This window comes from Erinaceus europaeus, chromosome 9 (genome assembly GCF_950295315.1).
Source record: "Erinaceus europaeus chromosome 9, mEriEur2.1, whole genome shotgun sequence".
Taxonomy (NCBI): Eukaryota; Metazoa; Chordata; class Mammalia; order Eulipotyphla; family Erinaceidae; genus Erinaceus; species Erinaceus europaeus.
This window is the reverse complement of record NC_080170.1, coordinates 126,653,501-126,757,761: the sequence shown is the minus strand read 5'-3', so window position 1 is coordinate 126,757,761 and position 104,261 is coordinate 126,653,501. Positions and strand designations below refer to the sequence as shown.

The 104,261-nt window shown below is 63.3% G+C and overlaps 2 protein-coding genes and 3 long non-coding RNA genes across 11 annotated transcripts; all 5 read left to right on the top strand.

Moving 5' to 3' along the window:
- Positions 1–3,770: 3,770 nt before the first annotated feature.
- PCBP3 (poly(rC) binding protein 3) lies at positions 3,771–63,426 on the top strand. Of its 7 annotated transcripts, none has more exons than XM_060198882.1 (13): positions 3,771–3,958; positions 5,123–5,146; positions 7,272–7,304; positions 7,389–7,505; positions 7,611–7,742; positions 8,010–8,138; positions 42,681–42,821; positions 45,824–45,865; positions 56,702–56,780; positions 57,006–57,065; positions 60,352–60,404; positions 60,695–60,864; positions 63,142–63,426. In XM_060198882.1, exons 1-13 carry the CDS (start codon positions 3,890–3,892, stop codon positions 63,176–63,178), a joined length of 1,086 nt encoding a protein of 361 aa, XP_060054865.1. In that variant the 5' UTR covers positions 3,771–3,889; the 3' UTR covers positions 63,179–63,426. The 7 variants fall into 7 exon arrangements, with proteins under 7 accessions (XP_060054865.1, XP_060054867.1, XP_060054866.1 ...); XM_060198884.1 differs by having other exon boundaries at positions 3,772–3,958; positions 42,681–42,755; positions 56,705–56,780; XM_060198883.1 differs by having other exon boundaries at positions 3,772–3,958; positions 42,681–42,755.
- LOC132540275 (uncharacterized) lies at positions 44,007–45,683 on the top strand. The gene is made up of 5 exons (XR_009551479.1): positions 44,007–44,035; positions 44,143–44,231; positions 44,478–44,587; positions 44,996–45,017; positions 45,080–45,683. It is a non-coding gene; the product is annotated as an uncharacterized LOC132540275 (long non-coding RNA).
- LOC132540512 (uncharacterized) lies at positions 49,168–50,762 on the top strand. The gene is made up of 3 exons (XR_009551723.1): positions 49,168–49,234; positions 50,509–50,539; positions 50,693–50,762. It is a non-coding gene; the product is annotated as an uncharacterized LOC132540512 (long non-coding RNA).
- Positions 54,700–55,641, top strand: LOC132540274 (uncharacterized). The gene is made up of 4 exons (XR_009551478.1): positions 54,700–54,723; positions 54,827–54,863; positions 55,239–55,415; positions 55,601–55,641. It is a non-coding gene; the product is annotated as an uncharacterized LOC132540274 (long non-coding RNA).
- Positions 63,427–70,247: 6,821 nt separating the features above from the next.
- On the top strand, positions 70,248–93,846 carry COL6A1 (collagen type VI alpha 1 chain). Its single transcript, XM_060198876.1, has 35 exons — positions 70,248–70,423; positions 73,306–73,435; positions 74,134–74,334; positions 74,483–74,642; positions 74,925–75,053; positions 76,582–76,602; positions 76,736–76,756; positions 76,830–76,874; positions 77,511–77,564; positions 77,954–77,998; positions 78,084–78,110; positions 78,281–78,307; positions 78,437–78,481; positions 78,850–78,903; positions 78,979–79,041; positions 79,487–79,549; positions 79,626–79,679; positions 83,962–83,997; positions 84,098–84,160; positions 84,630–84,692; positions 85,116–85,178; positions 85,453–85,515; positions 85,623–85,673; positions 85,746–85,781; positions 86,672–86,734; positions 86,923–86,988; positions 87,392–87,427; positions 87,657–87,693; positions 87,848–87,856; positions 88,066–88,199; positions 88,395–88,504; positions 88,640–88,823; positions 91,119–91,296; positions 92,626–92,655; positions 92,870–93,846. The coding sequence occupies exons 1-35, from the start codon at positions 70,333–70,335 to the stop codon at positions 93,487–93,489; spliced, it is 3,072 nt and encodes a 1,023-aa protein (XP_060054859.1). The 5' UTR covers positions 70,248–70,332; the 3' UTR covers positions 93,490–93,846.
- The last annotated feature ends 10,415 nt before the right edge of the window (positions 93,847–104,261 follow it).

The following is a 104,261-nucleotide window of genomic DNA, read 5'->3' as shown; positions in this document are numbered from 1 at the left end:
TGTGTGTGTGTGTGAGTTTGTGTGAGTGTGTGTGAGTGTGACTGTGAGTGTGCGTGTGTGAGTGTGTCTGAGTGTGATTGTGTGTGAGTATGAGTGTGTGCAGACACTTGCGAGGACAGTCCTGCATCTTGTGGCTGAGAAGAGGCTGTGGTTCCGGGTCGCAGGATGGGCTCTCTCGTTCGCACAGGGCACTCAGAGGAGCCCTGCCCTGCCTGGCTCCAGCCTTGGCTGTCGCGTCGACGGGAGAGGGTGTGGGCGGCCTGGCGGGCCCCGGGGCAGAGCTCCTGCCCCTCCGTTTGCCACCAGGGTCATCAGAGGCGAACCCACCATCGCGGTAGCTGCTCTTCCTCTTCCCCTTTGATTTGGGGGACAGAGCGTCAGGGGAGGGGACGTGGCTGGGGACAGACACCCGCAGCCCTGCTCACCCCTCCTGAAGCTCCCCCAGCGGGGGCTCGGACCCGGCTCCTTGGACACGGTGACCCGTCCCCCGCCGCCTGCCCTGGACCAGTAAGGTCTCTGCCACAGCTGCCACCGTGCATGACCACGGGGGACCGGGCCTCCTGGCTCCATGCCACAGGTGGCAAAGGCGGCCGGCGGTCCTGTGTGGACACGGGTCCCGGCCCCCTTGGGCGGCTGGTGGCCAGGAGGCCCTGGGTGCGAGCCTCGCCCATCCACTGCCCCCTTGGACACTGCCTCCCTGGAAACTGCCTCCCTGGACACTGCCTCCCTGGACACTGTCTCCCTGGACACTTCCCCCTGGACACTTCCCCCCTGGACACTGTCCCCCAGAGACTGCCCCCACCAGACACTGTCCCCCCAGGATGGCGGCTGCTCTGGTGTGGGCAGCAGCCACAGGCTCTGGTCTCTCTCCTGCTCCCTGGGGAGGCTCTGTGGTCCTGCTGGGGCCTCACCAGGTCTGGGTTCCTTTCTGGGCGTTCCCCCATGTCTTGTCCCCCTCCCCCAGAGCAGGATGGGTGATGAGGGGTCCTCACCTGGCCAAGCCCCTCAGAACTGGGCCTTGGTTGCCACAGAGGAGGGCACTGTCATGCCTGGCCCTGAGGGCACACCTGCTCCTCCTGGTCCCACCTCACAGACTCGGGGACCTCAGGGAACCCAGAGCTCCTTGCCAGCAGGACGGGGCTCCTTGTGCAAGAAATCAGGGTGTGGGGGGCTGTCCTCACATGCAGGGCAGCCAGGCCACCAGGGACAATGCTCAGGAAGGACATCACCCAGAGCTGAGGGGGGAGCGTCCACTCAAGCTGAGGGGGGAGCATCCGCTCAAGCTGAGGGGGGAGCGTTTGCTCAAGTTGAAGGGGGAGCATCCTCTCAGCTGAGGGGGGAGCGTCCACTCAAGCTGAGGGGGGAGCATCTACTCAAACTGAGGAGGAGTGTCTACTCAGCTGAGGGGAGCGTCCACTCAGAGCTGACGGGGGAGTGTCTACTCAGCTGAGGGGGGAGCATCCGCTCAAGCTGAGGGGGGAGCGTCCACTCAATCTGAGGGGGGAGTGTCTACTCAGCTGAGGGGGGAGCGTCCACGCAGAGCTGAGGGGGGAGCGTCCACTCAGAGCTGAGGAGGGAGCGTCCACTCAAGCTGAGGGGGAGTGTCTACTCAGCTGAGGGGGGAGCATCCACTCAATCTGAGGGGGGAGTGTCTACTCAGCTGAGGGGGGAGCGTCCACGCAGAGCTGAGGGGGGAGCGTCCACTCAAGCTGAGGGGGAGTGTCTACTCAGCTGAGGGGGGAGCGTCCACTTAGAGCTGAGGGGGGAGCGTCCACTCAAGCTGAGGGGAGAGTGTCCACTCAACTGAGGGGGGAGCATCCACTCAATCTGAGGGGGGAGTGTCTACTCAGCTGAGGGGGGAGCGTCCACTCAGATCTGAGGGGGGAGCGTCCACTCAAGCTGAGGGGGGAGCATCCACTCAGAGCTTAGGGGGGAGCGTCCGCTCAAGCTGAGGGGGGAGCGTCCACTCAGAGCTGAGGGGGAGCGTCCGCTCAAGCTGAGGGGGGAGCGTCCACTCAGAGCTGAGGGGGGAGTGTCCACTCAAGCTGAGGGGGGAGCGTCCACTCAAGCTGAGGGGGGAGCGTCTACTCAGAGCTGAGGGGGGAGTGTCCACTCAAGCTGAGGGGGGAGCGTCCACTCAGAGCTGAGGGGGGAGTGTCCACTCAGCTGAGGGGGGAGCGTCCACTCAGAGCTGAGGGGGGAGTGTCCACTCAGAGCTGAGGGGGGAGCTTCCGCTCAAGCTGAGGGGGGAGCGTCCACTCAAGCTGAGGAGGGAGCGTCCACTCAGAGCTGAGGGCCATGTCCACCCAGTGCAGATCAGAGCTCCGCGGCAGCTGTGTCCCTCTGTCCCCCGTCCTTGATCTCTTGGCCGCCAGTCAGGCCCTCGCTGCTGTAGCAGCGGCCTGTCCTTGTGGTTGGCTGTCCTGTCCTACTTTCCAGGAGTGGCCATCTGCGTCCCCGCTGTCACAGGGGGGATCAGGGCGCCGAGGCCCCTGGGAGGGGGGCGGGGGTGAGCCGCACCCGCCCAGGACGTGGGTGTCCCCCCTGCAGCTCCCAGGCTTCTGCAGCGCCCATGGGGGTGAGTGGGGTCCCGGCCCCAGCCAGGGAGGCTCCCTGGACGGTCCTCAGGGTGGGGAGCTCTAGCACAGAAGCCCCTGGCACGTGTGGGCACATGTGGGCACAGCCGGAGCAGCTGAGTGGAGGCAGACAGCATTTGCAGGCCTGCCCAGCTGTCAGAGCCCCTCGCACCCTCCCCGGGCAGGCCACAGAGCAGAGCTGTGCTGACAGGCGCTGACCAGTCCAGCTGACCTGACTGGGCACTGAGCTGTGAAGCACAGTCAGCCTAGGGTGTCTCAGGCCTGGGCCACAGGGCCATGGAGAGAGAGCTGAGGGCCTGGGTCAGGGACAGCTGAGGGCCAGGGCTACGGACAGCTGGATGGACAGGCAGACACTTGGCCCTCCCACCCCCTCCACATATTCAAGCAGACCCCCCACTGCGAAGAGCGCTGAGGAGCTGGAGGGACCAGGGGCCCCTGAGGAGCTGCCGGCCATGGGCAGCTGCTGGGCTTAGCCCCCACCCTGGGGGGCTGGGTGCCTCTAGCCGCCGCCCCGACAGGCTTCCCAGGAGCCATAGAGGGCGCTGCCCCCGTCACCCGGGGCAACGTGGGGGCGGCCCCACCGGGGACCCTGTCCTCCGGGTCGGTGGCTGGGCCCTGTCCAGGGCCTCTGCGTCCCTCCGGGTAGGGTGTCCCAGGCTGCAGAGGCCCCGGGATACCCCTGCCCGCCGCTCACTGGACCGTGTCTGATGGCGGCCGACAGCCGCTGACCCACTTTCCCCGACGCTGTAAGGCTCCGGCTGTCTCCGAGGGAGGGCCGCCCACTCACTGCCAGCCCCACTGTTGCCGGCTCGGGGCAACTGAGGCTCACGGGCCGCGGCCGCCACACGGCAGACTGGCCCCGACGTCCCCAGCCACCACACAAGGCCGCCGGCAGCTCCTGGGTGCTCAGATGGCAGACCGCTGTGGTGTGGGCACCCCGGGCGAGGGTCCTGGCCGGAGCCCGTCCATCTGCCCTTCCTCGGGGAGCCTCGGCTGCCCTTGGAGGAGGGGACGCAGTCTCGGCGACAGCAGGGCGCTCAGGAAAGGTCGTGGCCGCCGGACGCCGAGGGAGGGGACTCATTCACTCAGAGATGAGGGTCTCGGCCGCACCCGGTGTGGAGGGGCCAGCCCTGTCACCTCCTGGCTGTGGGGCGGGGCGGCCCTGGCCCGAGGGGGCTGAACAGTGTCCCCCGACCCCAGGTGACGCCTTCTGGACCCCGCCTGTCCTTCCTCGCGGCCCCCAGCACCTGCTGCACCCACAGCCGCCCCCGGCCCGCTGTGCTTCTGGAGAGATGGAGTCCAAGGTCTCGGAGGGTGGCCTGAGCGTGACGCTGACCATCCGCCTGCTGATGCATGGGAAGGTGGGCGCCGTCCCCGGCTCCAGGGTGCCCCGAGCTCTGCCTTCCCAAGCCGGTTCCAGTGTGGCCACGGGTTCAAGTGTCTGAACCTCCCGGTGGGGGTGAGCGCCAGGCGGGCCTTGCCTAGGAGCCAGAGGAGAGCAGCCCATGGGGTGCCCTGGTCATCAGCACATGGCCTTCTCCTCATCCCAGTGAGGAGGCTGCCAGGGCTCTGACAGGACCAGATATCCCAGCTAAGGCCTGAGTGGCCCCCAGACAGAGCCTGAGTGACCCCCAGATAGTGCCTGGATGACCCCCAGACAGGGCCTGAGTGACCCCCAGATAGCGCCTGGCAGACCCCCAGACAGGGCCTGAGTGACCCCCAGATAGCGCCTGGCTGACCCCCAGACAGGGCCTGAGTGACCCCCAGATAGCGCCTGGCTGACCCCCAGACAGGGCCTGAGTGACCCCCAGATAGTGCCTGGCTGACCCCCAGACAGGGCCTGAGTGACCCCCAGATAGTGCCTGGATGACCCCCAGACAGGGCCTGAGTGACCCCCAGATAGCGCCTGGCTGACCCCCAGACAGGGCCTGAGTGACCCCCAGATAGTGCCTGGCTGACCCCCAGACAGGGCCTGAGTGACCCCCAGATAGTGCCTGGATGACCCCCAGACAGGGCCTGAGTGACCCCCAGATAGTGCCTGGCTGACCCCCAGATAGCGCCTGGTTGACCCCCAGACAGGGCCTGAGTGACCCCCAGGTAACGCCTGGCTGACCCCCAGACAGGGCCTGAGTGACCCCCAGATAGCGCCTGGCTGACCCCCAGACAGGGCCTGAGTAACCCCCAGATAGCGCCTGGCTGACCCCCAGACAGGGCCTGAGTGACCCCCAGATAGCGCCTGGCTGACCCCCAGACAGGGCCTGAGTGACCCCCAGATAGCGCCTGGCTGACCCCCAGACAGGGCCTGAGTGACCCCCAGATAGCGCCTGGCTGACCCCCAGATAGCGCCTGGCTGACCCCCAGACAGTGCTTGAGTGACCCCTAGGCAGGGCCTGAGTGACCCCAGATAGGACCTGAGTGCCCCCCCAGTCCCTGCCCCCCACGCATGCTGGGTGTGACCCTTGTCCCTTCACAGTGTCTGGGAGGGGAGGGTGCCAGCCCGAGGCCGTCTGTCTTGTCTCCTACAGGAGGTCGGAAGCATCATCGGCAAGGTAACCCTCCCATCACAGGTGGGGGTGCAGGTGTCTCCGAGGGCCCCTGCCGACCACCCGATGCCCGCCTCAGGGCCACCTCCCCGTCCTCCCAGGGACGGCCTGGTCCCCTGTCCCTCAGAGCCTCCCCACTGCCGTCCTTCTTCCATGTGACCACACTGTCCTCTGTCGGGCCGAAGACGCTATCCATGCGGCCCTGAGATCCCCAGTGTCCTACACAGAGGAGACCCAGGGCCAGGACCAGACCACCCACCACAGAACCTGAAGCCCTGTGTCCCCTGCAGACCTGTCTCTCGCTGTGTCCACGCGGACCAGTCCTCGCTGTGTCCCCTGCAGACCTGTCTCTCGCTGTGTCCACGCGGACCAGTCCTCGCTGTGTCCCCTGCAGACCTGTCTCTCGCTGTGTCCCCATGCTGACCTGTCCCTCACTGTGTCCCCATGCTGACCTGTCCTCACTGTGTCCCCATGCTGACCTGTCCCTCACTGTGTCCCCATGCTGACCTGTCTCTCGCTGTGTCCGCATGCTGACCTGTCCCTCACTGTGTCCATGCCGACCTGTCCAACACTGTGTCCACGCTGACCTGTCCCTCACTGTGTCCCCATGCTGACCTGTCCCTCACTGTGTCCCCATGCTGACCTGTCCTCACTGTGTCCCCATGCTGACCTGTCCTCTCTGTGTCCCCATACTGACCTGTCCCTCTCTGTGTCCCCATGCTGACCTGTCCTCACTGTGTCCCCATGCTGACCTGTCCCTTACTATGTCCCCATGCTGACCTGTCCCTCACTGTGTCCCCATGCTGACCTGTCCCTCGCTGTGTCCCCATGCTGACCTATCCTCACTGTGTCCCCATGCTGACCTGTCCCTCACTGTGTCCATTCAGACCAGTCCTCACTGTGTCCCCATGCTGACCCGTCCTCACTGTGTCCCCATGCTGACCTGTCCTCACTGTGTCCGCATGCTGACCTGTCCCTCACTGTGTCCATGCTGACCTGTCTCTCGCTGTGTCCCCATGCTGACCTGTCCCTCGCTGTGTCCATGCTGACCTGTCCAACACTGTGCCCACATGCTGACCTGTCCCTCAGTGTGTCCCCATGCTGACCTGTCCCTCACTGTGTCCCCATGCTGACCTGTCCTCACTGTGTCGCCATGCTGACCTGTCCTCTCTGTGTCCCCATACTGACCTGTCCCTCACTGTGTCCCCATGCTGACCTGTCCCTCACTGTGTCCATGCTGACCTGTCCTCACTGTGTCCCCATGCTGACCTGTCCTCTCTGTGTCCCCATACTGACCTGTCCCTCGCTGTGTCCCCATGCTGACCTGTCCCTCACTGTGTCCCCATGCTGACCTGTCCTCACTGTGTCCCCATGCTGACCTGTCCTCACTGTGTCCCCATGCTGTCCTGTCCCTTACTATGTCCCCATGCTGACCTGTCCCTCGCTGTGTCCCCATGCTGACCTGTCCCTCACTGTGTCCCCATGCTGACCTGTCCTCACTGTGTCCCCATGCTGACCTGTCCCTCACTGTGTCCCTATGCTGACCTGTCCCTCACTGTGTCCCCATGCTGACCTGTCTTCACTGTGTCCCCATGCTGACCTGTCCCTCACTGTGTCCATGCTGACCTGTCTCTTGCTGTGTCCGCATGCTGACCTGTCCCTCACTGTGTCCCCATGCTGACCTGTCCCTCACTGTGTCCCCATGCTGACCTGTCTCTCGCTGTGTCCGCATGCTGACCTGTCCCTCACTGTGTCCATGCTGACCTGTCCCTCACTGTGTCCCCACGCTGACCTGTCCCTCACTGTGTCCCCATGCTGAACTATCCCTCACTGTGTCCATGCTGACCTGTCCCTCACTGTGTCCCCATGCTGACCTGTCCCTCACTGTGTCCCCATGCTGACCTGTCCTCACTGTGTCCGCATGCTGACCTGTCCCTCGCTGTGTCCCCACACTCTGCTGAGGTCCTGGCTCTGGGTCCCACGCCCGCAAGCAAGCGGCCTAGGAGAGTTGCCCATCCTCCGGGATTCCCCCAAAGCGCTCATGAGGCTGGGGTCCCATGTCCACCCCACCTGGCACCCACATCTGAGGGCCTGCTGGGTGGCCCCTGGTGACCCCCTCCCTCCTTTCCAGAAAGGGGAGACGGTGAAGAGGATGCGTGAGGAGGTGAGTGGCGGGGGTGGGGGCCAGGGTCGCTCTGGGTGGGGGCTCCCGGCTCAGAAGGGCTCCCCAGCTCCATGGCTCCCCCAGAGCGGTGCCCGGATCAACATCTCTGAGGGAAACTGCCCTGAGAGGATCGTCACCATCACGGGCCCCACGGACGCCATCTTCAAGGCCTTTGCCATGGTCGCCTACAAGTTCGAGGAGGTAGGCTGTGGGCATCTCCCCACCCCAGCAGCCCGCAGCCCCGAAGGGCGTGTCCCTTTCCCCTGCCCCCGCCAGCAAGGTGTCACCCACACGGCCCGTCCCCAGGACATCGTCAACTCCATGAGCAACAGCCCTGCCACCAGCAAGCCCCCGGTGACGCTGCGCCTGGTGGTCCCCGCCAGCCAGTGCGGGTCCCTGATCGGGAAGGGAGGCTCCAAGATCAAGGAGATCAGGGAGGTAACGGCCAGGGCGCAATGGCATCGTGGGGCGCAAGAGCCTTGTGGGGTGCTGTGGGAGCGCCCGCGGTGCCTAGGAGGGAGTTAGTGTGGTGGGTCCGAGGCCCACCTTCCCTGGGGGCCTGGCCACAGGGCGAAAGTGGCCGAGCCTGGGAGACGGGTCCACTCTGCCCCCCCGCCGCCAGGTCTGCTGGGAGCGGCACCCGGGTTGCAGGGGCCGGGCCGGGAGGGGCTCCAGCCACAGCAGCCCTGACCTCTGCTTCTCCAGTCCACAGGCGCCCAGGTGCAGGTGGCCGGGGACATGCTGCCCAACTCCACGGAGCGGGCAGTGACCATCTCGGGGACCCCGGACGCCATCATCCAGTGTGTCAGGCAGATCTGTGTGGTCATGCTGGAGGTACCCTCCCGCGACCACTCTGCCCTCGCATGGGGGTCGCGGTGGGCTGACCCTGGACTGTGTGATGGTGGGGGGCGGGTTGGGCCACTGAGGGTGACCCTGGGCCTTGGTGATGGCACGTGGCTATGTGGGGCAGGGCAGTGTCCCCACTGGGAGGGCACACTGATGCCGCCTTTCTTTCTGGGTCCCTGGGGTGCTCTGGGCAGAGCCAGGCCGCCCTTTGGGGTGGAGGTGGGGCAGGCAGAACATGGCCCCTGGGCCCGGCCCACTCAGCATCTGCCCACTTCCGTAGCCTCAGTGCTACCTGCCACCTGGATCCGGCCACCAGAATCACACCGCTGGCAGAACCAGCCCTCAACTGTCCTAGTCACACCCAGAACCGGCCCACACGGTACCGGCCTCCCTGGAACCGGCCCACATAGAACTGGCCCAATGGAACCGGCCACCAAAACTGGCCACCACAACAGACCCACTGAAACTGGCCACAATAACAAACCCACATGGAAATGACCCGTTACCAGACTGGCCTGCATGGACCCAGTCACCAGAACTGCCCTCAGACATGGATCCTGATCTCCCAGCAAGCCTGGAGTACAGGTCTGGCCAAGCTCATCTGCTGGAGAGCAGACCTGCTCAAGGGCGAAGCTCCCTAGCCAGAAACAACCTGGATTCTGGGAGAAAGGGCAGACCTAACCTGCTCAGGACCCCAACCAAGGAGGACTCCCCACATACTCATCCTCAGACCAATCCCACACTCCTCCCTCAGACCAGCCCCATACTCCTCCCTCAGACCAACCCCACACTCCTCCTCAGACCAGCCCCACACTCCCCCTCAGACCAGCCCCACACTCCTCCCTCAGACCAGCCCGACACTCCCCCCAGACCAGCCCCACACTCCTCCATCAGACCAGCCTCACAGTCCTCCAGCCCCAATCCTCCCTCAGACCAGCCCCACACTCCCCCTCAGACCAGCCCCACACTCCCCCTCAGACCAGCCCCACACTCCTCCTCAGACCAGCCCGACACTCCTCCCTCAGACCAGCCCCTCAATCCCCCCTCAGACCAGGCCAACACTCCACCCTCAGACCAGCCCCACACTCCTCAGAACTGCCCCACACACCCCCCTCAGACCAGCCCCACACTCCTCCCTCAGACCAGCCCCACACTCCTCCCTCAGACCAGCCCCACACTCCTCCCTCAAATCAGCCCCACACTCCTCCCTCAGACTAGCCCCACACTCCCCCTCAGACCAGCCACACACTCCTCCCTCAGACCAGCCCCACACTCCCCCTCAGACCAGCCCCACACTCCTCCCTAAGACCAGCCCCACACTCCCCCCTCAGACCAGCCCCACACTCCTTCCTCAGACCAGCCCCACACTCCACCTCAGACCAGCCCCACACTCCTTCCTCAGACCAGCCCCACATCCTCCCTCAGACCAGCCCCACACTCCTCCTCAGACCAGCCCCACACTCCCCCCTCAGACCAGCCCCACACTCCTCCTCAGACCAGCCCCACACTCCTCCCTCAGACCAGCCCCACACTCCTCCCTCAGACCAGCACCACACTCCTCCACAGAACAGCCCCACACACCCCCCTCAGACCAGCCACACACTCCTCCCTCAGACCAGCCACAAATTCCTCCTCAGACCAGCCCCACACTCCCCCCTCAGACCAGCACCACACTCCCCCCTCAGACCAGCCCCACACTCCTCCACAGACCAGCCCCACACTCCCCCCTGAGACCAGCCCCTCAATCCCCCCTCAGACCAGCCCCACACTCCCCCCAGACCAGCCCGACACTCCTCCCTCAGACCAGCCCCTCAATCCCCCCTCAGACCAGGCCCACACTCCCCCCTCAGACCAGCCCCACACTCCTCAGAACTGCCCCACACACCCCCCTCAGACCAGCCCCACACTCCTCCTCAGACCAGCCCCACAATCCCCCCTCAGACCAGCCCCACACTCCTTCCTCACACCAGCCAAAACTCCTCCTCAGACCAGCCCCACACTCCCCCCTCAGACCAGCCCCACACTCCTCCTCAGACCAGCCCCACACTTCCCATCAGACCAGCCCCACACTCCTCCTCAGACCAGCCCCACACTCCTCCCTCAGACCAGCCCCACAATCCTCCTCAGACCAGCCCCACACTCCCCCCTCAGACCATCCCCACACTCCTCCTCAGAACAGCCCCACACTCCCCCCTCAGACCAGCCCCACACTCCTTCCTCAGACCAGCCCCACACTCCTTCCTCAGACCAGCCCCACACTCCTTCCTCAGACCATCCCCACACTCCTCCTCAGAACAGCCCCACACTCCCCCCTCAGACCAGCCCCACACTCCTCCCTCAGACCAGCCCCACACTCCTCCTCAGAACAGCCCCACACTCCCCCATCAGACTAGCCCCACACACCCCCCTCAGACCAGCCCCAAACTCCTCCCTCAGACCAGCCCCACACTCCTCCCTCAGACCAGCCCCACACTCCTCCCTCAGACCAGTCCCACACTCCCCCTCAGACAAGCCCCACACTCCCCTCAGACCAGCCTAACACTCCTCCCTCAGACCAGTCCCACACTCCTCCCTCAGACCAGCCCCACACTCCTCCTCAGACCAGCCCCACACTCCCCCCTCAGACCAGCCCCACACTCCTCCTCAGACCAGCCCCACACTTCCCCTCAGACCAGCCCCACACTCCTCCTCAGACCAGCCCCACACTCCTCCTCAGACCAGACCCACACTCCCCCCTCAGACCAGCCCCACACTCCTTCCTCACACCAGCCACAACTCCTCCTCAGACCAGCCCCACACTCCTCAGACCAGCCCCACACTTCCCCTCAGACCAGCCCCACACTCCTCCTCAGACCAGCCCCACACTCCCCCCTCAGACCAGCCCCACACTCCTCCTCAGAACAGCCACACACTCCCCCCTCAGACCAGCCCCACACTCCTTCCTCAGACCAGCCCCACACTCTTCCTCAGACCAGCCCCACACTCCTCCCTCAGACCAGCCCCACACTCCTCCTCAGAACAGCCCCACACTCTTCCTCAGACCAGCCCCACACTGCTCCCTCAGACCAGCCCGACACTCCTCCTCAGAACAGCCCCACACTCCCCCCTCAGACTAGCCCCACACACCCCCTCAGACCAGCCCCACACTCCTCCCTCTGACCAGCCCCACACTCCTCCCTCAGACCAGCCCCACACTCCTCCCTCAGACCAGTCCCACACTCCCCCTCAGACCAGCCCCACACTCCCCCCAGACCAGCCCCACACTCCCCCCAGACCAGCCCCACACTCCCCCCAGACCAGTCCCACACTCCCCCCAGACCAGCCCCACACTCCCCCCTCAGACCAGCCCCACAGTCCTCCCTCAGACCAGCCCCACACTCCCCCTCAGACCAGCCCCACACTCCCCCCTCAGACCAGCCCCACACTCCCCCCTCAGACCAGCCCCACACTCCCCCCTCAGACCAGCCCCACAATCCCCCCTCAGACAGGCCCCACACTCCTCAGACCAGCCCCACACTCCCCCCTCAGACCAGCCACACACTCCTTCCTCAGACCAGCCCCACATTCCTCCCTCAGACCAGCCCCACACTCCCCCCTCAGACCAGCCCCACACTCCCCACTCAGACCAGCCCCACACTCCCCCCTCAGACCAGCCCCACACTCCCCCCTCAGACCAGCCCCACACTCCTTCCTCAGACTAGCCCCACACTCCTCCCTCAGACCAGCCCCACACTCCCCCCTCAGACCAGCCCCACACTCCCCCCTCAGACCAGCCCCACACTCCTCCCTCAGACCAGCCCCACACTCCTCCCTCAGACCAGCACCACACTCCTCCACAGAACAGCCCCACACAGCCCCCACACACTCCTCCCTCAGACCAGCCACAAATTCCTCCTCAGACCAGCCCCACACTCCCCCCTCAGACCAGCACCACACTCCCCCCTCAGACCAGCCCCACACTCCTCCACAGACCAGCCCCACACTCCCCCCTGAGACCAGCCCCTCAATCCCCCCTCAGACCAGCCCCACACTCCCCCCAGACCAGCCCAACACTCCTCCCTCAGACCAGCCCCTCAATCCCCCCTCAGACCAGGCCCACACTCCCCCCTCAGACCAGCCCCACACTCCTCAGAACTGCCCCACACACCCCCCTCAGACCAGCCCCACACTCCTCCTCAGACCAGCCCCACAATCCCCCCTCAGACCAGCCCCACACTCATTCCTCACACCAGCCACAACTCCTCCTCAGACCAGCCCCACACTCCCCCCTCAGACCAGCCCCACACTCCTCCTCAGACCAGCCCCACACTTCCCATCAGACCAGCCCCACACTCCTCCTCAGACCAGCCCCACACTCCTCCTCAGACCAGCCCCACACTCCCCCCTCAGACCATCCCCACACTCCTCCTCAGAACAGCCCCACACTCCCCCCTCAGACCAGCCCCACACTCCTTCCTCAGACCAGCCCCACACTCCTTCCTCAGACCAGCCCCACACTCCTTCCTCAGACCATCCCCACACTCCTCCTCAGAACAGCCCCACACTCCCCCCTCAGACCAGCCCCACACTCCTCCCTCAGACCAGCCCCACACTCCTCCTCAGAACAGCCCCACACTCCCCCATCAGACTAGCCCCACACACCCCCCTCAGACCAGCCCCAAACTCCTCCCTCAGACCAGCCCCACACTCCTCCCTCAGACCAGCCCCACACTCCTCCCTCAGACCAGTCCCACACTCCCCCTCAGACCAGCCCCACACTCCCCCCAGACCAGCCCCACACTCCCCCCAGACCAGCCCCACACTCCTCCCTCAGACCAGCCCCACACTCCTCCCTCAGACCAGTCCCACACTCCCCCTCAGACAAGACCCACACTCCCCTCAGACCAGCCTAACACTCCTCCCTCAGACCAGTCCCACACTCCTCCCTCAGACCAGCCCCACACTCCTCCTCAGACCAGCCCCACACTCCCCCCTCAGACCAGCCCCACACTCCTCCTCAGAACAGCCCCACACTCCCCCCTCAGACCAGCCCCACACTCCTCCCTCAGACCAGCCCCACACTCCTCCCTCAGACCAGCCCCACACTCCTCCCTCAGACCAGCCCCACACTCCTTCCTCAGACCAGCCCCACACTCCTCCTCAGACCAGCCCCACACTCCCCCCTCAGACCAGCCCCACACTCCTCCTCAGACCAGCCCCACACTTCCCCTCAGACCAGCCCCACACTCCTCCTCAGACCAGCCCCACACTCCTCCTGAGACCAGACCCACACTCCCCCCTCAGACCAGCCCCACACTCCTTCCTCACACCAGCCACAACTCCTCCTCAGACCAGCCCCACACTCCTCAGACCAGCCCCACACTTCCCCTCAGACCAGCCCCACACTCCTCCTCAGACCAGCCCCACACTCCTCCCTCAGACCAGCCCCACACTCCTCCTCAGACCAGCCCCACACTCCCCCCTCAGACCAGCCCCACACTCCTCCTCAGAACAGCCACACACTCCCCCCTCAGACCAGCCCCACACTCCTTCCTCAGACCAGCCCCACACTCTTCCTCAGACCAGCCCCACACTCCTCCCTCAGACCAGCCCCACACTCCTCCTCAGAACAGCCCCACACTCTTCCTCAGACCAGCCCCACACTGCTCCCTCAGACCAGCCCCACACTCCTCCTCAGAACAGCCCCACACTCCCCCCTCAGACTAGCCCCACACACCCCCCTCAGACCAGCCCCACACTCCTCCCTCTGACCAGCCCCACACTCCTCCCTCAGACCAGCCCCACACTCCTCCCTCAGACCAGTCCCACACTCCCCCTCAGACCAGCCCCACACTCCCCCCAGACCAGCCCCACACTCCCCCCAGACCAGCCCCACACTCCCCCCAGACCAGTCCCACACTCCCCCCAGACCAGCCCCACACTCCCCCCTCAGACCAGCCCCACAGTCCTCCCTCAGACCAGCCCCACACTCCCCCTCAGACCAGCCCCACACTCCCCCCTCAGACCAGCCCCACACTCCCCCCTCAGACCAGCCCCACACTCCCCCCTCAGACCAGCCCCACACTCCCCCCTCAGACAGGCCCCACACTCCTCCTCAGACCAGCCCCACACTCCCCCCTCAGACCAGCCCCACACTCCTTCCTCAGACCAGCCCCACATTCCTCCCTCAGACCAGCCCCACACTCCCCCCTCAGACCAGCCCCACACTCCCCACTCAGACCAGCCCCACACTCCCCCCTCAGACCAGCCCCACACTCCCCCCTCAGACCAGCCCCACACTCCTTCCTCAGACTAGCCCCACACTCCTCCCTCAGACCAGCCCCACACTCCCCCCTCAGACCAGCCCCACACTCCCCCCTCAGACCAGCCCCACACTCCTCCCTCAGACCAGCCCCACACTCCTCCCTCAGACCAGCACCACACTCCCCCCTCAGAACAGCCCCACACACCCCCCACACACTCCTCCCTCAGACCAGCCACAAATTCCTCCTCAGACCAGCCCCAAAACCCCCCTCAGACCAGCACCACACTCCCCCCTCAGACCAGCCCCACACTCCTCCACAGACCAGCCCCACACTCCCCCCTCAGACCAGCCCCTCAATCCCCCCTCAGACCAGGCCCACACTCCCCCCTCAGACCAGCCCCACACTCCTCAGAACTGCCCCACACATCCCCTCAGACCAGCCCCACACTCCTCCTCAGACCAGCCCCACAATCCCCCCTCAGACCAGCCCCACACTCCTTCCTCACACCAGCCACAACTCCTCCTCAGACCAGCCCCACACTCCTCCCTCAGACCAGTCCCACACTCCTCCCTCAGACCAGCCCCACACTCCTCCTCAGAACAGCCCCACACTCCTCCCTCAGACCAGCCCCACACTCCCCCCTCAGACCAGCCCCACACTCCTTCCTCAGACCAGGCCCACATTCCTCCCTCAGACCAGCCCCACACTCCCCCCTCAGACCAGCCCCACACTCCTCCTCAGACCAGCCCCACACTCCTCCCTCAGACCAGCCCCACACTCCTCCCTCAGACCAGCACCACACTCCTCCACAGAACAGCCCCACACACCCCCCACACACTCCTCCCTCAGACCAGCCACAAATTCCTCCTCAGACCAGCCCCACAACCCCCCAGACCAGCACCACACTCCCCCCTCAGACCAGCCCCACACTCCTCCACAGACCAGCCCCACACTCCCCCCTGAGACCAGCCCCTCAATCCCCCCTCAGACCAGCCCCACACTCCCCCCAGACCAGCCAGACACTCCTCCCTCAGACCAGCCCCTCAATCCCCCCTCAGACCAGGCCCACACTCCCCCCTCAGACCAGCCCCACACTCCTCAGAACTGCCCCACACACCCCCCTCAGACCAGCCCCACACTCCTCCTCAGACCAGCCCCACAATCCCCCCTCAGACCAGCCCCACACTCCTTCCTCACACCAGCCACAACTCCTCCTCAGACCAGCCCCACACTCCTCCCTCAGACCAGCCCCACACTCCTCCTCAGACCAGCCCCACACTTCCCCTCAGACCAGCCCCACACTCCTCCTCAGACCAGCCCCACACTCCTCCCTCAGACCAGCCCCACACTCCTCCCTCAGACCAGCCCCACAATCCTCCTCAGACCAGCCCCACACTCCCCCCTCAGACCATCCCCACACTCCTCCTCAGAACAGCCCCACACTCCCCCCTCAGACCAGCCCCACACTCCTTCCTCAGACCAGCCCCACACTCCTTCCTCAGACCAGCCCCACACTCCTTCCTCAGACCAGCCCCACACTCTTCCTCAGACCAGCCCCACACTCCTCCCTCAGACCAGCCCCACACTCCTCCTCAGAACAGCCCCACACTCCCCCCTCAGACTAGCCCCACACACCCCCCTCAGACCAGCCCCACACTCCTCCCTCAGACCAGCCCCACACTCCTCCCTCAGACCAGCCCCACACTCCTCCCTCAGACCAGTCCCACACTCCCCCCAGACCAGCCCCACACTCCCCCCAGACCAGCCCCACACTCCCCCCAGACCAGTCCCACACTCCCCCCTCAGACAGGCCCCACACTCCCCCCTCAGACCAGCCCCTCACTCCTCCCTCAGACCAGCCCCACACTCCCCCCTCAGAACAGCCCCACACTCCCCCCAGACCAGCCCCACACTCCCCCCAGACCAGCCCCACACTCCTCCCTCAGACCAGCCCCACACTCCCCCTCAGACCAGCCCCACACTCCCCCCAGACCAGCCCCACACTCCCCCCAGACCAGCCCCACACTCCTTCCTCAGACCAGCCCCACACTCCTCCCTCAGACCAGCCCCACACTCCCCCCAGACCAGCCCCACACTCCCCCCAGACCAGCCCCACACTCCTCCCTCAGACCAGCCCCACACTCCCCCCTCAGACCAGCCCCACACTCCCCCTCAGACCAGCCCCACACTCCCCCCTCAGACCAGCCCCTCACTCCTCCCTCAGACTAGCCCCACACTCCTCCCTCAGACCAGCCCCACACTCTGCCCTCAGACCAGCCCCACACTCCTCCCTCAGACCAGCCCCACACTCCCCCCTCAGACCAGCCCCACACTCCTCCCTCAGACCAGCCCCACACTCCTTCCTCACACCAGCCACAACTCCTCCTCAGACCAGCCCCACACTCCTCCCTCAGACCAGCCCCACACTCCTCCACAGAACAGCCCCACACTCCCCCCTCAGACTAGCCCCACACACCCCCCTCAGACCAGCCCCAAACTCCTCCCTCAGACCAGCCCCACACTCCTCCCTCAGACCAGCCCCACACTCCTCCCTCAGACCAGCCCCACACTCCCCCCAGACCAGCCCCACACTCCCCCCAGACCAGTCCCACACTCCCCCCAGACCAGCCCCACACTCCCCCCTCAGAACAGCCCCACACTCCCCCCAGACCAGCCCCACACTCCCCCCAGACCAGCCCCACACTCCTTCCTCAGACCAGCCCCACACTCCTTCCTCAGACCATCCCCACACTCCTCCTCAGAACAGCCCCACACTCCCCCCTCAGACCAGCCCCACAGTCCTCCCTCAGACCAGCCCCACACTCCTCCTCAGAACAGCCCCACACTCCCCCATCAGACTAGCCCCACACACCCCCCTCAGACCAGCCCCAAACTCCTCCCTCAGACCAGCCCCACACTCCTCCCTCAGACCAGCCCCACACTCCTCCCTCAGACCAGTCCCACACTCCCCCTCAGACCAGCCCCACACTCCCCCCAGACCAGCCCCACACTCCTCCCTCAGACCAGCCCCACACTCCTCCCTCAGACCAGTCCCACACTCCCTCTCAGACAAGCCCCACACTCCCCTCAGACCAGCCTAACACTCCTCCCTCAGACCAGTCCCACACTCCTCCCTCAGACCAGCCCCACACTCCTCCTCAGACCAGCCCCACACTCCCCCCTCAGACCAGCCCCACACTCCTCCTCAGAACAGCCCCACACTCCCCCCTCAGACCAGCCCCACACTCCTCCCTCAGACCAGCCCCACACTCCTCCCTCAGACCAGCCCCACACTCCTTCCTCAGACCAGCCCCACACTCCTCCTCAGACCAGCCCCACACTCCCCCCTCAGACCAGCCCCACACTTCCCCTCAGACCAGCCCCACACTCCTCCTCAGACCAGCCCCACACTCCTCCTCAGACCAGACCCACACTCCCCCCTAAGACCAGCCCCACACTCCTTCCTCACACCAGCCACAACTCCTCCTCAGACCAGCCCCACACTCCTCAGACCAGCCCCACACTTCCCCTCAGACCAGCCCCACACTCCTCCTCAGACCAGCCCCACACTCCTCCCTCAGACCAGCCCCACACTCCTCCTCAGACCAGCCCCACACTCCCCCCTCAGACCAGCCCCACACTCCTCCTCAGAACAGCCCCACACTCCTCCTCAGAACAGCCCCACACTCTTCCTCAGACCAGCCCCACACTGCTCCCTCAGACCAGCCCCACACTCCTCCTCAGAACAGCCCCACACTCCCCCCTCAGACTAGCCCCACACACCCCCCTCAGACCAGCCCCACACTCCTCCCTCTGACCAGCCCCACACTCCTCCCTCAGACCAGCCCCACACTCCTCCCTCAGACCAGCCCCACACTCCCCCCAGACCAGCCCCACACTCCCCCCAGACCAGCCCCACACTCCCCCCAGACCAGTCCCACACTCCCCCCAGACCAGCCCCACACTCCCCCCTCAGACCAGCCCCACACTCCGCCCTCAGACCAGCCCCACACTCCCCCTCAGACCAGCCCCACACTCCCCCCTCAGACCAGCCCCACACTCCCCCCTCAGACCAGCCCCACACTCCCCCTCAGACCAGCCCCACACTCCCCCCTCAGACCAGCCCCACACTCCCCCCTCAGACCAGCCCCACACTCCCCCCTCAGACAGGCCCCACACTCCTCCTCAGACCAGCCCCACACTCTTCCCTCAGACCAGCCCCACACTCCTCCTCAGAACAGCCCCACACTCCTCCCTCAGACCAGCCCCACACTCCCCCCTCAGACCAGCCCCACACTCCTTCCTCAGACCAGCCCCACATTCCTCCCTCAGACCAGCCCCACACTCCCCCCTCAGACCAGCCCCACACTCCCCCCTCAGACCAGCCCCACACTCCTCCCTCAGACCAGCCCCACACTCCTCCCTCAGACCAGCACCACACTCCCCCCTCAGAACAGCCCCACACACCCCCCACACACTCCTCCCTCAGACCAGCCACAAATTCCTCCTCAGACCAGCCCCAAAACCCCCCTCAGACCAGCACCACACTCCCCCCTCAGACCAGCCCCACACTCCTCCACAGACCAGCCCCACACTCCCCCCTCAGACCAGCCCCTCAATCCCCCCTCAGACCAGGCCCACACTCCCCCCTCAGACCAGCCCCACACTCCTCAGAACTGCCCCACACATCCCCTCAGACCAGCCCCACACTCCTCCTCAGACCAGCCCCACAATCCCCCCTCAGACCAGCCCCACACTCCTTCCTCACACCAGCCACAACTCCTCCTCAGACCAGCCCCACACTCCTCCCTCAGACCAGCCCCACACTCCTCCCTCAGACCAGCCCCACACTCCTCCTCAGAACAGCCCCACACTCCTCCCTCAGACCAGCCCCACACTCCCCCCTCAGACCAGCCCCACACTCCTTCCTCAGACCAGGCCCACATTCCTCCCTCAGACCAGCCCCACACTCCCCCCTCAGACCAGCCCCACACTCCTCCTCAGACCAGCCCCACACTCCTCCCTCAGACCAGCCCCACACTCCTCCCTCAGACCAGCACCACACTCCTCCACAGAACAGCCCCACACACCCCCCACACACTCCTCCCTCAGACCAGCCACAAATTCCTCCTCAGACCAGCCCCACAACCCCCCAGACCAGCACCACACTCCCCCCTCAGACCAGCCCCACACTCCTCCACAGACCAGCCCCACACTCCCCCCTGAGACCAGCCCCTCAATCCCCCCTCAGACCAGCCCCACACTCCCCCCAGACCAGCCAGACACTCCTCCCTCAGACCAGCCCCTCAATCCCCCCTCAGACCAGGCCCACACTCCCCCCTCAGACCAGCCCCACACTCCTCAGAACTGCCCCACACACCCCCCTCAGACCAGCCCCACACTCCTCCTCAGACCAGCCCCACAATCCCCCCTCAGACCAGCCCCACACTCCTTCCTCACACCAGCCACAACTCCTCCTCAGACCAGCCCCACACTCCTCCCTCAGACCAGCCCCACACTCCTCCTCAGACCAGCCCCACACTTCCCCTCAGACCAGCCCCACACTCCTCCTCAGACCAGCCCCACACTCCTCCCTCAGACCAGCCCCACACTCCTCCCTCAGACCAGCCCCACAATCCTCCTCAGACCAGCCCCACACTCCCCCCTCAGACCATCCCCACACTCCTCCTCAGAACAGCCCCACACTCCCCCCTCAGACCAGCCCCACACTCCTTCCTCAGACCAGCCCCACACTCCTTCCTCAGACCAGCCCCACACTCCTTCCTCAGACCAGCCCCACACTCTTCCTCAGACCAGCCCCACACTCCTCCCTCAGACCAGCCCCACACTCCTCCTCAGAACAGCCCCACACTCCCCCCTCAGACTAGCCCCACACACCCCCCTCAGACCAGCCCCACACTCCTCCCTCAGACCAGCCCCACACTCCTCCCTCAGACCAGCCCCACACTCCTCCCTCAGACCAGTCCCACACTCCCCCCAGACCAGCCCCACACTCCCCCCAGACCAGCCCCACACTCCCCCCAGACCAGTCCCACACTCCCCCCTCAGACAGGCCCCACACTCCCCCCTCAGAACAGCCCCTCACTCCTCCCTCAGACCAGCCCCACACTCCCCCCTCAGAACAGCCCCACACTCCCCCCAGACCAGCCCCACACTCCCCCCAGACCAGCCCCACACTCCTCCCTCAGACCAGCCCCACACTCCCCCTCAGACCAGCCCCACACTCCCCCCAGACCAGCCCCACACTCCCCCCAGACCAGCCCCACACTCCTTCCTCAGACCAGCCCCACACTCCTCCCTCAGACCAGCCCCACACTCCCCCCAGACCAGCCCCACACTCCCCCCAGACCAGCCCCACACTCCTCCCTCAGACCAGCCCCACACTCCCCCCTCAGACCAGCCCCACACTCCCCCTCAGACCAGCCCCACACTCCCCCCTCAGACCAGCCCCTCACTCCTCCCTCAGACTAGCCCCACACTCCTCCCTCAGACCAGCCCCACACTCTGCCCTCAGACCAGCCCCACACTCCTCCCTCAGACCAGCCCCACACTCCCCCCTCAGACCAGCCCCACACTCCTCCCTCAGACCAGCCCCACACTCCTTCCTCACACCAGCCACAACTCCTCCTCAGACCAGCCCCACACTCCTCCCTCAGACCAGCCCCACACTCCTCCACAGAACAGCCCCACACTCCCCCCTCAGACTAGCCCCACACACCCCCCTCAGACCAGCCCCAAACTCCTCCCTCAGACCAGCCCCACACTCCTCCCTCAGACCAGCCCCACACTCCTCCCTCAGACCAGCCCCACACTCCCCCCAGACCAGCCCCACACTCCCCCCAGACCAGTCCCACACTCCCCCCAGACCAGCCCCACACTCCCCCCTCAGAACAGCCCCACACTCCCCCCAGACCAGCCCCACACTCCCCCCAGACCAGCCCCACACTCCTTCCTCAGACCAGCCCCACACTCCTTCCTCAGACCATCCCCACACTCCTCCTCAGAACAGCCCCACACTCCCCCCTCAGACCAGCCCCACAGTCCTCCCTCAGACCAGCCCCACACTCCTCCTCAGAACAGCCCCACACTCCCCCATCAGACTAGCCCCACACACCCCCCTCAGACCAGCCCCAAACTCCTCCCTCAGACCAGCCCCACACTCCTCCCTCAGACCAGCCCCACACTCCTCCCTCAGACCAGTCCCACACTCCCCCTCAGACCAGCCCCACACTCCCCCCAGACCAGCCCCACACTCCTCCCTCAGACCAGCCCCACACTCCTCCCTCAGACCAGTCCCACACTCCCTCTCAGACAAGCCCCACACTCCCCTCAGACCAGCCTAACACTCCTCCCTCAGACCAGTCCCACACTCCTCCCTCAGACCAGCCCCACACTCCTCCTCAGACCAGCCCCACACTCCCCCCTCAGACCAGCCCCACACTCCTCCTCAGAACAGCCCCACACTCCCCCCTCAGACCAGCCCCACACTCCTCCCTCAGACCAGCCCCACACTCCTCCCTCAGACCAGCCCCACACTCCTTCCTCAGACCAGCCCCACACTCCTCCTCAGACCAGCCCCACACTCCCCCCTCAGACCAGCCCCACACTTCCCCTCAGACCAGCCCCACACTCCTCCTCAGACCAGCCCCACACTCCTCCTCAGACCAGACCCACACTCCCCCCTAAGACCAGCCCCACACTCCTTCCTCACACCAGCCACAACTCCTCCTCAGACCAGCCCCACACTCCTCAGACCAGCCCCACACTTCCCCTCAGACCAGCCCCACACTCCTCCTCAGACCAGCCCCACACTCCTCCCTCAGACCAGCCCCACACTCCTCCTCAGACCAGCCCCACACTCCCCCCTCAGACCAGCCCCACACTCCTCCTCAGAACAGCCCCACACTCCTCCTCAGAACAGCCCCACACTCTTCCTCAGACCAGCCCCACACTGCTCCCTCAGACCAGCCCCACACTCCTCCTCAGAACAGCCCCACACTCCCCCCTCAGACTAGCCCCACACACCCCCCTCAGACCAGCCCCACACTCCTCCCTCTGACCAGCCCCACACTCCTCCCTCAGACCAGCCCCACACTCCTCCCTCAGACCAGCCCCACACTCCCCCCAGACCAGCCCCACACTCCCCCCAGACCAGCCCCACACTCCCCCCAGACCAGTCCCACACTCCCCCCAGACCAGCCCCACACTCCCCCCTCAGACCAGCCCCACACTCCGCCCTCAGACCAGCCCCACACTCCCCCTCAGACCAGCCCCACACTCCCCCCTCAGACCAGCCCCACACTCCCCCCTCAGACCAGCCCCACACTCCCCCCTCAGACCAGCCCCACACTCCCCCCTCAGACCAGCCCCACACTCCCCCCTCAGACAGGCCCCACACTCCTCCTCAGACCAGCCCCACACTCTTCCCTCAGACCAGCCCCACACTCCTCCTCAGAACAGCCCCACACTCCTCCCTCAGACCAGCCCCACACTCCCCCCTCAGACCAGCCCCACACTCCTTCCTCAGACCAGCCCCACATTCCTCCCTCAGACCAGCCCCACACTCCCCCCTCAGACCAGCCCCACACTCCTCCTCAGACCAGCCCCACACTCCTCCCTCAGACCAGCCCCACACTCCTCCCTCAGACCAGCACCACACTCCTCCACAGAACAGCCCCACACACCCCCCACACACTCCTCCCTCAGACCAGCCACAAATTCCTCCTCAGACCAGCCCCACAACCCCCCTCAGACCAGCACCACACTCCCCCCTCAGACCAGCCCCACACTCCCCCCTGAGACCAGCCCCTCAATCCCCCCTCAGACCAGCCCCACACTCCCCCCAGACCAGCCAGACACTCCTCCCTCAGACCAGCCCCTCAATCCCCCCTCAGACCAGGCCCACACTCCCCCCTCAGACCAGCCCCACACTCCTCAGAACTGCCCCACACACCCCCCTCAGACCAGCCCCACACTCCTCCTCAGACCAGCCCCACAATCCCCCCTCAGACCAGCCCCACACTCCTTCCTCACACCAGCCACAACTCCTCCTCAGACCAGCCCCACACTCCCCCCAGACCAGCCCCACACTCCTTCCTCAGACCACCCACACACTCCTCCCTCAGACCAGCCCCACAATCCTCCTCAGACCAGCCCCACACTCCCCCTTCAGACCATCCCCACACTCCTCCTCAGAACAGCCCCACACTCCCCCCTCAGACCAGCCCCACACTCCTTCCTCAGACCAGCCCCACACTCCTTCCTCAGACCAGCCCCACACTCCTTTCTCAGACCATCCCCACACTCCTCCTCAGAACAGCCCCACACTCCCCCCTCAGACCAGCCCCACACTCCTCCCTCAGACCAGCCCCACACTCCTCCTCAGAACAGCCCCACACTCCCCCATCAGACTAGCCCCACACACCCCCCTCAGACCAGCCCCAAACTCCTCCCTCAGACCAGCCCCACACTCCTCCCTCAGACCAGCCCCACACTCCTCCCTCAGACCAGTCCCACACTCCCCCTCAGACCAGCCCCACAATCCCCCCAGACCAGCCCCACACTCCCCCCAGACCAGCCCCACACTCCTCCCTCAGACCAGCCCCACACTCCTCCCTCAGACCAGTCCCACACTCCCCCTCAGACAAGCCCCACACTCCCCTCAGACCAGCCTAACACTCCTCCCTCAGACCAGTCCCACACTCCTCCCTCAGACCAGCCCCACACTCCTCCTCAGACCAGCCCCACACTCCCCCCTCAGACCAGCCCCACACTCCTCCTCAGAACAGCCCCACACTCCCCCCTCAGACCAGCCCCACACTCCTCCCTCAGACCAGCCCCACACTCCTCCCTCAGACCAGCCCCACACTCCTCCCTCAGACCAGCCCCACACTCCTTCCTCAGACCAGCCCCACACTCCTCCTCAGACCAGCCCCACACTCCCCCCTCAGACCAGCCCCACACTCCTCCTCAGACCAGCCCCACACTTCCCCTCAGACCAGCCCCACACTCCTCCTCAGACCAGCCCCACACTCCTCCTCAGACCAGACCCACACTCCCCCCTCAGACCAGCCCCACACTCCTTCCTCACACCAGCCACAACTCCTCCTCAGACCAGCCCCACACTCCTCAGACCAGCCCCACACTTCCCCTCAGACCAGCCCCACACTCCTCCTCAGACCAGCCCCACACTCCTCCCTCAGACCCGCCCCACACTCCTCCTCAGACCAGCCCCACACTCCCCCCTCAGACCAGCCCCACACTCCTCCTCAGAACAGCCACACACTCCCCCCTCAGACCAGCCCCACACTCCTCCTCAGACCAGCCCCACACTCCCCCCTCAGACCAGCCCCACACTCCTTCCTCAGACCAGCCCCACACTCTTCCTCAGACCAGCCCCACACTCCTCCCTCAGACCAGCCCCACACTCCTCCTCAGAACAGCCCCACACTCTTCCTCAGACCAGCCCCACACTGCTCCCTCAGACCAGCACCACACTCCTCCTCAGAACAGCCCCACACTCCCCCCTCAGACTAGCCCCACACACCCCCCTCAGACCAGCCCCACACTCCTCCCTCTGACCAGCCCCACACTCCTCCCTCAGACCAGCCCCACACTCCTCCCTCAGACCAGTCCCACACTCCCCCTCAGACCAGCCCCACACTCCCCCCAGACCAGCCCCACACTCCCCCCAGACCAGCCCCACACTCCCCCCAGACCAGTCCCACACTCCCCCCAGACCAGCCCCACACTCCCCCCTCAGACCAGCCCCACACTCCGCCCTCAGACCAGCCCCACACTCCCCCTCAGACCAGCCCCACACTCCCCCCTCAGACCAGCCCCACACTCCCCCCTCAGACCAGCCCCACACTCCCCCCTCAGACCAGCCCCACACTCCCCCCTCAGACCAGCCCCACACTCCCCCCTCAGACAGGCCCCACACTCCTCCTCAGACCAGCCCCACACTCCTCCCTCAGACCAGCCCCACACTCCTCCTCAGAACAGCCCCACACTCCTCCCTCAGACCAGCCCCACACTCCCCCCTCAGACCAGCCCCACACTCCTTCCTCAGACCAGCCCCACATTCCTCCCTCAGACCAGCCCCACACTCCCCCCTCAGACCAGCCCCACACTCCTCCTCAGACCAGCCCCACACTCCTCCCTCAGACCAGCCCCACACTCCTCCCTCAGACCAGCACCACACTCCTCCACAGAACAGCCCCACACACCCCCCACACACTCCTCCCTCAGACCAGCCACAAATTCCTCCTCAGACCAGCCCCACAACCCCCCTCAGACCAGCACCACACTCCCCCCTCAGACCAGCCCCACACTCCTCCACAGACCAGCCCCACACTGCCCCCTGAGACCAGCCCCTCAATCCCCCCTCAGACCAGCCCCACACTCCCCCCAGACCAGCCCAACACTCCTCCCTCAGACCAGCCCCTCAATCCCCCCTCAGACCAGGCCCATACTCCCCCCTGAGACCAGCCCCACACTCCTCAGAACTGCCCCACACACCCCCCTCAGACCAGCCCCACACTCCTCCTCAGACCAGCCCCACAATCCCCCCCTCAGACCAGCCCCACACTCCTTCCTCACACCAGCCACAACTCCTCCTCAGACCAGCCCCACACTCCTCCCTCAGACCAGCCCCACACTCCTCCTCAGACCAGCCCCACACTTCCCCTCAGACCAGCCCCACACTCCTCCTCAGACCAGCCCCACACTCCTCCCTCAGACCAGCCCCACACTCCTCCCTCAGACCAGCCCCACAATCCTCCTCAGACCAGCCCCACACTCCCCCCTCAGACCATCCCCACACTCCTCCTCAGAACAGCCCCAACTCCCCCCTCAGACCAGCCCCACACTCCTTCCTCAGACCAGCCCCACACTCCTTCCTCAGACCAGCCCCACACTCCTTCCTCAGACCAGCCCCACACTCTTCCTCAGACCAGCCCCACACTCCTCCCTCAGACCAGCCCCACACTCCTCCTCAGAACAGCCCCACACTCCCCCCTCAGACTAGCCCCACACACCCCCCTCAGACCAGCCCCACACTCCTCCCTCAGACCAGCCCCACACTCCTCCCTCAGACCAGCCCCACACTCCTCCCTCAGACCAGTCCCACACTCCCCCCAGACCAGCCCCACACTCCCCCCAGACCAGCCCCACACTCCCCCCAGACCAGTCCCACACTCCCCCCTCAGACAGGCCCCACACTCCCCCCTCAGACCAGCCCCTCACTCCTCCCTCAGACCAGCCCCACACTCCCCCCTCAGACCAGCCCCACACTCCCCCCAGACCAGCCCCACACTCCCCCCAGACCAGCCCCACACTCCTCCCTCAGACCAGCCCCACACTCCTCCCTCAGACCAGCCCCACACTTCCCCCAGACCAGCCCCACACTCCCCCCAGACCAGCCCCACACTCCTCCCTCAGACCAGCCCCACACTCCCCCCTCAGACCAGCCCCACACTCCCCCTCAGACCAGCCCCACACTCCCCCCTCAGACCAGCCCCTCACTCCTCCCTCAGACTAGCCCCACACTCCTCCCTCAGACCAGCCCCACACTCTGCCCTCAGACCAGCCCCACACTCCTCCCTCAGACCAGCCCCACACTCCCCCCTCAGACCAGCCCCACACTCCCCCCTCAGACCAGCCCCACACTCCTCCCTCAGACCAGTCCCACACTCCCCCCAGACCAGCCCCACACTCCCCCCAGACCAGCCCCACACTCCCCCCAGACCAGTCCCACACTCCCCCCAGACCAGCCCCACACTCCCCCCTCAGAACAGCCCCACACTCCCCCCAGACCAGCCCCACACTCCCCCCAGACCAGCCCCACACTCCTCCCTCAGACCAGCCCCACACTCCCCCCTCAGACCAGCCCCACACTCCTCCCTCAGACCAGCCCCACACTCCCCCCTCAGACCAGCCCCACACTCCTCCCTCAGACCAGCCCCACACTCCTTCCTCAGACCACCCACACACTCCTCCCTCAGACCAGCCCCACACTCCTCCCTCAGACCAGCCCCACACTCCCCCTCAGACCAGCCCCACACTCCCCCCAGACCAGCCCCACACTTCTCCCTCAGACCAGCCCCACACTCCTCCCTCAGACCAGCCCCACACTCCCCCCAGACCAGCCCCACACTTCTCCCTCAGACCAGCCCCACACTCCTCCCTCAGACCAGCCCCACACTCCTCCCTCAGACTAGCCCCACACTCCCCCTCAGACCAGCCACACACTCCTCCCTCAGACCAGCCCCACAATCCCCCTCAGACCAGCCCCACACTCCTCCCTAAGACCAGCCCCACACTCCCCCCTCAGACCAGCCCCACACTCCTTCCTCAGACCAGCCCCACACTCCCCCTCAGACCAGCCCCACACTCCTTCCTCAGACCAGCCCCACATCCTCCCTCAGACCAGCCCCACACTCCTCCCTCAGACCAGCCCCACACTCCCCCCTCAGACCAGCCCCACACTCCCCCCTCAGACCAGCCCCACACTCCTCCTCAGACCAGCCCCACACTCCTCCCTCAGACCAGCCCCACACTCCTCCCTCAGACCAGCACCACACTCCCCCCTCAGACCAGCCCCACACTCCTCCACAGACCAGCCCCACACTCCTCCACAGAACAGCCCCACACACCCCCCTCAGACCAGCCACACACTCCTCCCTCAGACCAGCCACAAATTCCTCCTCAGACCAGCCCCACACTCCCCCCTCAGACCAGCACCACACTCCCCCCTCAGACCAGCCCCACACTCCTCCACAGACCAGCCCCACACTCCCCCCTGAGACCAGCCCCTCAATCCCCCCTCAGACCAGCCCCACACTCCCCCCAGACCAGCCCGACACTCCTCCCTCAGACCAGCCCCTCAATCCCCCCTCAGACCAGGCCCACACTCCCCCCTGAGACCAGCCCCACACTCCTCAGAACTGCCCCACACACCCCCCTCAGACCAGCCCCACACTCCCCCCAGACCAGCCAGACACTCCTCCCTCAGACCAGCCCCTCAATCCCCCCTCAGACCAGGCCCACACTCCCCCCTCAGACCAGCCCCACACTCCTCAGAACTGCCCCACATACCCCCCTCAGACCAGCCCCACACTCCTCCTCAGACCAGCCCCACAATCCCCCCTCAGACCAGCCCCACACTCCTTCCTCACACCAGCCACAACTCCTCCTCAGACCAGCCCCACACTCCCCCCTCAGACCAGCCCCACACTCCTCCTCAGACCAGCCCCACACTTCCCATCAGACCAGCCCCACACTCCTCCTCAGACCAGCCCCCACACTCCTCCCTCAGACCAGCCCCACAATCCTCCTCAGACCAGCCCCACACTCCCCCCTCAGACCATCCCCACACTCCTCCTCAGAACAGCCCCACACTCCCCCCTCAGACCAGCCCCACACTCCTTCCTCAGACCAGCCCCACACTCCTTCCTCAGACCAGCCCCACACTCCTTTCTCAGACCATCCCCACACTCCTCCTCAGAACAGCCCCACACTCCCCCCTCAGACCAGCCCCACACTCCTCCCTCAGACCAGCCCCACACTCCTCCTCAGAACAGCCCCACACTCCCCCATCAGACTAGCCCCACACACCCCCCTCAGACCAGCCCCAAACTCCTCCCTCAGACCAGCCCCACACTCCTCCCTCAGACCAGCCCCACACTCCTCCCTCAGACCAGTCCCACACTCCCCCTCAGACCAGCCCCACACTCCCCCCAGACCAGCCCCACACTCCCCCCAGACCAGCCCCACACTCCTCCCTCAGACCAGCCCCACACTCCTCCCTCAGACCAGTCCCACACTCCCCCTCAGACAAGCCCCACACTCCCCTCAGACCAGCCTAACACTCCTCCCTCAGACCAGTCCCACACTCCTCCCTCAGACCAGCCCCACACTCCTCCTCAGACCAGCCCCACACTCCCCCTTCAGACCAGCCCCACACTCCTCCTCAGAACAGCCCCACACTCCCCCCTCAGACCAGCCCCACACTCCTCCCTCAGACCAGCCCCACACTCCTCCCTCAGACCAGCCCCACACTCCTCCCTCAGACCAGCCCCACACTCCTTCCTCAGACCAGCCCCACACTCCTCCTCAGACCAGCCCCACACTCCCCCCTCAGACCAGCCCCACACTCCTCCTCAGACCAGCCCCACACTTCCCCTCAGACCAGCCCCACACTCCTCCTCAGACCAGCCCCACACTCCTCCTCAGACCAGACCCACACTCCCCCCTCAGACCAGCCCCACACTCCTTCCTCACACCAGCCACAACTCCTCCTCAGACCAGCCCCACACTCCTCAGACCAGCCCCACACTTCCCCTCAGACCAGCCCCACACTCCTCCTCAGACCAGCCCCAGACTCCTCCCTCAGACCAGCCCCACACTCCTCCCTCAGACCAGTCCCACACTCCCCCCAGACCAGCCCCACACTCCCCCCAGACCAGCCCCACACTCCTCCCTCAGACCAGTCCCACACTCCCCCTCAGACCAGCCCCACACTCCCCCCAGACCAGTCCCACACTCCCCCCAGACCAGCCCCACACTCCCCCCTCAGACCAGCCCCACACTCCGCCCTCAGACCAGCCCCACACTCCCCCTCAGACCAGCCCCACACTCCCCCCTCAGACCAGCCCCACACTCCCCCCTCAGACCAGCCCCACACTCCCCCCTCAGACCAGCCCCACACTCCCCCCTCAGACCAGCCCCACACTCCCCCCTCAGACAGGCCCCCACACTCCTCCTCAGACCAGCCCCACACTCCTCCCTCAGACCAGCCCCACATTCCTCCCTCAGACCAGCCCCACACTCCCCCCTCAGACCAGCCCCACACTCCTCCTCAGACCAGCCCCACACTCCTCCCTCAGACCAGCCCCACACTCCTCCCTCAGACCAGCCCCACACTCCTCCCTCAGACCAGCCCCACACTCCCCCCTCAGACCAACCCCACACTCCTCCCTCAGACCAGCCCCACACTCCTCCCTCAGAGCAGCCCCACACTCCCCCTCAGACCAGCTCCACAGTCCTCCCTTAGACCAGCCCCTCACTCCTCCCTCAGAACAGCCCCACACTCCCCCCTCAGACCATCCCCACACTCCCCCCAGACCAGCCCCACACTCCCCCCTCAGACCAGCCCCACACTCCGCCCTCAGACCAGCCCCACACTCCTCCCTCAGACCAGCCCCACACTCCTTCTTCAGACCAGCCACACACTCCTCCTCAGACCAGCCCCACACTCCCCCCAGACCAGCCCCACACTCCCCCCTCAGACCAGCCCCACACTCCTCCCTCAGTCCAGCCCCACACTCCTCCCTCAGACCAGCCCCACACTCCTTCTTCAGACCAGCCACACACTCCTCCTCAGACCAGCCCCACACTCCCCCCAGACCAGCCCCACACTCCTCCCTCAGACCAGCCCCACACTCCTCCCTCAGACCAGCCATCACTCCTCCTCAGACCAGCCCCACACTCCTCCCTCAGACCAGCCCCACACTCCTCCCTCAGACCAGCCCCACACTCCCCCCAGACCAGCCCCACACTCCTCCCTCAGACCAGCCCCACACTCCTCCCTCAGACCAGCCCCACACTCCCCCCAGACCAGCCCCACACTTCTCCCTCAGACCAGCCCCACACTCCCCCCTCAGACCAGCCCCACACTCCTCCCTCAGACCAGCCCCACACTCCTCCCTCAGTCCAGCCCCACACTCCTCCCTCAGACCAGCCCCACACTCCTTCTTCAGACCAGCCCCACACTCCTTCCTCAGACCAGCCCCACACTCTTCCTTAGACCAGCCCCACACTCCTCCCTCAGACCAGCCCCACACTCCTCCTCAGAACAGCCCCACACTCCCCCCTCAGACTAGCCCCACACACCCCCCTCAGACCAGCCCCACACTCCTCCCTCAGACCAGCCCCACACTCCTCCCTCAGACCAGCCCCACACTCCTCCCTCAGACCAGTCCCACACTCCCCCCAGACCAGCCCCACACTCCCCCCAGACCAGCCCCACACTCCCCCCAGACCAGTCCCACACTCCCCCCTCAGACAGGCCCCACACTCCCCCCTCAGACCAGCCCCTCACTCCTCCCTCAGACCAGCCCCACACTCCCCCCTCAGAACAGCCCCACACTCCCCCCAGACCAGCCCCACACTCCCCCCAGACCAGCCCCACACTCCTCCCTCAGACCAGCCCCACACTCCCCCTCAGACCAGCCCCACACTCCCCCCAGACCAGCCCCACACTCCCCCCAGACCAGCCCCACACTCCTTCCTCAGACCAGCCCCACACTCCTCCCTCAGACCAGCCCCACACTCCCCCCAGACCAGCCCCACACTCCCCCCAGACCAGCCCCACACTCCTCCCTCAGACCAGCCCCACACTCCCCCCTCAGACCAGCCCCACACTCCCACTCAGACCAGCCCCACACTCCCCCCTCAGACCAGCCCCTCACTCCTCCCTCAGACTAGCCCCACACTCCTCCCTCAGACCAGCCCCACACTCCGCCCTCAGACCAGCCCCACACTCCTCCCTCAGACCAGCCCCACACTCCCCCCTCAGACCAGCCCCACACTCCTCCCTCAGACCAGCCCCACACTCCTCCCTCAGACCAGCCCCACACTCCTCCCTCAGACCAGCCCCACACTCCCCCCAGACCAGCCCCACACTTCTCCCTCAGACCAGCCCCACACTCCTCCCTCAGACCAGCCCCACACTCCTTCCTCAGACCAGCACCACACTCCCCCCTCAGACCAGCCCCACACTCCTCCCTCAGACCAGCCCCACACTCCTTCCTCAGACCACCCACACACTCCTCCCTCAGACCAGCCCCACACTCCTCCCTCAGACCAGCCCCACACTCCCCCCAGACCAGCCCCACACTCCTCCCTCAGACCAGCCCCACACTCCCCCCTCAGACCAGCCCCACACTCCTCCCTCAGACCAGCCCCACACTCCTCCTCAGACCAGCCCCACACTCCTCCCTCAGACCAGCCCCACACTCCCCCCAGACCAGCCCCACACTTCTCCCTCAGACAAGCCCCACACTCCCCCCTCAGACCAGCCCCACACTCCTCCCTCAGACCAGCCCCACACTCCTCCCTCAGTCCAGCCCCACACTCCTCCCTCAGACCAGCCCCACACTCCTTCTTCAGACCAGCCACACACTCCTCCTCAGACCAGCCCCATACTCCCCCTCAGACCAGCCCCACACTCCTCCTCAGACCAGCCCCATACTCCCCCTCAGACCAGCCCCACACTCCTCCTCAGACCAGCCCCATACTCCCCCTCAGACCAACCCCACACTCCTCCCTCAGACCAGTCCCACACTCCCCCCTCAGACCAGCCCCACACTCCTTCCTCAGACCAGCCCCACACTCTTCCTCCGACCAGCCCCACACTCCTCCCTCAGACCAGCCCCACACTCCTCCTCAGAACAGCCCCACACTCCCCCCTCAGACCAGACCCACACACCCCCTCAGACCAGCCCCACACTCCTCCTCAGACCAGCCCCACACTTCTCCCTCAGACCAGCCCCACACTCCTCCCTCAGACCAGCCCCACACTCCTCCCTCAGACCAGCCCCACACTCCTCCCTCAGACCAGCCCCACACTCCTCCCCCAGACCGGTCCCACACTCCTCCCTCAGACCAGCCCCACACTCCTCCCTCAGACCAGCCCCACACTCCTCCCTCAGACCAGCCCCACACTCCTTCCTCAGACCAGCCCCACACTCTTCCTCAGACCAGCCCCACACTCCTCCCTCAGACCAGCCCCACACTCCTCCTCAGACCAGCCCCACACTCCCCCCTCAGACCAGCCCCACACACCCCCCTCAGACCAGCCCCACACTCCCCCCAGACCAGCCCCACACTCCTCCTCAGACCAGCCCCACACTCCTCCCTCAGACCAGCCCCACACTCCCCCCTCAGACCAGCCCCACACTCCTCCCTCAGACCAGCCCCACACTCCTCCCTCAGACCAGCCCCACACTCCTCCCTCAGACCAGCCCCACACTCCTCCCTCAGACCAGCCCCACACTTCTCCCCCAGACCAGTCCCACACTCCTCCCTCAGACCAGCCCCATACTCCTCCCTCAGACCAGCCCCACACTCCTCCCTCAGACCAGCGCCACACTCCTCCCTCAGACCAGCGCCACACTCTTCCTCAGACCAGCCCCACAGTCCTCCCTCAGACCAGCCCCACACTCCTCCTCAGAACAGCCCCACACTCCCCCCTCAGACCAGCCCCACACACCCCCCTCAGACCAGCCCCACACTCCTCCCTCAGACCAGCCCCACACTCCTCCCTCAGACCAGCCCCACACTCCTCCCTCAGACCAGTCCCACACTCCTCCCTCAGACCAGCCCCACACTCCACCCTCAGACCAGCCCCACACTCCTCCCTCAGACCAGCCCCACACTCCTCCCTCAGACCAGCCCCACACTCCTCCCTCAGACCAGTCCCACACTCCCCCTCAGACCAGCCCCACACTCCCCCCAGACCAGTCCCACACTCCCCCCAGACCAGCCCCACACTCCCCCCTCAGAACAGCCCCACACTCCCCCCAGACCAGCCCCACACTCCCCCCAGACCAGCCCCACACTCCTCCCTCAGACCAGCCCCACACTCCTCCTCAGACCAGCCCCACACTCCCCCCAGACCAGCCCCACACTCCCCCCAGACCAGCCCCACACTCCTTCCTCAGACCAGCCCCACACTCCTCCCTCAGACCAGCCCCACACTCCCCGCAGACCAGCCCCACACTCCCCCCAGACCAGCCCCACACTCCTCCCTCAGACCAGCCCCACACTCCCCCTCAGACCAGCCCCACACTCCCCCCTCAGTCCAGCCCCTCACTCCTCCCTCAGACCAGCCCCACACTCCTCCCTCAGACCAGCCCCACACTCCGCCCTCAGACCAGCCCCACACTCCTCCCTCAGACCAGCCCCACACTCCCCCCTCAGACCAGCCCCACACTCCTCCCTCAGACCAGCCCCACACTCCTTCCTCAGACCACCCACACACTCCTCCCTCAGACCAGCCCCACACTCCTCCCTCAGACCAGCCCCACACTCCTCCCTCAGACCAGCCCCACACTCCCCCCAGACCAGCCCCACACTTCTCCCTCAGACCAGCCCCACACTCCTCCCTCAGACCAGCCCCACACTCCTTCCTCAGACCAGCCCCACACTCCCCCCTCAGACCAGCCCCACACTCCTCCCTCAGACCAGCCCCACACTCCTTCCTCAGACCACCCACACACTCCTCCCTCAGACCAGCCCCACACTCCTCCCTCAGACCAGCCCCACACTCCCCCCAGACCAGCCCCACACTCCTCCCTCAGACCAGCCCCACACTCCTCCCTCAGACCAGCCCCACACTCCCCCCAGACCAGCCCCACACTTCTCTCTCAGACCAGCCCCACACTCCTCCCTCAGACCAGCCCCACACTCCTTCCTCAGACCAGCCCCACACTCCCCCCTCAGACCAGCCCCACACTCCTTCCTTAGACCAGCCACACACTCTCCCCAGACCAGCCCCACACTCCCCCCAGACCAGCCCCACACTCCTCCCTCAGACCAGTCCCACACTCCTCCCTCAGTCCAGCCCCACACTCCTCCCTCAGACCAGCCCCACACTCCTTCCTCAGACCAGCCACACACTCCTCCTCAGACCAGGCCCATACTCCCCCTCAGACCAGCCCCACACTCCTCCTCAGACCAGCCCCATACTCCCCCTCAGACCAGCCCCACACTCCTCCTCAGACCAGCCCCATACTCCCCCTCAGACCAACCCCACACTCCTCCCTCAGACCAGTCCCACACTCCCCGCTCAGACCAGCCCCACACTCCTTCCTCAGACCAGCCCCACACTCTTCCTCCGACCAGCCCCACACTCCTCCCTCAGACCAGCCCCACACTCCTCCTCAGAACAGCCCCACCCTCCCCCCTCAGACCAACCCCACACACCCCCTCAGACCAGCCCCACACTCCTCCTCAGACCAGCCCCACACTTCTCCCTCAGACCAGCCCCACACTCCTCCCTCAGACCAGCCCCACACTCCTCCCTCAGACCAGCCCCACACTCCTCCCTCAGACCAGCCCCACACTCCTCCCCCAGACCAGTCCCACACTCCTCCCTCAGACCAGCCCCACACTCCTCCCTCAGACCAGCGCCACACTCCTCCCTCAGACCAGCCCCACACTCCTCCCCCAGACCGGTCCCACACTCCTCCCTCAGACCGGCCCCACACTCCTCCCTCAGACCAGCCCCACACTCCTCCCTCAGACCAGCCCCACACTCCTTCCTCAGACCAGCCCCACACTCTTCCTCAGACCAGCCCCACACTCCTCCCTCAGACCAGCCCCACACTCCTCCTCAGACCAGCCCCACACTCCCCCCTCAGACCAGCCCCACACACCCCCCTCAGACCAGCCCCACACTCCCCCCAGACCAGCCCCACACTCCTCCTCAGACCAGCTCCACACTCCTCCCTCAGACCAGCCCCACACTCCCCCCTCAGACCAGCCCCACACTCCTCCCTCAGACCAGCCCCACACTCCCCCCTCAGACCAGTCCCACACTCCTCCCTCAGACCAGCCCCACACTCCTCCCTCAGACCAGCCCCACACTCCTCCCTCAGACCAGCGCCACACTCCTCCCTCAGACCAGCCCCACACTTCTCCCCCAGACCAGTCCCACACTCCTCCCTCAGACCAGCCCCATACTCCTCCCTCAGACCAGCCCCACACTCCTCCCTCAGACCAGCGCCACACTCCTCCCTCAGACCAGCCCCACACTCTTCCTCAGACCAGCCCCATAGTCCTCCCTCAGACCAGCCCCACACTCCTCCTCAGAACAGCCCCACACTCCCCCCTCAGACCAGCCCCACACACCCCCCTCAGACCAGCCCCACACTCCTCCCTCAGACCAGCCCCACACTCCTCCCTCAGACCAGCCCCACACTCCTCCCTCAGACCAGCCCCACACTCCTCCCTCAGACCAGCCCCACACTCCCCCCTCAGACCAACCCCACACTCCTCCCTCAGACCAGCCCCACACTCCTCCCTCAGAGCAGCCCCACACTCCCCCTCAGACCAGCTCCACAGTCCTCCCTTAGACCAGCCCCTCACTCCTCCCTCAGAACAGCCCCACACTCCCCCCTCAGACCATCCCCACACTCCCCTCAGACCAGCCCCACACTCCTCCTCAGACCAGCCCCACACTCCTCCCTCAGACCAGTCCCATACTCCCCCTCAGACCAGCCCCACACTCCCCCTCAGACCAGCCCCACACTCCCCTCAGACCAGCCCCTCACTCCTCCCTCAGACCAGCCCCACACTCCTCCCTCAGACCATTCCCATACTCCTCCCTCAGACCAACCCCACACTCCTCCTCAGACCAGCCCCACACTCCCCCTCAGACCAGCCCCACACTCCTCCTCAGACCAGCCCCACACTCCCCCTCAGACCAGCTCCACACAGTCTAGGGAGACCCCTAGCTCTCCCTCTATTTCTTACCTACAATGCATTGAGCCTCCCAGCCTGCCCTGGGGCTGTGGTGCTGTGGGGGCCATGGTGTGGCCTGGCCTGGGCTCCCCTCAGCCTTGGCAGCCTGCACTTCTGTGGTGAGAGGAGACGCCTCGTGAAGAAGCTTCTCTCACTGGCCCTGAAGCTGGCCGAGCAGCCAGAAGCCCTGTGCAGAGACCGTAGTGACAAGCACAGCCCAGCCCCGCTGGCAGTGTCCTGGCACCCAGGTCACGGCAACGTGTGGTGGTGGCGGCAGAGTCCTGCAGCCGGGCAGTGCTCAGGGCAGATGTGGCTCTGAGGCTGCGGACCCCCGTTGCCTGTCCTCCCCGAGGGGCCATCGCGCTGGCGGGACACGTGCCAGGCCGTCCCCGGGAGGATGGGTGACCTGGGACTGCTGGCCTCGCTCCCAAGAGCAACCGGACAGAAGGGCGACCAAGGGCTCTGGCCACGTGCCCCCAAGTAGCCAGGGCAGGACCCCGTGAGCATCTGTCCAGGATGGGCCCAGGCCGGGCCGGTCCCAGGGTGCTGTGCTCAGAGTCCCACAGGCTCCCCAGGGAGCCTCCACAGGGTGCCCCCAAGTCTCAGCACCTCAGGGAGAACAGCATGAGGATCATGGGGCAGAGGGCACACACCATGGACAGAGGGCAGGGGGCACACACCATGGGCAGAGGGCAGGGCACACACACCATGGGCAGAGGGCAGGGGACACACACCATGGACAGAGGGCAGGACACACACCATGGACAGAGGGCAGGGCACACACCATGGGCAGAGGGCAGGGGACACACACCATGGGCAGAGGGCAGGGGACACACACCATGGACAGAGGGCAGGACACACACCATGGACAGAGGGCAGGGGACACACACCATGGGCAGAGGGCAGGGGACACACACCATGGGCAGAGGGCAGGGGACACACACCATGGACAGAGGGCAGGGGACACACACCATGGACAGAGGGCAGGACACACACCATGGACAGAGGGCAGGGGACACACACCATGGGCAGAGGGCAGGGCACACACCATGGGCAGAGGGCAGGGGACACACACCATGGACAGAGGGCAGGGCACACACCATGGACAGAGGGCAGGACACACACCATGGGCAGAGGGCAGGGCACACACCATGGACAGAGGGCAGGACACACACCATGGACAGAGGGCAGGGCACACACCATGGACAGAGGGCAGGGCACACACCATGGACAGAGGGCAGGACACACACCATGGACAGAGGGCAGGGGACACACACCATGGGCAGAGGGCAGGGGACACACACCATGGACAGAGGGCAGGGCACACACCATGGACAGAGGGCAGGACACACACCATGGGCAGAGGGCAGGGCACACACCATGGACAGAGGGCAGGGGACACACACCATGGGCAGAGGGCAGGGGACACACACCATGGACAGAGGGCAGGGGACACACACCATGGACAGAGGGCAGGACACACACCATGGGCAGAGGGCAGGTCACACACCATGGACAGAGGGCAGGGGACACACACCATGGGCAGAGGGCAGGGCACACACCATGGACAGAGGGCAGGGGACACACACCATGGACAGAGGGCAGGACACACACCATGGGCAGAGGGCAGGTCACACACCATGGACAGAGGGCAGGGGACACACACCATGGGCAGAGGGCAGGGCACACACCATGGACAGAGGGCAGGGGACACACACCATGGACAGAGGGCAGGACACACACCATGGGCAGAGGGCAGGTCACACACCATGGGCAAAGGGCAGGTCACACACCATGGGCAGAGGGCAGGGCACACACACCATGGACAGAGGGCAGGACACACACCATGGGCAGAGGGCAGGGGACACACACCATGGGCAGAGGGCAGGGGACACACACCATGGGCAGAGGGCAGGACACACACCATGGGCAGAGGGCAGGGGACACACACCATGGGCAGAGGGCAGGGGACACACACCATGGGCAGAGGGCAGGACACACACCATGGACAGAGGGCAGGGCACACACACCATGGACAGAGGGCAGGACACACACCATGGACAGAGGGCAGGGGACACACACCATGGGCAGAGGGCAGGGGACACACACCATGGGCAGAGGGCAGGACACACACCATGGGCAGAGGGCAGGGGACACACACCATGGGCAGAGGGCAGGGGACACACACCATGGGCAGAGGGCAGGTCACACACCATGGGCAGAGGGCAGGGCACACACACCATGGACAGAGGGCAGGACACACACCATGGGCAGAGGGCAGGACACACACCATGGGCAGAGGGCAGGACACACACCATGGGCAGAGGGCAGGGCACACACCATGGGCAGAGGGCAGGACACACACCATGGACAGAGGGCAGGACACACACCATGGACAGAGGGCAGGGGACACACACCATGGGCAGAGGGCAGGGCACACACCATGGACAGAGGGCAGGGGACACACACCATGGACAGAGGGCAGGTCACACACCATGGGCAGAGGGCAGGGCACACACCATGGACAGAGGGCAGGACACACACCATGGGCAGAGGGCAGGGCACACACCATGGACAGAGGGCAGGACACACACCATGGGCAGAGGGCAGGGCACACACCATGGGCAGATGGCAGAGGGCACACACCATGGGCAGAGGGCAGGGGACACACACCATGGGCAGAGGGCAGGGGACACACCATGGACAGAGGGCAGGTCACACACCATGGGCAGAGGGCAGGGGACACACACCATGGACAGAGGGCAGGACACACACCATGGACAGAGGGCAGGTCACACACCATGGGCAGAGGGCAGGGCACACACACCATGGACAGAGGGCAGGGGACACACACCATGGGCAGAGGGCAGGGGACACACACCATGGACAGAGGGCAGGGGACACACACCATGGGCAGAGTGCAGGGCACACACCATAGGCAGAGGGCAGGGGACACACACCATGGGCAGAGGGCAGGGGACACACACCATGGGCAGAGGTCAGGGCACACACCATAGGCAGAGGGCAGGGTTCACACACCGTGGACAGAGGGCAGGGCACACACCGTGGACAGAGGGCAGGGGACACACACCATGGACAGAGGGCTGGGCACACACCATGGGCAGAGGGCAGGGCACACACCATGGGCAGAGGGCAGGGCACACACCATGGGCAGAGGGCAGGGCACACACCATAAGACAGAGGGCAGGGCACACACCATGGGCAGAGGGCAGGGCACACACCATGGACAGAGGGCAGGGGTCACACACCATGGACAGAGGGCAGGACACACACCATGGGCAGAGGGCAGGGCACACACCATAAGGCAGAGGGCAGGGCACACACCATAAGGCAGAGGGCAGGGCACACACCATAAGGCAGAGGGCAGGGCACACACCATAAGGCAGAGGGCAGGGCACACACCGTGGGCAGAGGGCAGGGGACACACACCTTGGGCAGAGGGCAGGTCACACACCATGGGCAAAGGGCAGGTCACACACCATGGGCAGAGGGCAGGGCACACACACCATGGACAGAGGGCAGGACACACACCATGGGCAGAGGGCAGGACACACACCATGGGCAGAGGGCAGGACACACACCATGGGCAGAGGGCAGGGGACACACACCATGGACAGAGGGCAGGACACACACCATGGGCAGAGGGCAGGTCACACACCATGGGCAGAGGGCAGGTCACACACCATGGGCAGAGGGCAGGGCACACACACCATGGACAGAGGGCAGGACACACACCATGGGCAGAGGGCAGGACACACACCATGGGCAGAGGGCAGGGGACACACCATGGGCAGAGGGCAGGGGACACACACCATGGACAGAGGGCAGGGCACACACACCATGGGCAGAGGGCAGGGGACACACACCATGGGCAGAGGGCAGGGGACACACACCATGGGCAGAGGGCAGGACACACACCATGGGCAGAGGGCAGGGCACACACCATGGGCAGAGGGCAGGGGACACACACCATGGGCAGAGGGCAGGGGACACACACCATGGGCAGAGGGCAGGACACACACCATGGACAGAGGGCAGGGCACACACACCATGGACAGAGGGCAGGACACACACCATGGACAGAGGGCAGGGGACACACACCATGGACAGAGGGCAGGACACACACCATGGGCAGAGGGCAGGTCACACACCATGGGCAGAGGGCAGGGGACACACAACATGGGCAGAGGGCAGGTCACACACCATGGGCAGAGGGCAGGTCACACACCATGGGCAGAGGGCAGGGCACACACACCATGGACAGAGGGCAGGACACACACCATGGGCAGAGGGCAGGACACACACACCATGGACAGAGGGCAGGACACACACCATGGGCAGAGGGCAGGGCACACACCATGGACAGAGGGCAGGGGACACACACCATGGACAGAGGGCAGGACACACACCATGGGCAGAGGGCAGGGGACACACCATGGACAGAGGGCAGGACACACACCATGGACAGAGGGCAGGGCACACACCATGGGCAGATGGCAGAGGGCACACACCATGGGCAGAGGGCAGGGGACACACACCATGGGCAGAGGGCAGGACACACACCATGGACAGAGGGCAGGACACACACCATGGACAGAGGGCAGGGCACACACCATGGGCAGATGGCAGAGGGCACACACCATGGGCAGAGGGCAGGGGACACACACCATGGGCAGAGGGCAGGGCACACACACCATGGGCAGAGGGCAGGGCACACACCATGGGCAGAGGGCAGGGCACACACCATGGACAGAGGGCAGGACACACACCATGGGCTGAGGGCAGGACACACACCATGGACAGAGGGCAGGGCACACACCATGGACAGAGGGCAGGGGACACACACCATGGACAGAGGGCAGGGGACACACACCATGGGCAGAGGGCAGGGGACACACATCATGGACAGAGGGCAGGGGACACACACCATGGGCAGAGTGCAGGGCACACACCATAGGCAGAGGACAGGGGACACACACCATGGGCAGAGGGCAGGGGACACACACCATGGGCAGAGGGCAGGGCACACACCATAGGCAGAGGGCAGGGTTCACACACCATGGACAGAGGGCAGGGGACACACACCATGGACAGAGGGCAGGGCACACACCATGGGCAGAGGGCAGGGCACACACCATGGGCAGAGGGCAGGGCACACACCATAAGGCAGAGGGCAGGGCACACACCATAAGACAGAGGGCAGGGCACACACCATGGGCAGAGGGCAGGGCACACACCATGGGCAGAGGGCAGGGCACACACACCATGGACAGAGGGCAGGGGACACACCATAAGGCAGAGGGCAGGGCACACACCATAAGGCAGAGGGCAGGGCACACACCATAAGGCAGAGGGCAGGGCACACACCATAAGGCAGAGGGCAGGGCACACACCATAAGGCAGAGGGCAGGGCACACACCATAAGGCAGAGGGCAGGGCACACACCATAAGGCAGAGGGCAGGGCACACACCATAAGGCAGAGGGCAGGGCACACACCATGGGCAGAGGGCAGGGCACACACCATAAGGCAGAGGGCAGGGCACACACCATAAGGCAGAGGGCAGGGCACACACCATGGGCAGAGGGCAGTTCACACACACCGTGGGGCAGGGGAAGGGAGGCTGGTGCCTATGCGGGGCTCGGGCGGCCGCCCCCTCACGCCGCCTCGCTGCCACGCCCTAACGCTGTCTCTCCCTCTCCTGTCCCTTTTCCTAGTCCCCACCGAAAGGTGCCACCATTCCCTACCGCCCAAAGCCCGCCTCCACCCCTGTCATTTTTGCAGGTGGTCAGGTAAGAGCTGACCCGCTGGCCCCCACTGCCAACCTCAGCCTTATTCTGCAGCACCCGCCGCTGCCCGTTAGTCACTCAGGTTTTCTTGCCTCCCGTGCTGTGGCCCTGTGCCCACTGGACCGGAGCCCTCGGCCACCTGGCTCCTGGGGGACACAGAGCTGCTGGCGGACACGAGGGCCAGGGCTCGGGGACAGACATCCTGGGTCTGGGGTCCTGCGCCTCCACCCCTGGGCTGGATGGGAAGCCTCAGCTCCAACTGTGCCAGACGGTCCTGGGGTGCTGCCCACCCCGGATGCCCACCCGTTGTCCACCGGCCGTGGACTCCCCTTCACCTGAGCCGCTCCCGAGGGCTCCGCGTCCAGTGCCGGCCGTGTCTGTGTGGGAGGAGCTCAGACCGAGAGCCGGGCGTGGGGCGGGGGCGGGGGTCTCGGGAGGCAGAGAGGCGCCGGGCGCCACTGTCCCCACCACCGCAGGCATCTTGTCAGACCTGAGGGCGGGCAGCCGGCAAGGGCAGGACAGCGGGTGGCGCAGCAGGGGCGCCAGGCCCCAAGGGACCCCACCGGCCAGGTGCTCACAGCCCCCGAAGTCCTGCACCGTGGTGCCCCCAGATGCCACCGGGCCTGTGCACTGACACCGACATGTCAGCACCCACCCCCCATCCTGGGCTGGGGACCCTTGGCATTGGGGGTGAGGACAGCAAGTGACGGCCCAGAGTCAGGCACCCAGAGACCAGGGGTGTGAGAGGGGGTGGGGCCCCACCTGCAGTTGGGACAGACGGACAGGAGGACAGGAGGGATAGTCACCAGGCAGAGGGGAGGGGCTGGGGGCAATGAGCAGGTTGGGTGGGGGTGGGGGCAGAGCAGCCCCAGACTGAGGTGAGAGATGAGTGGGCAGCAGGTGGGCACTGAGTGTGTGGAGGAGTCTCGAGAGCAGGAGACCCCTGAGTCCCATGACAGTGCCCACTGGGTCCCATGACGGTGCCCCCCAGGGTCCCATGATGGTGCCCCCCAGGGTCCCATGAAAGTGCCCCCCAGGGTCCCATGATGGTGCCCTCCAGGGTCCCATGACTGTACCCCCCAGAGTCCCATGACTGTGCCCCCCAGGGTCCCATGACGGTGCCCTCCAGGGTCCCATGACTGTGCCCTCCAGGGTCCCATGACAGTGCCCCCCAGGGTCCCATGACAGTGCTCCCCAGGGTCCCATGACAGTCCCCCAGGTCCCATGACAGTCCCCTCAGGTCCCATGACAGTCCCCCAGGTCCCATGACTGTACCCCCCAGGGTCCCATGACAGTCCCCTCAGGTCCCATGACAGTCCCCCAGGTCCCATGACTGCACCCCCCAGGGTCCCATGACTGTACCCCTCAGGTCCCATGACAGTGCCCTCAGGTCCCATGACAGTGCCCCCCAGGGTCCCATGACAGTGCCCCCCAGGGTCCCATGACTGTGCCCCTCAGGTCCCATGACAGTGCCCTCAGGTCCCATGAAAGTCCCCCAGGTCCCATGACAGTCCCCCAGGTCCCATGACAGTGCCCCCAGGTCCCATGACAGTCCCCCAGGTCCCATGACTTTACCCCCCCAGGTCCCATGACAGTCCCCTCAGGTCCCATGACTGTGCCCCTCAGGTCCCATGACTGTGCCCCTCAGGTCCCATGACAGTCCCCCAGGTCCCATGACAGGGTCCCATGACTGTACCCCCAGGGTACCAGGACAGTGCCCTCCAGGGTCCCATGACAGTGCCCCCAGGGTACCAGGACAGTGCCCTCCAGGGTCCATGACTGTACCCCCAGGGTCCCATGACAGTCCCCCAGGTCGCATGACAGTGCCCCCCAGGGTCCCATGACTGTGCCCCTCAGGTCCCATGACAGTCCCCCAGGTCCCATGACACTGCCCCCCAGGGTCCCATGACTTTACCCCCCAGGTTCCATGACAGCCCCCTCAGGTCCCATGACAGTGCCCCAGGTCCCATGACTGTGCCCCTCAGGTCCCATTACAGTCCCTCAGGTCCCATGTCAGTCCCCTCAGGTCCCATGACAGTACCCCAGGTCCCATGACTGTGCCCCTCAGGTCCCATGACAGTCCCCTCAGGTCCCATGACAGTCCCCCAGGTCCCATGACACTGCGCCCCAGGGTCCATAACTGTACCCCCCAGGTCCCATGACACTGCCCCCCAGGGCCCCATGACTGTGCCCCCCAGGTCCCATGACACTGCCCCCCAGGGTCCCATGACTGTGTCCCCCAGGTCCCATGACACTGCCCCCAGGGTCCCATGACTGTGCCCCTCAGGTCCCATGACAGTCCCCCAGGTGCTGCGACTGCCCTGCAGGTGCCGTGATGGTGCCCCCAGGGCTGAGGGAGTGGTCCTGCAGGTCTGATGAGATCCCTTCAGGCGGGAGGCCAGTGGTGTCCCCAGGCAGGCCCCAGTGACCCCACCTGCCTGGCCTCGCTCTCTGCTCTCCTGGCCTGTGTGCGTGTCCTCTGTGGGGCTCCGTCATGGACCCTGGGGTGGGGCTCAGGCTTCACTGTCTGAGTGACAGCCGTCCTGGCCTTGGGCCCCATGGCCCTCTGGGAGCTGCCCCCCCAGAAGCCCCAGCTGTGGGGGAAGGACAGGACGGGCGGGTGGCGGGCCCTCACCCCTGGGGCTCCCCAAGCCTTCGCGGCTCCCTCTGCAGACGCTTCTGCTCCTGGGGTGTTTGCTCTGGGCGCACCTGGCTGAGAGCACTGGTTACCCTGCATGAGGACCGGGGTGCGAGCCCCCACTCCCCACCTGCAGGGGAAGCTTCCTGAGCAGTGGGGTAGGGCCCACCCTCTCTCTCTCTCTCTCTCTCTCTCTCTTTCTCTCCATCCTAGCAAACAGAAAAGCTTTTGTCTTCGTTTTTAACCCAGAGTTGATCAGTGCTCTGGTCTTCAAATAAAAGTGCCGCTCAGAGGAGTGACAGTCAGGCCAGGCCCCGCCAGGGTCCCTCCCGGAGCTGGAGCTCGGGCAGAGGGTCAAGGGTCGGGGAAGCTGGGCTGGCCTGCCTCGCAGAAGACAGTGGTGGGTGCTGACCGTGTTTCTCTCTCCCTGCAGGCCTACACCATCCAGGGACAGTACGCCATCCCCCACCCAGATGTGAGTGTCCTCTGCCCTGCCTGGACCCCGCATGCTCTGACCGCCCCTCGTGTGACCGTCAGTGCCCTGTGTCCTCCTCCGCCTGGAGACCTCGTGACCCCGGCCTCCTGTGCTGCCTGCTGCGGGGGCCTCGGCCTGAGGTCATGCCGGCCGGGGGACGGCTTTGTCCCTGGTGCTTGACCCTCCTGAGGTGACGCTCAGACTGCCTCAGGAGATCAGGAAGGCTGGAGGGACGTGTGGCCATGATGCGGGCCGGCTCCACGGGAAAGGCTCCCGTCCACCCGCTCCAGACTGACCCTCCGTCGACGGTGTAGGCCCATGCGGGAACCAGGTGCCCCGACTGCGGGAGTGTCCGATGGGGGACAGGTCACCTGGAAGGGCTTTCATGTCCACTTGGTGTCCACAAGAGGCAGAATGGACTGTGTGGGTGACAGGTGTGGAGCTGTGCAGAGGGTGTGTGACAGGTGTGGTGGCTGTGCTGAGGGTGGGTGACAGGTGTAGTGGCTGTGCTGAGGGTGGGTGACAGGTGTGGGGCTGTGCTGAGGGTGGGTGACAGGTGTGGGGGCTGTGCTGAGGGTGGGTGACAGGTGTGGGGGCTGTGCTGAGGGTGGGTGACAGGTGTGGTGGCTGTGCTGAGGGTGGGTGACAGGTGTGGTGGCTGTGCTGAGGGTGGGTGACAGGTGTGGGGCTGTGCTGAGGGTGGGTGACAGGTGTGGTGGCTGTGCTAAGGGTGGGTGACAGGTGTGGTGGCTGTGCTGAGGGTGGGTGACAGGTGTGGGGGCTGTGCTGAGGGTGGGTGACAGGTGTGGTGGCTGTGCTGAGGGTGGGTGACAGGTGTGGTGGCTATGCTGAGGGTGGGTGACAGGTGTAAGGACTGTGCTGAGGGTGGGTGACAGGTGTGGGGCTGTGCTGAGGGTGGGTGACAGGTGTGGTGGCTGTGCTGATGGCGGGTGACAGGTGGGGGGGCTGTGCTGAGGACGGGTGACAGGTGTAAGGACTGTGCTGAGGGTGGGTGACAGGTGTGGGGCTGTGCTGAGGGTGAGTGACAGGTGTGGTGGCTGTGCTGAGGGTGGGTAACAGGTGTGGTGGCTATGCTGAGGGTGGGTGACAGGTGTGGGACTGTGCTGAGGGTGGGTGACATGTGTGGGGACTGTGCTGATGGCGGGTGGCAGGTGTGGGGCTGTGCTGAGGGTGGGTGACAGGTGTGGGGGCTGTGCTGAGGGTGTGTGAAAGGTGTGGTGGCTTTCTGAGGGTGTGTGATTGGTGTGTTGGCTGTGCTGAGGGCAGGTGACAGGTGTGGGGCTGTGCTGAGGGTCGGTGACAGTTGTGGTGGCTATGCTGAGGGTGTGTGACAGGTGTGGTGGCTGTGCTGAGGGTGTGTGACAGGTGTGGGGCTGTGCTGAGGGTGGGTGACATGTGGGGGCTATGCTGAGGGTGTGTGACAGGTGTGGTGGCTGTGCTGATGGCGGGTGACAGGTGTGGGGGCTGTGCTGAGGGCGGGTGACAGGTGTGGGGCTGTGCTGAGGATGGGTGACAGGTGTGGGGCTGTGCTGAGGGTGGGTGACAGGTGTGGGGCTGTGCTGAGGGTCGGTGACACGTGTGGGGCTGTGCTGAGGGTGGGTGACAGGTGTGGGTACTGTGCTGACGGTGGGTGACACGTGTGGGGCTGTGCTGAGGGTCGGTGACAGGTGTGGGGACTGTGCTGAGGGCGGGTGACAGGTGTGGTGGCTGTGCTGAGGGCGGGTGACAGGTGTGCGGCTGTGCTGAGGGTGGTGACAGGTGTGGTGGCTATGCTGAGGGCACGTGACAGGTGTGGGGCTGTGCTGAGGGTGGGTGATTGTTGTGGTGGCTGTGCTGAGGGTGGGTGACAGGTGTGGTGGCAATGCTGAGGGCGGGTGACAGGTGTGGAGCTGTGCTGAGGGTGGGTGACAGGTGTGGTGGCTGTGCTGATGGCGGGTGACAGGTGGGGGGGGCTGTGCTGAGGACGGGTGACAGGTGTAAGGACTGTGCTGAGGGTGGGTGACAGGTGTGGGGCTGTGCTGAGGGTGAGTGACAGGTGTGGTGGCTGTGCTGAGGGTGGGTAACAGGTGTGGTGGCTATGCTGAGGGTGGGTGACAGGTGTGGGACTGTGCTGAGGGTGGGTGACATGTGTGGGGACTGTGCTGATGGCGGGTGGCAGGTGTGGGGCTGTGCTGAGGGTGGGTGACAGGTGTGGGGGCTGTGCTGAGGGTGTGTGAAAGGTGTGGTGGCTTTCTGAGGGTGTGTGATTGGTGTGTTGGCTGTGCTGAGGGCAGGTGACAGGTGTGGGGCTGTGCTGAGGGTCGGTGACAGTTGTGGTGGCTATGCTGAGGGTGTGTGACAGGTGTGGTGGCTGTGCTGAGGGTGTGTGACAGGTGTGGGGCTGTGCTGAGGGTGGGTGACATGTGGGGGCTATGCTGAGGGTGTGTGACAGGTGTGGTGGCTGTGCTGATGGCGGGTGACAGGTGTGGGGGCTGTGCTGAGGGCGGGTGACAGGTGTGGGGCTGTGCTGAGGATGGGTGACAGGTGTGGGGCTGTGCTGAGGGTGGGTGACAGGTGTGGGGCTGTGCTGAGGGTCGGTGACACGTGTGGGGCTGTGCTGAGGGTGGGTGACAGGTGTGGGTACTGTGCTGACGGTGGGTGACACGTGTGGGGCTGTGCTGAGGGTCGGTGACAGGTGTGGGGACTGTGCTGAGGGCGGGTGACAGGTGTGGTGGCTGTGCTGAGGGCGGGTGACAGGTGTGCGGCTGTGCTGAGGGTGGTGACAGGTGTGCGGACTGTGCTGAGGGTGGGTGACAGTTGTGGGGCTGTGCAGAGGGCGGGTGACAGGTGTGGTGGCTGTGCTGAGGGTGGGTGACAGGTGTGGTGGCTATGCTGAGGGCACGTGACAGGTGTGGGGCTGTGCTGAGGGTGGGTGATTGTTGTGGTGGCTGTGCTGAGGGTGGGTGACAGGTGTGGTGGCAATGCTGAGGGCGGGTGACAGGTGTGGAGCTGTGCTGAGGGCGGGTGACAGGTGTGGAGCTGTGCTGAGGTCGGGTGACAGGTGTGGTTGCTGTGCTGAGGGTGTGTGACAGGTATGGTGGCTTTGCTGAGGGCGGGTGATAGGTGTTGGGGCTTGCTGAGGGTGTGTGTCAGGTGTGGTGGCTGTGCTGAGGGTGTGTGACAGGTGTGGTGGCTGTGCTGTGGGTGTGTGACAGGTGTGGGGGCTGTGCTGAGGGCGGGTGACAGGTGTGGTGGTTGTGCTGAGGGCGGGTGACAGGTGTGGGGACTGTGCTGAGGGTTGGTGACAGGTGTGGGGTTGTGCTGAGGGTGTGTGACAGGTGTGGCGGCTGTGCTGAGGGTGGGTGACAGGTGTGGGTACTGTGCTGAGGGTCGGTGACACGTGTGGGGCTGTGCTGAGGGTGGGTGACAGGTGTGGTTACTGTGCTGAGGATGGGTGACACATGTGGGGCTGTGCTGAGGGTCGGTGACAGGTGTGGGGACTGTGCTGAGGGCGGGTGACAGGTGTGGTGGCTGTGCTGAGGGCGGGTGACAGGTGTGCGGCTGTGCTGAGGGTGGTGACAGGTGTGGTGGCTGTGCTGAGGGTGGGTGACAGGTGTGGGGCTGTGCTGAGTGTGGGTGACAGTTGTTGGGCTGTGCTGTGGCGGGTTACAGGTGTGGGGACTGTGCTGAGGTTGGGTGACTGGTGTGGGGGCTGTGCTGTGGGCAGGTGACAGGTGTGGGGCTGTGCTGAGGTTGGGTGACAGGTGTTGGGACTGCTGAGGGCGGGTGACAGGTGTGGGGCTGTGCTGAGGGTGGGTGACAGGTGTGGTGGCTGTGCTGAGGGTGGGTGACAGGTGTGGGGCTGTGCTCAGGGTGGGTGACACCTGTGGGGCTGTGCTTAGGGTGGGTCACAGGTGTGGGTACTGTGCTGAGGGTGGGTGACACGTGTGGGGCTGTGCTGAGGGTCGGTGACAGGTGTGGGGACTGTGCTGAGGGCAGGTGACAGGTGTGGTGGCTGTTCTGAGGGCGGTTGACAGGTGTGCGGCTGTGCTGAGGGTGGTGACATGTGTGGGGCTGTGCTGAGGGTGGGTGACAGGTGTGGGGACTGTGATGAGGTTGGGTGACTGGTGTGGGGGCTGTGCTGAGGGCAGGTGACAGGTGTGGGCTGTGCTGAGGTCGGGTGACAGGTGTGGGGACTGCTGAGGGCGGGTGACAGGTGTGGTGGCTGTGCTGAGGGTGGGTGACAGGTGTGGGGGCTTTGCTGAGGGCGGGTGACAGTTGTGGGGCTGTGCTCAGGGTGGGTGACACCTGTGGGGCTGTGCTGAGGGTGGGTCACAGGTGTGGGGACTGTGCTGAGGGTGGGTGACACGTGTGGGGCTGTGCTGAGGTTCGGTGACAGGTGTGGGGACTGTGCTGAGGGCAGGTGACAGGTGTGGTGGCTGTTCTGAGGGCGGGTGACAGGTGTGCGGCTGTGCTGAGGGTGGTGACATGTGTGGGGCTGTGCTGAGGGTGGGTGACAGGTGTGGGGACTGTGCTGAGGGCGGGTGACAGGTGTGGTGGCTGTGCTGAGGGTGGGTGACAGGTGTGGGGGCTGTGCTGAGGGCGGGTGACAGTTGTGGGGCTGTGCTAAGGGCGGGTGACAGGTGTGGGGACTGTGCTGAGGGTGGGTGACAGGTGTGGTGGCTATGCTGAGGGCACGTGACAGGTGTGGGGCTGTGCTGAGGGTGGGTGATTGTTGTGGTGGCTGTGCTGAGGGTGGGTGACAGGTGTGGGGGCTGTGCTGAGGGTGGGTGACAGTTGTGGGGCTGTGCTAAGGGCGGGTGACAGGTGTGGGGACTGTGCTGAGGGCGGGTGACAGGTGTGGGGGCTGTGCTGAGGGCGGGTGACAGGTGTGGGGGCTGTGCTGAGGGCGGGTGACAGGTGTGGGGGCTGTGCTGAGGGTGGGTGACAGGTGTGGGGCTGTGCTGAGGGCGGGTGACAGGTGTGGGGACTGTGCTGAGGGCGGGTGACAGGTGTGGGGACTGTGCTGAGGGCGGGTGACAGGTGTGGGGGCTGTGCTGAGGGCGGGTGACAGGTGTGGGGGCTGTGCTGAGGGTGGGTGACAGGTGTGGGGGCTGTGCTGATGGCGGGTGACAGGTGTGGGGGCTGTGCTGAGGGCGGGTGACAGGTGTGGGGGCTGTGCTGAGGGTGGGTGACAGGTGTGGGGCTGTGCTAAGGGCGGGTGACAGGTGTGGGGACTGTGCTGAGGGCGGGTGACAGGTGTGGGGGCTGTGCTGAGGGCAGGTGACAGGTGTGGGGGCTGTGCTGAGGGTGGGTGACAGGTGTGGGGACTGTGCTGAGGGCGGGTGACAGGTGTGGGGGCTGTGCTGAGGGTGGGTGACAGGTGTGGGGCTGTGCTAAGGGCGGGTGACAGGTGTGGGGACTGTGCTGAGGGTGGGTGACAGGTGTGGGGGCTGTGCTGAGGGCGGGTGACAGGTGTGGGGGCTGTGCTGAGGGTAGGTGACAGGTGTGGGGGCTGTGCTGAGGGTGGGTGACAGTTGTGGGGCTGTGCTAAGGGCGGGTGACAGGTGTGGGGACTGTGCTGAGGGTGTTTGACAGATGTGGGGCTGTGCTGCCACCAACACCCACACCCAGGAGCCACTTACTACCTCCCATGGACCGACACTGCCATGGTATCTGTTTAAGATTTTGTTTTTTTATCAAGAGATACAGAGATGGAGAGAGATGAGAGATTGGTAATAGATAGTTGATAGATAGATGACAGCAAGATGATAGATGATAGATGGATTGATTATAGATGATAGAGATGACAGATGATAAATAGATGAGATAGTAGATAGATAGAGAGATAGAGAGAGAGATAGATAGAGAGATAGATAGATAGATGAGAGGATAGATGATAGACAGACAGGCAGGCAGGCAGGTAGGCAGGTAGGTAGGTAGGTAGGCAGGCAGGTAGGCAGGCAGGCAGGCAGGTAGGCAGGTAGGTAGGCAGGCAGGCAGGTAGGCAGGTAGGTAGGCAGGTAGATAGGCAGGCAGGTAGGTAGGTAGGCATGCAGCCAGTTAGGCTGGTAGGTAGGTAGGTAGGCAGGCAGGTAGGCAGGCAGGCAGGCAGGTAGGCAGGTAGGTAGGCAGGCAGGTAGGCAGGCAGGCAGGCAGGTAGGCCGGTAGGTAGGCAGGCAGGCAGGTAGGCAGGTAGGTAGGCAGGCAGGTAGGCAGGCAGGCAGGCAGGCAGGCAGGTAGGCAGGTAGGTAGGCAGACAGGCAGGTAGGCAGGTAGGTAGGCAGGCAGGCAGGTAGGCAGGTAGGCAGGCAGGCAGGCAGGTAGGTAGGCAGGCAGGTAGGCAGGCAGGCAGGCAGGCAGGCAGGTAGGTAGGTAGGTAGGTAGGCAGGCAGGTAGGTAGGTAGGCAGGCAGGCAGGCAAGGTAGGTAGGTAGGTAGGCAGGCAGGTAGATGTAACTCGAAGCTTAAATGGGGCTTTGGATTCGCAGTGGGGAGCTGAGATGGGTCTAAACATAGGGGCTTTGTTTGGGCTGATATCCAGGTGCTCCATTTAATGTAAAGCAAAAGAGGTTTATTCAATAAAATCGCTGAGGATGTGAGGGGAGAGGTCTAGCTAAGAAAATAGCCAAAAGTCCAGAGTCGGCAAAGTACGTTACCCAAGAGATCACCACGTGAAAAGGCCAGGATCAATCTGGACTCACGGCAAACAGAGGCGCCATGGTGGAGGTCACAGGACCCAGCGAGGGGCTGTTCCAAGCCCTGCTTTTATACCTCCCTGTGTGTCCCCGCCTCAGGCTCACGTCATTTGTGTGCTAATTGTCCCAAACTCTGGTTGGGGTCACAGACAGACACCAGAGCCCTGCTCAGCTCTGGCTGATGGTGGAGCTGGGGTTAGAACCTGGGACCTCAGAGCCTCAGGCAGGGGAGTCTGTTTGCAGACCCCTGTGCTATCTCTCCATTATTATCATTATCATTATTATTTTTATTTATTAAAGTTTATTTATTCCCTTTTGTTGCCCTTGTTGTAGCTATTATTGTTGTTATTGATGTCATTGTTGTTGGATAGGACAGAGAGAAATGGAGAGAGGAGGGGAAGACAGAGAGGGGGAGAGAAAGACAGACACCTGCAGACCTGCTTCACTGCCTATGAAGCAACTCCCCTGCAGGTGGGGAGCCGGGGGCTCGAACCGGGATCCTTATGCCGGTCCTTGTGCTTTGCACCTCCTGTGCTTAACCCGCTGTGCTACTGCCAGACTCCCCATTACTATCATTATTATCATTAATTAATTTCCACAGAGCCCTGCTCAGCTCTGGCTGATGGTGGTGCTGGGGACTGAACCTGGGACCTCAGGGCCTCTGGCAGGAGAGGCTTTTTGCATCATGAGCTTCCTGTCTCCTTGGCTCTTTTCTTGTTGTCTGTAAGAGGTCATTACAAGTGTGGGGTTGGTCCCCCCCACCCCCAGGTGGTGCTGGGGATGGAACCTGGGGCCTTGGAGCCTCAGGCAGGAGAGACTGGCAGAACCCCTGTGCTGTCTGTCTGCCCGGTATTTTTATTGTCATCATTATTATTTTCCCCAGAGCCCTGCTGAGCCCTGGCTAATGGTGGTGCTGGGACTGAGCCTGGGGCCTCGAGCCTCAGGCAGGAGAGTCTTGGACACCTTGAGGAGTGATTCCCAGCAGTCCCCACAGAGAGCAGGCATGCTGGGTCAGGGGCAACATGGGACACTGACCTTCCAAGTCACCAGCTGAAGCCCCTGCTGCCCTAGGCGCTGTGAGCACATGGACTCGGCGTGTCTGTGAGACACAATGACAGCAAGACAGTGTCAGGACGTAAGGGCGTCCAGTTTCCAACAGGGGCAGCGCACCTAGAGGGAAAGGGGCGTCACTGCCACAGCGTGTCCGCTGGCCATGGGGGCGTCTGCTGGCCACAGGGGGTTGTCGCTGGCCATGGGGGCGTCACTGCCACAGGGGTGTCTGCTGGCCATGGGAGCATCTGCTGGCCGCAGGGGTGTCCGCTGGCCATGGGAGCGTCTGCTGGCCGCAGGGGGGGTGTCGCTGGCCATGGGGGCGTCACTGCCACAGGGGTGTCTGCTGGCCATGGGAGCATCTGCTGGCCGCAGGGGTGTCCACTGGCCATGGGGGCGTCTGTTGGCCGGGAGGGGTGTCGCTGGCCATGGGGGCGTCACTGCCACAGGGGTGTCGCTGGCCATGGGGGCGTCTGCTGGCCGCAGGGGTGTCCAATGGTTACAGGGGTGTCCGCTGGCCATGGGGGCGTCACTGCCACATGGGTGTCGCTGGCCATGGGAGCGTCTGCTGGCTGCAGGGGTGTCCACTGGCCATGGGGGCGTCACTGCCACAGGGGTGTCCGCTGGCCATGGGAGCATCTGCTGGCCGCAGGGGTGTCCACTGGTCACAGGGATGTCCACTGACCTTGGGAGCATCACTGGCCACAGGAGAGTCTGCTGGACATGGGAGCGTCACAGGCCACAGAGGTGTCTGCTGGCCACGGGAGCACATGCCAGTGAGCACCTGCAATGTGTGACAGCCTGCCCCTAGGAGGGGACGTCACTTCTGATGTTAAGTTGCCATTTGGGGCTCAGCAAACAGGGCGACTCCATAGTTTGTACGTCACACGGCTGTGTCGGGAGAGATGGGTCCACGCGGGAGGGGTCTCAGGCTGCAGGTTGGGGTCTCAGGGCTGTAGGTTGGGGGTCTCAGGGCTGCAGGTAGGGGTCTCAGGGTGCAGGTTGAGGTCTCAGGGCTGCAGGTTGGGGTCTCAGGGCTGCAGGTTGGGGTCTCAGGCTGCAGGTTGGGGTCTCAGGCTGCAGGTTGGGGTCTCAGGGCTGCAGGTTGGGGGTCTTAGGCTGCAGGTTGGGGTCTCAGGGCTGCAGGTTGGGGTCTCAGGGCTGCAGGTTGGGGTCTCAGGGCTGCAGGTAGGGGTCTCAGGGTGCAGGTTGAGGTCTCAGGGCTGCAGGTTGGGGGTCTCAGGGCTGCAGGTTGGGGTCTCAGGGTGCAGGTTGGGGTCTCAGGCTGCAGGTTGGGGGGTCTCTGGGTGCAGGTTGGGGGGTCTCTGGGTGCAGGTTGGGGTCTCAGCTGCAGGTTGGGGGGGTCTCAGGGCTGCAGGTTGGGGTCTCAGGTCTGCAGGTTGGGGTCTCAGGCTGCAGGTTGGGGTCTCAGGGCTGCAGGTTGGGGTCTCAGGGTGCAGGTTGGGGGTCTCAGGCTGCAGGTTGGGGTCTCAGGCTGCAGGTTGGGGTCTCAGGGTGCAGGTTGGGGATTCTCTGGGTGCAGGTTTGGGGTCTCAGAGCTGCAGGTTGGGGTCTCAGGGCTGCAGGTTGGGGTCTCAGGCTGCAGGTTGGGGTCTCAGGCTGCAGGTTGGGGTCTCAGGGCTGCAGGTTGGGGGTCTCAGGGTGCAGGTTGGGGGTCTCAGGCTGCAGGTTGGGGGTCTCAGGGCTGCAGGTTGGGGGTCTCAGGGTGCAGGTTGGGGGTCTCAGGCTGCAGGTTGGGGGTCTCAGGGCTGCAGGTTGGGGGTCTCAGGCTGCAGGTTGGGGGTCTCAGGCTGCAGGTTGGGGTCTCAGGCTGCAGGTTGGGGTCTCAGGCTGCAGGTTGGGGTCTCAGGGCTGCAGGTTGGGGTCTCAGGGCTGCAGGTTGGGGGTCTCAGGCTGCAGGTTGGGGTCTCAGAGCTGTAGGTTGGGGTCTCATGGCTGCAGGTAGGGGTCTCAGGGTGCAGGTTGAGGTCTCAGGGCTGCAGGTTGGGGGTCTCAGGGCTGCAGGTTGGGGTCTGAGGGTGCAGGTTGGGGTCTCAGGCTGTAGGTTGGGGTCTCAGATTGTAGGTTGGGGTCTCAGGCTGCAGGTTGGGGGTCTCTGGGTGCAGGTTGGGGGGTCTCTGGGTGCAGGTTGGGGTCTCAGCTGCAGGTTGGGGGTCTCAAGGCTGTAGGTTGGGGTCTCAGGGCTGCAGGTTGTGGGTCTTAGGCTGCAGGTTGGGGTCTCAGGGCTGCAGGTTGGGGTCTCAGGGCTGCAGGTTGGGGTCTCAGGGCTGCAGGTTGGGGGTCTCAGGGCTGCAGGTTGGGGTCTCAGGGCTGCAGGTTGGGGTCTCAGGGTGCAGGTTGGGGTCTCAGGCTGCAGGTTGGGGTCTCAGGCTGCAGGTTGGGGTCTCAGGCTGCAGGTTGGGGGGTCTCTGGGTGCAGGTTGGGGTCTCAGCTGTAGGTTGGGGTCTCAGGGCTGCAGGTTGGGGTCTCAGGGCTGCAGGTTGGGGTCTCAGGCTGCAGGTTGGGGTCTCAGGGCTGCAGGTTGGGGTCTCAGGGCTGCAGGTTGGGGTCTCAGGGTGCAGGTTGGGGTCTCAGGCTGCAGGTTGGGCGTCTCAGGGCTGCAGGTTGGGGTCTCAGGCTGCAGGTTGGGGTCTCAGGCTGCAGGTTGGGGGTCTGTGGCTGTCCTCGGGGCTCCGCAGTTCTGGCTGCATGGATGGCTGGGCTGTGCCCTGAGTTTGCTGCCCTTTTGGTGCCCTGAGGAGGGTCTGTTTTTGCTGCCTTCAGGCCCTTGGTGGCCTGCGTGGGGGCCACCCACTGTGACCCGCGGGCCAGGGCTGGGAGGGGAGCCGCCGGACGGTGTGTAGGGTCCCCACAGCTGCCCATGGTCTGGGGGCAGCATGACGTGAGGCTCCGAGCAGCCCCAGACCGGCTGTGTCACACCCCCATCCCGGCCTTGCAGTGCTGGGGGCAGTGGGGCAGTCGCCATGGGTGGGCACTGGCCTCAGGCCCCGCCCGGCGCCGGCATGGACCGGGAGTGAGTGTCGTGGATGACAATGACCTTCTCGGCTCTCGTGTCCCTCCCACCCCAGCAGCTGACCAAGCTCCACCAGCTGGCCTTGCAGCAAACCCCCTTTCCTCCCCTCGGACAGACCAACCCTGCTTTCCCTGGTACGTACCCACGCCCTCTGCCGGGACCACATGGGGGGTGCGGGGCTTCGAGTCCAGTTCCGGCCCAGGCCGCCACAGTGACCACCTGCTCAGGGGACACTGCACGCTGCAGCCACCAGTGGCTCGTGCCCCCCCCCCCCCCGCCCACCTGCCACGTGTGTTTGGACCTCTCCTGGCGAAGTGGCCACCGCAGGGCAGCGTCTCACGCCTCCTCTCTGTCCCCAGGAGAGAAGCTGTCTCTGCACTCCTCCGAGGAAGCTCCGAATCTGATGGGCCAGTCCTCAGGTAAAGGGGACGCCTGGGCCCTGAGGCGGCCGCAGGGGCATCGCGCGCAATGCCACCAGCAGGACCTGCAGTCGCTGGGGCCTGGGCCAGGCTGGAGTGCCAGCAGCCTGTCGTCCGACCCGTGGACTTGGCAGGCCCCCCTCTGCCGTCGCTCTCTGTGGTGCCTGGGGGTGTGGACATGGCCCTGGGGGCTGCCCCAGCCCGGTGTCCATGCCCCTCTGTTTGTGAGACTGATTCTGGATGTGACAGTGCTGAGGCGCACGCACGGCCCTGGGTCCCAGGAGCTCTGTGCCCTCCCTCTCGTCCCCACGTGACCATGGAAACGGTCATGTCCCTGCAGCCACCCCTCAGGGATATAGCACTCAGGCCTGTCAGGACACGTAGTTCAGATCCCTGACAATGGGTTCAGGCCCTGGGGTGAGGGCTCAGGCCGCCAGGACCACAGGCCTTGGGCTGTCTCTCAGCAAGGACAGTGACCCTCCCCACTCCGTGACCTTCAGCAGTGCCACTGCAGGACTCAGAGAGCTGGGACACGCTCCCACAGAGTTTGGCTGTGGAGACCGTGCCAGCCTTTCAGAGCTCCAGGTCCAGGCCTCACACCCAGGTTGCAGCACCCCTGCCTGAGGGACTCCTGTGCTTGAGGGGACACACATGCCTGAGGGACACACATGCCTGAGGGGACACACATGCCTGAGGGACACACATGCCTGAGGGGACACACATGCCTGAGGGGACACACATGCATGAGGGACACACATGCATGAGGGACACACATGCCTGAGGGGACACACATGCATGAGGGACACACATGCCTGAGGGGACACACATGCCTGAGGGACACACATGCCTGAGGGACACACATGCCTGAGGGACACACATGCCTGAGGGAATCCTACACTCATCCACAAGGGGCTCCTGGAGGTGCCCTGGGACCCACCTGCTGGATGTGGACCCCACCCACAGTTTTCCAGAGGCTTAGAGAGAAAAGGGACACCTGAGCCTGTAACTTGGTGACTTCCTGGGACAGCCAGATGTTGGAGGTGGGGTACCGTAGGGTTTGCTGTGACCCTGAGACACTCATGTCTGTCCTTCATTGGACAGCACATCCAGCTTGGAGGTAGGGCAAGGGGCCGGCACCCTGAGAGAGGCTGGGACGGACAGACTTCTGTGTTCACACTGATGTCCATGAGTGTGTGGTGAGTGTGCAGTGAGTGTGTAGTGGGTGGGTGTGCATTGAGCTGGTGGAGTGTGTGGTCACTGTGTGGTCACTGTGTGTTGGGTGTGTGGTCACTGTGTGTTGGGTGTGTGGTCACTGTGTGTTGGGTGTGTGGTCACTGTGTGGTGGGTGTGTGGTCACTGTGTGTTGGGTGTGTGGTCACTGTGTGTTGGGTGTGTGTTGGGTGTGTGGTCACTGTGTTCGGTGTGTGGTCACTGTGTGTTGGGTGTGTGCTCACTGTGTGGTCACTGTGTGGTCACTGTGTGTTGGGTGTGTGGTCACTGTGTGGTCACTGTGTGTTGGGTATGTGGTCACTGTGTGTTGGGTGTGTGCTCACTGTGTGGTCACTGTGTGGTCACTGTGTGTTGGGTATGTGGTCACTGTGTGTTGGGTGTGTGCTCACTGTGTGGTCACTGTGTGGTCACTGTGTGTTGGGTGTGTGGTCACTGTGTGGTCACTGTGTGTTGGGTGTGCAGTCACTGTGTGTTGGGTGTGTGTTGGGTGTGCGGTCACTGTGTGTTGGGTGTGTGTTGGGTGTGCGGTCACTGTGTGGTGGGTGTGTGGTGACAGTTGCCATGGGCACATCAACCCCAGGATCGTGAGGTGCCTCTGCAGGTGTCACAGGCAGACATGTTTCTAGGGCAGGCAGTGGAGACCCCCACATGGTGGAAGCTAAGAGCGCTGGCACCCACATGCTGTGGGCAAAGTGGCCAGTCACTGAGCCCCAGGCCCCAGAGGCGGGTGGTGCCAGCTGAGGGTGGGACAGGAAGGAGGCCCCCAGAGAGGGTGCTGGGTAATCACAACCTCTGGCCACTGCTCCTCTGGGAGGGCCTGATGCTCCAGAACGTTCTGAGGCTGTGGTGTGAGGGAGATACCAGCCCTGGACAGGTCCCTCATCATAGCGGCTCCAGGCCCGGTGCTGACCCTGTGCTGGGTGGTCACCCTCCTGCTCTACACTCGCAGCCCGGGGCCATGCATGGGCGGCAGACACGGAGGGCATGCCTAGGGCCGGAGGGTCTGAGTGGGCAGCCCGGACTGAGCCTCAGGCTGTGTGCCATCCCAGCGTCCCCTCATCATGAGGCCCCACCACGGGCCTGACCGCATCCCCTTTCATCACGAGGCCCCACCACAGGACTGACTGCATCCCTCATCACGAGGCCCCACCACAGGACTGACTGCATCCCCTCATCACGAGGCCCCACCACAGGACTGACTGCATCCCCTCATCACGAGGCCCCACCACGGGCCTGACCGCATCCCCTCATCACGAGGCCCCACCACAGGCCTGACCGCATCCCCTCATTATGAGGCCCCACCACGGGCCTGACCTCGTCCCCTCATCACGAGGCCCCACCACGGGCCTGACCACGTCCCCTCATCACGAGGCCCCACCACGGGCCTGACCGCGTCCCCTCATCACGAGGCCCCACCACAGGCCTGACCACATCCCCTTTCATCACGAGGCCCCATCACGGGCCTGACCACATCCCCTCATCACGAGGCCCCACCATGGGCCTGACTGCATCCCCTCATCACGAGGCCCCACCACGGGCCTGACCGCATCCCCTCATCACGAGGCCCCACCACGGGCTTGACCGCATCCCCTCATCACGAGGCCCCACCACGGGCCAGACCACGTCCCCTCATCACGAGGCCCACCACGGGCCTGACCACGTCCCCTCATCACGAGGCCCACCACGGGCCAGACCGCGTCCCCTCATCATGAGGCCCACCACGGGCCTGACCGCATCCCCTCATCACGAGGCCCCACCACGGGCCTGACCACGTCCCCTCATTATGAGGCCCCACCACGGGCCTGACCGCGTCCCCTCATAATGAGGCCCCACCACGGGCCTGACCGAGTCCCCCTCATCACGAGGCCCCACCACGGGCCTGACCTCGTCCCCTTCATCACGAGGCCCCACCACGGGCCTGACCGCATCCCCTCATCACGAGGCCCCACCACGGGCCTGACCGAGTCCCCTTCATCACGAGGCCCCACCACGGGCCTGACCACGTCCGCTTCATCACGAGGCCCCACCACGGGCCTGACCGCGTCCCCCATGCCAGGTCTGGATGCAAGCCCTCCAGCCAGCACGCACGAGCTCACCATCCCCAATGACGTGAGTATGGAGTGGGAAGTGGCAGGGGTTGGGGCCTGTGCCCACCCCCTCTGCCCTTGGGCCTATGTCCCCTCCCTGTCCCCTCCCTGTGCCCACCCCCTCCGCCCCTGGGCCTGTGTCCCCTCCCTGTCCTCTTGGATGTGTTCTGAGAGGAGGGCAACAGGAAGGGACAGGGGTCCACACTCACCGCTGAGTCCTCAACCCAAAGAGCCAATGGGACCAGCCAGACCTTAGGGGGGTGGCCCAGTCCTGTGGTCGCCCCGCCCTTGCTGAGGTACTCTCCCCTGCAGCTGATTGGCTGTATCATCGGGCGCCAGGGCACCAAGATCAACGAGATCCGCCAGATGTCGGGGGCGCAGATCAAGATCGCCAACGCCACGGAGGGCTCCTCAGAGCGCCAAGTCACCATAACGGGCAGCCCTGCCAACATCAGCCTGGCCCAGTACCTGATCAATGCACGGTGAGTGTTCCTCCTGGGGGCAGTACCTCATGGGGGACAGGAGCTGATGGGGGACAGGAACTGATGGGGGACAGGAACTGATGGGGGACAGGAACTGATGGGACAGGAGCTGATGGGGGACAGGAGCTGATGGGGGACAGGAGCTGATGGGGGACAGGAGCTGATGGGGGACAGGAGCTGATGGGACAGGAGCTGATGGGACAGGAGCTGATGGGACAGGAGCTGATGGGGGACAGGAGCTGATGGGGGACAGGAGCTGATGGGGGACAGGAGCTGATGGGGGACAGGAGCTGATGGGACAGGAGCTGATGGGGGACAGGAGCTGATGGGGGACAGGAGCTGATGGGGGACAGGAGCTGATGGGGGACAGGAGCTGATGGGGGACAGGAGCTGATGGGGGACAGGAGCTGATGGACAGGAGCTGATGGGACAGGAGCTGATGGGGGACAGGAGCTGATGGGACAGGAGCTGATGGGACAGGAGCTGATGGGGGACAGGAGCTGATGGGACAGGAGCTGATGGGACAGGACCTGATGGGGGACAGGAGCTGATGGGACAGGAGCTGATGGGACAGGACCTGATGGGGGACAGGAGCTGATGGGACAGGAGCTGATGGGACAGGACCTGATGGGGGACAGGAGCTGATGGGACAGGAGCTGATGGGACAGGAGCTGATGGGACAGGACCTGATGGGGGACAGGAGCTGATGGGACAGGAGCTAATGGGACAGGAGCTGATGGGACAGGAGCTGATGGACAGGAACTGATGGGGGACAGGAGCTGATGGGGGACAGGACCTGATGGGACAGGAGCTGATGGGGGACAGGAGCTGATGGGACAGGAGCTGATGGGACAGGACCTGATGGGGGACAGGAGCTGATGGGACAGGAGCTGATGGGACAGGAGCTGATAGGACAGGAGCTGATGGGGGACAGGAGCTGATGGGGGACAGGAGCTGATGGGGGACAGGAGCTGATGGGACAGGACCTGATGGGGGACAGGACCTGATGGGACAGGAGCTGATGGGGGACAGGAGCTGATGGGGGACAGGAGCTTATGGGGGACAGGAGCTGATGGGGGACAGGAGCTGATAGGACAGGAGCTGATGGGGCAGGAGCTGATGGGGGACAGGAGCTGATGGGGGACAGGATCTGATGGGACAGGAGCTGATGGGACAGGACCTGATGGGGGACAGGAACTGATGGGACAGGACCTGGTGGGGGACAGGACCTGATGGGGGACAGGAGCTGATGGGACAGGAGCTTATGGGGGACAGGAGCTGATGGGGAACAGGAGCTGATGGGGGACAGGAGCTGATGGACAGGAGCTGATGGGGGACAGGAGCTGATGGGACAGGAGCTGATGGGGGACAGGAGCTGATGGGACAGGAGCTGATGGGACAGGACCTGATGGGACAGGACCTGATGGGGGACAGGAACTGATGGGACAGGACCTGGTGGGGGACAGGAGCTGATGGGTAGGAGCTGATGGGACAGGAGCTGATGGGACAGGACCTGATGGGGGACAGGAGCTGATGGGGCAGGAGCTGATGGGGGACAGGAGCTGATGGACAGGAGCTGATGGGACAGGAGCTGATGGGGGACAGGAGCTGATGGGGCAGGAGCTGATGGGGGACAGGAGCTGATGGACAGGAGCTGATGGGACAGGAGCTGATGGGACAGGAGCTGATGGGGGACAGGAGCTGATGGAACAGGACCTGATGGGGGACAGGACCTGATGGGGGAAGGAGCTGATGCGGGACAGGAGCTGATGGGACAGGAGCTGATGGACAGGAGCTGATGGGACAGGAGCTGATGGGGGACAGGAACTGATGGGACAGGAGCTGATGGGGGACAGGAGCTGATGGGAAAGGAGCTGATGGGGGACAGGAGCTGATGGGACAGGAGCTGATGGACAGGAGCTGCTGGGGGACAGGAGCTGATGGGATAGGAGCTGATGGACAGGAACTGATGGGGGACAGGAGCTGATGGGACAGGAGCTGATGGACAGGAACTGATGGGGGACAGGACCTGATGGGGCAGCACCTCCTGGGGGCAGGGCTGCACCACCTGTGGTGAGGGTCTACACACATGTGGCCCAGTCCTCGTCTATGGGAACTGTACCCATGAGGCTGCACCTCACCAGCACATGGTGCAGACTGGGCAGCCGTCACAGTGCGCACGGGCTCTGGCCTGTGCCTTGCGCACAGATGTCCCTGACTGAGGCCCGTTGTCCACTGTCCTGACCACACTGACATGCTGTCCCCCCCCACACACAGCCTGACATCAGAGGTCACTGGCATGGGCGCCCTGTAATCCGGCCAGCATCCCCAAGGAGCAGAGGCCCCCCGCCGTCCCGCCCTCAGCTCGCCTTGCCGGAGCAGTGGTCAGCGTCCCCTGGGGCCACCCGTGGTGTCAGCCTCCTCCCCAGTGTGTGTATGGCCCCAAGCAGCCTCCCTGCTCTGGACGGGGCCCCTACACGTGGGGTGGCCTGCTGGGGGCCTGCTGGGGGCCAGGCAGATCTGCTGCACCCCGAGTCCAATAAATGTCTTACGTTGACCCCACTTGCTGTGGCTTCCTCTGTGCTGCCCCACGCTCGCTGCACACACGCTGCAAATGTGTGTTCAGTGCACACATGTACACACGGCACAGTGCACTGCATAGCCATGCACACTGCACACACCATACGTGTGCATACCACACACATGTGCACACTGCACAGTCCATACAGCACACGCTGCACAAACACCCAGCTGCACGCATGCCGGGCCAGCTTCGTGGGCGGGAGACAGACGACCAGGGACTCACGGCTGAGCTGGAACGCAGTTCAGTCTTTATTGATGAGCGGGGATGCAGTGCAATCAATCTAATCTCTCTTCATTAGAAAATCCTGTCCTTTATATCACCTGAGGCGGAAGTGTCAGGTCGGAAGAGGAAGTACGTAGGATGGGGGTGGGGAGAAGGAAAAAGCGTGCGTATCAAGCTTGCATCTACCCAGTGGGGATTAAACCAGTGCCCTGTAGGCAGGGCGGGTCTCAGGTAAAGCAGTGATTATGTAAATAGACCGCAGCGTTAAGCAATGCAAGCCAACCTAACGTGATGATCAAAACAGAAGGTCTTAGAAGCAGAATTAGAAGCAGACCAACACATGCACACACTGTGCATATTTACACGCCACACACTGCACACGTGTGCACACCACACACACACTGCACAATACATGTTGCACACATTTACATAGCACATATTTACAGAACACATGATGAACACATGCGTGCCACACATGTACATACCACACACATGTGCATACCATATGAACACACAGTGCACATATTCACACTGGCATATTTACACACCACACACTGAACACATGTATGCACACATATTAACACATGTACACACACAACACACATGTACACAAGCACGTCACACACATGTACACATGCTTCACACTTGTGACACTGCACTATGTACATATTACAAGCATGTACACATCGCAAGTGTGTGCACATCACATACATACACACATGCATTACATACACATACACACTGCACACACAATATACACACTGCACATATGCACACTTACACATTGCACATATGCAAAGAATACACACCACACACATGCACACTTGTACTCATTGCACACATACCTGTATGCATTACATACATCAGCACACATGGACACATCATACACATGTACACACACACCGGATACACATGTACATACTGCACACAATACATGTGCACACACATACACACAACATGCACACTGCATGTATGTACACACAATACACATGTACATGCTGCACATGTTATGCATATTGTTAGCGAGCATAAATCAAACCACCATCCACTGTAAGGAAGCAAAGATGTTTATTGACGAATTGCAATCCGGGCCGAGATGGAGACTGGTGTTAGTCTACCAAGCTCGACCCCAAACAGGGCTCAAACCACACAATTTATAGGAATTCAGACTACACTCAGGGAGGGGGAGCACATCACCTTATCAACCTACATCCAATAACAGGCTATAGCAAACACAAGATCCAATCATTTCAAACTTAGCAAAAGCATGATCCATTCAAAGCAAAGCGCGGGCTATTTTCAAATATAGTAAGATCACACAACCAATAGAATTCAACCAGGCAGGGTCGCCACATCCTCCTGCCATCGGCTATGACCACCCATTCGGTAGGCAGCACACCACAAAGTCTGTTCAAAGGTCCTGATAAGGCTTATCCCCAGGCAGGGTCCTTCGAACAATGGGTGGCCTTCACTGATTAGGTCCTGTTTATTCAAGGGGGAAGGGGCAAGGAATTTTTCCACTTCACTCAGCAAGACATACTAAAAGCACTTAACAAACAACTGCATAAAAAGGGCATTTCAAGGCTACTGCCTTTTACACATATATTACTGAACACAGAGCATTACATATTAACATACCGTGACCGAACACATGCACACACCACACACTTGTACACATTACACGCGTGTACATAACACACATGTACAAACTACATTGTGCAATTCAACACACAACACACGTGCATGTGCTACACATGTGTATATATCACACACATACATAAGACACATGTGCATGATGCACATGTGCACACACCACATACTGTTGGTATGCTTTTAAAAACCCCTTCTGTTTCATTTGGTCTAAATCCCCCCTGCTTAACACTATTCTATTTACATAACCACTTCATTCTATTTACATAACCGCTGTTAACAAGCACCACCCTCCCTCCAGGACATTGGTTCAATCCCCACTGGTTCATGATATGTTTTTGTTCTGCCCCCTCTCCTTGTCACACCCTGATTTTCACCAGTCACTTTTCTCTCCACCCTCTCTATGTCACATCCTGTTCACGCCCTACTTGGGAAGTATGTATAAAGACAACATTGTTCGTTTTAGTTTAGTTTTAGCTTAGCTGGGCTTAGATTGTGCTGTGTCCTGCATGAATAAAGAGATACTGCCTACAGCTCAACCATGAGTCCCTGGTCGTCTGTTACCCTCCCGTTAAGCCAGCCCGGCGAAAACAACAACATACAACATGTGTACATGTGTGTGTGTTATACACAACACATATGTACATACGACACACAGGTACATGCTTCACACTGTGTGTATTAACATACCACAACTAAACATATGTACACACCACACATATTAACACCCCAGACACTACACACAGACACACACTACATGCGTCTGCAGACCACACACTGCACACGAGTCCACACAGGAATATAGGTGTTCACATGTCTGTACACACAGTACATGACACATGTGTGCCCACAAGCAGGTGTGGAAATCTGTGTGCACACGAGAGCACAGGACACAGACCTGCATGTGACTTTGTGTGCATCCATGACGGGCACCCCTACAAGCTCACAGTGCTCTACAGCACAGTGCAGCCTAGGTCCCTCCTGGGTCTCCTCTCCCGGGGTCTCCTCTCCCTCGGGCTTGGTGGTCTGTTAGTGGGCTGGGTGTAGTGTCTCCCTGGCTGATGTGGACACTTCCGGTTCTCCCTGCAGGACCAGGGTGGAATGTCCCCTCAGGGGCAGCAGGTGGCGCCCTGTCCTCACACTGCGGGCAGGCCCTCAGCACCCTGCTGGACCAAGGCCGGTGCTCCTGCAGGCTGGGCTGGGCCCTGGGTCCTCTCCTGCCCACCCTGTTCCCTCAGGACCCCTGCCTCTGGGAGAGCCCATGACACACAGGCGGCCACCCTCACCAGGACAGGGTCTGACAGGGATGCCATGGGGACAGACGCGGGATGGGGGAAGGGTGGCAGGGGACAGGAGGGTGGAGATGAGACAAAGGACAGACACAGAGACAGGGGCTGGGGCAGGACGGGGCAGGGGGCGGGAACAAGATTTGGGGACAGGGGACAGGAACAGGGATATGGACAAGGGACAGGGATGGGGACAGAGGATGAGGACAGGGGGCTGGGGCAGGACAGGGGCAGGGGGTGGGGACAGGACAGAAGACACAGTGCCAACCCCTGGGGAGTGTGCCACCCTGCTCCCTGCAGGGTCTGGGCAGCTCCTGCATCCCAATGTGAGCCCCCACCCCCAATGCCTCTCCTCAAGGAGGGGTCCCAGGGCCGTCCCAGCAGCCCCTTCTCTGCTTGAGGGACAGGTGGTCACATGGGGACCGTCATCAGGGTCCTGGGAATGTGGGACTCACTGGACCAGGGGACCCGACCCGTGGGCGCCCCCAGACCTCACCGCTGGGGGACTGCCCACACATCAGGAAATGAGTGAGCCTGCAGGAATGTGGGGGGAGGCTGGGGGCCGAGGTGGCTGCTGGGAAGCCCCTCCCCCAGGCTGCTGGAGGATTCCAGGCCCCACGCCCAGGAGCCGGGCAGATGGTGTCCAGATGTGCCTGTCTTCCAAGGGGCTTAACCCCTCCAGACCCGGGCAGCCTTGCATCTGGACCTTGGCCCCATGCTTGGCCCCCGCAGCCAGACCCCCAGACTCACTGATGGCCCAGGGACCCCCAGGACCCCAGAGCCCTGGCTGCCCCCAGCACTCAAGGCCCCCACAAGGCAGCCCCGCCGGCCGGGGCCCTCAATTCCTACATCTCCTCACATGGAACCACTGGGAACCCTGGTCTGAGCCGCCGGCAGTGGGACGGCAGGACCACCGCTCCCACCATGGAGACCACACGTGGGCAGGACGTGGAGACTGTTTTCTGGGTGACTCATCCTCGGAGGTGGACGGACCCACTGGGCAGTCCAGCCAGTAAAAAGGAGTCAAACCCGCCTTTGTCCCACAGACCCAGAGGGTCTGGGCTTCCTTTCCATCATCTGTGCCCAGGAAGTGGCAGAATGTTCCAGAAACGCCCAGTCACTCCAGAGGGAAGCTTCCAGACGCTCCCCAGAACGTGGAGAAGAGAGCCTTGTGCAGACAGAATCCCCAGCTCCTGGGCCTTGGAGCAGATGGACGGAGTCCTGGGCAGTTGTGAGGACGGGCAGAGTCGCCCACCAGGAGGAGCCCCAGACACCCTGGCCCCAAGCCCGTCCTCACCCACATATGATCCGTGTGGGCAGTGAGGGTGTGGGGGAGATGACAGTGTGCAGGGGTGAGGGTGTGCGGGGGTGAGGCTGTGGGGGGAGATGGCAATGTGCAGGGTGAGGTGTGCAGGAGTGAGGTGTGCAGGAGTGAGGTGTGCAGGGTGAGGTGTGCAGGAGTGAGGTGTGCAGGGTGAGGTGTGCAGGGTGAGGGTGTGCAGGGGTGAGGTGTGCAGGAGTGAGGTGTGCAGGGTGAGGGTGTGCAGGGTGAGGTGTGCAGGGTGAGGTGTGCAGGGTGAGGGTGTGCAGGGTGAGGTGTGCAGGTTGAGGTGTGCAGGGTGAGGTGTGCAGGGGTGAGGTGTGCAGGGTGAGGGTGTGCAGGAGTGAGGTGTGCAGGGTGAGGTGTGCAGGGTGAGGTGTGCAGGAGTGAGGTGTGCAGGGTGAGGTGTGCAGGGTGAGGTGTGCAGGGTGAGGTGTGCAGGGTGAGGCGTGCAGGGTGAGGTGTGCAGGGTGAGGTGTGCAGGGTGAGGTGTGCAGGGTGAGGGTGTGCAGGGGTGAGGTGTGCAGGGGTGAGGTGTGCAGGGTGAGGTGTGCAGGGTGAGGTGTGCAGGGTGAGGTGTGCAGGGGTGAGGTGTGCAGGGTGAGGTGTGCAGGGTGAGGTGTGCAGGGTGAGGTGTGCAGGGTGAGGCGTGCAGGGTGAGGTGTGCAGGGTGAGGTGTGCAGGGTGAGGTGTGCAGGGTGAGGGTGTGCAGGGGTGAGGTGTGCAGGGGTGAGGTGTGCAGGGTGAGGTGTGCAGGGTGAGGTGTGCAGGGTGAGGTGTGCAGGGGTGAGGTGTGCAGGGTGAGGTGTGCAGGGTGAGGTGTGCAGGGTGAGGTGTGCAGGGTGAGGTGTGCAGGGTGAGGGTGTGCAGGGGTGAGGTGTGCAGGGTGAGGTGTGCAGGGTGAGGTGTGCAGGGTGAGGTGTGCAGGGTGAGGTGTGCAGGAGTGAGGTGTGCAGGGTGAGGTGTGCAGGGTGAGGGTGTGCAGGGTGAGGGTGTGCAGGGTGAGGTGTGCAGGTTGAGGTGTGCAGGGTGAGGTGTGCAGGGGTGAGGTGTGCAGGGTGAGGGTGTGCAGGAGTGAGGTGTGCAGGGTGAGGTGTGCAGGGTGAGGTGTGCAGGGTGAGGTGTGCAGGGTGAGGTGTGCAGGAGTGAGGTGTGCAGGGTGAGGTGTGGAGTGAGGTGTGCAGGAGTGAGGTGTGCAGGGTGAGGTGTGCAGGAGTGAGGTGTGCAGGAGTGAGGTGTGCAGGAGTGAGGTGTGCAGGGTGAGGTGTGCAGGGTGAGGTGTGCAGGAGTGAGGTGTGCAGGGTGAGGTGTGCAGGAGTGAGGTGTGCAGGAGTGAGGTGTGCAGGGTAAGGTGTGCAGGGTGAGGGTGTGCAGGGGTGAGGTGTGCAGGGTGAGGGTGTGCAGGGGTGAGGTGTGCAGGGTGAGGTGTGCAGGGTTAGGGTGTGCAGGGGTGAGGTGTGCAGGAGTGAGGTGTGCAGGGTGAGGTGTGCAGGGTGAGGTGTGCAGGGTGAGGTGTCACACACACCCTGTCACACACATATACACAGTTATACACATACAAATTCACACACACTCACATGCACACTCATACACACAAATTCACACACAGTCACACATATACACAAGCACACACACACATACACACTCACACAGACAGGCGCACACACTCACATACATATTTACTCACACACACTCACATGCACACTCATACACACTCACACACAGTCATACACTCACACACACATACACAGTTATACACATACAAATTCACACACACACACACACACACTCACACACATACACACATAAATTCACACAGTCACACACGCTCATTCACACACACACACACACACACTCACATATACAAAAACACACAAGCACACACATTCACACACACGCACATACACACACTCACGCACACACACTCACATGCACACACATACATACACACTCACACATTCACATACACACACTCACACACATGTGAGCACACACACACGTACACACACGGAGAGAAATGCACACACAAACACACATTGTGCCAGCAGCTAGGGGTCCCGGGGCCGAGCGTGCAGACCATGTGAGCTGAGTCACCCACAGCCCAGCTCTGAGGCCCCTCTGGAAGCTTCTCTGGCAGCAACCCCCCCATGAGCTGCACTCCGCCAGCTGTGCGCCCCTCCAAGCCTCCGGATCTGAGGAATCCCAGGCCTGGGTCCCAGCCAGGCGGCCATCAGGGGGGAGCCTGGCCACTCCCAGAGGCCGGCCTTCAGGCGGCCTCCCCCAGGATGCACCCCTCCCTCCTCATCCTCCCTCCGCCCTCCCTCCTCCCTCTTCCCTCCTGCGGGGCCAAGGCTGGCTGAGCAGACGGCAGGACCCTGTGCCCGTCCACGGCCCTGACCGCTGCCATGGGGCTGTTCCTGGCACTGCTGCCCCTGCTCCTGGGGGCCTGCCTGGCTGCTGCGCAGGACGTGCCCCCGAGGCCCGTCGCCTCCCAGGGTGAGTGTCGCCCGGAGGGTGCCGGCAGGACCACTCTGGGCCGAGCGTCCAGTGGGACCCACCAGAGGCCTCCTGGGCAGCTGGCGGGGGGGCTCGGACCCCAGTCTCATTGCTTTCTTGGGACCACCTGTCCTCACCCGCTGCCCAGGTCCCAGCCCAGCTTCATACTGAGGAAGCAGGGTGTCGGGGACAGGTCGAAGGAAATGGCTATCGTCCAGGGAGGTGGCCCTGTGTCCAGGGAGGTGGCCCTGTGTCCAGGGAAGGGGCCCTGTGTCCAGGGAGGTGGCCCAGTGTCCAGGGAGGTGGCCCAGTGTCCAGGGAGGTGGCCCTGTGTCCAGGGAAGGGGCCCTGTGTCCAGGGAGGTGGCCCAGTGTCCAGGGAGGTGGCCCAGTGTCCAGGGAGGTGGCCCTGTGTCCAGGGAAGGGGCCCTGTATCCAGGGAGGTGGGCCTGTGTCCAGGGAGGTGGGCCTGTGTCCAGGGAGGTGGAACAGTGTCCAGGGAAGGGGCCCTGTGTCCAGGGAGGTGGAACAGTGTCCAGGGAAGGGGCCCTGTATCCAGGGAGGTGGACCTATGTGCAGAGAGGTGGGTCTGTGTCCAGGGAGGTAGCCCAGTGTCCAGGGAGGTGGCCCTGTGTCCAGGGAGGTGGAACAGTGTCCAGGGAAGGGGCCCTGTGTCCAGGGAGGTGGCCCAGTGTCCAGGGAGGTGGAACAGTGTCCAGGGAGGTGGCCTGTGTCCAGGGAGGTGGCCCTGTGTCCAGGGAGGTGGAACAGTGTCCAGGGAGGTGGAACAGTGTCCAGGGAGGTGGGCCTGTGTCCAGGGAGGTGGAACAGTGTCCAGGGAAGGGGCCCTGTGTGCAGGGAGGTGGAACAGTGTCCAGGGAGGTGGCCTGTGTCCAGGGAGGTGGCCCTGTGTCCAGGGAGGTGGGTCTGTGTCCAGGGAGGTGGCCCAGTGTCCAGGGAGGTGGGTCTGTGTCCAGGGAGGTGGCCCTGTGTCCAGGGAGGTGGCCCTGTGTCCAGGGAGGTAGGCCTGTGTCCAGGGAGGTGGCCTGTGTCCAGGGAGGTGGAACAGTGTCCAGGGAGGTGGCCCAGTGTCCAGGGAGGTGGGTCTGTGTCCAGGGAGGTGGCCCTGTGTCCAGGGAGGTGGCCCTGTGTCCAGGGAGGTGGGCCTGTGTCCAGGGAGGTGGGCCTATGTGCAGAGAGGTGGGTCTGTGTCCAGGGAGGTGGCCCAGTGTCCAGGGAGGTGGCCCTGTGTCCAGGGAGGTGGCCCTGTGTCCAGGGAAGGGGCCCTATATCCAGGGATGTGGGCCTGTGTCCAGGGAGGTGGGCCTGTGTCCAGGGAGGTGGAACAGTGTCCAGGGAGGTGGCCCTGTGTCCAGGGAGGTGGCCCTGTGTCCAGGGAAGGGTCCCTGTATCCAGGAAGGTGGGCCTGTGTCCACGGAGGTGGGCCTGTGTCCAGGGAGGTGGAACAGTGTCCAGGGAAGGGGCCCTGTGTCCAGGGAGGTGGCCCTGTGTCCAGGGAAGGGTCCCTGTATCCAGGGAGGTGGGCCTGTGTCCACGGAGGTGGGCCTGTGTCCAGGGAGGTGGAACAGTGTCCAGGGAAGGGGCCCTGTGTCCAGGGAGGTGGCCCTGTGTCCAGGGAAGGGTCCCTGTATCCAGGGAGGTGGGCCTGTGTCCACGGAGGTGGGCCTGTGTCCAGGGAGGTGGCCCTGTGTCCAGGGAAGGGGCCCTGTGTCCAGGGAGGTGGCCCTGTGTCCAGGGAAGGGTCCCTGTATCCAGGGAGGTGGGCCTGTGTCCACAGAGGTGGGCCTGTGTCCAGGGAGGTGGCCTGTGTCCAGGGAGGTGGAACAGTGTCCAGGGAGGTGGCCCTGTGTCCAGGGAGGTGGCCCTGTGTCCAGGGAGGTGACCCTGTGTGCAGGGAGGTGGAACAGTGTCCAGGGAGGTGGCCTGTGTCCAGGGAGGTGGCCCTGTGTCCAGGGAGGTGGCCCTGTGTTCAGGGAGGTGGCCTGTGTCCAGGGAGGTGGAACAGTGTCCAGGGAGGTGGCCCTGTGTCCAGGGAGGTGGCCTAGTGTCCAGGGAGGTGGCCTGTGTCCAAGGAGGTGGCCCTGTGTCCAGGGAGGTGGGCCTGTGTCCAGGGAGGTGGCCCAGTGTCCAGGGAGGTGGGCCTATGTCCAGGGAGGTGGCTCTGTGTCCAGGGAGGTGGCCCAGTGTCCAGGGAGGTGGGCCTATGTCCAGGGAGGTGGCTCTGTGTCCAGGGAGGTGGCTCTGTGTCCAGGGAGGTGGCCCAGTGTCCAGGGAGGTGGGCCTATGTCCAGGGAGGTGGCTCTGTGTCCAGGGAGGTGGCTCTGTGTCCAGGGAGGTGGCCCAGTGTCCAGGGAGGTGGGCCTATGTCCAGGGAGGTGGCTCTGTGTCCAGGGAGGTGGCTCTGTGTCCAGGGAGGTGGCCCAGTGTCCAGGGAGGTGGGCCTATGTCCAGGGAGGTGGCTCTGTGTCCAGGGAGGTGGCTCTGTGTCCAGGGAGGTGGCCCTGTGTCCAGGGAGGTGGGCCTATGTCCAGGGAGGTAGCCTGTGTTCAGGGAGGTGGCCTGTGTCCAGGGAGGTGGCCCTGTGTGCAGGGAAGTGGAACAGTGTCCAGGGAGGTGGCCTAGTGTCCAGGGAGGTGGCCTCTGTCCAAGGAGGTGGCCCTGTGTCCAGGGAGGTGGGCCTGTGTCCAGGGAGGTGGCCCAGTGTCCAGGGAGGTGACCTGTGTCCAGAGAGGTGGCCCTGTGTCCAGGGAGGTGGCCCTGTGTGCTGCCTGGCTCTGGGAGGCCTGGGGTACTCTGCTCCCCACGGGTGGGCTGACAGAAGATGGGGGTCCCAGAGCGCAGGCCTGAGCCTTGTGCCCGCAGACTGCCCGGTGGACCTGTTCTTTGTACTGGACACATCGGAGAGTGTGGCCCTGCGGCTGAAACCCTACGGCGCCCTGGTGGACAAGGTCAAGGGCTTCACCAAGCGCTTCATTGACAGCCTGAAGGACAGGTAGCGGCCGGGGCCAGCGGTGGGCTTCCCGTGGCACGGGGTGGGGCCCGAGTGGAGGTAGGGCAGCTCCTCCACGTGGACTGTCCCCTCCCAGCCCCGAGTCCTGGGCCGACTGTTGCCCCAGAGCTGTAGGGGCCCCACATGGGGGCTGAGGAGGCCGCTGCCCTGTGGCCCCAGATGGGGGAAGGTCCCCGAAGCCGAAGGGGTCCAGGGAGCTGGCAAAGGCCCAGGACCCACAGAGGGGGCATGTGTCCCCAGCCCCGTGCCATCAGAGGGGGCAGGGCGGACCCGGTCCTGAGTTTGGGGAGCACTCCTTCACCCAACGGGAAAAGGCTCAGCCCCCACCCACTGCTGACCACTGACCGCCAGAATGTCCACTGTCCTCACTCAGCCACCCTGGGGCCTGATGCCCAGCCCATGCAGAACCCAGCCCCAGTGAGGGTCTTCCTGGGAGGGGCAGCTGGGGACCTGGGGTGCCTGTTGGCCTGTCTCCCTGCCTGCAGAGTGGGTGCCAACCTGCTGACGGGCTGAGGTGGTGTGAGTCCTCTGGTGCCCAGGGCAGGAAGAGGGGCCACTTAGTATACCATGTCAACACTGCCCCCATCTGCGCCCTGCACTGCAGCCACCTAACAGCCCCCCTGCCCACTCTGCCCCTGTGCCCAGCCTCACACTGCCCCTGCCCACTCTGTCCCCCACAGGTTCTTTCGCTGTGACCGTAGCCTGGCCTGGAACGCAGGCGCCCTGCACTACAGTGATGAGGTTGAGGTGGTCCGTGCGCTGTCGCCCATGCCCGCCCAGAGCCGGGAACTGCGGAGCAGCATAGACACCATCAAGTACTTTGGGAAGGGCACCTTCACCGACTGCGCCATCAAGAGGGGGCTGGAGCAACTGTTGGTGGGGTGAGTGCCCGGGCCGTAGGGGAGCCATGGCAGCGTGCCCTGGGGAGCAGGAGAGCGGGGCTGCGGGTGGGCAGGGGGGCTCCCAAGTGGGGCCCTGCCGCCTCTGTGGGGCCGGAGGTCAGAGGTCAGAGGTGTCCGCCCCACCCAGGGGCTCCCACCTGCGGGAGAACAAGTACCTGATCGTGGTGACTGACGGCCACCCGCTGGATGGCTACAAGGAGCCCTGCGGGGGCCTGGAGGACGCAGTCAACGAGGCCCGGCACCTGGGCGTGAAAGTCTTCTCTGTGGCCATCACGCCAGACCACCTGGTAGGGTGGGCAGGGCGGGACGGGGGAGAGGAACAGTGGGCAGAGGGGACGGAGGGCAGAGGGCACAGGTGATGGGGATGGGAAGATGCCCGAGTCCCCACATCCCCCACCCCCAACACACCCGTCCCTGTCCCCACCCCCAACACCCCCGTCCCTGCCCCTACCCCCAACACCCCGGTCCCCATCCCCCACCCCCAACACCCCCATCCCCATCCCCCACCCCCAACACCCCCGTCCCCGTCCCCCACCCCCAACACCCCCGTCCCCGTCCTGTCCCCCCAGGAGCCCCGTCTGAGCATCATTGCCACTGACCACACATACCGACGCAACTTCACGGCGGCCGACTGGGAGGGCAAGCGGGAAGCAGAGGCAACCATCAGTCAGACCATCAGCACCATAACAGACATGATCGTGAGTGACCACCCCCAGCCCTCAGGCCAGCGCTGACCGCCCCCAGCCCTCAGGCCAGCGCTGACCACCCCAGCCATCAGGCCAGTACTGACCACCCCCAGCCATCAGGCCAGCGCTGACCACCCCCAGCCCTCAGGCCAGCACTGACCACCCCCCAGCCCTCAGGCCAGCACTGACCATCCCCAGCCATCAGGCCAGCACTGACCACCCCCAGCCCTCAGGCCAGCACTGACCATCCCCAGCCCTCAGGCCAGCACTGACCATCCCCAGCCCTCAGGCCAGCACTGACCACCCCAGCCATCAGGCCAGCACTGACCACCCCCAGCCATCAGGCCAGTACTGACCACCCCCAGCCCTCAGGCCAGCACTGACCACCCCAGCCATCAGGCCAGCACTGACCACCCCCAGCCATCAGGCCAGTACTGACCACCCCCAGCCCTCAGGCCAGCACTGACCACCCCAGCCATCAGGCCAGTACTGACCACCCCCAGCCATCAGGCCAGTACTGACCACCCCCAGCCCTCAGGCCAGCACTGACCACCCCAGCCATCAGGCCAGTACTGACCACCCCCAGCCCTCAGGCCAGCACTGACCATCCCCAGCCATCAGGCCAGTGCTGACCACCCCCAGCTGTCAGTTAAAGTTCAGGGCGCCAGTATGCCGGGCTAGCTTTGCGGGCAGGAGACAGACGACCAGGGACTCATGGCTGAGTGGGGAGCAGTATTTCTTTACTGACGTGGAACACAGCGCAGTCTAAGCTGTCTCTCATCACAATCTGTCCTTCCCTATCTTTCCTCTCTCTCCTCCGGCGGCAGAGTCAGGAACCCAGGAAGTACGTAGGACGGGGGGGCAGGGAGAAGGGAGAAGTGCGAACTAGCAAGGGCCAAACCACAGTCTCCCGGAGGCAGGGGGAGTGAGACCAAACCAATGTGTCAGAATGACCGTGTAAATAGACCACAGCGTCAAGCAGTGTAACAGAAGGGTCCCAGAGCAGAACTAGAAGCACACCAACACCCCAGCCCTCAGGCCAGTGCTGACCACCCCCACCCCTCAGGCCAGTGCTGACCACCCCCCAGCCCCCTCAGGCCAGTGCTGACCACCCCCAGCCCCCTCAGGCCAGTGCTGACCACCCCCCACCCCTCAGGCCAGTGCTGACCACCCCCCAGCCCCCACCCCTCAGGCCAGTGCTGACCACCCCAGCCCTCAGGCCAGTGCTGACCACCCCCACCCCTCAGGCCAGTGCTGACCACCCCCAGCCATCAGGCCAGTGCTGACCACCCCCCACCCCTCAGGCCAGTGCTGACCACCCCCACCCCTCAGGCCAGTGCTGACCACCCCCAGCCATCAGGCCAGTGCTGACCACCCCCCACCCCTCAGGCCAGTGCTGACCACCCCCAGCCATCAGGCCAGTGCTGACCACCCCCACCCCTCAGGCCAGTGCTGACCACCCCCAGCCCCCTCAGGCCAGTGCTGACCACCCCCAGCCATCAGGCCAGTGCTGACCATCCCCTACCCCCTTCTTTTTCAGAAAGACAATGTGGAGCAAGTGGTAAGCCCCCCACCCTCTGTCCCCCTTGTCCCCCTGCCTCCTCTGGCATATCTCTGTCCCTCTGGCCCAACATGTTTCTGTCCCTCTGTCCCCTGACGTGTCCCTGACCCCGACGTGTCCCCTCTCTCCACAGTGCTGCTCCTTCGAGTGCCAGGTGAGTGTGGCCGCACCCCTGTCCGGGACCTGCCCTGTCAGCCTAGAGTCTCACTGTCCCCTCTGCCTTGCAGCCAGCCAGAGGACCCCCCGGGCCGCGAGGTGACCCCGGGTACGAGGTGAGCTGTGGAGCTGGCTGTGGGCCCGTGGCCTGTGCTGGACGTAGCGGCCAGCCCCAGGGGTCAGGGATGCCCCACAGAGGGGCCATCTGAGGACAGCAGAGAGCCAGGACAGACAGACTGGGGACTGGGGACGGCCACTGCACTTAGGTCCTCCCCCCTCAGCAGGGCCCCTCTGCCCCCCTCACCCCCTCAGCCAGGCCCCTCTGCCCCCCTCACCCCCTCAGCCGGGCCCTCTGCCCCCTCACCCTCAGCCAGGCCCCTCTGCCCCCCTCACCCCCTCAGCTGGGCCCCTCTGCCCCCTCACCCTCAGCCGGGCCCCTCTGCCCCCCTCACCCCCTCAGCTGGGCCCCTCTGCCCCCTCACCCTCAGCCAGGCCCTCTGCCCCCTCACCCTCAGCCAGGCCCCTCTGCCCCCTCACCCTCAGCCGGGCCCCTCTGCCCCCTCACCCTCAGCCGGGCCCCTCTGCCCCCTCACCCTCAGCAGGGCCCCTCTGCCCCCTCACCCTCAGCAGGGCCCTCTGCCCCCCTCACCCCACCACGGCCACCCAGCCACCCACCCCAGGCCAGCAAGAGGTGGGTCTGAGGAGGCTGGGCTGCGGGAGGGTGGCCACCCTAACCTTCCTCTCTCTTCCAGGGAGAGCGAGGGAAGCCTGGTCTGCCGGGAGAGAAGGGGGAAGCCGGAGACCCCGTGAGTGCGGGCGCTGACCTGGGCAGGGAGCCACGCAGAAGCTTCCAGAAGGACGGCTGGTCCCCGAAGACAGAGGGCACAGCCTCTCCCTAGGGCACAGCCTCTCCCTAGGCGCTGTGTCCAGGAGACCCGTCCCCTCACCTGCGACGCCCTGGGCATCTCCCTACATCCTCCCAACCCCCCAAGCCCACAACTCCCAGCTCCCCCACTGGGGGTGCCCGGGGGACTGTGCCACCTCCCCGGAGCCCCGTGGAGACCCCAGAGCAGGGGCGGGGGCAGGGGGGCCTGGGCAGGGCGGCCTCGACCCTCCTTCCGGAAGGTCACAGCTGCGGCCCACCGGGGGAGCTGGGAACACGGCTGGGGGCATCTGACGCACCTCTGCCTTCCAGGGACGGCCCGGGGACCTCGGACCTGTGGGGTACCAGGGCATGAAGGTGCGTGTCCCCCGACCTCGCTGGGGTGGGCTGTGGCCGGGTGACACGGCAGGGCCCTGGTGACCGTGCCGTCTCTTCCACGCAGGGGGAGAAGGGTGTCCGAGGAGAGAAGGTGAGTGTCCCACGGCAGGGCCACGGAGGTGACGTCCTGTGGGCCCCACGGGGGCTTCCCAGCCGGCAGGGGTGGGGTGGGGTGGGGGAAGGGTGTCCCCACAGCTCTTCCCCGTGGTGACTTGGGACCCTCCCCGTGGGGACACCTCACCCCACTGCCTGTGTCCACAGGGCTCCAGGGGACCCAAGGGTTATAAGGTGAGTGTGGGGCTGGGGGCTGGGGTCGGTGTGGCCCGTGACCCCTGTGTGGCCCGTGACCCCTGTGTGACCCCTGTGTGACCGCTGACCTCCTCCTATGTGATGCCCACTCTCCTCTGGTACCCATAGGGCGAGAAGGGCAGGCGTGGTGTGGACGGTCTGGACGGCATGAAGGTCTGAGGGGGACGGGGAGGAAGCGGGGCTCCTGGTGGGGAGAGGGTTCGGGGAGGGGGCTCAGGGGAGGGGCAGGGGGAGGGGGCACGGGGAGGGCTTACAGGGGTGGGGGCATGAATGTGAGGGCACAGGGAGGGGGACAGGGTTGGGGGCCCAGGGGTGGGGACACTAATGTGGGGGCACAGGGTGGGGTGGCAGGGAGGGGGGACAGGGTGGGGACACTAATGTGGGGGCAGAGGGAGGGGTGCGGGGACCCAGGGGTTGAGGGCAGTAGCACCTGGCCCCACCAGCCCCCCCCCCCTGCCCGTCTGGCTCAGCGTGGAACTGGGGCTGTGCTCAGAGGCTGACCCCCGGCCTCCTCCCTGCAGGGCGAGATGGGGTTCCCCGGCCTGCCGGGCTGCAAGGGCTCCCCCGGATTTGAGGTGAGTGCCCCCAGCCCCACCCCCCAGCCCAGGCCAGAGCCTGTCACCCGCTGACCCCGTCCTCCCTCCCATCAGGGTGTCCAAGGTCCCCCGGGGCCCAAGGGTGATGCTGGTGCCTTCGGACAGAAAGGAGAGAAGGTGGGTCCCCTCCTCGGCTAGGACCCTGGGACCCACTGCCGGGGGGTCAGCCAGCCTTCCCGGAGCAGACTCGAACCCGTGCCGCAGCCGGGAGGGCCGGGCCCCGGGAGTGCGAGATGGCTGTCCCCTGTCCCCCCCGCTGCCCCCGCTATCTTCCCGTCCACTGCCCCCTGCGTGGGTGGCAGGCTTCGGTACAGGGCTGTTTGGGAAGGCTGGCGGGCAGGCGGACAGTGGCGGGGCCCAGGCCGGGCGAGAGCGGCTCCTGGGGGCTCCTCCCACAAGAGGGGTCACCCTGCTCTGAGCTGTGGGGACCCGGGTCCCAGTGTCCTATGCTGGGGAGGAGGGACCCCGGCGGAGCGGGCCTGAGGACGGGGCCCTTGGAGGCTGGGTGCCGGCACTGAGCCCCTAGCTGGCTCCCCATCCCTGAGGCCTGTGACCCTTACAGGGTGAGCCCGGAGCTGACGGGGAGCCGGGGAGGCCTGGGAGCACGGGTCCCCCGGGAGACGAGGTGAGTCCACGAAGGGGGCGGGGGCTGGGCAGCGGGCACCCCGGGACCTTGGCGGACACCGTCCTTGTCTCCCCAGGGCGAGCCGGGACAGCCAGGCCCCCCCGGAGAGAAGGGAGAAGCCGGGGACGAGGTGAGCCCCACGCCTGCACCCCAGGACCGAACCCCACGCCTGACTCCTGCCTTCACCCCTCACACGAACACCAGAAACTGAGGGGAAAACCCCACTCCCAAGACCAGGACCCCATTCCTGACACTGACCCCCAGCTGACCAGCCTCCATTCCTGACACTGACCCCCAGCTGACCTGCCCCCATTCCTGACACTGACCCCCAGCTGACCTGCCCCCATTCCTGACACTGACCCCCAGCTGACCTGCCCCCATTCCTGACACTGACCCCCAGCTGACCTGCCCCCATTCCTGACACTGACCCCCAGCTGACCTGCCCCCATTCCTGACACTGACCCCCAGCTGACCTGCCCCCCATTCCTGACACTGACCCCCAGCTGACCTGCCCCCCATTCCTGACGCTGACCCCCAGCTGACCTGCCCCCCATTCCTGACGCTGACCCCCAGCTGACCTGCCCCCCATTCCTGACGCTGACCCCCAGCTGACCTGCCCCCCATTCCTGACGCTGACCCCCAGCTGACCTGCCCCCCATTCCTGACGCTGACCCCCAGCTGACCTGCCCCCCATTCCTGACGCTGACCCCCAGCTGACCTGCCCCCCATTCCTGACACTGACCCCCAGCTGACCTGCCCCCCATTCCTGACACTGACCCCCAGCTGACCTGCCCCCCATTCCTGACACTGACCCCCAGCTGACCTGCCCCCCATTCCTGACACTGACCCCCAGCTGACCTGCCCCCCATTCCTGACGCTGACCCCCAGCTGACCTGCCCCCCATTCCTGACACTGACCCCCAGCTGACCTGCCCCCCATTCCTGACACTGACCCCCAGCTGACCTGCCCCCCATTCCTGACACTGACCCACAGCTGACCTGCCCCCCATTCCTGACACTGACCCACAGCTGACCTGCCCCCCATTCCTGACACTGACCCACAGCTGACCTGCCCCCCATTCCTGACACTGACCCACAGCTGACCTGCCCCCCATTCCTGACACTGACCCACAGCTGACCTGCCCCCCATTCCTGACACTGACCCCCAGCTGACCTGCCCCCCATTCCTGACACTGACCCCCAGCTGACCTGCCCCCCATTCCTGACACTGACCCCCAGCTGACCTGCCCCCCATTCCTGACACTGACCCCCAGCTGACCTGCCCCCCATTCCTGACACTGACCCCCAGCTGACCTGCCCCCCATTCCTGACACTGACCCCCAGCTGACCTGCCCCCCATTCCTGACACTGACCCCCAGCTGACCTGCCCCCCATTCCTGACACTGACCCATAGCTGACCTGCCCCCCATTCCTGACACTGACCCCCAGCTGGCTGCCCCCCATTCCTGACACTGACCCACAGCTGACCTGCCCCCCATTCCTGACACTGACCCACAGCTGACCTGCCCCCCATTCCTGACACTGACCCACAGCTGACCTGCCCCCCATTCCTGACACTGACCCCCAGCTGACCTGCCCCCCATTCCTGACACTGACCCCCAGCTGACCTGCCCCCCATTCCTGACGCTGACCCCCAGCTGACCTGCCCCCCATTCCTGACACTGACCCCCAGCTGACCTGCCCCCCATTCCTGACACTGACCCCCAGCTGACCTGCCCCCCATTCCTGACACTGACCCACAGCTGACCTGCCCCCCATTCCTGACACTGACCCACAGCTGACCTGCCCCCCATTCCTGACACTGACCCACAGCTGACCTGCCCCCCATTCCTGACACTGACCCACAGCTGACCTGCCCCCCATTCCTGACACTGACCCACAGCTGACCTGCCCCCCATTCCTGACACTGACCCACAGCTGACCTGCCCCCCATTCCTGACACTGACCCACAGCTGACCTGCCCCCCATTCCTGACACTGACCCACAGCTGACCTGCCCCCCATTCCTGACACTGACCCACAGCTGACCTGCCCCCCATTCCTGACACTGACCCACAGCTGACCTGCCCCCCATTCCTGACACTGACCCCCAGCTGACCTGCCCCCCATTCCTGACACTGACCCCCAGCTGACCTGCCCCCCATTCCTGACACTGACCCATAGCTGACCTGCCCCCCATTCCTGACACTGACCCCCAGCTGGCTGCCCCCCATTCCTGACACTGACCCACAGCTGACCTGCCCCCCATTCCTGACACTGACCCACAGCTGACCTGCCCCCATTCCTGACACTGACCCACAGCTGACCTGCCCCCCATTCCTGACACTGACCCCCAGCTGGCTGCCCCCCATTCCTGACACTGACCCCCAGCTGACCTGACCCCATTCCTGACACTGACCCCCAGCTGACCTGCCCCCCATTCCTGACACTGACCCCCAGCTGACCTGCCCCCCATTCCTGACACTGACCCCCAGCTGACCTGCCCCCCATTCCTGACACTGACCCACAGCTGACCTGCCCCCCATTCCTGACACTGACCCACAGCTGACCTGCCCCCCATTCCTGACACTGACCCACAGCTGACCTGCCCCCCATTCCTGACACTGACCCACAGCTGACCTGCCCCCCATTCCTGACACTGACCCACAGCTGACCTGCCCCCCATTCCTGACACTGACCCACAGCTGACCTGCCCCCCATTCCTGACACTGACCCACAGCTGACCTGCCCCCCATTCCTGACACTGACCCCCAGCTGACCTGCCCCCCATTCCTGACACTGACCCCCAGCTGACCTGCCCCCCATTCCTGACACTGACCCCCAGCTGACCTGCCCCCCATTCCTGACACTGACCCCCAGCTGACCTGCCCCCCATTCCTGACACTGACCCCCAGCTGACCTGCCCCCCATTCCTGACACTGACCCCCAGCTGACCTGCCCCCCATTCCTGACACTGACCCATAGCTGACCTGCCCCCCATTCCTGACACTGACCCCCAGCTGGCTGCCCCCCATTCCTGACACTGACCCACAGCTGACCTGCCCCCCATTCCTGACACTGACCCACAGCTGACCTGCCCCCCATTCCTGACACTGACCCACAGCTGACCTGCCCCCCATTCCTGACACTGACCCCCAGCTGACCTGCCCCCCATTCCTGACACTGACCCCCAGCTGACCTGCCCCCCATTCCTGACGCTGACCCCCAGCTGACCTGCCCCCCATTCCTGACACTGACCCCCAGCTGACCTGCCCCCCATTCCTGACACTGACCCCCAGCTGACCTGCCCCCCATTCCTGACACTGACCCCCAGCTGACCTGCCCCCCATTCCTGACACTGACCCACAGCTGACCTGCCCCCCATTCCTGACACTGACCCACAGCTGACCTGCCCCCCATTCCTGACACTGACCCACAGCTGACCTGCCCCCCATTCCTGACACTGACCCACAGCTGACCTGCCCCCCATTCCTGACACTGACCCACAGCTGACCTGCCCCCCATTCCTGACACTGACCCACAGCTGACCTGCCCCCCATTCCTGACACTGACCCACAGCTGACCTGCCCCCCATTCCTGACACTGACCCACAGCTGACCTGCCCCCCATTCCTGACACTGACCCACAGCTGACCTGCCCCCCATTCCTGACACTGACCCCCAGCTGACCTGCCCCCCATTCCTGACACTGACCCCCAGCTGACCTGCCCCCCATTCCTGACACTGACCCATAGCTGACCTGCCCCCCATTCCTGACACTGACCCCCAGCTGGCTGCCCCCCATTCCTGACACTGACCCACAGCTGACCTGCCCCCCATTCCTGACACTGACCCACAGCTGACCTGCCCCCATTCCTGACACTGACCCACAGCTGACCTGCCCCCCATTCCTGACACTGACCCCCAGCTGGCTGCCCCCCATTCCTGACACTGACCCCCAGCTGACCTGACCCCATTCCTGACACTGACCCCCAGCTGGCTGCCCCCCATTCCTGAGATGGAATGCTGTCCTTGTACTGTTGGTCTGCTTCTAAATTCTGCTTCTAAGACCCCTTCTGTGTCATTGGTTTAATCCCCTGCGTAACCCTGTGTTCTATTTACATCACCACTGTTAACTCAGCACCGCCCCGCCTCCAGGGCACTGGTTTCATCCTCACTGTTTTCAGGCTTTTTCCGTCTCCCCACCCCCTATCCTACGTACATCCTCTTCGGACCTGACTCTCCCGCCTCAGGATAGATAAGGAAGGACTGTGATTAGAGAGAGCTTAGACTGCGCTGCGTTCCACATGAATACTGAACTGCGTACCACTCAGCCAGGGGTCCCTGGTCGCCTCTCTCCCGCCCGTGAAGCCAGCCCGGCATGGCACAACTGACTCTGTGTCCTCTCTTTCCAGGGGAGCCCCGGGCCAGACGGAGCCCCTGGAGAGAGGGTGAGTGTGGGGTCTGGAGGCCCCCTTTGCAGGCAGGGGGGTGCTAGGCACCCCTGGGTGGCCTGGGCTAGGCTGCAGCCTCACCGCTCTCTCTGCACAGGGTGGGCCTGGGGAGCGAGGCCCCCGGGGGACGCCCGGAGTGCGAGGCCCCAGAGGAGACCCGGTGAGCTCAGCCCCACCCTATCTTTCTGCAGGAGGGGTGCACTGGAGGGGTATCCGTTGGTCTGCAGGAGTGGTGCTCTTTGGGGTGTCTGTCTGCAGGAGGGGTGCTCTGATGGGGAGTCTTTCTGCCTGCAGGAGGGGTGCTCTGATGGGGAGTCTGTCTGTCTGCAAGAGGTGCTCTGATGGGGAGTCTGTCTGTCTGCAAGAGAGGTGCACTGATGGGGAGTCTGTCTGTCTGCAGAAGGAGTGCTCTGATGGGGAGTCTGTCTGTCTGCATTAGGGGTGCTCTGATGGGCAGTCTGTCTGCATTAGGGGTGCTCTGGGGTTGCTCTGTCTGGGTGGAGTGTCCATGGGGACAGTCTGGGGGTACCCTGTTTGAGTGGAGTGTTCTGGACAGCCACCTTTCTGGGAGAAGCCAGTGATGGCTGGGGGTCTTGCCCTGACCTTCCTGAACACCTTCCCCTCCCTAGGGAGAAAATGGACCACAAGGTGACCAGGGCCGGGAAGGACCGGCTGGAATCCCTGGAGACCCGGTAAGGTGCTGGCCTGGGCCTCTGGGGGGTCTGGGGGGTCTCTGAGGTGTCTCTGGGGCTGTCTGGGGGTCCTTGGGGGGAGTGCATGGGGGTCTCTGAGAGTTTCTGAGTCTCTGGGGCTGTCTGGGGGTCCTTGGGGGAGTGCATGGGGGTCTCTGAGGGTCTCTGGGGTCCCTGTGGGGTATCTGACCTCTGTCTGGGGCTCTCTGGGGTTCTCTGGGTGGGAGGGGTCTCTGAGAAGTCTTGTGGGGTGTCTCTGTGGGGTTCTGAGTGAGGGTCTCTCTGGGTGGTCTCTGGGGGTAACTTTGTGGAAGGGGGCCTCTGTCTCCAGGTTCTCTGTGGGGGTCTGGGTGAGGGCTTGTCCCGGGCTGGGGTCCAGCGGCAGGCTGGGACTGGAGCCCCCTCTGCGCCCTCTCCCTGCAGGGCGAGGCCGGGCCCGTTGGGCCGAAAGGCTACAGAGGCGACGAGGGTCCCCCTGGGGCTGAGGTGAGACCCCCGGCACACTCACCCCCAGACCACACAGCCAAGAACACCCGGGATGGGTGTGCCCACCCACCTGTAGACAGGGTGCCTCACCCTCCCAGGACAAGGGGTCCCCCTCAAGGTCAGAGGACCCCCTAGCCCTGGGCCCGGGGCCCCCAGACCCCGGGCAGCCGTCCCCCCGGCTGGTGACCGGGCCACAGCTGTGGAGGACCCGGCGCCGGAGCATCCTGCCCCCGTCCGCTCTGAGCCCTGCGGGTGACGGTGCCCTCCCTCCTAGGGTCCCAGAGGAGCCCCAGGCCCGGCAGGCCCTCCCGGAGACCCCGGGCTGATGGGCGAGAGGGTGAGTGGGGCATCCACTGTGGGGAGGGCGGAGGTCTGCTGGCCGTGGCGCCCACGGACTCGCCTGGGCCCCGCACTGGGCACAGCCCACTGACGGACCCGCCACAGGGAGAAGACGGCCCCCCCGGCAACGGCACCGAGGGCTTCCCCGGCTTCCCCGTGAGTGGCCGCCCCACCCCGCAGCCCCGGGCCCCAGCCCCAGAGCCCAGCTGATCCCGCGTCTCTCCACAGGGTTACCCGGGCAGCAGGGGCCCCCCTGGCATCAACGTGAGTATCAGGGGCTCCTCAGGGAGGAGGGGGACGCCACACACACACAGTGTAGACACACACAGCACACAGTGTAGAATCACACACACAGTGTAGACACACACAGCACACAGTGTAGACACGCACACAGTATAGACACACACAGTGTAGACACGCACACAGTATAGACACACAGTGTAGACACACACAGTGTAGACACACACACAGTGTAGAATCACACACACAGTGTAGACACACACAGCACACAGTGTAGACACGCACACAGTATAGACACACACAGTGTAGACACGCACACAGTATAGACACACACACAGTGTAGACACACACAGTGTAGACACACACACAGTGTAGAATCACACACACAGTGTAGACACACACAGCACACAGTGTAGACACACACACAGTGTAGACACACACAGCACACAGTGTAGACACGCACACAGTATAGACACACACAGTGTAGACACGCACACAGTATAGACACACACACAGTGTAGACACACACAGTGTAGACACACACACAGTGTAGAAACACACACACAGTGTAGACACACAGCACACAGTGTAGACACACACACAGTGTAGACACACACAGCACACAGTGTAGACACACACACAGTGTAGACACACACAGTGTAGACACACAGCACACAGTGTAGACACACACACACAGTGTAGACACACAGCACACAGTGTAGACACACACAGCACACAGTGTAGACACACACACAGTGTAGACACACACAGCACACAGTGTAGACACACACACAGTGTAGACACACACAGCACACAGTGTAGACACACACACAGTGTAGACACACACACACAATGTAGACAAACACAGCACACAGTGTAGACACACACAGCACACCCCTTCCCCTTCCCTGCAGGGCACCAAGGGCTACCCCGGCCTCAAGGGGGACGAGGGAGAAGCAGGAGACCCTGGAGAGGACGTGAGTGCGGAGGGGCAGGGGTGAGAGGGGGACAAGAAGACAGTGGACAGACAGATGGTGCAGGAGTGTGGGGTGGGTGGAATTTGGGGAAGGGAGGGGCAGGAGGCTGAGACAGGCCTGGCAGCCAGGCAGAGCAGCTACCCTGCACCCGTGCCTGGCTGTGGGGTGACCCCAGCTGTCTCCCCCAGAGCACAGACGCTCCGATCCAAGGCGCCAAGGGAGCCAAGGGGTATCGCGGTGCCGAGGGCCCCCCGGTGAGTCTGTGCCCGGCCTGGGCTCTGTGGTGCTGGGAGGGGTGGCCTGGGGTGGGACACCAGCTTCAGCGTCTCTGGGGAAGGTTCCAGAAAAGCAGCACCTGGCCAGGCAGCTCCTCCTGCCTGAGGTGGGGGTGGGGGTGTGATCCTGGAGTTGGTCTGTCCGGTCTGTCCGTCAGCAAGTCTGTCAGCAGGTAAAGCCGTGTGGGTGCAGCTGGGCTCCTGGGGGCGGGTGTGTTTGGCCCTGGGCACCATCTGGCAGTGAGCCCCTCGACTCAGCGTGCGGCCGGCAGCACCCTCTCTCTGGCCGCCGGGAGTGGGGCAGGTGGTAGTGAGGGTCCTCCGGCCGGCTTAGGGGTGCCTGCCCAGCCCACCAGACCTCACCCTCCCCGCACCCCTGCAGGGCCCCCCGGGACACGTGGGACCACCAGGGCCAGACGTAAGTAGGGTACATGGGGGGGGCGCCGTCCTCAGGCTGCGTGATTGTGGCCTCGGGGGTGTGGTGTCCGTGCCGTGGGGGCTCCCGGCCTCAGGACAGCAGCCACAGGGGCCACTAAGGCCACATGTGTGGTCACCCCAGAGGTGTGTCCCCAGGCAGGGGCAGGGTGGGTGCGGGCCCAGGGTGGGGCCTGAGCCCTGTGGCCACCGAGCTGTCCCTCTGTCCCCAGGAGTGTGAGATTCTTGACATCATCATGAAGATGTGCTGTGAGTGAGGGGCAGGGGGCAGGGCCATGGGCGGGGTGGGGCAGGGGGCAGGGGCGTGGGGGTGGGGTGGGAGGCAGTGTCAGGGCAGTGGGCGCAGCAGGGGGAAGGGCTGCCTGTCTGGCGCTGACCACTGTCCCTCACCCCTCCCCTACAGCGTGCTGTGGTGAGTGTGGCCTCTGAGCTCCTGAACCCAGAGGACTAGCCTGGGGGTGGCTAGACCCTCCCGCTGCCCTGTCAGCCCTGCCCCCCACCCCAGGGACCCCACAGGATGCTGTGCTGGGGGCTCCCCTCCCCAGACACCCTCCCAGTACTGTGCCGGGAAGGGACGCCTGAGTGGACCCCTCCTGCCGGGCTGACGGCCTGTCCCCCCAGAGTGCACGTGTGGCCCCATCGACATCCTCTTCGTGCTGGACAGCTCAGAGAGCATCGGCCTCCAGAACTTCGAGATCGCCAAGGACTTCATCCTCAAGGTCATCGAGCGTCTGAGCCGGGATGAGCTGGTCAAGGTGAGGGCTGGGGGCCGGGGGCCTGGGGCCTGGGGCCGGGGTTCGGGGGTCGGGGGTCGGAGGGCCAGGGGGACGGAGGGCCGTGGGTCAGAGGGCCGGGGACCCCGGGTGGGCCGGGGCTGGGGTGAGCATGGGGGGGCGGGTCTTCCGGGGGTGGTGGGATGACCCCCTGACCCCTGACCCCTGGCCCCACAGTTCGGCAAGGGGCAGTCGCAGGTGGGCGTGGTGCAGTACAGCCACAACAGCATGCAGGAGCACGTGGCCCTGCACAGCCCCCACATCCGAGGCCTGCAGGATCTCAAGGAGTGAGTGACCGCCGGGCGGCCTGGGCCCTGCCTGACCCCTGACCCCTGTCGGCGGCCTCGACCTCTGACCTTGGCTCTGACCCCCGCCGGGATCCCTGACCTCGGCCCGACCTCTGCCCCCGGCCTTGCCCCCAGAGCCATCAAGAAGCTGCGGTGGATGGCGGGGGGCACGTTCACAGGCGAGGCCCTGGAGTACACGCGCAGCCAGCTACTGCCCCCCACCCAGAATAGCCGCGTGGCCCTGGTCATCACCGACGGGCGCTCGGACACCCAGAGGGACCCCACACCCCTCAACGTCCTTTGTGGTCCCGATGTCCAGGTGGGCGCTGCCCCACGGCTGTGTCCCCTCTGTCCCCACGGCCGTATCCCCTGTATCCCCATGGCCATGTCCCCTGTATCCCCATGGCCATGTCCCCTGTATCCCCATGGCCGTGTCCCCTCTGTCCCCATGGCTGTGTCCCCTCTGTCCTCATTGCTGTATCCCCTGTGTCCCCACAGCCATGTTCCTTGTGTCCCCACGGCCGTGTCCCCTCTGTCCCCATGGCCGTGTCCCCTCTGTCCCCATGGCTGTGTCCCCTCTGTCCCCATGGCCATGTTCCCTGTTTCCCCATGGCCTTGTCCCTTGTGTCCCCACGGCCGTGTCCCCACTGTCCCCATGGCCATGTCCCCTGTATCCCCATGGCCGTGTCCCCTGTATCCCCATGGCTATGTCCCCTCTGTCCTCATCGCTGTATCCCCTGTGTCCCTACAGCCATGTCCCTTGTGTCCCCATGGCTGTGTCCCCTCTGTCCCCATGGCTGTGTCCCCTCTGTCCCCATGGCCATGTTCCCTGTATCCCCATGGCCTTGTCCCTTGTGTCCCCATGGCTGTGTCCCCTGAGTCCCCATGGCCATGTCCTTTGTGTCCCCATGGCCATGTCCCTGTGTCCCCATGGCCGTGTCCCCTCTGTCCCAATGGCCGTATCCCCTGTATCCCCATGGTCGTGTCCCCTATATCCCCATGGCTGTGTCCCCTCTGTCCCCATGGCCATGTCTCTTGTGTCACAACGGCCGTGTCCCCTGAGTCCCCATGGCCATGTCCTTTGTGTCCCCATGGCCATGTCCCTCTGTCCCCACGGCCGTGTCCCCTCTGTCCCCATGGCCATGTTCCCTGTGTCCCCATGGCCTTGTCCCTTGTGTCCCCATGGCCGTGTCCCCTGTGTTCCCATGGCTATGTCCTTTGTGTCCCCATGGCCATGTCCCTGTGTCCCCATGGCCGTGTCCCCTTTGTTCCAATGGCCGTATCCCCTGTATCCCCATGGCTGTGTCCCCTCTGTCCCCATGGCCATGTCTCTTGTGTCACAACGGCCGTGTCCCCTGAGTCCCCATGGCCATGTCCTTTGTGTCCCCATGGCCATGTCCCTCTGTCCCCACGGCCGTGTCCCCTCTGTCCCCATGGCCATGTTCCCTGTGTCCCCATGGCCTTGTCCCTTGTGTCCCCATGGCCGTGTCCCCTGTGTTCCCATGGCTATGTCCTTTGTGTCCCCATGGCCATGTCCCTGTGTCCCCATGGCCGTGTCCCCTTTGTTCCAATGGCCGTATCCCCTGGATCCCCATGGTTGTGTCCCCTATATCCCCATGGCTGTGTCCCCTCTATCCCCACAGCTGTATCCCCTGTATCCCCATGGCCGTGTCCCGTGTCCCCATGGCCATGTCCTTTGTGTCCCCATGGCCATGTCCCTGTGTCCCCATGGCCGTGTCCCCTCTGTCCCAATGGCCGTATCCCCTGTGTCCCCATGGTCATGTCCCCTGTATCCCCATGGCCGTGTCCCCTCTGTCCCCATGGCCGTGTCCCCTCTGTCCCCCCTCTGTCCCCATGGCCATGTTCCCTGTGTTCCCATGGCCTTGTCCCTTGTGTCCCCACGGCCATGTCCCCACTGTCCCCATGGCCATGTCCCCTGTGTCCCCATGGCCGTGTCCCTTGTGTCCCCATGGCCGTGTCCCCTCTGTCCCCATGGCCATGTCCCCTGCATCCCCATGGCTGTGTCCCCTCTGTCCTCATGGCCATGTCCCCTGTGTCCATACAGCCATGTCCTCTTTGTCCCTACAGTCATGTCCCCATGGCTGTGTCCTCTGTGTCCCCATGGAGGTCTCCTCTGTCCCCATGGCTATGGATCTTCTGTCCCCACATCTGTGTTCCCTCTGTCCCCATAGTCATGTCCCCTGTGTCCTCAGTCATGTCCCCTCTGTCCCCATGGCCATGTCCCCTCTGTCCTCATGGCCGTGTCCCCTCTGTCCCCATCGCTGTGTCCCCTCTGTCCCCATGGCTGTGTCCCCTCTGTCCCCATGGCCATGTCCCCTCTGTCCCCATGGCTGTGTCCCCTCTGTCCCCATGGCTGTGTCCCCTCTGTCCCCATGGCCATGTCCTCATTGTCTCCTGTGCTGTCCCCTCTGTCCCCATGGCCATGTCCCCTCTGTCCCCATGGCTGTGTCCCCTCTGTCCCCATGGCCGTGTCCCCTCTGTCCCCATGGCTGTGTCCCCTCTGTCCCCATGGCTGTGTCCTCTCTGTCCCCATGGCTGTGTCCCCTCTGTCCCCATGGCTGTGTCCTCACTGTCGCCTGTGCTGTCCCCCCAGGTGGTGTCTGTAGGCATCAAGGACTTGTTTGGCGCTGGTGCCAGCACTGACCAGCTCAGCGTCATCTCGTGCCAGGGCCAGCCACAGGGCCGGCCTGGACTCTCGCTGGAGAAGGAGAACTTTGCAGAGTTGTTGGAGGACGCCTTCCTGAAGAATGTCACCACCCAGATCTGCATCGGTGGGTGGGCAGGTCACAGGACAGAGGGGCCCAGAGCCGGTGCCCCGGGCGCCTTCTGTGAGCTTCCCCACTCACCATGACCACAATCCGCACACCAACCTCAGACCGACCCACAGGAGTCCTCAGCTCTGCTCAGAGGGTGGCAGGGACTGACCCCTGGGACACACTTAGCTCAGGGCACATGGTCAGAGCTCAGGGAACATGGTCAGAGCTCAGGGCACATGGTCAGAGCTCAGGACACATGGTCAGAGCTCAGGACACATGGTCAGAGCTCAGGGAACATGGTCAGAGCTCAGGGCACATGGTCAGAGCTCAGGACACATGGTCAGAGCTCAGGGCACATGGTCAGAGCTCAGGGCACGTGGTCAGGGCTCAGGGCACATGGTCAGAGCTCAGGGCACGTGGTCAGAGCTCAGGACACATGGTCAGAGCTCAGGGCACGTGGTCAGAGCTCAGGGCACGTGGTCAGAGCTCAGGGCACATGGTCAGAGCTCAGGGCACATGGTCAGAGCTCAGGGCACATGGTCAGAGCTCAGGGCACATGGTCAGAGCTCAGGGCACATGATCAGATGTCAGGACATGTGGTCAGAGCTCAGGACACGTGGTCAGAGCTCAGGGCACGTGGTCAGAGCTCAGGGCACGTGGTCAGAGCTCAGGGCACGTGGTCAGAGCTCAGGGCACGTGGTCAGAGCTCAGGGCACATGGTCAGAGCTCAGGACACATGGTCAGAGCTCAGGGCACATGGTCAGAGCTCAGGGCACATGGTCAGAGCTCAGGGCACATGGTCAGAGCTCAGGACACGTGGTCAGAGCTCAGGGCACGTGGTCAGAGCTCAGGGCACGTGGTCAGAGCTCAGGGCACGTGGTCAGAGCTCAGGGCACGTGGTCAGAGCTCAGGGCACGTGGTCAGAGCTCAGGGCACGTGGTCAGAGCTCAGGGCACGTGGTCAGAGCTCAGGGCACGTGGTCAGAGCTCAGGGCACGTGGTCAGAGCTCAGGGCACGTGGTCAGAGCTCAGGGCACGTGGTCAGAGCTCAGGGCACATGGTCAGAGCTCAGGGCACATGGTCAGAGCTCAGGGCACATGGTCAGAGCTCAGGGCACGTGGTCAGAGCTCAGGACACATGGCCAGAGATCAGAACACATGGTCAGGGCCAATTTTCACCATCCCTTTCCAGAGACCCAGCCTCCCAGGGCTGATAAGAACATCCCCAAACATCCTGGGAGGTGCCCCTGTCCCTTGGTGTCACCCCTCCAAGTGGGTGGGGACAGGCCCAGGCCCTGGGGTCACTCTGAAGGCCAAGTGCTCATGCTTTGGGGCTTCCTTTATAGACAAGAAGTGCCCGGACTACACCTGCCCCAGTGAGTGTGGGGCCAGGGGCATGGAGGGGTGGGGCTGGGGAGGGCAGGGTGGTGGGGGGTGGGCTGGGGCTGGGACCAGGGGTCACTGGGGCTCCCGGGATAGGGGGCGAGGCCAGCGGGGGTGGGGTCCTGCCCGGACTTGGAGGCAGAGCGCCAGGCGGGCGGCGGGCCCGGGTCCATCCCCACCCGCTGACCGCCCGCCCGCCGCCCGCAGTCACCTTCTCAGAGCCGACGGACATCGCCATCCTGCTGGACAGCTCGGCCAGCGTGGGCAGCCACAACTTTGAGGCCACCAAGCGCTTTGCCCAGCGGCTGGCTGAGCGCTTCCTGGGGGCGCGGAGAGCACCTGCAGCGGGCGTGCGGGTGGCCGTGGCGCAGTACGGCGGGCAGGGCCAGCAGGGGCCGGGCCGGGCGGCGCCGCGGCTGCTCACCAACCTCACGCTGGTGGCCGAGGCGCTGGACGGCCTGGCCTTCCTCAACGAGGCCACTGACCTGCCGGGCGCGCTGGCCTCCGCCACCCAGTTCTTCCGCCAGGAGTCGCCCGGCGCCGCCCGCAGACGGCTGCTGCTCTTCTCGGACGGCCACTCGCAGGGCGTCTCTGCCGAGGCTCTGGAGAAGGCCGTGCAGGACGCCCAGCGGGCCCGCGTCGAGGTGTTTGTGCTGGCGGTGGGCAGCCGGGTGCACGAGCCCCACCTGCGGGTGCTGGCCGCGGGAAAGGCCGCCGAGTACGACGTCGCCTTCGGGGAGCGCCACCTCTTCCGGGTGCCCAGCTACCAAGCCCTGCAGCGCGGCGTGCTCTACCAGACCGTGTCCCGCAGGGTGGCCCTGGGCTAACAGGGGCTCCCCGACACCAGCCCACCAGCCCACCACCCCGGGAGACCCCCCACCCCCGTCTACCTCCCCACCCTGCCCCGTCCCTCATCCCCACCCATCACCCCTGGGTGATCCCCCCTTTCCCCTGCCCTCGCCTCAGGGCACTTTCCTCCACCTACCCCCGGCTGAGGGCTGCACTCTGGAGGGGGGGCCTGAGCCATCCTCGGTGTTCACACAGCCTCAGGCCGAGGGACCATCACACCCCACAGAGGTGCTGCCCACGCAGGTGCCGAGGGCCCCTCGAGGGAGCTAGCGGTCAGTGCTGAGTGAGCCCCTCCCCGTGAGGTCACTGCAATAAAGGTGCTTGTTACCCTCCGAGCTTTTCTCTGAGGTCAGAGCCCACTGGCAGGGCCAGGTCTGCCAGCTGGACAGGACACCCAGTGGCCAGGGCCCAGGGTGAGGAGCCAAGGTCTCGGGCCACTGACCTGGCTGCTGGCCCCGCAGGCCCCAGCAAGTCCTGAATGTCCAGGCAGCTCCAGAGTCAGATGACCACTCACCCACCCTGTCCTGAGGGGCACACCTGGGGCAGGGAGGACTCTGGACACTGCTGAGGGACACGGCCACAGTGTCTGCTGCTCAGGTGAAGGCCACACTGCCCGCTCCTCTGTCCGCGCTGGCCCCTGGCTCCATGTCCTGCTCCCGGCCGGGCCCCATTGTCCAGCCCGTGAGCGGCCCCAGCACTCCCCTCCCGCCAGCCCCCTTCCCCAAGGAGGACTTACCTGTCCCCCTGTGGCACACGGCTGTCACCACTGCAGGGGAGGTGGCCAAAGGCCTACAGTGGGGTGGACGTGCCCTGGGCTGAACGGGCCTCAGCAGCCAGGCGGCGGGAATGCTCAGGGTCCCTCGGGGGCCACGTGGGAACCAGGGGTGAGGTCCAGGGCAGCAAACACAGCAGCCAAGTCCCAGAGACCAGGACGGAGGCCCAGCCCCACGGAGACAGCAACAGCCTGACACTGGCCCTCTGGCCACGGGAATGTGACTGTCCACACGTGGATTCAGCCCTCTGACAGGGGAAGAAGTGTCTGTCCAGGCAGGGCTGGCCCTCTGGCCACAGGAATGACCGTCCACATGTCCATCCACCTCTGAATTGCTGACCTGGGAGTTTAAGCGTCCAGCCCTCTCCAGCCCCCCAGGTCAAGCCTGCCCTGCCTTCACACACCATGGCCCCTGCAGGCCCCTTCGCCCTCTGGGGGCAGCCACCTGTGAGGAAGGGGACACGGGTGACCGGCCCTGCTGACCACCTCAGACACGGGTGACCGGCCCTGCTGGCCGCCTCAGACATGGGTGACCGGCCCTGCTGGCCGCCTCAACACTAGAGCCCTGGCCGTGAGCCCCTGCCCCCGGCCCCTGAGCAGCCCGGGCTGGGGGACACTCACCGCCCTCCACACCTGGTCAGGAGGCCCCGGGGTGGACACGGCCCTCCCTGCACCCCTGAGGGGACACTGCTCTCTCCACAGATGCCTCAGAAAATCAAAACCCAGACCTGGCCTCCCCTCAGGCAACTAGGCCACACCCCTCCCCTGTAGGAGCCCACCTCTCTCCTTTCTCCCTGCCAGGACCCCTTCCCTCTCCCCCCTCCCCTCCTCCTCCTCCTCCCCTTCCCTCTCACCTCTCACCTTCTTCTTCTAGCGTTTGCCCTTCTTCCGTAGCCAGTCTCTCCCCTCTCCCCTCCTCCTCCCCTTCCCTCTCACCTCTCCCCTCTCCCCTCCATCTCCCCTTCCCTCTCCCCTCCCCAGTCTCCCTCTTCCCCTCCTCCCTCCCACCCTCCTCCCCTCTCCTCTTTCCTCTCTCCCCCCTCTCCTCCGCTCTGTCTCCCCTCTCCTCCTCCCCTCTCCCTCCTCCCTTCTCCCTGGGTGCCTGTAGATGGAGTTGGGCCCTAGGTCTGCACCAGGGCAGGAGCAGCAGCAGCCACCCAGCGTGTGCCCACCCTCCTCCCCACCCAGGGTTCTGGGCAGCCCTGAGGGGCCAAGTCTGGAGGGTTCTCAGGAAGGACACAGGCAGAGCCTGGACCCCCCACCCCACTCTGAGCCCCAGCCTCATCCCCGAGCCTGCTGGGCTCAGCGGCCGCCCATCATCCTAGCCTGAGGACCCTCAGACCCACAGCTGACCCCCAGACCCACAGCTGACCCCCCAGACCCACAGCTGACCCCCCAGACCCACGGCTGACCCCCCAGACCCACGGCTAATCCCCCAGACCCACGGCTGACCCCCCAGACCCACAGCTGACCCCCAGACCCACAGCTGACCCCCCAGACCCACGGCTGACCCCCAGACCCACGGCTGACCCCCAGACCCACGGCTGACCCCCAGACCCACGGCTGACCCCCCAGACCCATGGCTGATCCCCCAGACCCATGGCTGACCCCCCAGACTGACCTATGGCTGACCCCCAGACCCACAGCTGAGCCCCCAGACCCACAGCAGACCCCCCAGTCCCACAGCTGAGCCCCCAGACACACAGCTGACCCCCCAGACCCACGGCTGACCCCCAGACCCACGGCTGACCCCCCAGACCCATGGCTGATCCCCCAGACCCACGGCTGACCCCCAGACCCACAGCTGAGCTCCCAGACCCACAGCTGACCCCCCAGACCCACGGCTAATCCCCCAGACCCACGGCTGACCCCCCAGACCCACAGCTGACCCCCAGACCCACGGCTGATCCCCCAGACCCACGGCTGACCCCCCAGACCCACGGCTGACGCCCAGACCCATGGCTGACCCCCCAGACAAACGGCTGATCTCCCAGACACACAGCTGACCCTCCAGACCCACGGCTGACCCCCAGACCAACCTATGGCTGACCCCCAGACCCACAGCTGACCTCCATCCCTCAGCTGACCCCCCAGACCCACGGCTGATCCCTCAGACGCACAGCTGACCCCTAGACCCACAGCGGACCCCAAGACCCACGGCTGACCCCCAGACACACAGCTGACCCCCAGACCCACAGCTGACCCCCAGACCCACAGCTGACCCCCCAGACCCACAGCTGACCCCCAGACCAACAGCTGACCCCCCAGACCCACAGCTGACCCCCCAGACCCACGGCTGACCCCCAGACCCACGGCTGACCCCCAGACCCACGGCTGACCCCCAGACACACAGCTGACCCCCAGACCCACAGCGGACCCCAAGACCCACGGCTGACCCCCCAGACCCACGGCTGATGCCCAGACCCACGGCTGACCCCCCAGACCCACAGCTCAACCCCAGACCCACAGCTGACCCCCAGACCCACGGCTGACCCCCCAGACCCACGGCTGACATCCAGACCCATGGCTGACCCCCCAGACCCACGGCTGACACCCAGACCCACGGCTGACCCCCCAGACCCATGGCTGACACCCAGACCCACGGCTGACCCCCCAGACCCACAGCTGACTCCCCAGACCCACAGCTGACCCCCCAGACCCACGGCTGATCCCCCAGACCCACGGCTGACCCCCCCAGACCCACGGCTGACACCCAGATCCACGGCTGACCCCCAGACCCACGGCTGACACCCAGACCCATGGCTGACCCCCCAGACCCACGGCTGACATCCAGACCCACGGCTGACATCCAGACCCATGGCTGACCCCCCAGACCCACATGGCTGACCCCCAGACCCACGGCTGATCCCCCAGGCCCTCAGCTGAACCCCCCAGACCCACACAGCTGACCCTCCAGACCCAGAGCTGATTCCCCCAGTTTTGGGGTATCTCTCTCTCTCTCCGGCAGGGTTGTCTCCAGGGGAAAGGTAATGGGCTGGTTCTTTCTCGCTCACGACAGGGGTGACACGAAGTAAAAGACACCAGGGGACTCTCAGTGTGCCTCGAATCTGAGTCCTAGAGTCCCAGAATCCTAGAGTCCGTTTATTAGCAAAGTGGACACGAGTTAAATAGAAAAGCAATGAAGGGAATTATTGTTGAAATATGTCAGAAATTACAGGTTTCTTAACGGTCGGCATGCCCCTAAGCTAGGGGACTGGTATGACAGGAATTGATGAGATACAAGACAGTTATTCTCCATGACGCAAGCAACTTAATTATCCAAAGGTATTTGAGAGAAGCATAGGGGTTAAACCTTAGGGCGAGACAGAGAGAAGATGGATATCAAAAGGCCGTATAGTTTGGAATTTCTCTTGTGTGGGGTCTGAGGTATGTGATGAAGTGTGGATAAGGTGTGTTCTTCTGTGATCAGAAAGTGACTTTGAATAAGTGAATCTGCGGCTATGTGGCCTGCAGTTAATGGAGGGAAGTACTGGGGTTTCTGTGGGCCTGAGAGTCAAGAAGGAAAGAACCAAGTCTGAGTTTCCCCCCTTATGCTCACCTCAGTTGAGAGAGACTTACCAAGAGGTTATCTTCTCAGACCTCCATCCAAGGACGGGGCTGGTTCTCCCTAAGCTCTATCAGGCTTTCACATGGTCCCAACACCCCAGACCCACGGCTGACCCCCCAGACCCACAGCTGACTCCCCCAGACCCACAGCTGACCCCCAGACCCACAGCTGACCCCCAGACCCACAGCTGACTCCCCCAGACCCACAGCTGACCCCCAGACCCACAGCTGACTCCCCCAGACCCACGGCTGACCCCCCAGACCCACAGCTGACTCCCCCAGACCCACGGCTGACCCCCCAGACCCACAGCTGACTCCCCCAGACCCATGGCTGACCCCCAGACCCACAGCTGACTCCCCCAGAACCACGGCTGACCCCCCAGACCCATGGCTGACCCCCAGACCCACAGCTGACACCCCTAGACCCACAGCTGACACCCCCAGACCCACGGCTGACCCTGAGATTGTCCTTGACTTGACTTTCTGCTGCCTCGAGTGACAGTGGCACCTCCCCTCCCACGCCCCCACCTGCGCATCCTAGGCGGATCGGGAGGAGGCCTCTGTGACTTGGTGGGACCTCGGTTCTCCATGGCCTCTCAGTGGCCAGTGACAGGAACGGTTACCTGCACCCGGCAGCAGCGCCAGCGGCCCCCAAGCAGGCCGGAACCACCCCACCCAGCCGCAGGCCTCACTCTGTCCCGCCGGGATCCCCTGGCTGGGTGGGCCCTCGGGTGTGCAGGGTCTGACCTCCACTCCGGCCTTTGCAAATTTTCTTTGATACAAGGGGACTCTGGGGCTCAGTGCCAACACAACTCTGCCACTCCTGGCTGTTTTCCCTTCTTCCTTTTCCTTCCTTCTTTATTTCTCTTTTCTGAGACAGAGAGAAATTGCAAGGGAGAGAGAGAGGGAGTGAGAGAGACCCCTGCAGCCCTGCTGCACTGTCCTGAAGCGTGTGTCCCCAGTGGGGCTGGGGGACAGAGCCCAGGAGCTCACACCTGGTGAGGCCTCACCAGGCACCACCGCCCGGTCCTGCCCCAGCTTTCTGCACTATTGTTTTTAAATTTCTTTATTGGGGAATTAATGTTTTACATTCGACAGTAAGTACAATAGTTTGTACATGCAGAACATTCCCCAGTTTCCCATATAACAATACAACCCCCACTAGGTCCTCTGTCATCCTTCTTGGACCTGTATTCTCCCCACCCACCCACCCCAGAGTCTTTTACTTTGGTGCAGTACGCCAACTCCAGTTCAGGTTCTACTTGTGTTTTCTTTTCTGATCTTGTTTTTCAACTTCTGCCTGAGAGTGAGACCGTCCCATATTCATCCTTCTGTTTTTTTTTATTTTTTATTTTTTTATTTAAGAAAGGATTAATTAACAAAACCATAGGGTAGGAGGGGTACAACTCCACACAATTCCCACCACCCAATCTCCATATCCCACCCCTTCCCCTGATAGCTTTCCCATTCTCTATCCCTCTGGGAGCATGGACCCAGGGTCACTGGGATGCAGAAGGTAGAAGGTAATTGCTTCCCTGCTGAACATGGGCGTTGACTGGTCGGTCCATACTCCCAGTCTGCCTCTCTCTTTCCCTAGTAGGGTGGGTCTCTGGGGAAGCTGAGCTCCAGGACACATTGGTGGGGTCTTCAATCCAGGGAAGCCTGGCCGGCATCCTGATGGCATCTGGAACCTGGTAATTGAAAAGAGAGTTAACATACGAAGCCAAACAAATTGTTGAGCAATCATGGACGCAAAGCTTGGAATAGTGGAGAGGAAGTGTTAGGGGGGCACTCACTGCAGACTCTAGTGTACTTCTGCTTTCAGGTATATATTTTCCAGTAGTTTATGGATACGTGTGCACATAAGCTCTCTCTCACAGAAACTGGTGTATATCTAGGTTTTGGGACTTTGTTAGAAAGTGAACCACCTGAGATGAAATTAGAGTATACTATGAAAGGAAAGGTCTCACCGAGTAATGAAGCTGAAGGGTTGTCATTCCACACGTGAAGTCTCTGGACACAGTCTGAGGTGAAGCATGTTGAGGTGGCCATCGTTGTGTTGGTTAGGTTGTGATCTGCAGATGCAATATTATTTGATATGGATTGGGAGAGGCATATGGGAAAGTGGGCCCTATCCAAGGGTTCCAGGACTGGGGGAAGTAGGGGCTCTATAGTGGAGATGTGAGGTTCCTGCTGTCTTAGGGTTCAAAAAGACAATCGATAGTTAATGTTATCATCACATTATTTGGTAATTGGGTTAACTTTGAAAAGTCCTTTTCTTATGGTTTGTTGTACAGTATCCAGTATCTTGTATATAGCTGTGCTATTGGATGCTCATCCTTCTGTTTCTTAACATGAATTTTTCAAGGCCCATCCAAGATTGGCTGAAAATGGTGATGTCACCATTTTTTACAGCTGAGTAGTATTCCATTGTGTATATATACCACAACTTGCTCAGCCACTCATCTGTTGTTGGACACCTGGGTTGCTTCCAGGTTTTGGCTATTACAAATTGTGCTGCTAAGAACATATGTGTACACAGATCTTTTTGGATGGATGTGTTGGGTTCCTTAGGATCTATCCCCAGCAGAGGAATTGCAGGGTCATAGGGTAGGTCCATTTCTAGCCTTCTGAGAGTTCTCCAGACTGCTCTCCACAGAGGTTGGATCAATTTACATTCCCACCAGCCATGCAGGAGGGTTCCTTTGACCCCACATCCTCTCCAGCATTTGCTGCTGTTACCTTTTCTGATGTATGACATTCTCACAGGAGTGAAGTGGTATCTCGTTGTTGTCTTGATTTGCATTTCTCTGACAATCAGAGACTTGGAGCATTTTTTCATGTGTTTCTCGGCCTTTTGGATCTCTTCTGTGGTGAATATTCTGTCCATGTCCTCCCCCATTTTTGGATGGGGTTATTTGTTGTCTTGTTGTTGAGTTTGGCAAGTTCTTTATGTATTCTGATTATTAGCCTCTTGTCTGATGTATGGCATGTAAAGATCTTCTCTCATTCTGTGAGGGGTCTCTTGGTTTGGGTAGTGGTTTCTTTAGCTGTGAAGAAGCTTTTTAATTTGATGTAGTCCCATAGGTTTATGCTTGCCTTAGTCTTCTTGTAATTGGATTCATTTCATTGAAGATGTCTTTAAAATTTATGTGGAAAAGAGTTCTGCCAATATTTTCCTTTAAGTATCTGATAGATTCTGGTCTAACATCCAAGTCCTTGATCCACTTGGAATTTACTTCTGTGTTTGGTGAAATATAGTGGTTCAGTTTCATTCTTCTGCATGTTTTAACCCATTTTTTCCAGTACCATTTGTTGAAGAGACTCTGCTTTCCCCATGTAATAGTCTGGGCCCCTTTGTCAAAGATTAGATGTCCATACGTGTGGGGCCTCACTTCTGGGCTCTCAATTCTATTCCACTGGTCAGTGTGTCTGTTCATGTTCCAGTACCAAGCAGTTTTGATGACAATGGCCCTATAATACAGTTTGAGATCTGGGAGTATGATGCCTCCGGTTCTGTTATTTTTTCTCAAGATTGTTTTGGCAATTCTAGGTCTTTTCTGGTTCCAGATAAACATTTGTATCATTTGTTCTATTCTCCTAAAAATGTGCTTGGGATCTTGATGGGGATAGCATTGAATTTGTAGATGGCTCTGGGTAGTATATTCATTTTGATGATGATGTTAATTCTTCCAACCCATGAACATGGAATATCTTTCCACTTCTTTGTGTCTTTTTCAATTTCCTTGAGTAGTGACTCATAATTTTCAGTATACAAGTCTTTCACTTCTTTGGTTAGGTTTACTCCTAGATATTTTATTGTTTTTGTTGCTATAGTAAAAAGGAATTTATTTCTGGATTTCAACTTCTTCTGACTTAGTGTTTGCATAGAGGAATGCCACTGACTTTTGAATGTTAATTTTGTAGCCTGATGATTTCCAAAAGCTTCTTGCTGTATTCCTTAGGTTTTTCCATGTATACTATCGTGCCTGATGATTTCCAAAAGCTTCTTGCTGTATTCCTTAGGTTTTTCCATGTATACTATCATGTCATCTGCAAATAAGGAGAGTTTGACTTCTTCTCTTCCAATCTGTATGCCTTTAATTCCTTGCTCCTGCCTGATTGCTATGGCAAGAACTTCCGACACTATGTTGAATAGTAATGGTGATAGTGGGCATCCCTGTCTAGTACCTGATCTGAGGGGAAATGCTTCCAGTTTTTCACCATTAAGTATGATGTTGGCTGTAGGTTTGCTATATAGAGACTCCACTATCTTCAGGAATTTTCCATCTATTCCCATTTTTGTAGTGTTTTGATCATAAAGAGATATTGTATTTTGTCAAAGGCTTTCTCTGCATCTATTGATATGACCATGTGGTTTTTGGTCTTGTTTCTGTTGATGTGGTGGATCACATTGATTGATTTACATATATTAAACCAACCTTGCATGCCTGGGATAAACCCCACCTGGTCATGATGAACAATCTTTTTAATACACTGCTGTATCCGGTTGGCTAGAATTTTGTTCAATATTTTGGCATCTATGTTCATCAGAGATATTGGTCTGTAGTTTTCTTTTTTGGTTGTGTCCCTGTCTGCTTTTGGTATCAGAGTGACGCTGGCTTCATAGAAGCTAGAAGGGAGTATTCTAGTGTCTTCAATCTTCTGGAAGACTTTTAAAAGTAGAGGTATTAGTTCTTCTTTGAAGGTTTTATAGAATTTATTTGTAAAACCATCTGGTCCAGGACTTTTATTTTGGGGAAGATTTTTGATAACTGTTTCAATTTCATTAGCTGTGATGGGTCTGTTCATGTTACCTACTTCCTCTTTAGTTTTGGAAGTTGGTAGGTATCTAGGAAATCCTTCATTTCTTCCAGGTTCTCTAGCTTGGTGGCATATAGCTGTTCATAGAAGCCTCGCATGACATGTTGAATTTCTGCGGTGTCTGTTGTGGTATCTCCTTTATTTATTTACCATCTGATTTATTTGGGTCTTATCCATTTTGTTTTGTGAGTCTGGCTAAAGGTTTGTCGATTTTGTTCACTCTTTCGAAGAACCAACATTTACTTTCGTTGATCTTTTGGATGGTTTTCTTATTCTCAATGTTATTTATTTCTTGCCCCAGCCAGCAGGGCGGTGAACAGGGGCTAGGAACCTCAGAACCTGGAATGACAGGGACAAGAGACACGAAAGAATGACAGCAAGACAGGATTCTGATCAAGCTGCAAAATTTTATTGTATTCACAGGCATTATAAGGCTTTGGGGAAGGGGGGTTGGAGGAGGAGGAGGAGGGGGAGCAATTATCAGGGTAGAATGTCCCTTGCAACATAAATAGCCGAAACCATGTTTGTTACTATAACTATGTGGTGTGTCACCTGATTTCTGATAAATGGCCTACCTGCGGGGAAATAGAAACTTGTCTCGAGGGCTTCCATTGTTTCAAAGCGTATCTTCTATCAAGCAGAGAAATGGCTCCTGGCATCTCCTCCTTTCGTTACAACTTAACTGAGGCAGGAAATTGGGGGTGAGGGGTAGAGACCCTAACAGCAGTTTTGGTGGGCATTAACCAGAGGATGGAAGTATTGACCCGATTCCTCCCGCGGGGTGAATGTACAACCAATCTTCCCACATCTTATAAGGCTCTTGGTGTCTTTTTGGGGAGGGGAGGCAGAGCCACAGTTTCCAGGCAAACAATTTTTGTTGCTGACACCAACCTCCATGCAAATCAGGTTTGCTTCACGGGGGACTCAGAGGCGGACTATAGGGTGCTCCCCCTGCAGTGCTTTGCCTCGCACCCCTTACTGGTGTCCTTGCCCTGCCAAGGTTTGATGTCTCAGTGCATAATTCTGAGTTTTATGCCATCCGAAAAGGAGGTCTGTCACCCTCAGGTTCAGCCAGGCCTCTGTCAGCCAAATCAAGTCTATGATAATGTATTTGTAAGGGCTTTGATGCCAAGGAGTCAATCTGCCGTTTTATAAAATCAGTAATCTTATTTAAAATAAAGGGTCCTAAGGTAATCATTAACAAAAGACTAATAAGGGTCTCATAAGGGGCTCTGTAGTGACTCAAGACTATTTGTGGTGGAGTCTATAACCTGTTGTAATTTGTCAGAAAATTCATGGAAGGAATATATAGAGTGTCCTAGCATGCCACCAGCAAGTCTAAGGGAAGCAGTCAGTGGATGTGATGTCCAGGGGAAGAAACACAGCACGTCTGGTCCTCTGGTGGTCGTCAGTGCCAACTGATGAAATTTTTCTTCTTCATACGGTCAGCTGTGAAACAAGCAAAACTAGGAGGCAAGGACCAGGTAGAGAAGAATTGACATGAAAATATAGGATGGTGTTGTACCAAAACACAGAGGAGGTACATACACATGAGGTTCCTTAAACATGAGGAATATTTTGAGAAAA

Coding starts and splice junctions, on each gene's coding strand:
- PCBP3 (XM_060198882.1), top strand. CDS start 3,890: ATGGAGTCCAAGGTCTCGGAGGGTGGCCTGAGCGTGACGCTGACCATC. Junction 7,506..7,610: donor TCGCCTACAAGTTCGAGGAG/GTAGGCTGTGGG, acceptor GCCCGTCCCCAG/GACATCGTCAACTCCATGAG. Junction 42,822..45,823: donor TGCAGCACCCGCCGCTGCCC/GTTAGTCACTCA, acceptor CTCTCCCTGCAG/GCCTACACCATCCAGGGACA.
- COL6A1 (XM_060198876.1), top strand. CDS start 70,333: ATGGGGCTGTTCCTGGCACTGCTGCCCCTGCTCCTGGGGGCCTGCCTG. Junction 73,436..74,133: donor ATTGACAGCCTGAAGGACAG/GTAGCGGCCGGG, acceptor TGTCCCCCACAG/GTTCTTTCGCTGTGACCGTA. Junction 75,054..76,581: donor GCACCATAACAGACATGATC/GTGAGTGACCAC, acceptor CTTCTTTTTCAG/AAAGACAATGTGGAGCAAGT.